Source organism: Salvelinus namaycush, chromosome 30 (genome assembly GCF_016432855.1).
Source record: "Salvelinus namaycush isolate Seneca chromosome 30, SaNama_1.0, whole genome shotgun sequence".
NCBI classification, from domain to species: domain Eukaryota; kingdom Metazoa; phylum Chordata; class Actinopteri; order Salmoniformes; family Salmonidae; genus Salvelinus; species Salvelinus namaycush.
This window is the reverse complement of record NC_052336.1, coordinates 18,083,246-18,197,180: the sequence shown is the minus strand read 5'-3', so window position 1 is coordinate 18,197,180 and position 113,935 is coordinate 18,083,246. Positions and strand designations below refer to the sequence as shown.

The window sequence follows — 113,935 nt, the reverse complement described above, 5'->3', positions numbered from 1 at the left end:
CCACATTAACCACAGGTTAATGAGAAGTGTGTGCTTGAAAGGATTACATAACTCTGCAATGTTGGGTTGCATTGGAGAGAGTCTCAGTCTTAAATCATTTTTCACACACAGTCTGTGCCTGTATTTAGTTGTCATGCTAGTGACGGCCAAGAATCCACTCTCACAAAGGTACATGGTTGCAAAGGGCATCAGTGTCTTAACAGCGCGATTTGCCAAGGCAGGATATTCTGAGCTCAGCCCAATACAGAAATCTGGCAGTGGCTTCTGATTAATTAAAATTTTCACAGAACTGCTTGTTGCAATTTCAATGAGGCTCTCTTGTTCAGATATCTGTAAGTGGACTGGAGGCAGGGCATGAAAGGGATAACGAATCCAGTTGTTTGTGTCATCTGTATTGGGAAAGAGTCCCTGTAATCCTAGATTCAGATAATTCAGGCGAGAAAAAACATCACCCAGATAGGCCAGTCGTGTGAGAAACTCATCATCATGCAAGTGGTCAGACAAGTGAAAATGATGGTCAGTAAAGAAAACTTTAAGCTCGTCTCTCAATTCAAAAAAATGTGTCAATACTTTGCTCCTTGATAACCAGCGCACTTCTGTATGTTGTAAAAGCACTGCATAGTGCAGAAAATACACGAGAGTTCAGGGGCCTTGCTTTAACAGTTAACCATTTTCACTGTAGTGTCCAAAACGCCTTTCAAGCTGTCAGGCATTCCTTTGGCAGCAAGAGCCTCTCGGTGGATGCATCAGTGTACCCATGGATCTGGAGCAACTGCATGCATGCGCGTTACCACTCCACTATGTCTCCCTGTCATGGCTTTTGCATCATCGGTACAGATACCAACACATCTTGACCACCAAAGTCCATTTGATGTCACAAAGCTGTCCAGTACTTTAAAAATATCCTCTCCTGTTGTCCTGGTTTCCAGTGGTTTGCAGAAGAGGATGTCTTCCTTAATTGACCCCTCATAAACGTAACGGACAGGATACCAGGAGCTGTGCCAGGCCCGACATGACTGTTGGCTCATCCAGCTGTAACGCATAGAATTCACTGTCTTGTATGCAAAGCAGTAATTGTTTCAAAACATCTCCTGCCATGTCACTGATGCGTCGTGAAACAGTGTTGTTTGATGAAGACATTGTCTGTATCGTTTTCTTTGGCCTTTGCCCCCAGCATTGTCCCAGCCATATCCGCGGCAGCAGGAAGAATGAAGTCCTCCACAATTGTATGGGGCTTGCCTGTCCTAGCCACTCGGTAGCTCACCATTTAAGACTCTTCTAGCCCTTTCTTATTAATGGTATCTGTTGCTTTTATACATGTCTTACTACTCGAAAGTCGTCTTAATTCTTGATCAAAAAACTCCCGTGGCTTATTTTTCAAATTGGCATTTTTGGTTTCTAATGTCTGCGCAAGAGTGAAGGTTTCATCGAGTTGTGAGATAGTACTTTTTCACATATAACACACTGTGGCTGAGGGAAGGCACTACTCCCAATATAAGTGAATCCCAAATCAATGTAGTTCTCATCATGTTTGCGCCTCTTCGATGGTCCAACGTCCCTGTCTGTTGTTCGGTGCTTTCCCGGGTAAGGGGGCAGTAGCTCTTTGGCTGCATTAGATTCACAACTGTCAGTGTCCATGCTAGCTGGTCTAACAACAAATGTAGAATTACTGATGCTAGCATTGGATGTGCTCGTGGAAGCAGAACAACTTGTGCCGTCGACAGATGCAGTTGTAGAACTGCTTGTAGTAGCAGTGCTACCAGTAGAGCTGGTATGTGGCTCTATGGACATGGTTAAAAAAGTAAGGTTTCTGCACTTTTTATCAATTTTAGAGCAAACGGAATGAGCTACATTTGGCTACATACGGACCGTTAGTGGAATTCCTGAGAGAGTAACGGTTAATGTGATTGGACTAGACTACCTGTATTTGACATTGTGTTGTTATTTTGCTGAACACTAGATGGTTTAATTTGATTTTTGGCAGTGAAACAAGGCTACTTATGTGAGGAAAAACCTCACCCAAATGTATAGACCCATTGGAAAATATAAATGGACTGTTTTAAAATGTATAAAAATGTTTTTGTTTTTTAAAATAAAATCAATAAATGAATCACATTTTTATTTGGCGTACCCCCGACTGCATTGCGGGTATCCCTGGGAGGTAATTTAATTTGTAATTTAATTACATTTGTTAGTTGAACTCAATTCAAATCTTGGTAGTGTTTTCAGTAGTTAATTACTTTTTAGATGTGTAGCTAACTGGAACTACACACAAAGAAAATATTGGTGAAGTAGGCAAGAATTTCCTTTCTTTCACAGCATCAGAATTGCCCAATTCTAACTTGAAACAGTTTTTGTGTTGAATAGGCTAAATTACACATTCTGTTTTAAGGAAACATTTTGCTAAACATTTTGGGACTGTATCAACAGTGGGCTAATGAAACAAATACCAAAAGTTAGTTTTTGAGAGGTATTTTCCTTTAAATCTGACTCCAGAGTGATATGTTATTGCAACTTGTAGTATATGACATTGCAGATTTAGATATGATCATTTATCATGAAGTAGTTTGGATGTTTTTTTAAAAAGTAACTTTAGAGTCATTCCAGCTTTAAAAAGCACAAGAAACACGATTGACAATTTATTTTCATCATGAGCAAAAGTTATTGGTTTTCTACCCAAAGTTCCAAAGAAAATTTTGTGATCTATTTAATAAATACAAGAGACAAGCAAAATGGATTAGGGTGTGGTGACAGTAGCAGGAACAGTGGCATCTAGTGGGCAAAACGTGGTACTTTCACACTAACTTACGGTAAAAAATGCAAGCGACTTCAATGGCTAATTTCTCTTAACAGGGGGAAAAGACCATCACCAGATTCACATGGAATACATTAATAAGGATGAAGAAGCAATACTCCAAGCAGCAGCTCCAAACTACCTGTCAGACAGAGAACTGATATTGTATACTGGTTGTTGAGTTGGGGTGTGTGGGTCCATGGGTGGCTTTTGATCGTTTTATTGGATTCCTCATGCCTAATCATTGTTAGGTAGAATTATGGTCCAAGTCGGATAATAGGTACTATATTTATTAAAGAATATATACATCCTATAAATTAAAATGGCCAATATGGGCGCAATCAATTATCTTTATTCCAACAAAATAATGTTTCAGGAATACTAATCATATCTGTTTCGACCTACATAAATGATTTCAGAACAATCTGAGATGGTGGGTGTCATGGCTTGCTGAAATGACCCTTCAGTGAGGTAAACTATGTTTCTTAGGGTAGCTTTAGTGTGGCTAAACTTCTTCCAGTGTCAAGTAATTGGTAGCTTGGTAAACTATATTTTCAGAGTAACTTCCCCTTCCCTATATCTTATGGGATATTGTACATCTGACTCGAAAAGGAGTCAAGTAGTCCTTGCTCGATCCGTTTTGAACAACTCATTAAAATACTGATAAGTGTAAGAAGGTTTTCCTTTATCAAAAATGATTAGATACTGTCCCAAACCAAGATCACACTTCACCAGAGGTATTAGTTCTAAATCACCCATGCCTGCTGAGTATGATAACCTTTTACAAATGGAATTAAGTGTCCTTTCTCTTCATCATGATGAAAATCTGCAAGGACAACAATTGGCCTAATACAAGCCATTTATCAAAATGGCTTTAGAGCTCTGGAAATAGATTTGAACAATTACGATCATAGTGCAATTTGTCAAGAAGTGTGATCCCATGTACTTCTAATATTTTGGCTGAGATGACATCTTTCAAAATATATATATTTTTTTAATCATGAAATACCAAACAGTGCTTTTGTAGCAAATGTCTGCCTGCGTTTCACTGTCTAGAGAGGACACAGCCATTAACCTCCTTCTCAAACCCATTAAATCAATCTGAGCAAAGCAGAGAAACCAAGGTTGAATAAAAAAAATGCTGCGACTGCAATAAAGCCCATATGGAACAAACCGTGTGTCCTCAAGACTGGAGAAGGTTATCACTTCAGGTCGCTGTTATCATACAGTTAACAGCTTTCAGTGAGGTGCCTGAGGCACCAGTCAGTGATGCTGGTCACATAGATAGAGGCTCTATAAGTAAATCTCCTATCGACCTGCTGAATCCGTTATCAAGCACGACAAATTCTGGGCCAAGTGTAAAATCCAGAGAGGGTAGTTAGGGAGAACTGGATAGTGTATACCTGAGTGAGAGGACAGATAAAACACTGTGACAAAAGCATTACCCTAGAGCCAAATCACAATCACATGTGGCTGGTGAGAAATAGCATATCAGATGAGACAACAAGGTACCATATGAGTGTGTGGTGGACAAGAATACACAAGCTGGAAGTCTATTTCCCCAATGACATTGGTTTTCTATGAAGTACCACAGCTTTTTGTATGGAACACATCAAATGGTATTCTCCTAAAACATATAGGCCTACAATTACACTGAACCAAAATATAAACACAACATGTAAATTGTCCCATGTTTCATGAGCTGAAATAAAAGATCCCAGAAATATTCCATATGCAACAAAAGCTTACTACTCTCAAATGTTATGCACAAATGTGTTTACATCCCTGTTAGTGAGCATTTATCCTTTGCCAAGATAATCAAATCACCTGACAGGTGTGGAATATCAAGAAGCTGATTAAACAGCATGATCATTACACAGGTACACCTTGTGCTGGGGAAAATAAAATGGCACTTTAAAATGTGCAGTTTTGTCACACAACACAATGCCACAGATGTCTCAAGTTTTGAGGGAGTGTGCAATTGGCATGCTGACTGTTTCAGCATGATAATGCACGGCTCCTTGACGCAAGGATCTGTACACAATTCCTGGAAGCTGAAAATGTCCCAGTTCTTCCATGGCCTGCATACTCACCAGACATGTCACCCATTGAGCATGTTTGGGATGCTCTGGATCGACAGCGTCATCCAGTTCCCGCCAATATGCAGCAACTTCGCACAGCCATTGAAGAGGAGTGGGACAACATTCCACAGGCCACAATCAACAGCCTGATCAACTCTAGGAAGGAGATGTGTTGCGCTGCATGAGGGAAATGGTGGTCACCAGATGCATATCTGCATAAATGGTGGTCAACAGATGCATATCTGCATAAATGGTGGTCAACAGATGCATATCTGTTTTCCCAGTCATGTGAAATCCATAGATTAGGGCCTAATTTATTTATTTAAATTGAGTGATTTCCTTATATGAACTGTAACTCAGTAAAATCTTTGAAATTGTTGCATGCTGCGTTTATATTTTTGTTCAGTATACTACTACTACTAATAATAATAATAAATACATTTTAATATTGATTAATAATAACCATTTTCTGTTTTCCAAAACCTACCAATGACGTGGATGTGGATTAAGGCAGCCCCCCACACCTCTCTGATTCAGAGCGGTTGGATTAAATGCGGAAGACACATTTCAGTTGAATACACATTTCAGTTGAACTGACTAGGTATCCCTGTTTCCTTTTCCACTGCATAAAGAATGAGAATAAATTCATTTTGAACTTGTGATAAAAGTGTGCACTCTATTTCTTCCCTTCTCACCCCGCTGCAGCAGATGAGAGCGAGGTCTCTCGGATGGCATGGGAGTTTGCTATCACCCTGCCTCCAGATGGTTCCATCTTTTCTTATCTAGAAGAATGGGTGCTGCCTCCATTCCCTTATCTGGGAATCCTTTCAATTGAATATTTACTGGGCCTATGTTTCTTTCTGCCTGTGTTAGCACCACTGAACACACTATTCCTCTTGCTTGGGAAGACCTGCCGAAGGGTTTTTCTCCCCCCTTCATGCACACTCTCACTCTCCATCTCCCTAGTTAGGGAATGGGACAGTGATTGATTATGTGATTATGCCAGAAAAGAACGTAAGGTTAAGCTGGGAGAAGCACGGAGGTATTAATGAATGACCATACAAGGAATATGTTCATCAATAGAGAAAAGTATGGATTATGACAGGGGGGAATACCTCCTCAATCTTGTGTCAAGAATAGAACAGATGGAGTTAATCACTTTTTCCCCACACTCTTATTTCCTTCTTCACTTTTTACACCACGGATTAAGAGGCACACTCAAACAGTCATTGAAAACGTCTTATTGCAATATAACTGGCAGGCTGGGGTCTATCTGCATGAACAAACCAGGGCACAGCTCCTCCCTGGTAAGTGTCTCGAAATGTCTTTGCAAAAAACACTTTTCTGAAATTCCTCCATGTTGGATTAATCAGTGCAGTTGAGGATGTAATTGCAGTGCTGAAGTCAAAGCTGTAAGTGCAGATAATGAAGACTGAATAAATGGCTTTCAGAATTCAAAGTTTAAAAATTATGAGAATTGCAGCGACCATTGTGCCCCTGATATATATGCTCTAAAATTGTAGAGGGCCACAATACAAAATGATGGGATTTTAGTTTGTTTTATATTGATGCAAGAGTTGCAAGGGTTCACGGAATTGGTATAGAACAAATTAATCTATACCCCAAAATGTAATTTCTGATGTGCAAGCTGATGATTGAATGATAAAATTGACAATTGAGAAGAAAAAAAATATTGGCCTAAATGGTGGTTTTACTTATTTGCCTGTCTTCTGAAGCTTTCTCAAAATTCTCAGAGAATCTCCATTGAAATAGTTTAGTCCAGGACTAAATGAATCTGTGTCCGGGAAACCGCCTCTCACTGTATTACATGGGTTATTGTAAAATTGTGAAAGCTGTCAATTTGGTTACTTGAGCTGACTGTTGCTGCCCTCTGGTGGAGGTGAAATATTATAGAGGCCAACATTTTGAGAGGACATCAGTAAATAACAGTTCTATATGCTTCATGTTCAGGCCGTTAAAGGGACTAGATGATGGAAAGACATGTTTGTTTTGGCACAACATTTTTTTAAATTGTTCAGTACATTTATTGATTGATGATCCTCAAGTTATCGCACTTAGTCTAATTTATAGGTCTTGTCATGCCAAATAATGTCCCCCGGCCAAATAGTGTCCACACTGGAATTCGACAAACTATTAGCGTCCGTTACTATATCAACGGTGTGTTGACCTAATGATTAGAATTTTGGAGATCGTTACAGACTAAATTACTTTATTTTCCTAATCGCTATGCAAACAAGGCTTATTTCCGCAACAATTTCGTTTGTTGAAGTTTTGTTTAGCTAATAAAATGAAAACATTCATTTGACCTACTTTTGGGTACCTTGTTAACATGACAACATGAAATCCATGTCTTAAACGTTGCTGTGTTTCAGAAATGGCAAAGAAAACGTGTCATCTGCTTGACACATGAAAGTTACTTACCTTACAGATCACGAAGTCAGCTAATTTCCACTCCATTCATATGCAAATCGGTTTGATTCATACACTGGCTTGTCTGGCTGTCATGCTTATATTTTAACCTGCTATCCCCTATCTACGCTGAAATAATATAATTTCCGTAGTCCTTCCTCTATTATGATCCATTTTTTTCTTCTATCTATTGTAGGTCCTAGGATACAACAATGAATCATGTGGAACAAATAACTACCATCAAAGGATACCTTACAACTTACAATAATGAACACCTTGTGAAACAGCTGTGAAAATCAACCTGCCAATATTTAAGATTTGAATACAAACTTTGATAGTTTTTGGTACAGTTGTGTCCTTAATTTATTTTCACAGATTTTCTGTACACTTACATGGCAATCATAGACTAAAATACTGAATACTGGTGTGTGGAATTCTGCCTGTCACTTGTTCTCAACAGGCAGCCAGTCTCAGAAAGGGGACGTGAAGAGAGAGACTGCAGGCACTGCTGCTCTCTTTGTTCTGAGTGTTTGCAGTGCTAGTGTTTTTAGTTTATCTGTGTATCTCACATATTATGTGCCCGGTATGATAGAGCAAGGAAACTTTCTTAGCAGATAATGACAACAGGGTAGATGATGTAAAGAAAAGTTGGAGGATGGTTGGTAATGGAGGACATCAGGTGGATCCACATCTGGGTGTTGGGCAGAAACTCTAGCTGCTGGAGAACAGGTAGTGGAGGACATCAGGTGGATCCACGTCTGGGTGTTGGGCAGAACCCCTAGGTCCTGGAGAACAGGTAGTGGAGGACATCAGGTGGATCCACGTCTGGGTGTTGGGCAGAACCCCTAGGTCCTGGAGAACAGGTAGTGGAGGACATCAGGTGGATCCACGTCTGGGTGTTGGGCAGAACCCCTAGATCCTGGAGAACAGGTAGTGGAGGACATCAGGTGGATCCACGTCTGGGTGTTGGGCAGAACCCCTAGGTCCTGGAGAACAGGTAGTGGAGGACATCAGGTGGATCCACGTCTGGGTGTTGGGCAGAACCCCTAGGTCCTGGAGAACAGGTAGTGGAGGACATCAGGTGGATCCACGTCTGGGTGTTGGGCAGAACCCCTAGGTCCTGGAGAACAGGTAGTGGAGGATATCAGGTGGATCCACGTCTGGGTGTTGGGCAGAACCCCTAGGTCCTGGAGAACAGGTAGTGGAGGACATCAGGTGGATCCACGTCTGGGTGTTGGGCAGAACCCCTAGGTCCTGGAGAACAGGTAGTGGAGGACATTAGGTGGATCCACGTCTGGGTGTTGGGCAGAACCCCTAGGTCCTGGAGAACAGGTAGTGGAGGACATCAGGTGGATCCACGTCTGGGTGTTGGGCAGAACCCCTAGGTCCTGGAGAACAGGTAGTGGAGGACATCAGGTGGATCCACGTCTGGGTGTTGGGCAGAACCCCTAGGTCCTGGAGAACAGGTAGTGGAGGACATCAGGTGGATCCACGTCTGGGTGTTGGGCAGAACCCCTAGCTGCTGGAGAACAGGAGCAGAGTTAAAAGGAAGAAGGTAGGAGACAGACGTAAACAAGCAAACACCCAGGTTACACTTTACTGTGAGAACATTTGATGGATTAGTGCAGTGTTAAAAAATAAATTAACAGCGGGTAATCATATTTACCTGGTCAAAAACCTCCACATCCTTCTCAGTCCGTGCCTGAAGGTGGTCCTCAAAGGCGTTCTGATCTGGTTCGACAACTTCCACCACATCAGGTGGGGTTTCAGTGATCTGAAAGTACGTTATACAAAAATAACAATAGACAAACAACAACACTAAGTCAATCACAAATTTGAAATACTACAGTATATGCAATAATTGTATATACAATTGCATTGTTTACCTCAGTCAACAGCTGCGGCTCCCGTCTGCTGTTGTGTGCAAAGAGAATTACCTTCAGGTTGTTCTCCCACCCTTCCTGGTATCAAGGGGCTTGCCCATGGCAGTCTTGAGGGTCTGGTTGGTCCATTTACCAAACCTGGAGGAGGGGGTTGGAAAGCGATATCTATTGACAATGTAAGATATTGAAATATGTCTGATTATGTACCATGGAAAAACAAATTGTAAAAAATAAATAAAACAAACTGTTAGTGGAATTAAATAATTCCTCTAATGTACTCATTAATTAGATTCAATCTGTCTATTTATAAGAATTTGTAAGATACTTATTAACATAAAATAGACAGGATACAGTCTTATCAAAATTAGATAATAGTGTTTATTCTCGGAGCACGCTCCCATTTGATCATAAACACAGGTTTATATACAAGATATGACGTCATAGGTTACAGAATGAGTCTCATTGTCCTGATAAATTGAAAACAGGTTCAAAAGTTCATTCTAACTTCACTGGACACACACATGACACATAATATAATCAATTATCCTGAAGGCTCACTATAATTTATTACCACTTTAGCAGACAACTCAAGATAATGGAAGACCTAAAAAGTTACCCCCAGCCTTATCTAAACATCTCAGGGCTAAGTTGGGTCAGTTCAACCATAGTTTAACGACCCTTTCTGCTTATTTTATGACCCACAACACAAATCCCTTTTCACCAGGCATGCAGAGTTCAATTTGTTATAGTTTTATCTAAAGCTAGAATTTGTTTTAACTATTTATTAACAAAATTCCTAACAATCCACCCTAAATAACAAAACAATTCATAGCTACATATCAAATATCATATAGAAACATAAATGTCATACAAGAATAAAACCACATCAATACATGTATTTACACTCCATCAACATCAATGACTGTTCTAACCTTCATCAGAAACATAACTCTATATTTAGGATTTTCGTTACAATCTTCATTAAAGAAACAGTCTATACATTGAAACATGTAACCGTCTAAATTCTCTAAACGTCAAATACAGTTTCATCCAATCTCGGTTCCTCATAATTAAAAGATCCGGAATCGTTCTCCACTAGATCCGGCCCCATACATTCATCCTTCCACTGGTCAAAGCTTAGAATTGATCCGTACTTCATCATCTGTTGTGTCATTGATTTCTCCAGAATCCTGGAAATGAGAACTTTCACACACGGAATCAAACCACATCCACACAAAACTAATACAGTCACACATGTGAAGGTAGCCCATAACACAGTAATCATGAAATTTTTCCATTTCCCAAACATACTGTCAAACCAATTAGTCAGAAAAGTATCCACCCCTGAGGTCACTGCCAACTCGTGAGCTAGGGTGGTTAAACCTGCCAAGGCCTTGGTCACTGATCCATCCGGAGCTGTGTTACTTGGGATAAACGTACAGCACATCGACCCGAATAACACACAAACCCCACCCTTTTCTGCCTATAACATATCTAACGCGATTCTATTCTATTCTGCCAAGCCATTCATTACATCTCTGGTATAATTGATCTAGTCCACATTCTTATTGAGAGTGGACCACTAGAAAATACTTGACTCTAATCCTGCTAAGATCTAATTCCTCGCTTTGAATTGGATCTGAGTAAGGGTAAAGAGCATGCCTAACTGCACTAGTGCATAACTACCGTTCCAATTGGTAGGCAGGTTAGGTCACAGCTTCATACCTCCACACTCTAAACCTTTTCATCTGCCAGTCAGGTCCCTCATTGTCTTCTCGGTTGTAACATTCTCAGTCCTATTGCATGTACTGACTCCCCCTACTTCCCATCCGTGTGTTATGTAGCGATCCATAAAATCCTGTCACTGTGAAAGAGAAAATCTGGATGTAATCGGCACCTGGGGACACATATCACAGATCAATGCAACTGTCATAGTTCAGCTTCCTGCCCTCTTGAACCGCTTTATCATACAGGCCATTCCATGGGTGTAGCAATTCCATCAAATGGAAAGGAAATGGTTATGAACTGAGGTTTTGCTGAGGCATGCCTAACCATAGGTTAGAATCCCATAACAGTTTCCACCTCAATCACTTCCTTAAAATCTTTCATCTGAACCATCCACATCGGCCTTGGCTCTGGACAACTCTACGGTCAGTATCTGCTTTGTCTGGGGCTCTGCTTGTATTCTGGCTGACTATCATCTGCTCTAACTTCTCGTACTCGGAATGGCACTAGGTTGTCAACTGAAACCCTTACTTTCACTACTCTCCATCTTCCATACTGGGTATGTAGATTTATGTAGCCTTCATGATGTGAGCTATAACCTGTTTCCATGAGCTACACAGGGACTTGCATAAATGTCTTCCACAATGGCTGCTCTTAGTCCTAAACTGCCAAGGAGTCAGAGGCCCCATTTGGTCTACATAGAACTCCACTGAGACTTCCTTCCCAATCCCACTCTCACTTCCTGTTTATCCAGATCAAGTGATCTCTTATGCTTGGTTAATACAAAATCCTCATTGTCTAACTATGTGTCAATATTACCCTCTGGCCTTCTTGGGGTTCATGGTGTATCAGGAATATGGCTCCCACAACCAGACAGCTCGGGATGGACCGCCCACCTATAAAGCCCCACCCTCACCCAGAGAAAACATCATCAGCAAGAAGCCAGACACACTTTCACTTCTATGAACAAACACAGGAATGAAATGACGGGGAAAAGGAAATCTTCATCCGAGAGATGGCCCCCGGAATTCTGTTAATTCCAGTTCTCCTCTCGGACACTGTGCTTGTTCGACAGTGTCAATGTGTCTTACCCTCCCGCAGTGTGATATGAATCCGGGTAGCTCTTTCAGCTAGCTGTTACCAGGAGTCCTTGGTATGGTCCCCCCAACAGGCCTCAGGGACTGGATTGAGTGACTTCACCTGCAATTCACCTGTAGTGCATAAAATCTTGGACATACAGGTTTGGTTAAATAAACAACCTTTTCATGTAATCAACAATACTTCTTTCTATTTCTATATCTGCTTGTTTAGCTAGATTTTTTTTTTAAATTAGTTTATCATCCAATAGGCCACATCCTATCCTAGACCACAACTTACCCATCCCCCCTTTGTTACCTGGCTCTGCCAGGTAACAACCTTGCCTAACCTAACCAATGACTTAGGTAAAATTAGTGTAAATTATCCTTATGTCTGACATTATCATGTAGGAACGCCTCTTTCATTCGCCGCATGTCCAATTCTCCCTTGGGCGTCCATTCATATCTATCCTTTTCCAATTCTCTGTCAAGTGACTTATCTACTTTAAAAGGTATCTGTGCTGCTTATATATGTTCTTAAATATATATATATTTATTGATTTAAACCGTATCCCTCTTCTCACCTATCTTATTTCACAGCCTACCTTGCTCATGTCCTGGTCCCCCCTCTCCACTCTGCTCTCAAACCTTCAAGATCTCAACAGTGCGTGGCAGACCCCTCTGTCTGCCTTTTTCTCATAATAGTCAATAACAACTATGTGTTCCATCCAAATATTAACTAAGTGTCTCACTGTTTTGGCTTTATCTAAAATCATGGATTTAAAAAAACAACATGTCTTATAGTGTCAATCTCTAAAATCCTTACATAACCTTAATCAACCTATCAATAATCCCAAATCATCACACATGTCATATACCCCTGTCAATTTTAATACTATTTAAATAAAAATCTTCTAATGGCCAAAACAAATGGTAACCATATCAAATCCTTTCTTTACTAATAAGCTCTCTCCCCCAGGAGTCCACTGTTTTTTATTAAATAATAATATTGGTTAAACTTAAACTCAGTCTCATAAATAATTAATATATGTTTTACAGTGTGGATACCTTATCCACAGTAAATTACCACTCCTAAGAACTAAAACTTATTTCTTCTCATAAATAATTTTAATGCTTATGTATTTTCCTGCCCTATTGGCTTAAAATATCTCCTGTCCAAACCTCAATGTATCATATCTTCCCTCATTTATTATTGATGACAAAGATTTTTCCAGTTGTAATACCAAATCAATAATAGTCAATTAATTTACCTCAAAACTAGTATCCCAAATGACCACAAATGCATTATCTTCATGGCCCTCCCCCGAAGCTGATCAGACTTCAAGAGACAGCCATGATAAAGGTCAAAGGTTATACCACCCTTGTATAGTCATGTTCCTAGACATTTTAAAGAACCCTTTATCCTTAAAATCAAAAAATTAACTTGTGTAATTAAAACTCAGAAGATAAAAACTCATAAAACTCCAAATGTGAGCATGCCCCTTTAAAATACCTTTGCACTAAAACAAATAGTCCTAACAAATGTTTTATGTGTGTATATTTGCAAACCTTAATGAAAAAACAAAAACCTTTCAGGCCCTTTCCAATTTGGTCCTTTATGGCCTCAATCTCACTCCTCAATCTCAATCTCTCCCCAAGATAATAGTCCCAGGAAACATTCAAGAGACAATAAAACTCGCACTCTCCCAGGAAAAACACCAAACGCCTAACTAGCATTCACTGTGCTACATCGATTCAGAAACTCAAAAGTGAACTATTAACCAAACCTAATGATAATTCCTCTTTACCTCAAATCATTAATCATAAGTTCTAAACAACGTCAATGTATATGTGTACTTAAGTGAACATGCTGGCCTTAGATGCAATTAACCTGATATTTATTATCTAAACGTATTACTTTTTTCCTCTGTCGCAAATGTCGTACATTTCTCAGTGTAAGAAATCAGTAATTTAATCCCAGGTATTTAATAAAAATGTAAACGTATTTTCCCATGGCTCCTTCAACTTACATATTTTAGATAACTTCCATCCGTCCCGGAAGAAGGAATCCTACTTAAACACACCAGAATACAATGTTTATAATCAATAACCATCAGAATCCATTATTACTATGTTTTACGATTCAGACATTCAGATCTCCCTTCACACAGGTGAATATAGTCCAATAAACACCATAAAACAATGATGCCCACCTAGCGAATCTGTTGCTAGTTTTTAGCATCTTTCCTAACTACCCTGACGATTTACAGCTACTTTTAAAAATGTATCTGGAAATGTTTATCAACTTCTGAAAAGTGACTCAAAACCATAATGGACGCATTTTCCTTCTAAATGACACAAACACTTTTCTCTGCCACACCCCAGTCACAACATCATTGCCGTGGCGACAAAAGTGCCTTGTGAGTGATGTCATCAACAGGCGCTCAACCCAGACCCAAGCCGCAACGACTTTCAATGAATTGTAAATAATTGTTGGCTGTCTGCAGCAACAGTAGTACGGGTTCGATAAACCAAACCCAATTTATCACAAAGGTTGGATCTTGAATAGAATTTACAACGTCAATCAACATCTCTCAATCAAAACTATACTGCCAGAATTATAGAAAATAGTGTACCTGAATAATGGCCAAATCCATTCGAGTAACGTAATTGTGTATCCCACCCAATGACGTTGTTTTTACGTCGTTACAAAACAAATCATCCTGTCTCCAGCAACGTACCCTGAAAATTAGTAGCCAATACAATACCAAAACTAACTGTCTAATTCATGCCTCTAGGCAAAACATCTACTTACTCCAGCTGAGTTTTGCATCAAAACTATCGTATAAGTAAAATCAACTTCTCAACTTTCTCTACTCCAAAGTGTAAAAATACCATATACTTCGCCAAATTTATATCGCATGTCAATCATCCATAATAATTATAATATTCCGATGGGCACAACTATTGTATTTCTCTGTTATTCTTTAGAATTCATCAGATTTAGTAACTATCTCTTCCTTGATTCAGCATTTTAATTACGACTATATTCCCAATACATTATTCAACCATATAATTTAGGCAACAGACATCGTCTTGCATCGAAATTCTCTACGTTATTATTTTAAGTGGAACGAATTAGTCTATTAATTTAACCTATACAATCTATTAAAACGTTCAGTTTATATCTTATACAAACACTAACAACTATAACTTTCTAGGCAACCCATATAATTAGTTTAATTACAATCAAAAAACTCTGAATTTAGCCAAAGCATTTACCGGTAACCGAACCCGAGACTCTCGCGTTCCAGGCGAGAATTCTACCACTGATCCACCAAAGCCATGTAAATAACAAAAACTTATTCGCAATTAAACCCACTTTACATGTATCTGTATTCGTAATTCCAATCCCGAGTCAACAAAATATCCCTAATTTAAAAGCTCAAGCCTTTCCTCAGTGAGAATTCCCATTTTTCTCGCTTTCGTTGTTTCTCGGCTCTCTCTTATTCTCCCGATAGCCGCGCCTTACCTTTCCCTTAGTTAAATTACAATCTCGGTGATTGTGTCCAATCCTGTCACAATGTTTGCAGGGAGTGTTACACTCCCGGGCGAAATGTCCAGTTTCATTACAATTAAAACATTTTCTATTTTTCTTTTGACTCACCCTATCCGCTTTTCTCGACTTTTTTCCTTTCTCTACCTCTAGTATCCCTTCCTCGGCTCCAGCAGGCTTCACATATATGGGTGGTGATATTGCGGGTAGCTCCTGCAGCCGTATTCTCACAACCACTATTTCATTAACAGGATTACCTCTGTATTCTTGGTATCCTAGCGAAGGATATAGTTTGTTACCCTCACCCCCACCCATTCGGCTAACTTTTTAATCTGTGGGAGCGGAGTGCAGCGTATCTTGGCTCTCTTTAAATTTCTTTCTGTTACTACCCTCTACTCTTTTCCTAGCTTCCGAAAGCCAGACTCTAGCTGTGGCTAACCCCTGTTTATTCTGCTTCTTCTCATCCTTACCACACTCCTTATGTATCTGTTTGATAAGCAATTCTAGTTTTTCAACATTCAGCCTACCATCAAATCCATAATGCTTACTCCATTTTGGACAGAATTCTAAATTACTCTTATCTTTCAGTTCTATAAAACGCTAGTCTCCCGTTAATACCGGGACCTCCTTGGAGGATTTACTACCCATGTTTGATAAATCCTTGCCTTTACTAGTAGTTATGGTATTTATCACCTATCTATGTCTTTCTATTTATTTATTTATTTCTCTATGTGTGTGTTACCACTTCCTACCGCTCTCACAATTTAGGTGAATATATTTCTATGTTATGTGCGTTTTACCATTACCTAGTTATAATCTATGTGTATGAATTTATATGATTCTCTTCCCTGGAAACTTTATCTATAGCGTTGTTATTGATCGGACATTAGATCTCACTTTAAACTATCAGTTATTAGCCAGGGGACACACTTCCCTGGTCAAACTCTGGTTGTATTTATCCAATCTCACTTCGCTATATTAAGATTCCCTCCCACCCTTTTGGATATTCCCTTTCAGTATTGAATAGGATCAGTTATTCCGTTCGCCTAGGATTACCCTGCCTTCTCACCACCTAATTTATCCTCAACTGTTTTAGGTTAAAACTTCATTTAGGTATGTCTTTTGAATTAATGGCTGTCCTATTTGTACAAAACGACCGTCCTATCTAACAACACTTACTATATCCTCCTTAAATAACCCACGGCTTGCAAGGCCCGGATCATTTAAGGCCAATATTTTTTTTCCGGTAATGCACCCACCATAGGTCTTTTCGGACCTATAACTCCCTTCCTTGTATTTCGGTCATACAAGTAACCCACAATATGTTTGGAATAGCGAAGCTACCATTATTGATAAATGCTAAACACGTTTAGAACTTAAAATCAAAGATAACTTACATCATACCCCCCACATTCGAGAATAAAGACTATTTACCTTCGTCTTGCAGACTGGGAAAAGCAATGCCGGTTTGATTCCGTCACCGTCTCTGTCGACCTCAGATATATATATACCGGCCTGTTTTTTAACCTCAATTCAGAGGCCAGGACTTTAAATAACGGGTCTTGACCCGCCCGTGCACGGTTTCCGGCTAATATCTTCGGATGACAGAGGCAAAGTTTGGAAATCCACTCGAAGGACCAATTGTTAGTGGAATTAAATAATTCCTCTAATGTACTCATTAATTAGATTCAATCTGTCTATTTATAAGAATTTGTAAGATACTTATTAACATAAAATACACAGGATACAGTCTTATCAAAATTAGATAATAGTGTTTATTCTCGGAGCACGCTCCCATTTGATCATAAACACAGGTTTATATACAAGATATGACGTCATAGGTTACAGAATGAGTCTCATTGTCCTGACAAATAGAAAACAGGTTCAAAAGTTCATTCTAACTTCACTGGACACACACATGACACATAATATAATCAATTATCCTGAAGGCTCACTATAATTTATTACCACTTTAGCAGACAACTCAAGATAATGGAAGACCTAAAAAGTTACCCCCAGCCTTATCTAAACATCTCAGGGCTAAGTTGGGTCAGTTCAACCATAGTTTAACGACCCTTTCTGCTTATTTTATGACCCACAACACAAATCTCTTTTCACCAGGCATGCAGAGTTCAATTTGTTATAGTTTTATCTAAAGCTAGAATTTGTTTTAACTATTTATTAACAAAATTCCTAACACAAACCATTGGTGGCAGAACATAACCTATAACATCCGTACCTTGTTCCACCGTTCATGACCTCGGTCATGACCTCAGGAGAACTGTGGGTGTTGAACATAGTCCACCATCGCCTTGGAGGTGGCCTCGCTAGTCTCGTCCTTGATGGGTATCATACAAAACAAACATTTATTTTTTGTTCCAAGCACCATTTTTAATGGGTTATAGAAGGGAATTTAGAGATAAGCACATACTCTTCCTTTACTGACCTTAATGGGTATTGCTTCACCCACTTGGTAAAGTGATCGGTCACCGTCAGACACCAGCTGTTGCCATTCCTGGATTTCGTGAAGGGTCTGATGAGGTCCACCCCTAACATTTAAAATGTTAGAGAGAATATTACCTTATTCTTACCCGTATCTGTCATACAGTATGCAGATTTCTGTAATTGTAAGGATACTGACACACACATTCTATAATATTAGAAACGAATACAAAACAACTAATCAGGGCAAAATTTTTATTGGAACACTTACCGATCATGTGCCATGTTGAAACAACTTTGATGGACTTCAACTCCGGTGCCAGTCTTTGCCTACTCAAACTTCTGGCATGCTAGACAGGGTACTGACCTTTAAGCAAAAAGTGATACATTTAAACATTGTGTGCCCTCTGATATGACAAATTTAAAAAAAAAAAAAAAAATTGTATACAATCTACAATAACAATCTAAATGGACCAAAAAGAGACAATATAAAAAACTGTCAATGGCAATGTGAGAAAATGATGGTAACTAGTCTGGCCCTAATTCAGTTTTTTTTTTTTTCTTTTCTTCCATACCCCCCTCCACACACACACAGGCTGTGCTGGCTCACAGAAAGAGTGGGTCATCGTCATTTTGGTCAAGGCTCTCTATGGCAGGTTCAGTAACTGAGGGAGATGACTTAAATGACTAAGCAGCTGATGTGCCTAAAAGCTGCAAAACATTATCAGGCAGCTGGTGCTCATAGCAAGCCTCACCAGACAGCTTCAGTCCATATCGAATGTACAGGATGGAGTTAAGGGTCTGCAAGGACATCTGATTTCTAAGTTTTCTTTTTACCACACTCATCTGGCTGAATACTCTCTCCACTTCAGCATTCGAGTGTGGCAAGAACAACACAGACACAGCAGCCATGGCAAGTTCTTGAAACGGGTTGATATCAGCTGCATCCCTGAACTTCCAAATCTCACTCCAGAAGCCCAGTGTGTTTTTGTCTCATTCCATTTACTAAGATGGATGGCACGCCATTGCTGGACAATCTTGTCTATCTCTGCAGGGGAGTAGCCAAGGAGCTTGGCTATTTGTTCTATTTCTCCAGGGCTCTTATTGTGCTTTAGAGTTTCCTCCACATTGAAAACTGACATGTACTGCAATGCTTCGATGTTGTCCGGCAGTCTCACCCTCAACTCATTAGTGAGGGAGATGGTGAAGGCTACACACTGCTTTTGGACATTGTTTTCTTCCTCAGGCGCAAGGTGGAGCTCAGCTGCCTTTGACTCAAAAAGGTAACGGTTTGGGACTGATGTATCCATCTATTGGCCATTTGAGTACATCAACATTTGCCAGTGGATTCAGCACCCTGCTTCTCACAGACTTGATCAGGCTAACCAAGCTGTCAAGTAGCTTAAGAGGATCTACTTGCTCTCCCTCAAAAGCCTTGATGGCCAACTGTACCTCACCCAGCACTGACTTCAAAAAAGTCAGATACAATATGTTTTGAGGATCACTGTACATGGAGTATAAAACCTCAGCCATGTAGCAGTGATCACTGGACTTGGTAACTGCGAAATGCAGCCTAAGCTCCTCCCACTGGTCCAAAATGCGTGAAACCGTGGGTTCAATGGAGAGCCAACGTGTGGCACACACCTTGTTTATCTGTAAAGGTTTCTCCCCACAGTTGATGGTCTCATATATGGCCTTGTAGGCCTCCCTACGCTTTGGAGACACTGAAAACCAGTTATAAGTCTCTCGTACCAAGTACTCCACACTACGGGGGATGGTGTCATTGGAAGCATGACTTACAGCAAGCTGCAAAGTGGCACACACAGCAAATAAGAACCAGATATTTGAGGCCATATTCCTCCTTCAGCACTTTATGGACCCCATTGTTAATCCCGTCATAACAGAGGCATTGGGAGTCCCTATCCCCAGGGGTTTCTCTTTTTTAAGACAACACTTCTTGAGGAAAGCCACAACAATACGGGCATAGATTTGGCATCTCCTCCCTCCAACTCAACAAGCCCCAGAAATGTTGATACAATTGTCTGCTTGGTGTCACTAAAGTACCTTATCACAACACCCAGGTACTTAGAAACTATTACATCCGTGGACTCATCGAGGAGGAGGCTGAAACGCTGGTCACCCACATCTGCGACCAACTTTTTCAGAAAGTATGGCGCTAGAACACCATTAATAATTTCTGTGCACTTTGTCCTGTGCATTTTGAAGTGGGTAGCAGCAATGGAGTCTGAGAAAGCAGCTCTACATGCTTCTCCAATGTGATCACATGCCAGCATGGAACAGTGTTCAGCGATAGCTAATGCCATTGTGGCCTCAGCCTTTTTTGCAGAGTAAATTTTTTTAACCATAAATGGCAGCTTGTTTTGGGTGGAACTGTTATAAGGCTTTGCGTTTTTTTGAGTATGTTTTTGAGTTGTCATGTGTTTTTTTTTTTTTACATACAAGTTTGGTGTAGAAATCAGCCTTACAATACAGGCAGTATGCCCGTGTATCATCTCCAATAAACAGCTTCAACCAGCCTTTGAATTCAGGGTTTGATTCCCACTCCTTTCTGTATTTTTGAGTGTACAGTTTAGACTGAGACATGATGAGCTAGCCAGCTAGATGTTTAGAATATGTCAGAGAGGCACACACACAGTGGACAAGGTGAGTAAGTGACTGAGGCTGTGTGAGTCAAATGCAGTGATTTATTTTAGACAAAGAACATTTTACATTTACATCCCGCCCTGAATGTAAGCCAGGGCGGGATCAGCCAGCGGCGGCTTCCCGCATGCGCGATTCATTTGCAGTCTGGACGTGGAGGGGTGAACATCTCCTGCTCTGACTGCAGCTGGGAGGGACTGCTGCGTGAGGACTGTGAGTGCTTTGGGACAGGGGTGGGGCCCACGGCAGCACCCGCTGCTCGTTGAGAAGAGTAAGAACGATACATGCTTTCACGTCAGAGTCTCCAAAAGTCATAACACCAGAAAAAGTCACTATATTTGTCGCTAGTCGATTTTCTTGAAAATGTGTCGCTAGAGGGGTCTAAATACTCGCTAAATATAGCGACAAAGTCGCTAAGTTGGCAACACTGAATAGAACTAGAACTGCCCGCATCCTCCTATGAGGTCAAATAGAGCCAAGCAACCAGCATAATAACGGACGCTTTGGTTCATTACGTAATCTGGTCAGAATGTTGCAAGTTCTAGAAACGGAAGCTAGAACTCATCGAATCCTATTGTGACGTAGGGGGGACACTATTTGGCCGGGGGACACTATTTGGCATGACAGGCCTAAGCCCAATATTGAACTCTAACGTTACTCCTTAGTCCAAGGACCTTACATTTCGTATGATATGTTACAAGTTGTAATTTGTATGATATGTTGCAATTTGTTGTGGCTAACATTAACTTGGTAGCTAACAGTAACGTTAGCTAGGCTAGGAGTTAGGGTTAGAGTTAAGGTTAGCTAACATGCTAAGTAGCAAGCAGTTGCAAAGTTGCTAATTAGCTCAAATCCTAAAATTGTCCATGTTGAGATTAAACACACAACATTTAGGTTGCTATATGTTCGTGTTACACACCCACCCATCCCCCTTTCGTTTGCCGTAAGTAACCTTCTGTCTCATGTAAACATACCAAACGTAACATATACTAATTAGAGTGTCCCGGATTTGATGTACTATTTTACCTCTAGTCAATGAGACCAGGCTGTCCGTTTACACACAGGTGTTCAGAGAGGCAGATAGCTAATTAGCAAAGGTCGTCCAATCTTTCTTCCCTGTTTCCGTACACAAGCGCAGTAACATGGACATATGGCCGTCTGGGAACACTAACACTATAAAAAGGTGTGTATCAATTTAACCTTTGTTTTTCGAAAATGATTTCTCACTGATCGGAAAGATAGTTTGTATGCTTCCCAAACCATACTGCAAGCAATGCATTGTTTAAATGTTTTTATTTAACTAGGCAAGTCAGTTAACAAATTCTTATTTACAATGACGGCCTACCCCGGCCAAACACTAACGACGCTGGGCCAATTGTGCGCCGCCCTATGGGACTCCCAATCACGGCCGGTTGTGATACAGCCTGGAATTGAACCAGGGTCTATAGTGACGCCTCTAGCACTGAGATGCAAAGCTTTAGATCGTTGCCCCACTTGGGAGCCCCATCGGGTTTTCCTTGTTAAAAAGAAAACTCCACCCAAAAACTATATTTTGGCATTTGTTTCATTAGTCCATTGTTGACAAGCAAAGCATGTTGGGACTAAACAATGGACTAATTACACATACCAAAAGAGTTTTGGGGTGAAATTTTCCTTTAATGTTCAGACCTAGCTTCACAGCTCTTAAACAAAACTCCCCCTTCCTTCATCCAATGATTTGTGTGTAATGTAATTGAACCAAGTCATGATCAAGGGCTAATAGGGCCCATGAACAATCTACCGGTTTTTGGCATGCCAACCATTTGTTTGTTGCCGCTAGTTTCACTCTATTAATCATGCTTTTTGTGTATTAATGTTACAGTGTACATGTTTTGGCAATAAGATCTATATTTATATGATAAGTAATGGGTTAAAACGTACTGCAGTTTAAGGGGTGAAATGGTTATTCTGTCTGCTCAAGTTTTATTTGGTCTTTGTTCAGGCAGGCGGTGTGTCAACCTGGGCTGTTTCCCAAAAGCATCGTAGCCCTAAAATAATCTTTCGTCCATTTAGTTTCTATGGAATTAAGATAAATGCTACGATGCTTTTGGCAAACCCAGCCTAGAGCTGCGTTCGAATGCCCCAATTATCAGTGGGTAATGTAGCCTAGCTAAAAAGAGAAGTGTACCCCAGTTTATTTACTGCGTTAGGCAGGTTAACACCACTATAGTAGTGTGTAATTATATAAATGCGTTACTTTAAGGTATGTGCATTGTATGCATTTATTTCCAAATGGCAGTTGTTGATAGACCTTCAAGGTGAGGCTAACAACCTACCTCACTCTGTCGCGCGGTTGTCTCCTAGCACGTAGCCACTGCGGCTTTGCGCAGACGCAATTGCTTCCCTTTTCGATGTCCCTCTGAATCTGTTCCTTAGCATACGACACCATTAGCCACTGATTCTTACCGGTCGGCAAGATGTTCAGAGCCGTTGTTCGACTTTCAACCTCTGGGGTACGGAGTTTAGCGCGGATACGACCATGTTACTCGGGTAAGACTGACGGCAAAGCCTATTAAATGGTATATTTATTCATACAACTGTTTGCCTTTCGTGTTCGCCAGTTGTCCATCGCAAATAGCCATAAAGCTAGCTAACGTTAGTCGTAAATGGTATGTAACGTTAAGGTAGTCTCACAAAACTCGACATATAGTTTACACTATTAGGCTAATTCAATGCATTGTGGCAAGTATATGAAGTCACAAATACTGTAAGTTGTGTATTGTGGTCCTACACATAGATAGCTTTAAGCTAGCTACATACAGCGAATGCCAAGTCAATGGGACTAATGTTTGCGTCAGGGTGACATTGATTTTCATTTGATCTAAAGTAACATTTATTGGTGCCCTTAGTGTAGTGTCATCACGTTCATAAATTTGTCATATCCAGTGTAAATGTATAGATTCCATGAGACAGCTAGTAAACTTTAGCATGTGTCCTTGTGATGACCCACGCTTCAGTTTTTCGAGGGAGTCACAAGTGCACAACAATGCGCAGCAATTCTAGACCTTGCGGTCAAACCAGTGTATGGTCATGTCCTACACCATCGACTGCTCTTGATCTGTACACTCAGTTATGGCTAGATTTGTGCTGTGAAAATAAATAGTGTCTTGGCATTGACCTCTGGCCCAGTTAGCCAGATTGCTGTAAATAGACATTTCTTCCCTGCAAAGCTAAGGGGATATTGTAATTATTCATTTGACATATATTGGTCAGTTTCCCCTAGAATAGATCTTAGTGGAGTACACTGGCAAAGTACTCAAAACATACTGGGCTGCAAAAATCGAATTTGAAATCAGCTGGTAGTGAGATGACATGTCTGACAGAAGGTGTAGGTTACAGCTCACCTGCTTTGTCATGAGAATGGAAGGGTGTGTATATTTTTTTCAGTCAAGCATCTACGAATAGTCCTTGACCTCCTATATAATCTAGAATTAGTTTGTTTTCTATGTTGCAGCTCCTTTGGCCTCCCGATGCTACTCCCATGCCAAGGTGGAGACAGATGAGGAGTTCGATGCCCGTTGGGTCACTTATTTCAGCAAGCCAGACATTGATGCCTGGGAGCTGAAGAAAGGTGATCTTCTAAAGATTATTGAAAATAAGTTTGCACTTTTGCCGAGGGTCCTTGAGTTGGAGACTAACGGATAGCCAGATTACATTTTAAAACTATAACATTTGGAGAGAAGAAAATGTATAACAGAGTATGCTTGAATCCCATTCCACATCCCATAGGCATGAACACATTAATTGGCTACGACCTGGTACCTGAACCCAAAATCCTCGACTCAGCTCTTCGTGCTTGCCGAAGGTTGAATGACTTGGCCAGTGCCATCCGCATCCTCGAGGCAGTCAAGGTGAGCTACACAGCTTCCCCTACCGACTTCTAGTGAAGTCATATCTCAATAAAATAAACGTATGTATTTTTGGTATTTTACAGTGCAGTCGGGAAGTGTTCAGACCCCTTGACTTTTCCCACATTGTTACGTTAGCCTTATTCTAAAATTGATTAAATGACCCCCCCCCCCCTCAATCTACACACAATAATGACAATGCGAGAACAGGTTTAAACGTTTTAGCAAATGTATTAAAAATAAAACATACTTATTTACATAAGTATTCAGACCCTTTGCTATGAGACTTGAAATTAAGCTCATGTTTCCAATGATCATCTTTGATGTTTCTATAACTTGATTGGAGTCCACCTGTGGTAAATTCAATTGATTGGACATGATTTGGAAAAGCACACACACCGGTCTATATAAGGTCCCACAGTTGACAGTGCATGTCAGACCAAACCATGAGGTCAAAGGAATTGTCCTTGGCTTTGGGACAAGCCTCTGAATGTCCTTGAGTGGCCAAGCCAGAGCCCGGACTTGAACCCGATCGAACATCTCTGGAGAAACCTGAAAGTAGCTGTGCAGCGACGCTCCCCATCCAACCTGACAGAACTCGAGAGGATCTGCAGAGAGGAATGGAGAAACTCCCCAAATACAGGTGTGCCAAGCTTGTCGCTTCATACCCAAGAAGACTCGAGGCTGTAATCACTGCCAAAGGTTTTTTTGTTTTGTTGTTGTTGCCATTATTGGGTATTGCATGTAGATTAGGGGGGGGGGGGGGGGGGGGGTGATCTTAGAATAAGGCTGTAATGTAATTGAAAAAAGTCAAGGGTTCTGAATACTTTCCGACTGCACTGTATTAGGATCCCCATTAGCTGTTGTGAAAGCAGCCGCTACTCTACCTAGGGTCCACACAACATGAAACAATACAGAACATTAATAGACAACAACCGCTCAAGGACAGAACTACATAAGTGTGGATAAACTCGCTGCTTTTATATCGTATGTAAAAATGGAAAATCTCTTTCCATTTCAATTTATGCCATTTGGTTAAAGGAGCTACATGTAGAATTTTTGCATTGTAATTTCTGAAAATGTCCATAGTATACTGAACAAAAATATAAAATGCAACATTCCCTTGGGGGAAAACTCATTCTGATTAGCTGGGCCTATTGCAATTCACCTAGCTTCCACATGGGTGAGACATTCTACATGTTGCAGCACCTTTATCGTATTCAGTAGGTGTTTTTGTTCCAGATGGTTAAATTAGAAAATTGTACAGATAGCTGAGCATAAATTTAAATGACTTCCATTCAGACAAATCCATCAAAAGCACATTTTTGAACATTCCAGTAGCTTTGAAAACAACTGGTTCCCCTGAAATATGCATACTATTGACTTTTAGGGTTTGGGCTATTTCTTGTATTTGGTGGAAGCAGACTTTAATCCTCACATGAGCCACCTAGCTGTACAAAAAGAACAGTCAAACTCCTTAATTAGTAGGTGTACCAATTCCTCACACTTTCAACATAGCCAACTATTTTTTGTTACCTTTTATTTAACTAGACTAGCTGGAAGGTTCACAGCATAATCTATTTTTATGCTATTCTGAACAAATGCAACATTCAACAAGTTAGTTCATAAGGAAATCAGTCAACTTAAAATTAAATTAGGCCCTAATCTATGGATTTCACATGACTGGGCACAGCATGGGTGTGCATAGGCCCAGCCAATCAGAATTATTTTTTTTCATACAAAAGGGCTTTATTACACACAGAAATACTCATCAGGTGGCTGGTCTCAGACAATCACGCAGGTGAAGAAGCTAGATATGCAGGTCCTGGGTTGACGTGGTTGTGAGGCCGGTTGGACGTACTGCCAAATTCTCTGACATGGTGTTGGAGGCAGCTTATGGTAGAGAAATGAACATTAAATTCTCTGGCAACAGCTCTCGTTGACATTCCTGCATTCAGCATGCCAATATCATGCTCCCTCAACTTGAGACATCGGTGGCATTGTGTTGTGTGACAAAACTGCACATTTGAGTGGCCTTTTATTGTCCCCAGCACAAGGTGCACCTGTGTAACGATCGTACTGTTTAATCGATTTCTTGATATGCCACAACTGTCCGGTGGATTGATTCTTGGCAAAGGAGAAATGCTCACTAACAGAATGTAAACATTTCTGGGATCTTATTTCAGCTCATGAGACCAACACTTCAGTGTTTATTTTTGTTCTGTATATGTCACTTTCTTGTGAAATAGGGTTTAACATGTAAAATAATTTGGATTTAATTTCCTTTGAATTTATTCACATAATATATTAGTATTTTAGGAAATGTATAGAATGGTACACAATATTCAACCTGTATGCCTTTTTTGTAATATTCCCTATGGTGAACTTCATCGTCCTCTCTCTGTAACAGGACAAATCTGGCCCCCACAAAGATATCTACCCATACCTGATTCAAGAACTGCAGCCCACTCTGATTGAGCTGGGTATCTCCACACCTGAGGATCTGGGCATGGACAAATTATAGACATCCTTTGGGTGAGTGCTTACACATTGAAAAGTGAATGCTCTGGGCCCGGTTTCTCAAAAGCATCTTAAGGCTAAGTTCATTGTTCCAACCTTCGTAGGAGCATTGTTCCAAAACCTTTGTTCCTAAAGTTGCACTTAAACGCATGTTATTTACCAACTGCCTCAGACCATTCGTAGAACAGCGAAGTGCATCGTTAAATATGTTATACAGATCCCCACTAAACATAGAATCAAGATGTTTCAGTCTGTGACCCCATAACTTCACAACGAAGTTGAATACAAATAAAGTTGCCAATGTCTCTGCAAATATTAAACAAGCAAAGGATAAGATGACTGCATTAAAAGACAAATAGCCTATCCAAAGTATAGGCTACATAGGCCTATATTTAAATGATATTGAAATCAGTTATGTTTATTCAATTGAGTTTCATTTAGTGCATTAATATTAGCAGCCATAGGTGATAATCTCTAGGAGCTGATACGGCGTCAGTATTGTGGAATAATTCTAATGTTAAATGTGCAATGTGCAGAAAAATCGCTCCGCCATTTCCAGGTTGCTAAAATTCTAGTTTGCCTAATTTCACTTTGATAAAACAAGCAGTCATTGTTTAGAGAATCATTGTACTGCTCTGAAATAACTTTTCCATAACCAAAAATATTGTCTATGTAACAGTATAACTTTAGTACGTCCCCTCGCCCCGACCTCGGGCGCGAACCAGGGACCCTCTGCACACATCAACAACGGTCACCCACGAAGCATCGTTACCCATCGCTCCACAAAAGCCGCGGCCCTTGCAGAGCAAGGTGCAACCCTACTTCTAGGTTTCCGAGCAAGTGACGTAACTGATTGAAATGCTACTAGCGCGTACCCGCTAACTAGCTAGCCATTTCACATCCGTTACATCTATCAATGTGAAGCTGGTGTACAAAACCAAGACACTAAAACTAAACTTGAGAACTGGAAGCATAGATATAGCGCACATAACAGATCTACCGCTTCTTAGGCTTGCTTTCAATGAGTGACAGATCTATAACCCATTTCTATGCGAACTTGGTCTGGTTGCCCAGAAAGTTACATACTGCAGCTTTAAGGTAAGATTTCAATGGAGAAAGCTGGCCTGAGAGCAGCTCTGCTTTTCTTTTGATCCTATCAGTATTGACACATGCCTCAATGACACGATAAGCGAACGTTCTCTCTGCATGGTCTTTTGGGAAACGCATGTTGCATCTTTGGGCCTTTCACAGTTCTCTTCATTTTAAATCAACATTCATTTTCTTCATTTTAAATTTCCTTTTCATTTCCCCTCAGGTCATCTGGTGGCCAATGAGATGAACCACTTCTCTTCAAGTCTCTGCCTTGTCCTGGTGTCTGTATGATGTTGATTTAATCCACTCTCTCCTGTTGTGTACAAAATAATGGATTTAATAAAGCAATATCTATTGATGCTGCTGTCTCAATGGTAAGCTTGATTTACTGGCGTGTAACCCATTAATTCAAAAGGTGTCAATGCTCAATTAAATAAATGTATGGGCTTTTCAGACCACTGACATACACATGCACAACATAATCTTATGTTTACATGAACATATGGCAGAGCCAAACATTTAACCTAACTAGTAGTATGTACTTTGATGCATCTCATAATACTGCTGGGTCGAAACTGATGTAAAATGGTAGTTCAAGAAAGTTGAGGACTTAGGGATTAATTCCAACAATGGGTTTGGTCATCATTCACTTTGATTCAATGCAGAGGGGTCTTGTAATTCTGTCAGGTTTTGCACTAGCTCTCAAACCCTTCTTCCCGTACCGTAGGGTGTTCAGCGGTTAGCTTCGCTCACGTCTGGCTGTTAAACGTCAATGACTGCTTGTGGACCGGTTTTCGAAATATGGCCCTTCTCTCATTTTAGCGAGAAATAATCTTGAAACACTAACATCAACTAGCAGATTTGCAAATATCCATATGTTGCGTGCTTCCTCCCAGTTAACGTTACACATGCTAGATTGCTAATTAGCACTGGTGGTCGTCTTCCTGAAGTGCTGTGATATGGCCGTTTGGGAACACTAACCCTAAAGGTGTGTAGTAATTTAACATTTTGTTTACTCAAAATTATTTCACGCTGATTATGAATGAACATACGTTCCTTATGTCCAAAACCTTACCGCAAGCGATCCGTGTCAACGTTAATAGCAAGCGTCGGGGCTCTTAAATAGTCCCCGGGAAGAAGTTTCCTTCATCAATAGGTGCTAGCCAATATGTAATTTTGCACTAGCCCTGTTAGGTGGCCCCTTCTTTTGTTGAATATCGCAATGATCAGACAGAATTTGATATTGGTAATACTATCGCCAGAAAGTGTCTTACCTCTTTGCTACTACTGAAGTTCTCCGACCTTATGTGGTTTCTGATGATTTGGGGTAGGGATGAAGGAAGGACGGTGAAAGTAGTCCAAGGCTTCTGTTGACAGGAAGCGGAAGTGGTCCTTAGACTAGCTAGCAGGAGTAAAATACAGCAGTGATAAAACATCCTTTCATGGATGGTTGGAAATAGTCAACATGCCTGTTTTAGCGTGTAAAGCGTGAACATTCCCACCAACATGAACAACATTATGGAGGAACAGGAGGAGAGGGATGCTCTCCTTGCTGCAGTGCCCGACTCCCAAGTTTTGACCCCGGTAACTATGTTTTGGCTAGCTAGCTAACTAATAACACACGCAATCTGATTTCTGGCAACTGTTTTCAAATGACAGCCAACCTACCATTCTCTCAGCGTATAACGTTACTTGGCTTGTTATTTACTGCTAACGTTAGCAAAGTTTGTAAGCTAACCATGTTAGCTACAGATTGTACACCAGATACTGAGAACGTTATTTAAATTAGTCATTTAGAAGACGCTCTTAACCCTAATTGCTCTGGATAAGTGCCTAGCTCAAGGGCACATCGACATATTTTCCACCTAGTCACCTCGGGCATTCGAACCAGCGACCATTTTATTACTGGCCCAACGCTCTTTACCGCTAGGCTACTTGCCCTATCCAGCAACTTGTTTAGGTTCACTGACAAATATTAAAAATAGGGTATGTTCAATTGCGTAGAATACACACCAATATGTTCTTTTGATATTTTAAAACGTTTTGTATAATCTTTACTATTCCGTTAACCCTTTACACTCGTGGGAATATGCCTATATTGCAACCGAGGTAAAGCCAGATTAAGGTTGGATATTCGCCTGTAGTTTTCCTTACGGCCACCAACAGCAGTTAGCAGTCAACATAGTGACAAATCTAATTATTCAAATTTAAATAGCTCTTTAACCATTACTCCTAACTTTAAAAACTGGTTCTAGCTAACCCGATGGCATAGATACACATTGCACACACTTTTTTTTTTACATCTTGCACTATTTTTTATTTTTTTTATTTCAATAGCTTCTTGGTCATGTGACCTAGTGACTTCAAACAAGGTTCAAAATGTACACTCAGCAGACCTACACATTGCACCCGTTAGTTTGTCCATTTTCATCTCACATGTTTTTACATTAGTTTTTCAAACTTTATCATTTCAATAGCTCCTTGGTAATGTGACCCATTGATCGCAAACTACTTGTCCACGGACTGGCGGAGACGGGTGCCGCGAGGCATCCAGTGCGGTAACGCGACCGGTCCCGGAGAAACTGGCGGGAGCCCTGGGGAGAGTTCTCTTTTCTTTGTGAAGGGCAGAGCGCCCTGGAATGGGTTCGCCCCGGGAGAGGGACCCAAGCCCTGGAAAGCATTGCGGTTTTGGCGGCGTCCGGTGAGCTCTCCCTGGCCCTCGAAGATCTGGTGGCGAGGGTGTAAATCTCACGCCGGGCCGTACCCATATCCACAGCAGGTCTCCAAGGTGAACAGCCTCTGGCATGTTATAACAATGTAGGTAAGGAAAGTTGGCAAAAAAGATCCGTAACTTCGGGGTAAGGATTGGCTCTTAGGGCTGGGTCGGTCGGGCTGGGGTGCGAAGCGGGGCTCGAGCCGCGGCAGGGTGAGCAGTCGCTCTGTCGCCCTTTTTTATTATTTTATTTCACCTTTATTTAACCAGGTAGGCCAGTTGAGAACAAGTTATCATTTCCAACTGCGACCTGGCCAAGATAAAGCAAAGCAGTGCGACAAAAACAACACAGAGTTACACATAAACAAACATACAGTCAATGACACAATAGAAAAATCTATGTACAGTGTTTGCAAATGTAGAAGATTAGGGAGGCCCTCCTCTCGCCATGATTGGAAGTTCATTGTGCGGCCCATCTCATGGTCTCTCGTGCGTGGTCTCGCAATGGGCTGCGTGTGGGGGTTCGTCCGGGTGGTGTCCGTTGGCCTGGCCGAAGGCGGACCGGTGGGGGGGTTGGGTCCGGCGGTTGGCGGCGGCAACTCTGGACACGCTCCGGACCCTTCTCGCAGATCTCTCCAGCTACGGCGCTTGCCGGCCCCATACATTGTAGGTGGGGAGGTCTCCTCTACACTCACTAGACTTGAGGCAGAGACTAAACCCATTGGCCCTGCATGGATCTGGCTCATGCCCTACGAAGTGGGGAGAGGTATCTCCAGCTTGTCTGGGGAGGGAGGTCTACATTTGATGTGGGTAGTACCATCCACGGCCATTGATTTGCTGCGGAACAATAAAACGGACGGAAGAAGCTTAGGTTCCCACTGGTCACGGATCACTGAATGTCAACTTGATGAAATTCAAAAGGAGCGTACCCACATGTGGCGGTCGCACTCAAATCACCCGTGGAGTGACTGTGACCCCCTCATGTCAAAGTGAGGAATATCAATGAAGCGCTGGTAAGGTGGTTCCTATGGCTCTGTCCCGGAGGGCTGACTGGGAAAGTAAATGATTGAAAGGGGATGATTATTTTCTGTTGCTCTTCCGACACCCTGTCGATGGTGCCGCTAGATACTGCGAGGGTTATTTGGTTCTCAAGCCTATAAGTATTGTGCTGGCACTTGATGTCGATTGGGTGTAAAAACCCAGTTAAAGTCCGCTGAAGGTTAGTAGCGGCAACTGGTGTCCAGTTTGTAAGATAGAAAAGCCTCTGATGATACCACCGGGCGTTACTCGAATGGATGTCAATTTGATGATATCTGACCGTAGAATGCTAGCCTTCGCGGTCGCTCTCAAACCACCTTCAGGGTGGCTGTGACCCCCTCATGTCAAAGTGAGGAAATTCGATGAAGCAGGGACAAACGGCGGGATATTCTCTTGAGGTAGCCAAATGCATTGTCATCTAATTAGTGACGCGCATGAATGTAGGAACGAGATTCCCACTGTCCCTACCTACTGTCTAGCGAAGCCACAGCCAAGGGAACTGGCTTGATGGAATCAGCGGGGAAAGAAGACCATGTTGAGCTTGACTCTAGTCTGGCACTGTGAAGAGACATGAGAGGTATAGAATAAGTGGGAGGCCTTTGCCGCCGGTGAAATACCACTACTCTTGTCATTTTTTTCACTTACTTGGGGAGGCGAGCCCTGGGTGCGACGTGCTCCAGGGACAGTGGCAGGTGGGGAGTTTGACTGGGGCGGTACACCTGTCAAACGGTAACGCAGGTGAGCTTAGGGAGGACAGAAACTTCCCGTCGAGCAGAAGGGCAAAAGCTCGCTTGATCTTGATTTTCAGTATGAGAAGTGGGACCTCACGATCCTTCTGAATTTTTGCCTTTTAGGCAGGAGGTGTCAGAAGTTACCCACAGCGATAACTGGCTTGTGGCGGCCAAGCGTTCATAGCGACGTCGCTTTTTGATCTTTTGATGTCGGCTCTTCCTATCATTGTGAAGCAGAATTCACCAAGCGTTGGATTGTTCACCCACTAATAGGGAACATGAGCAGGGTTTGGACCATCGTGAGACAGTTTAGTTTTACCCTACTGATGATGTGTTGTTGAAATAGTAATCCTGCTCAATACGAGAGGAACCGCAGGTTCAGACATTTGGTGTGTTTACTTGGCTGAGGAGCCAGTGGTGCGAAGCTACCATCTGTGGGATTATGACTGAACACCTCTAAATCAGAATCCCCCATAAACGTAACGATTCCGTAGCGCCGCGGATCTTCGGTTGGCCCGGGATAGCCTGCCTCTTGACAGGTGAGTAGAGCCGTTCGTGACTAGGTTGGGGTGCGGCCGGATAAGTTGCTGCCCCTCTCCTGATGCACACCGCATGTTTGTGGGGAACCTGGTGCTAAATCACTCGTAGACGACCTGATTCTGGGTTAGGGTTTCATACGTAGCAGAGCAGCTCACTTACTGCGATCTATTGATAGTCAGCCCTCGATCCAAGCTTTTGTCGGGGACCATCCTCCTTCTTTACTTACCGGTTACCAGGTGCACGGAGAAGGGCCAGAGGCCAGACAGAGTGTGAGAGAGAACAGGCAGATGGGTAGAAAGCATAAGACATTGGGCTCTGGATAGGTAGGGGGCTAGGTGGTGGTTGCCCATCCACCAGGCCCGTCTTCTGGTGGGATTGTGAGTCAGGTTGGGACTCGCTGTAGAAGTCAAAAGTTCACCAGGTGCACGAGGAGGCCTCCCCCAAGGCGGGGGGCACTCAGAGTCCGAGCAGGGACGGCCGGACTCGGGCTGGGGGCATCACTCAGGTTGTGGAGGTTGGGTTGGGGACTTAGTCTCTGAGTGGATAAAAGCGGGCAGATTCCAAGCGTTATTATGAGCCGTCCTCCACACATATGGAAACGGCTAAATTGAAATGTTTCTTGCAGTAGAAATATGAAAGGCATTTGCATAAGCATAGCTATGGTAGCAATTGAAACGGAAGAGTTTCACAAAGTTAAGAACACGACTGAATCCAAACATAACACTGGCAATTTTATGATATAACCAAAGATTTTGGGTGTCCTTTACTGGACAGCCCTATACAAACCGCCAGCATAGATCTGAACTAACCTGTATTTGACAATACTTTTTATGGTCTCAATTCGGGCGTGACCAGTTGCAGGTGATTCATTTGAATTTAGAAAATGCTCAGTTATTAAAATAAATGTTTTTCTCCATGAAGTAATCCAACAATGTTTATGCCACCATCTTGTCTGTTTAAAATCTTCTCTCATTGAGCGACACTGGTGAGTCCCGTCATGACATGCAGCATTTTGGGAAGTGTCATGATCATGATGGCACTCACCTGTGACAAACAATGTGAGAAGATTTTAAATAGACAAGATGGTGGCATAAACATTGTTGGATTACTTCATGGAGCAAAACATTCATTTATAATTTAAAAAATTATCATTTTCTAAATTGGTGGCAATATACTTGGCTAGTTATCTTTTTGATTTAAATGAGAGGCTAATGGCAGGGCTAATTTGTAGTTTTGTAGCAGCATTAGGGCAAGGCTGTTTTCCTGTAGTTGTCTCCCAGGGATCCTCTATTTGTAACAGAATCCGCCATGACATTTCATACATTCCTGATTTTCACATGTTAAGGGTCCTGGCACTGGCAGCAGCTCAAGACCAAGGGCTACAGATGGGGGCATCAGACCTTTGGAGAAGAGGGGACCCTACATCATGTCCAAAGCCCCAGCCATTCACATGAAACTACGTAAGCGCATTCCTCGCCCTAGATTGACACAATTCCTGTTTAAAGCCTTGTGATGTTTCAGTGTTGTCATAGCCTATGTTTTTATTTAAAGTGTTCTTCTGCATGTGACTGAATCCTGGCTTTAGAGAAACACCGTGAGATGGCCCGCAAAGCAATGAAGAAAAAAGGCCTTACCTCAGGGGGTCCAGTGATGCAACAGCCCAGGCAAGGAGGAAAGAGGTAAGAGGAGGGAGATGTATGTTTGTAGGCGTGTATCATTGGATGCCTACAAACATGGAAGTTGAGGTATTCGAGCTGTTACAATACTAAGTTTCTCTTGTTCCTCTTGTAGAAGTGTGAAGTTCAACAAAGGCTATGCCGCTTTGAGTCAGCACGCTGAAGAGACATTGGTAGCATTGGAATCAGACAGGTAAAGGACTACACACATATAGCACCGAATGTTGATTTTCCAATCGTTCGGCGCGCTGTGATTTAGGGACCACACGCTGGTGGATGTCTGACAGTGCGCAAATTATGGCCGGCACTCTTTTCAGAGGTGCTAAGTACTCTCTCTGGCAAACACTATTGGCAAGGCACTACTGACTGCAGACAGAATCTCTAAAGACCCTATGTTTTTTTTTTGAAGTTTTTTATTTAACCTTTATTTAACCAGGCAAGTCAGAACTAATTCTTATTAATAATGACGGCCTACCTCGGCCAAACCCGGACGACGCTGTTCCAATTGTGTGCCGCCCTATGGGACTCCCAATCACAGCTGGTTGTGATTCAGCCGGGAATCGAACCAGGGTCTGTGGTGATGCATCTACACTCAGATGCAGTGACCGCTGGGCCACTCGGGAACCCGTATAGGGCTGGAATTCAATCCAAGTGCGCCTGGTCAGCAATGCACATTTTAAAAGGCAATTTTCCCACGTTTGCATAGACCACATTTACGGTAAACGCTGCATATGTTGACTCAATCCTAAATGACCTTTAAGTGGCACATTGTCCAAATCCGAGATCGGATTGAATCCCAGCCTAAGAGTTTTCCTAATGACATTATCTTGTCTTGACCTTGCAGTGATGATGAGCTAGATGTCGAGCAGTATTCCTCAGGATATTCTTCAGCTGAGGTGAGTGTGTCCAGTGTATACTATACTCAGACCATGCTTCTACATAGAAAGGCTCGTTCGTTGAGCAGCAGTGCTCTATATCAGGAACAGGGTTCAGTTTCTATATAAAATAGTTGCCCTTATAGTCAACTGCACATCTATTCATATTTAAACGAGTCAATGCAAGTATAATGTAAAACAAAATCTGAAATCCACCTACAATTTATATTCTCCTTACAGCTCCTGTCCGCATACCTTTTTTGAATTGTCATTCCACAGCTGACCTGTTGACCTCTCTGTGCAGGTACACCCAGACCTGAGCAGGCAGCTGCTGCAGGATGGATACCGGCTGGATGAGATCCCTGACGACGAGGACCTGGACCTCATTCCCCCTAAAGCCATGGGTTCCTCAGCCTGCTGCTGCGCTGAGGCCTGGTCGTGCTCCGTGCAGTGAGGAGGGCACTTAGTGCTGTGACCTGGCTGACCCTGCAGCTCTGTGTTTAAAGACTGGACCTCTGTTACCCTGACCTTAGCCACTGTTTAAGTCAAGGAAGGCCTCCTGTTACCCAAACCCTACCACTGTCTAAGCATGGAACCCCCCTAACACTTTCAAGCCTAGCCACTGTTTATGCAGTGCTCTCTACACCCTAACTAACCTTAAGCATGGACAGAAGTCATCCTAAGCCTTAGCCACTGTCCAAGCAGGGCTCTCTGTCACCCCAAAGGTTGACCTCTGTGTTATTTTGGATCTAGATGAAATGCTAACCATGCTGCAGCCCCTCTGAATAGACAGGTGCAGGGTGATTCATCTCTGGAAATGCACTACACTCATTCACCTGATGGAGAAGGTCACTGTCTTGTTGTCCTCTTTGGCATATCTCTCCCAGGTCTATTTAAACATAGAAAATTGATATGCATACAGCAAATGTCCTAGAGCGGTTTGAACGCTAAAGTTTTTCCGCAAGCTTGTCTTGCTCCAATTCCCTTTTTTTTAAAGTAAGCCCTTTGAAAACAAACCTGAACATTCCCTAACTTTAGATATATTGATTGGCATTTTTAATACATCTTCCTAAAATTCCCTGTTTTTGTTGCAAATCCTTGGTATTAATCTGGGGTCTAACCTCAAACCCTTGTCTGTGGCTTTGACACTACATGGTTTACTTGTATGTGAATTAATGCTTTAAATTATATAGGGAAACTAGCACTTACTCATGTCAGGCTGCCTTTCAATGCTTTTTCCAAAAAAAGTGTTATGTTAAAGGGTTACAAAATGGCACTGTTTTTACTGTAATGTTACAGCAATGAGAACTGGTCAATCTTGTCCTGCGTGTTAGAGGTAACATTACAGCCCATGGTGTCACTGAGGTTAACCACTACCTCCTGGCAATGCTGTACACAACACAATAACCTACTTGATCCTCTGCCTACTACATATAGTAGTTACTAGATACTCACAGGGACATGCATACGATATCAGAAGGCGATCTGAACAGACAAGTCACCTACCTGTTGTTACATTTTGATCACTCTCACTCGCATGTCACTCAGCTAATTGTAAATTTTCCCACCCTTATGTTAGTGTTTTGGTATCTTCTGATTTTTAAAGCAAGCATTGCATTGTCAGTACACTAAATATTTAGAAGAAATCTGTCTGTGTTGTCAGGCATTAGAATGAGTGATTCTCATCACTCGAGCCCTTACATGTGTGGCTAAAGATAAGAAGTGTGTTTGTGTTTGCTAGTTGCTGTTTATCAGTGCAGACTTAATGTGGAAGTGTGTCAGTCTGGCGGTGTTTACACAAGAGACCCAATTCTGATATTTTTTTCACTAATTGGTCTTTTGACCAATCACATCAGCTTTGAAAAAGAGCTGCCGTGGAAAGTTCTGGCATGATTGGTCAAAAGACCAATTAGTAGAAAGAATATCAGAATTGGGCTGCCTGTTTAAACGCAGCCATTGAGTGCTTGACCTGTGTGCTAGATAGATAAATATTGCACTCAACACCAACCGGTGCAGTCAGTAGCCAGTACACTGCACTCGCCTGTACTATGCAACCAATGGGACAATCTGCTTCTGTATCCTAGTTAAAACAATATACCAAGTGTTACTGAGTGCTAAATGTAAAAAAAACTTGAAATATTATGTATAGGAAACTATTTTTATTTGATTATAAAGATTGTTTTGCTATATTCAATATAATTAATATGCACACATCCTTTTGTAATTTTCTTCTGGTTTGCTGGAGGGGATGTTACACCATTGAAAGTTATTTTTACAGAATTCAGAGTACTATCAATCTAATCTCTGTCAAATATTTGTTATGTAGAAGAGCTTGGATGTACAGCATTGAGAATGCAGCATATGTTTATGATGAGTATTCTGGTATATTGGAAAGACATCTTGATAAAGCAGGTTGGTTATGTTAGATCAGGGGTGTCAAACTGGGCTGCTGGTTTTTGTTTTAACCTTTCAATTAAGACCTACTTTCAATTAAGACCTAGACAACCAGGTGAGGGGAGTTCCTTACTAATCAGTTACCTTAATTCCACAATCAAGTACAAGGGAGAAGCGAAAACCCACAGCCATTTCGCGCTCCGTGGAATGAGTTTGACACATGTGGAATAAATAGATCGTTAACTGAACATAGAGACCACACAGACAGACAGTGGGGCCATAGTACCAGACCAGAGCATTTCCATTCACATCCATTTGGGGGCAGAATTGAGTTGTCACAATATTATTTCATGGCGAGGGAAGTAGCTAACAGGCTGTCATTACTTGCGTTACGTACATGCATCATGTATAAATGTGTCTTTGTAGGCTATTTTATAGTTCACCACTCAGCAGAGTAGTTTTTATCCGGGATTATAAATTGCATTAGTACTGTACCTCAGTAGTTATATAATTTTAGCGTTGCATTATCAATGTTTGCCAAAAATGTAGGGCCGGCTAATTATTCAACAGGCAAGTAAGTTATCCACATGTTAAATGGAATGGTATTGAGGGAAAACGCCTGTCAGCATAACGGCCACACGCGATCTATTATGTACTATTTAATAGGCTCTAGTTTGCATGGACTGACAATGTTGCCATTCTCATAAAATTGCCATTCTCATGAGATTTGCATACACATAGTAACTATTCAGCCAACGCTGCGCTGGAACTCTGGAACTTGTTGCTGTCACTGGGCGGGCCCTAATGATGTTGTACGCCTAGACGGGGGGTGTAATTCAAGTGAAGGAAAATCGAGTCAAGGGAGTTACCTCAACGGCCAGTTTTTCGAGATATGAGATCGGGCCATATTTCATGTTCGTCTTTCTCTAAATTAAAAAAAGAAGTGGAGAAAGATACAATTGAGAGTTACACAGCCAACATTCTGCCTATCTGCTGGTGGACAAATTTACCCCCCCCCCCCCCCGTGCATGCACAATTTCTCTGTGTTTACAAGTGATTGAAACCGTGCCAGCGAAGAGGATAACCTAGGAAGGAGGGATGGTGGACAATTCCGGTAGCAGCAAGGCACAAATGGTGAGTTGTTTCCCCCTGTTTGGCGCTGTGCCCTGGCTGGGTCTCGGCTGTGTCATAGCCTATAGGAAGGAGCGAGGTAGCGAACATTTATTTGCAGAGCAATATGGGCTAAAAGCACGAGACTATCAAAAGTAACCCTTTAAAAAAATTGAAATCCTTATTAATATTTGGTTTTGATAGTTCAGCGTACGTCATTGCCAATTTCCTGTTTTAATAACAATTGTAAATCCGACTGCAAATAAATAATGTATAGTGCGTAACCCAATAGATCCCAAAATAGATAACCCAAAATAGATCAAATGCATGCATATTTTTATGCACTGTAATCTGCTCCCCTAATATGATTTAGATAGGGGGGAAAGTATATATGTGCGTAGCCAGCTACGATACTATACCCTGTTTACGCATGTACGTTTTCTGGAGCCTCGCCATATACATCCGGAAGGCTAATTTTGACTGACTGCACGAATAGAAGAGAAGTGGCTGTAGGCCTATGTGTTTTGGATAAAATTATATTCTAACTTTAACAATATCAATCATCTAATTTTGAATGTAGGATACATCTGGGTTGATTATTGTTTCGGATTTAAGCTAAATTGACACCTTTTGATGATAAGAAACAACTGTACGAGGCTACATGGTTCACAATTATTTCAAAGTTGTTATTGTTACTGATGTTTCTGTCAAAATCCAATGGTTTACATTGTTTTAGCTCATTCTTAAAGTGGTGCATATCTATTTCAATTGAGTGTTATGCGTTAACTCGACTTCATTTTTTCAAATAAGAAGCATAAATGCAATATGCTGTAGATATATCTACAGGACAAAACGTGGTCCTGTAACTTCTGTATTATGTGCAGCTGTGCTGAACATTGTATAATTTGCCTATACTACACCTACGTATAAATATGTCCTGCATTTTACTACTGTACTCTTAAATACAATCACGTGTAGCACCAGATATTGCATACCATACAATCCTTTTCATGCAGTACATTTTTTTGTACTTTTTTAAATGTTGTTTATTAACGGTATTTTGCCTGTCTTCTCCCCTTTCCTCAATGTCAATTAGGCTTTTCCTCATCTATTGTGCTCATGTTAACTTACCCATGTTATCCTCATGAAGTGGATGGTTTGTTGTAGCCTACTGTACTAAGTCTGAAGGTGACTTCACCCAAATCCTGACAGATGGGACTTCCCTGTTTTTTATGTCTAAATAGTCAACTTTGTGTTATGCATGTTTTTATTAGAACCTGTAAAGCCAGACATCCAGTGGTAATTTGAGTTGTTGGTTTATGGTTGGCTATTGATGTCTTCCTCACTTCCTCTCCCAGCCCAGCATGTCACAGGAGAGTGGTCTGGGGGGTGTCTATCCTCAGGGAGGCACAGCAGGAGGAATGAAGCTGGAGGCTGTCATGGAGCAGCTGCAGCGCCAGCAGCAGGCCAGGCTGGAGATGGAGTGCAAAGAGAGGCGGCTCCGTGAGGCCCACATCATGTATGCACAGCAGGTAGCAGCGCAGCAGGCCATCCTGGCCGCGGCCCGGGCCTCTGGAGCTGGCTTCATGGGCAAGGCCCTGGTTGGAAGTGGAGGTGCAGGGATACCCATAGAAGGCCCACTGTCCCGGGTCTCCAACCAGAGCAGTGTGGACTCAGAGAGGGAGGATGAGGAGGGCAGAGGCCGGGATTCAGGGGATGATGAGGAGATGATGGATGGAGATGAGGGGAGCGAGGAGGAAGAGGGAGGGGCTAGTGGTCTTGAGTACCTCCGCAAGCAGACACTGGCTCTACAACAGGGTGCCTCCCGCCTCCCAGCGCATCCATTTGGCAGTTACTCTACCTCGGGCCCCCAGCAGGTGCCATTGCCACCTGTCAGGGTGAAGCAGGAGCCTGACGAGAGCCGCTCTCCTGCAGGGCCCCATTCTGCCACCTCCCCCAACGGGCAGGCTGACTGGAATAGCTTTGAGGATCAGTTCAAACAGGTAAGGCCACCTTGGCTTACCACCAATCTACTCTCCTTATTAATGTATGTCAGTTCTCCTTTCTTAGCTATATTCTCAAAATCCAATCCCCAATTGAATTTTATGCCTGCCCTTGACATTAAAGAATAGATTTGTCCACATGAAGAAAGATTGCCACATTTCTCTGAATATTTCTCCTCGGCAGCTAATCTGGTATCAAAGTTGTACTATCTCTTCCCCAAACACAGTGAGTCAACACAAGGCTGTATAATGAAAACACAAATGTCCCCCTTGGTAAGTAAGCGTCATATAGGGGGAAAGCCTTTCGCTATTTTCCAGTCTGCTGTTGTGTGTTTTGTCTGATTTTGTTTCTGCCCTCTCCTGCTGTGAGCGGGTGTGTTAATCTTAGCTTCAACACAGACCTCTCAGCCAGTATCTTTGTGAGACACTTACAATCACTGGGGAGGGCTGAGCCGCTCTTGGGCTTTTGTGGCCAAAAATCCTAGAAGTGTGCACTGGCACAGGGCCAGGCACGTGTGTCGCTCTCACTCACTGCGCTCTCTCTCTCGCGCTCAGGGATTTCTCTCTTGCGCTCTCCTGGCAGACATGCAGCACACGGGGTGAGAAGGTAGAGGTATCCTAAGGCACAGTAGTGGTGCTACCCATCTGAAGGGTTTCAGCACTGTGCCAAGTGTACTTTTTCCATTGAAGGTAAATATTTCCTCACCGCTTTGTCACGGCGCGACAGAATGCAGAGTGGAAGCCAAGCTATCCTTCATGGTTGAGTCAGCACTAGGGAAGTAGCATGTGTTGTGTAACAGCCCACCAGTGGTTGATATAAAAAGCCATGTTGCAGTGGAGTTGACAGATGTAGGAGGCAGAACAGATTGCTGTGACTGACCGTTGCATTGCGTGTGCTGCACTATCATTTTCCAAGGATGTCATTACTGTCTATTTAAAGGGGAAATGGCTTTGGGACTGTCACTCCGTCTATTTCCAAATTTAGCTCCACAGGAGTGATGGTGGAAGGGGAAGTAAATAAATGACAGCAGACTGAGCCCTGGATTAGAGGCAGGCAGGCAGCAGCAGTGCTATGGTTAGAGTAGGCTACAGTTATCACAGAGAACAGACGGACAGGATAGAGGGTGTAGTATACTTCTAGCTACCACATTATTAGATCACAGTGGAGACAACCTGAATGAAAAGAAGTTTGACCACATTGTTATGTGACTGTGAACAAAAAAATGCGTCATTGGCGGCGATAGGTTAGAGGTGGTCGACATGTCTCTGTTTGGTCCAGCTGTCAGACAGACACCAGTCATCAGAGCAGGAGAGATGTCGCAGAGCCCTTGCCTGGCTATCTGTGGCGTGGTTCTTTTATTAGGAGAGGGGGTTGAGCCTGGGGGGTTGGAGAGGCATTGTCAAATGAGAATTGGTCTGCGCTTTTTTTGTTTCCTCTCTTTTATCTTTCCTATCATTATGTCAGCTCTGCAGTATTTAATGACTGCTCATCTCTTGTGGCAGTTTTAGGTTGCACTGCTGAAGGGGGACTTTTTTGATGGTATTGTCTTCAAGAGGCTGGAGAAAAGCCTCAGCAAATGCCACAAATACCATTCTCTGGAGGGAGTGTTGATCATATTTTCAAAAGCAATGGCACACCATAACCTGAGTGTCACAATAGTTAGAAGTAGCCTATTATATTAATTTATATTAATGTTATAAAAACCAAATCGAACAACCTACCACTGATTTGATATTATGCAATTGTTGTATTAGCCAAGAATGGGGAAGGGGGATACCTAGTTAGTTGTACAACCTAATGCATTCAACTGAATGTCCTCTAACAGCGTTTCCCAACTCCAGTCCTCCAGTACCCCCAACAGCACACATGTTTATTGTAGCCCTGGACAAGCACACCTGGTTCAACTTGTCAATTAATCATCAAGCCCTCAATGAGTTGAATTAGGTGAGTTTGTCTGGGGCTACAACAAAAATGTGTGCCGTTGGGGGTACAGGAGTTGGGAAACACTGCTCTACGACAGCACTCTGTGTCAAAGGAGCATGGTGTAAAGATCGGGGGTGGAGAGTTTGTGTTTTCTGTCATTGATGCATGTGTTGTGCCCTTGCCCTAAACAGCAGAGTAAATAATTGTCAAACGAGAGGATGGACAAAAGCATTGCGTGGAGTGTTGGCCGGAGTGTTATTGGGCCTGAGCAGATCGCTCGCTCGCTACCCCCCCCCCCACTAATTGACCTCTCTCCTCGTGGTAATCTCCCAGTGATTAATAGAGTAATAATCACGCCTGTGGACCGTGCCCTGGGTGTCAGGCAGTGATAGCTAACTCCCTCCCTAGCAGTTCCATACTGGAGGGGTTGAGCTGAGAATTCTCTAATGATAATACTTGTGGTAGACTAGAGGTAGTTTTGGTTTCGCTGGTTTATCTGCCGTTTCTTCATGTTTACATCTTAGATGTTCCTTTTTTTCTGGTGTCAAGGGAGACCTAATCAACAGAATGGAGACTGTAACCAGGGCTTCATTTGCATTGTAGTGATGACCGAGTCAGGGAGCGCTAAGCTGGGTCTAGGAGGAAGTATAAGCCCCTCGCTCATCGCATCATTAAACTCCAAGCACTGCTGGTTTCTACTGCTGGCTGCTGCTAGTTACTGGCCAGGCATTAAAACATGTTTGTTGAATGCATGCTGTTGCATAATTCAGCTGTCGCCCCAGCAACGCATCAGTCAGGAAATAGGGAGCTGGCTGCACAGCTGCAGCTGCCTGCGATGCGATCGATGGAGGTTGTGGGAGCTGCTTTTAGAGCAGGGAGGAGGGGGTGAAGGTTAAGCCTCATTTATGGCTCATGGATGATGAATGAGGAGGACATATTTAGCAGATGTATTCCACTATGCATTTTGACAATGAAATGTGGTTTAAATGCAGCCTGATGCATCTGCCCAGCAGAGTGCTGGGAAGACCACTGGAAATGTGTGAGAAATGGTTTCTTTGCACTGTGACATGGCTTCAGTTCTCAGTGATCGAGGCTGTGGTTGGAATCATGGGGCCTCTCTCCCTCCTTGCCTAACCTGTTACAGTACAGGTGTACGGCATCAGTATAACCTTGTTAAATGCTTCACAATGTTGCCTTGTTTGTATTCACTATCCAATGCCACTTACTACCTGTTTTTTAATGATGTTGTATACTTGTTCAGTTTGAACCCTCCCATCTCCTTTGTTTAGCATCATCCTGTTTGTTTTCTCCTATGGACAGCTACTACTAGGGATCTGTAGCTATTATAAGCCAGATTCTTGCCGTGTTTAGTTAAGTGAACACATTCTGCTTTTAGTTTATTTTCTTACCTGCCACAGGCTAGAATTCTTCTCACAAGCCTTTTTCAACCAACAGAACTTCCTAGCCTAGATAATTCTTCACATCTATTTATAGAACCATTGTGCAACACCTATTTGTTGTACAGCTGAAAGCATAAAAAAAAAACATGAAACGGTGTCTCATTAGTTCTACACAGGTTTTCTAATGTTTGTGTTTAAAGACTGGTTCAATAAGTATAGCCTAGTCCTGTTGTAGAATGTTAGAGTACAGTATTTTGTCCACTCAGATGGATGTCTCTTGTGGAACTAACAATACAGGAACTAACTTTACGTTCTTTTTCCTGGTGTTCTATTGAGACTGAATCGTTGGTTACATAAGATCCATTACTTTTTTGTGGACCATCAAGATCACCAATGTGCTGGAGTTTCTTTTCAGAATACAGGAACTAACAGAATAAAAACCGAGCAAGAACACACATCCTATGATCTGGGCTTTCTTGATGTGTCCTAATGTGATTGATAGGCTGAGCGCTAAGGGGTTTAAAATTGCCTAATTTGGCCTGTTAATTTCAGAGCTTGTCTCAAAACATATTAGACTGCTCAGGGCCTCCATGATTCCAGTTTTAGTTTGTGGTGGACAACTACTCGGTGAGATTGTGGCTGGAGCCAGGATTTATGATAATACAGTTTGAGAAGTTTATGATTATTTAAATTAGGATATCCATAGTTTGTTGCTCTTGTGTTACACTGTTAAAGCCACATTTTAAATCAGCCTATTTGAACTAAGTGGCTTTGTATACGTTTCTATTTTCATGCTTCAGGCAGTCCACATGAATGAATTATGTATGTTGATGTTTTTCTTATGTATTTTAATCCGTAGTCTTTATTTTCATAACCTGGGTTTCAGCGATGTAGTATTTCTAACTCTTTAAACAGACTCGGGCGCTGTTTTATATGTTTGCTTCACATGGTGCCTTGCGTCTGTAGTGGGATTTTCTGTCTATGTTTGTGGCTCAGTGCTTTGTGGGCCTTCGTTGTGCCTCATTAACACAGGGCCCCGGCTGGGTGGTTTGGGTGTAGGAGGCAACACGCGATTAGCACCGACTCCACCATTCTAATAGCATTCTTTCCATCAGAGAATAGTCTGCACTCAATGTAACTGTTTGTTTGTCTTGGTATAGAAACCAATACAGAACCTGTTTAGGTGTCAGATATACAGAGATTTAGAAAGGAGACTCGAGCCTGACTAATCTCGTGAGATGATCTAACCATGGGGCTATAGGAAGGCTCCTTTGTGGGAGTTTGCTTGCGGTATCCTGCTCCTAACAGTCAAGTGTGGAATATTCCACTAACCTAGAAATAGAGGTAGAGAGATGAAGGGGGAGGGGGAGATGTTGTAGAAGGTGGAGGAGTGGGGTCAGGGGGATATTGGTCTGTCTCAACATTGCACTGCCCCACCCAAAGGAAACATTCCAGACGGAATTAAAGAGTTAACTCTTCAAACAGTGAGCATTCCCATCGTGGCTCCTACAAGAGGCTGGGGGGTGGGGTAGCGTATCTGTGCTGTTCTGTCAGGGCTGTGATTGGTGATCTTTTAATTTATTTCAGTCATTGTTACAGGGGCTGTAAAATAAAAAGGAGCAGGAGGGGAGGGCTGCTGGGCTGGTGCAGGGAAAGACACTTATTTTATGTATCTCCGTCTCAAAGGGCACACCTGCTGCTGCTGGGAGAGAGCCATCCCGGGGAGGCTGGTCTGGTCTGGGGGAACCCTCGTGGCTCCTCCACTTTTCTCACAGACAGACAGACAGACAGACAGACAGACAGACAGACAGACAGACAGACAGACAGACAGACAGACAGACAGACAGACAGACAGACAGACAGACAGACAGACAGACAGACAGACAGACAGACAGAGCTGTGCTAAAGATGTGCACCAGCTGACCTGACGTGAGCTTGGCCCACTCAAATCCAATTTTATTTGTCACATACACATGGTTAGCAGATGTTAATGAGTGTAGCGAAATGCTTGTGCTTCTCGTTCCGACAATGCAGTAATAACCAACGAGTAATCTAACCTAACAATTTCACAACAGCTACCTTATACACACAAGTGTAAAGGGATGAAGAATATGTACATAAAGATATATGAATGAGTGATGGTACAGAACGGCAAAGGTAAGATGCAGTAGATGGTATCGAGTACAGTATATACATATGAGATGAGTAATGTAGGGTATGTAAACATTATATTAAGTGGCATTGTTTAAAGTGGCTAGTGATACATGTATTACATAAAGATGGCAAGATGCAGTAGGTGGTATAGAGTACAGTATATACATATGAGATGCGTAATCTAGGGTATGTAAACATTATATTAAGTGGCATTGTTTAAAGTGGCTAGTGATACATTTTTTACATGTATGGCAGCAGCCACTCAATGTTAGTGGTGGCTGTTTAACAGTCTGATGGCCTTGAGGTAGAAGCTGTTTTTCAGTCTCTCGGTCCCTGCTTTGATGCACCTGTACTGATCTCGCCTTCTGGATGATAGCGGGGTGAACAGGCAGTGTCTGAGCCGTTGAATTGCGACTCTACTTTGTCTCTATACTGATGCTTGTCTCTATACTCAACCTCCGCTTTATTGGCAGTGATGAGTCTACCGACCATGGATTGGCATAGTGATTTTTGTCTGAAGCTACAGGGAAGAAAGGAGTTGATGAATTTCAAGATCCGTGCTCTTGATTGCAGCTCCAGCACTATGGCCACATGAACCAAAAAGAGGCCAAATATTATTAAAGATGGTGTTTTCTGCCACCATATGTAATAATAATAATTTGGTGGGTGTTGCTATATTTGTCCTATTTTATACATGTACAAGTAGGGCGGGGCGATATGGCCTTAAAATCATACACATGGACAAAATTATTTATTGAACATCTCATTCCAAAATCATGGGCATTAATATTGGAAGCCTTTCCACTAGGTTTTTGAATATTGCTGGGGGACTTACTTCCATTCAGCCATGAGCATTAGTGAGTTTGGACACGGATGTTGGGCAATTAGGCCTGGCTCGCAGTCCGCTTTCCAATTCATCCCAAAGGTGTTTGATGGGGTTGAGGTCAGTGCTCTGTACAGGTCAGTCAAGTTCTTCCACACCAATCTCACAAACCATTTCTGTGTGAACCTTGCTTTGTGCATGGGGGCATTGTCATGCTGAAACAGGAAAGGGCCTTCCCCAAACTAGCCCGAACCATTAAAAACAGCCCCATACATTATTCCTCCTCCACCAAACATTACAGTTGGCACTATGCATTGGGGCAGGTAGCGTTCTCCTGGCATCTGCCAAGCCCAGATTCGTCCGTCAGACTGCCAGATGGGGAAGTGTGATTCATCACTCTAGAGAACGCGTTTCAACTGCTCCAGAGTCCGAAGGCGGCGAGCTTTACACCACTTCAGCCGATGCTTTGCATTGCACATGGTGATTTAAGGCTTGTGTGGGGCTGCTCGGACACGGACACCCATTTCATGAAGCTCCCAACGAACAGTTCTTGTGTTGACGTTACTTCCAGAGGCAGTTTGGAACTCGGTAGTGAGTGCTGCAACCGGTGGTCCCGTTCTGTGAGCTTGTGTGGCCTACCACATCACGGCTGAGTTCTTGTTGCTCCTAGACGTTTCCACTTCACAATAACAGCATTTACAGTTGACCAGGGCAGGTCAAGCAGGGCAGAAATTTGACCAACTGGAAAGGTGGCATCCTATGATGGTGCCATGTTGAAGTCACTGAGCTCATCAGTACGGGCCATTCTACTGCCAGTGTCTATCTATGGAGATTTCATGGCTGTGTGCCCGATTTTTTTATACACCTGTCACCAACGTGTGTTGCTGAAATAACCGAATCCACTAGTTGGAAGGGTCCACATACATGTAGTGTATCCCAATTGAATTGTTTTGAACTTATGGGTGATTTTAATTATATCTCGATTACAATACATTTTTTTCTCTAAATAAGCTTAATTGTACAATTTAAAGGTAAAATACGCTGCATTTCAAACAGTCAGCAATAATCTATTGAATTCACCGCTTGTGAAATTATACCTAGGCTTTCCACAACCATAAGACCCACTAATAATTGAATGATTGTTAATTTAAGTTATAAACACACCCTTCTGTCTCTGTTTGAACAGCCTGTCCATTTTGTTCAGATGTTGAAGTCAAGCGGCCTACCTTTTTTTCTCTCCGAATGAGAACAAGTTGCCATGTTGCACATATATGAAATAACAACTAGACAGCTAGTATAACAGTCTTTGGCTAAAATGCTCCTAGCGGTACGTGGTAGCGCAATGAGCATTACATTTCCAGAGTCAATGTTCATTGATACAACCACAATATGAGGAGTTGCGACATGAAAAAGGGTATCATTTAGAAAGGTTAACTTCCCCTTTCATTACAGTAAAATATTGTCTCAATGTGTTTTGGTGTCCGTATGAGTGATTCTGTTGGACCAAACCTCAAATGCAAATAGCGAGTTGAAACCGCTTGTCAGAGAGGAAGTAGTGATCTCTCATCTTTGTTGTTAGTGGCAGGGGGATGAGCTTGGTGTGTGTGTGTGTAAATGGGAAGACGACATGAGAACAAGCGGCCATAAACGCGCATAATAAATAAATGACCTAGATTCTTAATTCGATATGTTTCCCAGCCCTATGTACAAGTGTGTATTAATATTCATGTGTGAATTGGAAATGTGTTTTTCGCATATCCCAACTGAGTCACCCTCGGAGAGTTGGGTCACAGCCATGATCAACGGTGACCCCGGAGCAATTAGTCTTAAGTGCCTTGCTCACGGGCACATCGGCTGATTATTTTTTGCCCCCCACCTCGTCAGGGATTCGAACTAGCAACCTTTCGGTTAGTGGCCCATCGCTCAAACCACTAGACGACCTGCCGCCCTAACCTCAGTGATGTTTGAAATGTATGTTCTTGATAATGACAATAAGAGTATGGCTTGCTTAAATCTGATCTCAATTTCGTATCGGTTGCAATGCTGAGCACAAACGTTTACCAAGGCAAAAGTTCTCACATTTTAAATGCAAATGGTGCATGCCCTTTAGGGTTATCCCCCCCCCCCCCCCCCCCAAATCGACCTGGAGGATTTGACTTCCTTGGCCCTTATTGGAAAGGGAGCTACTGATGGCTGGTGTAATCTGATCAGTCAGCAGCAACCGCAAGCCCCGCTCCCTATCGCCCTCTCTCTATTGCACCCCCTTTTTTTTCTCTCTCTCCTCCTCTCTTTCTCTCTCTTCATCCTCAACGACCATATCCTTCCCACTTTGACATATCTCAACACCTGCTGTTTAATGAAGTCCCCTACGCACAGACAGATGAGAGGAAATGGCCAAATGAAACAGACCTCCACCATGGCCTCCACCAGCTGCAGCCAGGGAGCAGAGCCAAGCTGAGCTCCTATGTCACAGCAGAGCCTCGTCATTAAACTTAACAATTCTATCTCCATCTAGAAGTGAGTGAATTCTCACTAACACCACTGACTATTAGTATCCGTAGCCTGTCTTTAGAACAGACCGGAGGGAAGGGTGGTCCGGGTCGGGTCTGTCTGAGTTTAATCCTGGCGGGTCGAAACCGGGCTGCGCTCCCTATTGAATGCACAGTGCTGCTGCGGTGGTGTGGAGGTGAGGAGTGAAATGCGTTTCGCTATTGTTAGTGGCAGTCTTGGCCATCTCCGAACCCTGGCGGTGGTTTGGCTCAGGTCCAGGCCAGTGGCAGGCAGGCCCTGAGTTGCTAAATGACCCGCTGTGTCAGAGGCCCTGGGTAAACAACACTGCAGCACAGCTGACTGGAGCCTGGCACCCAGCCAGGCAGAGGAGCAGGAGGTGTGTAGGAGGGAGGCTTTCCTTTCACTGCTGCCTTTCTCTCCGCCTACCTCACCGCAGCCCACCCCCTGCTCTAACGGCATGTGCAGACGACCTGCCTGCCAACCTCCTGTGTAGCGTACAGTACATTACAGCACAGAAGTGTGTGGCCAGGTTGTTAATCTGCCAAGTCTTCACAATACAGGCCTCCGTGTAATCGCCCCCGCTTGTCAGCACCAGTCTCTTGCAGAGGAGGGATAGAGAGAATTGGCCACTCGTTTATAGTGGTAAACATAATTTTTCGCAGCAAAACCGATGTCTGCTTTGCTGTGCCAGCTGATGTTTTCACATATTTTGAAATCTGGGAATTTTCACCATGTTGAGTCGTGTTTCACCCTGTTTCTAAACTTAAAGATAGTTCAATATTGCGGTCTCAGTGCTGTTGTGAAGCAGTGAAACTTGTATTTGAGACATTTCACTTGCAAATCAGGCACATGGATAGATTGGATTTGCAAAGGTTTTTCTTGAGGCTTGTCTTTATGAGCTTCTGTTTCTCAACTAAAACAACTCTACTCCCAGCTTTGAAATCAAGCAAACTACTTTTGTCTGATGTCCATATCAGTCAGTATATGGTGAACAGTTCCTTTCTCTGGAGATTCAGATTATATTAAATGTTAGATATAGAAATGGGGGTTTGATAGATTAGGAAATACAAACGGATTATATTTTGCTCATCTAGTTAATAGACAATCACATTCTCAATAGAACTATGAACCATGTCAACTGGAGTCAATCATTTGAAAAGCCGTGTTGGTAAATGATTTAAAAGGTTGGTACAAAAATGTTAATTATTAACCTCAAGCCTTTGAAGAGAAAGAGTTGGGACTGCATTGAATGGTAAAGATTATGTTCAGTATACAACAGAGGATGTTGTGGTATACCTGATAAGGTATGGAAGGAGTGGGAAGATAAGAACATAAACTGAAGAAAAGAGCCATTGCAAGTTTTAGATCCATACAGATTTCAGACATTTGCATGGATCTAAATGTGAGGACTGTGGAGGCTGTTTTCTTTTCCCATCTGAATTAGCCTAGATTGGTCCACCATCTGTTCAAACAAAACACATCCAGTCAGACCTGCCTGACTCAAATAAATGTGATTTAATCCTCCACGAACAATTAACCTAGAATGGTTGACGCGACTAACGTGACTCACAGCGCAGGGAGAGCTGTGACCACACTGGTCTGGAAAGGAGGGAAATTAACAAGAATGGAATTAAATGGAAAAGGCTTTGAAAATGAAACGGCTGCGGTACACTCAGTGCACCGTTGACATTTTAGAGATGCGCTTGTTTTTGAAACAAGTCTTTGAAAAATAACAGGAATTTCACATTATGAAAAGTGTATACCAAAATGTATCTCTATCTTACCTCTATGTGCTCTGGATTCGAGAATTAAAAATATGACGAGTTCAACAACAGCGGGCCTGTCAGTTAGCCTTAATTATCGCACAGCATCTAGCCTAGTTTACACAATGCTATTTTCCAGAATTTTCTCTGGCCTACATTGATTTTGTCACCCTAATTTTGGCCATCCTACAAGGGTAAAAAACCAATAACGAATTATGATAGAGAGATTAGGTTTGGGCGATTGGTTTTTATTTGCTTAACATGAAGAAAGTACAACATTTCAGGATCATTTTTGTCAAACTTGTTTAACTGCATTACTCAAATGTTGAAAGTGTCAGTTTATCATTCTGTACGCTTTATAGCATCAATATAGTAAATGTCAGTTGGTTGTTTACTCTTATGATTTAACTGCTAAATAAATAGTTATTTCCTTATTTAGCAGGAACTCTATTTTTGAACCACCCAGTCGAGTATGTGAAAGGAAGGCCCGGGAAAATGATTCCTGCTACCCAAGCCATAGACTGTTCTCTGCTTCTTCACGGCAAGCAGTACCGAAGCAACAAGTCTGACACCAACGACTCCTGAACAGCATCTATATCCTCAAGCCTTAAGACTGCTAAATAGCTCACAAAGTGGCTTCACCGGCTATCTGCTTTGACCCTCTATGCACACTCTACACACTCATTCACACGAACACTCCAACACACTCCAATGCTTACTTAAAAGCCCTTCCCAAGAATCTAGAGAGAAATATAAAAAAAATAGAGAGAGAAAAATAATAACACAAGGAATAAATACACAGTGGAACACGGAATACCAGTACCGAGTCGATTTGCAGGGGTACTAGGTAATTGAGGTTGGTAGATGTATACAGTGCCTTCGGAAAGTATTCAGACTGCTATTTTCAGGTCTCTCCAGAGATGTTCAATCGGGTTCAAGTCCGGGCTCTGGCTGGGCCACTCAAGGACATTCAGAGACTTGTCCCGAAGCCACTCCTGCGTTGTCTTGGCTGTGTGCTTAGGGTCGTTGTCCTGTTGGAAGGTGAACCTTCGCCCCAGTCTGAGGTACTGAGCGCTCTGGAGCAGGTTTTCATCAAGGATCTCTCTGTACTTTGCTCCATTCATCTTTGCCTCGATCCTGACCAGCCTCCCAGTCCCTGAAAAATATCCCCACAGCATGATGCTGCCACCACCATGCTTCACCGTAGGGATGGTGGCAGGTTTCCTCCAGACGTGACGCTTGGCATTCATGCCAAAGAGTTCAATCTTGGTTTCATCAGACCAGAGAATCTTGTTTCTCATGGTCTGATTCTTTAGGTGCCTTTTGGCAAACTCATAGCGGGCTGTCATGCCTTTTACTAAGGAGTGGCTTCCGTCTGGCCACCTTACCATAAAGGCCTAATTGGTGGAGTGCTGCAGATATGATTGTCCTTCATGAAGGTTCTCTGATCTCCACAGAGGAACTCTAGAGCTCTGTCAGAGTGACCATCGGGTTCTTGGCCACCTCCCCGACCAAGGCACTTCTCCCCCGATTGCTCAGTTTGGCCGGACGACCAGCTCTAGGAAGAGTCTTGGGGTTTCCAAACTTCTTTCATTTTAAGTATGATGGAGGCCACTGTGCTTTTGGGGACCTTCAATGCTGCAGAAATGTTTTGGTACCCTTTTTGTACCCCCCCATCTGTGCCGCGACACAATCCTGTCTCGGAGCTCTACGGACTATTCCTTCGACCTCATTGCTTGGTTTTGTGCTCTGATATGCACTGGCAACCTGTGGGACCTTATATAGATAGGTGTGTGCCTTTCCAAATCATGTCCAATCAGTTGAATTTACCAATCAAGTTGTAGAAACATCTCAAAGATGATCAATGGAAACAGGATGCACCTGAGCTCAATTTCGAGGCCCGTAGCAAAGGGTCTATGGGCCTTATGGGTTTATGAATACTTATGTAAGTAACGTGTTTCTTTTTTTGTTTTTAATAACTTTGCAAATGTCCAGAAACCTGTTTTCACTTTGTCATTATGGGGTATTGTGTGTAGATTGCTGAGGAAATTGTTTTATTTAATCAACTTTAGAATAAAATTAACAAAAATGTGGAAAAACTCAAGGGGTAGTTTTCGAAGGCACTGTAGTTGGGGATAAAGTGACTAGGCAACAGGATAGATAATAAACGGTTCCAGCAGCGTATATGATTTATTTATTTAACAAGGCAACCTTTAACAAAGTTGAGAACAAATTCATATTTACAATGACGGCTTACCGGGGAACAACTGCCTTGTTCAGGGACAGAACGACAGATTTTTACCTTGTCAGCTCTGGGATTCGATCCAGCAACCTTTTGCTTACTGGCCCAACACTCTAACCACTAGGCTACCTGCCACCCCGATAAGTCAAGAGTTAATGTAAAAAGGGTCAATACAGATAGTCCAGGTAGCTATTTGGTTAAATATTTAGCAGTCTTGGGGGTAGAAGCTGTTTAGGGTCCTGTTGGTTCCAGTGTGTTGGTACTGCTTGCTGTGCAGTAGCAGAGTGAACGGTCCATGACTTGGGTGTAGGGATGGGTGACATATCAAATTAATTAGATTAATTAGATTGTATGTTTTAGCACTACATTGCATATGCCTGTATTGCAAGAATCAAGTTTATGATACCCTTATGTCTCAACTCCTCCAAATTGTGTGAAGAGCAGACTAACAAAACGGGAGAGTCAATGAACATTGATTCTGGAAAATAAATGCTCCGTTTCTGTTTTGAGCGGCATTGGGGTACCACTAGCAGCATTTTAGCCAAAGACTGTTATACTAGCTGTTTAATCTGTGTTTTATAAATGTGATGAGAATAAAAAACTATTATACAAGGAATTGGCAACTTTTTTCATTCTGAGAAATAAGGTAGGCCACTTGATTTCATCATCTGAACAAAGTGGACAGGCTAGCATGCTGTTCAAACAGTTAGAGATGGACTGAAGATTATGTCCATAACAATTCTACCTTGTTAGCTAGCAAATAGATTACAAGTTGGCTAAACTTGAAGTATAAAAATGAGCTTGTGTCCTCACTAGCATGTGGGTTTGTGCTTGAGAGATTGAGACCTACCTGTGTTCATTTTCTATAATGCCTGCTTCCAGAATTTTTTGTGGTTAAATTTGTTACAAAAATGTTGTTTTTATAGACAGACCTGAAAGCCAGATCAGTGATTATTGCAAAAAAGCATGTTCAACTATTTTGAGTAAATAAATAATTATTTGGTCTTATAATTGTGGAAGTCTTGCTATGTATAATTTCACAACCCCTGAATTAGTTCGATTATTGCTGACTGTTTTGAAATGCAGTGTATTTTACAACAAAGCTTATTTCGAGAACATTTTACGAAATCAAAATCTATATCGTGAATCGCCCATAACTTTTAGGAAAAAATGGAGAGGTGATTTTTATGCCGTATCGCCCAGCCTTACTTAGGTGGCTGGAGTCTTTGACAATTTGTAGGGCTTTCCTCTGACACGGCCTGGTACAGAGGTCCTGGATGACGGGGAGCTCGGCCCAAGTAATTTACTTGGCCGTACGCACTACTCTCTGTATCGCCTTGCCGTTAAATGCCAAGCAGTTGCCATACCAAGCGGTGATGCAGCCAGTCAAGATGCTCTCAATGGTGCAGCTGTTGACATTTTTGAGGATCTGAGGGCCCATGTCCATGCCACAGTTGTGGTTGAACAGAGAGTACAGGAGGAGACTGAGCATGCAGCCCTGAGGGGCCCCCGTGTTGAGGGTCAGTGTGGCGGATGTGTTGTTGCCTACCCTTACCACCTGGGGATGGCCCATCAGGAAGTCCAGGATCCAGTTGCAGAAGGTGTTCAGTACCAGGGTCCTCAGCTTAGTGATGAGCTTGGAGGCCACTATGGTGTTGAATTCTGAGCTGTAGTCTTTATACAGCATTCTCACATAGGTGTTCCTCTTGTCCAGGTGGGAGAGGCCAATGTGGAGTGCAACAGAGATTGCATCATATGTGGATCTGTTGGGGCAGTGGGTAGGGTGTACATAACATGCACACACATTCATACTGACTCATATATATATATATATATCTATATATATATATGCATACAATCACCAAATATGCTGCTGCTACTCTGTTTATCATATATCCTGATGCCTAGTCATCTTACCCCTAATCATATCTACCTCTATCACTCCAGTATCCCTGCACATTGTAGATATGGTACTGAAACTGACCCTGAATATAGCTTACTTATTTTCTTGTGGTCTTATTTATATTTCTTGTGTGTTTTTGTTCTACTTGACTTTTTCATAAAATGTATAGTACTGCTGATATTGATTACTGCATTGTTGGGAAAGAGCAAGAATGGCATTTAACTGTACTTGTGCATGTGACAACCTGAAACATGAAACCTATTGGGCATGTACAAGTTAAATGCTTCACATTTGGACTTAAATAAATCTGTGATACTTTGTTCTCATATGCCACATTGTGACTTCTGTTACTCAGTGTTGTAACTAATATTAAACCGCAGGCTATAGGAAAGTATGACATTTCACTTGACATATGGACGGCTGTTATCTGTTAATCCATTAATTTTTATGTGAGACTTTAGCTTGATGTAACACACTTCCCTTTGCATACTGTATTAGCCCGCCACATGAAGTGACTTTGTGAGAATGTACAATAGAGCTGCAGTAGCTGGACTCCACTCTGTTGCCTCCCTGGGGCCTGGAGCCGAGCTCCAGATGCGTGACAGCCGGGCTGAGGCCGAGGCCTGGGTGGACAATGCAGGGGCCGCAGCTCCTCTCAACTCAACACCGGCAGCGGGCCCACAGTGGAACACCAGCCTGGGTCCTCTAGGGAGCCGACCAGACTGTCAGAGGTGGAACACCCCCGCACACTTAACACTAGCTGAGACAAAACCGATACCCACAGCCACTGAAAAGGGAAATCAGTCCCTATCGATTAGACCTTGCCACGTTCTGCTCTGCAAAAGGGCTGTGTTTGAATTGGGAAAATTACTTGCGCAATCTGATACTTCAGAATGGGGAAAATTCTTCCTGCTAGCTGCTATGTGACGTTAGGAGTTAAGAAGGAAAGCCTCTGCTCTGAATGAGGCACCCTGTTTTTTTTTTTTATATATATCCCCACCAGACAAAAGTAATTTTCTCATTTAACAGCAGGGTTTGTGGCCCTGGCCCCATTTCAAATGTAATTAGATGTGATGTGGCTTAATAGCAGAAAGGCCTTTGTTTATTTCTGAATGTATTGAATTCCTTTGGCTCTGCAGTGTAATGAGAATGGCTATAAAAGCCGACCAGTGACATGTGATGTCTACAGCTACCATTAGCACTGGGGTGAGGTGGATGATTGATGTGAGATATGCAACATATTTCTAGCCAAAGCTTTTAACCCAAGAAAAAAGGCTAATGGCTCTTTTGACCTGAATAGAGCAGTGTTTGCTTGGAGCAGTCTTGACTTTAATGGTATCAAATAACTAGTTTTATTGTACGTATAATGTACTTAGATTTTAGTCTTAAAAGCTCCCACTTGTTAGTGCTAAAGCAGATCCAGTGAACAATCTTCTCGTGCTGCCCCACCTCTGAGAGCACTTCAAATAAAATGGTCACTACACTTCAGAGAACAAAGGTAATAGCTCCAAATCCAATTATATTAAAGGGGTTTCTGGGTCTCATGCAAATCTGTGCATACAGTAGTTATCAACCCATTTACAGTTCAGTTCTCAAGGTTCTCAGACATTCACTCATAAAGTGGCAGTGGTATGGTGCATGTTGAACCACAGATGTGATTTGATAAGTTTACTCTGGCTCTGAAAGGGTCTTTCAACCAATGAGTGTGAACTTCTGGCCACGCCAGCCTGTAAACTTTGCATTTGCGTGAGGCGGGGGAAGGGGGCAGTGGGTGAGAGAGAGTGAGGCAGTGGGGGAGGGGATCTCTCTCTGCCTGAGGAATGTGGTGTCTTGGTGAAAGGACTGGAGCTGAACAAATGCAGCCAGTTTATTTGATGAACCAGACTTACTGGTCACCAGCAGTAGAAATGTTTACCCAGAATGTTGATACACCCTGGCTTTCTCTAAGACCCTGCCTTTGTCCTCTTGAGTTTTAAACCCTTACTTCTAGTGACTTGGAGGGTCTGAAGAAGCCAAGTAGGACAAGGTGAAAAAGTTGGTCAGTCAGTGTCTGGTTTGTCCTCTCTATCTCTCTCTTTGCTCTGTAATTGGAGTGATTTAATGGAGGACGGTGGTCTGTCCTGGGGCCTACCTGCCTTTCACATGCCTCTTCTCTTTAGAGGTGCAAGACAAAGCACAGGATGGGCAGGTAGCGACATGCTCTCCCCTCTGGATGTTTGGCCCCATGTCCCCGGCGCCCCGCCATTCTGTCTGCTGCTCCCCAAAGAAATGCATCTCCCTCCAACATGACTGGACATCCAGAGGCAGGCAGGCTCTGATCTGATTCAGAACCCTGCTGCGTTTCATGTGATGATGTATGAGCTTTTGAATGCATTGTGGTAGGTCTAAATGTGAACAGAGAGAATCCGGTCGTATGTGTGTGTGGAGGAATTCCACCATATGTTCCAGCGTTGGCAGTGAGATTTACTCCCTATGCACATGGAATTGTGATTAGTGAGAGCCTTTGTGCTAGCATAGCGTATGGCCAGCTCACCATGAGATCCTTTACAGCCCTATCCACTCAGCAACCCCCCCCCCCCCCCCCCCCCCCCCCTCCCCCACCACAGCAAGAGGCTCTATAAATGATTATATGAGTCCCGCAGAGGGATAAAGCCCAATTATTTGATTTGGATTAAAGATGGCAGCCCACTGCAATGCCAGGTTTTTTTTTTTCAGTGTGCTGAGAGAGCAGTATCACTGTCCAACATAGGGAAGGGGATTTGCAGCTGTAGGGAATACCAAGGAGAGTGACAACACAGTACGAGTTCAGTAACACAGAAGGTACTTGCTGTACACATAATCTGCTTTAATCCAAGGCTTCACTTCCCAACCAGTAATTGAGTAATGTACAAAGCAAATAATTGAAGTTTTATTTATTTTTTCACAATGTGGTGGAACCAAGTTAAATTATAGAAAGACTGGGAAACATTCTGTTTGACTAGCTGTAATTTCATTTTGAAAACTTTATTTTATAGGCATTTACTGTTAATGTGAGACGCAACATAAGGAAAATTTAACCACTGCATGTTTATTTTAGCACAGGGTCTTTGGACCCCATAGAAAGAACCAGACTTTTAGCATAATTCTATAATTATGGTGTATAGAGTTCACTGTATGGAGATGCACATTTGCATGTTTCTTGTCATTTATCTCCAGTGTTTGGCTGGGTTCCAGAACTGTCTCACAAGTCTTGTGGTATGCTTAGCCCAGAGACAACCTTGAATATGATTCAATTACCTCCCCTTCCCATGTCTGTTTTAGAGATTTCCCTCAATCTTCCAGTTTGACAGCTAGTCATTTTAGGGAAAAAGATTAGTAAGGAGTGTGACCTAGAGAAGGCTGTGAGATGGTGACTGCACTGCTCCCCCAGTATTGTGAGATCCCATGACTGTCTGTAGATTTACAGTGGGATGTGAACTGTTGCTGTATTTTAGTAAAGTCTGCCTGCCATTGTTGACTAGGTCAAGCTGGGAGTACAATGGCATTTCTCTAGACATGATTTACAACCTGCGGTTACCATAGCGATATTGTTTGAACACCTAATCAAATGGCTACCCAGACTATTTGCTTTGCTCCCCTCCTCCCCTCCCCTTTACACCACTGCTACTCTCTGTTGTTATCATCTATGCATAGTCACCTTAACTCTACATGTACATACTACCTCAACTAACCGGTGCCCCGCACATTGACACTGTACCAGTACCCCCCTTTTATATAGTCTCGCTATTGTTGTTTTACTGCTGCTCTTTAATTACTTGTTACTTTTATTTCTTATTCTTATCTGTATTTTTTTTTTAACTGCAGTGTTGGTTAGGGGCTTGTAAGTAAGCATTTCACTGTAAGATCGTGTTGTATTCAGCACATGTGACCTAATAAAATTTGATTTGGTTTTGATTTGTGTGTTTGTGTTTTTTGCAAAGGATGGTTGTGGCTCTTTGCTCCAGCTTGTAGGTGATTATGGGTTTTATTATTAATTCAGCCAGATAGGGAACAGGAGTTTTTCCAATGGAAATCCCCCAGTCCCAAACTTGAGGCTCTTGCTCAAGGTGATTGGTTGAAGTGACACCAGTCGTCGCACTGATATTTTCCCCAATCTCAATTTCCCTGGTCATAGCAGTAGTATGAGGATGATGAGTATTGACCCGTGCTGTGAGATTGTGTCCGGAGGGGGTTGGGAAGTTCACCATGTTTGCACATCCAGAGCTATTGATCGTGCTTCAGTTCGATCGCTGGCCAGGCCCCCGGGGAAAGAGCCAGGGCCTGTAGCATGAAGCTGTAGGAGGGACTGTGGCATCTAGGTCCAGTGGAGTGGAGGGGTTAGGGGGCTGCAGCAGCTCCGGCCTGCCTCTGGTTAAATACGACTCTGATATGTCATCGACACACGTGCCTTCGTTGATTAACCCTTGCCTAGCTCCATACGAGCATACGACTCTGGGATCCAGAACTGCAAGCCACCCAGCCAGACACACGTTTAAACCAACCAATGAGAAAATTATCTTCCCTGCGCCCCATCCCGTCCCACAAGCATGTTCAGTGTTATCTGCTAAGTTATCTACAACATGACAATGACCTAGTTCAATAGGATGTTCTCTTGCTGTAGGTGCTGCAGGTTGACCTGCTTTAGTGTGCTTGTGTAGTTTTGCTGTAGAGAGGATTTGCCCAGAGCCAAGGTTTCTCTTTTTCATGTATTTCCCCTTGTAAGCACCACACCTCAGAACCACACCACGTCACTTTGTGAACTAGCTCTGTCCCTCGAAGCCCCTCTGGAGAAATGAAGGAAAATCACAAAGTGCTTTTATTGCAAACTAGCCTCTTCATCTAATAACAGCTGCTTATCAAATTGGAGAACTGCCGTCAACATCCTGAGCAATCAATTCTGTCCCCTCCCCCCTTTAAAGCTGCCCAGCGCCTGCCATTAACCCCTCCTGTTCCAGCTCACCTGGCTTCCTCCACCAAAATGGAGGCGTGACTCCAAACATTTGTTTTTTAATGGCTGTTTTGTGTTCCCCCTCAGGTATGTGTCGACATTCAACTAGGAGGAGGGATTGTAAACCTGTTTGTGTGTGTGAGATGTTGATAGAAGCATATGTAAAGAATATAAACACAATACACACTGCAATACACAATGCTTATTTCCCGGAGATGTATTATCCATTTACAGTCAAGTCCATTTCAAGTATTATGTTTACCACTCAAAATAATACACACTGCATTTGTTTTGCCAGAAATTGACCTTTTTCAAATGATTTACATTTCTGGCATGGTTCCTCCATCTCAACATAAGTGTGGCTCTTTGAGCTGCTCATCAAGTGTCCTTATGTATGTATGTGTATTATATGTATGTGTGTGTGTGTGTGTGTGTGTGTGTGTGTGTGTGTGTGTGTGTGTATATATATATATATATTCGTTTGTTGGTGTGTAATCGTCCCCGGGCGTAGTGCTCTTTTGTCACCTGTCTGAGATGTAGTTCTAGCTGTGGCAGACAGACTGCTTGTTTGTTCCCTCCTGGTGACTCACTAACACATGGATGGTCATCTGGATGATTCTCATCCCTTATTTGGTGCTGGGCCAGTCAGACACGTATGGCCATAATGTGATTATCCCTCCCACCGCCTGGCCAGTAAACCTGCTAACAGCATTACGCTGGAAGACTAGAGAGGGAGAGGGAAAGAGAAAAAAGTTGTCAGCCTCGGCAACACACACTCATGTCTCATACATGCGCATGCACCCACACATACACCAGACCCCATCAGTTATATGTTTTTAGGATGTGGGAGCCTCATGATAAATGTGGAACTTGGGGTGGAGTGTGTACTTGTTGATGAAGGGGCAGAGATGGGCAATTTATACAAAGTGGTCCAAAAGGCTGTGCTCCACACTAAACACTAACAACATAGTTTTAACATTCCTGGGCTGACCATTTCCCTACAAGAGCCAACATGTCTGCCCAAGAGTAGGAGGTTCCTTTTGTTTGGCCCATATTTGATGTCTATTTGGGATAAAGCCCTACAACTGGGGTGACCAACCCTCCTCCTGGAAAGCTGCCCTTATGCAGGGTTTTGTTCCAGCCTCAATCTGATTTAAACTAATAGTTTTGAATAGTTTCCTGAGTCAGGTGTGTTTGTAGGCCCGGAGCACAATAACCTTCATCCAGAATTTGACTTGGTGAAGTGGTGCTGCTAGCAATAGACAATATACAGACAGAATATAGACTGAGGAATTTACAGGCCTGTATACCCATTAGCTGTCCATTAGGAGGGGAAGTCCAGGGAAGGGGAAATCCTCTGGCCCCTGGAGCAGACAGTCGGTCAGACAGGTATGCAGTACCCTAGACAGACGTGGGTCAGTGGACAGGTGTGCTGGCCCAGACGCTGGAAGTCTGTCATTTAGCTGTGACATTCTATCACACAGACCTTTGTTGCCTGTGATGTCACACACACCTTGACCCCTGCTCTCACAGCCCAGTGCAGCACAGAGTGTCCCTTGGGGAGATGTGTGTACTCTAACAAATGGCAGCCGATAACCCAACTGTCACTGTTCACTGTCAATAGTTATCATATTATATATTCACCCTTTGGAGAGGGAGGGGGCTACTGGTAGTTAGATCTTCAGTGATGAGTCACTCACACATTCAGATTTGGTTCTCTCAAATGTTTTTTTTTTTTTCCTCGGGTTGAGACCTCGCTCTGTTTGGATTTGAAAATCCAGCCGTTGTAATGGAAGGGGGCGGCTCTCGGGGGTCTGTGCGTCTGGGTGTTTGAGTGAGAAAGACAGAGGAGAGACAACCAGTAAAAGCACAGCCCCCTTCTTTATCAAAGCATTGTGCCGATAACATCAAAGAGCCCTTCCAGACTCTGAAGTCAGAAGGACTTTGAGAGTTCCGTGTTAGCCAGACTAGTGAAATGATTGAGTGTGACAGATATAGGTTTATGGCTTTTTACATCACAATGACCTCTGGGCCATGGAAAAGATAACAACAATGTTGTTTATGAGATCGCAACATTTTGAATGAAAAAGTAAATACAGTATGTGGGATTCTGCATGGTCGTAATATGAATTATCTTATGTTATCATTTCTAATGGTCCAACTTGAACAAAAGCAACCAAATAGTGTGCAAGGGGGGTCAATAAAGATGTATAAATGTACTATTTTGCATGTGTACTTTCTTGATGGTCCTGTTGTAATCTTTGTTACTTAAGGCTCGCACACATTGCACCGAATGTGGGTCTAGCGTTCATCTGCCGATTGTTAAGCGCTCTGTGTTTTATGGACCACCCGTTGGTGTGTGTCTGACTGCTGACATTTTCACAGATTCTACATGTTAAATTGGTGTGCAAATCACAGCCGTCGCTCTGTTCAGAGGTGCAAATTACTCTCAACCAGCCAATGCTATTGGTGTGTCTGAGCCCTTAGTGGAAATTTACACCTAAAGTGTTTGATAAGGAAAACTATGCAAGATTTTTATTGTAAAAAGATATTTGTTTGACCAGTTACTTAGAAACACGAATAGGGATATTTGGATCAGAACTGGATTGAAATCTATCTGTGTTTTAAGCTGATATCAATATCTATTTAGACTGCATGACCATTGGCAACCATTAAGATATAGATGTTCACATGCCAAGTGAGTGAGCGGGTGAAAATAACTTACTCTCTGGGGCCTTGACAACCTTTGGCCTCCTGCCTCTCGTTTTCAGGAGTTTTCTTCCGTACTGACCAATGGGCTTGGGGCTATTAACAGCCCCTCTCTTCTCTCTCCTGTCCGGATCTTGTTTTGATTCCTGATACTTTTATTGGGTTTGTCTTAAAGGAGAAATTCCTGTTCTGCACATCCTGTTTTACCTTCTACCCCTATGTTCCTTTATCTTCCGTCCTGTGGGGCCACTGAGTGACCCCTCCCCCCTTATGACCAATCCGCCTCTGGTGAGGGCTACTGACCAGCCTGTCTGTCAGCCCTGCTACACCCCATTAACCTGGCCGCCTGCTGCAGCTGCTTTTGGGTTGAGGGATGGGGGGGGCCCAAGGTATCCAGCTGGGTTGGAAGGCCTGGTGGGGGCAGGTCTGGGTCCGGGCCCAGATGTAGATGGTTTAGGTGAAATTGAGATGTTGGCTAATGGGGGAAGGGCACAGGAGCTTCTGAGGAACACAACTCCTCAGGCTTCACTCACAGATTCCAAATAAATGCTTTGTGAGTGTTTGTAGGGCTGTCGCAGTGACCGTATTACCGCAACACTGGCAGTCATGAGTCATGACCGCAGTCAAATTCCACGTGACCGTTGAGTCACGGTAATCTCCTCTCACTCTGGACATGTATTGGTAGTACCTAACTCGCTAACAACCATCAGGTGCTAATGGCTGGTACTCAGGGCTCTATTGTCCCTCTAATCACTCTGACATCAATGCAAATGAAATCCAAAATCACATCACTGTATATTACCCACGGAAGAAAAATATTAAAAACAAAAATAAAAAGATTTAAGATGTCTTTGGTACATAATTGGTCTATCCTATGCTCCAAAATCTTAACAAATTTTAGTAAATGCCTTTAAGTGTGGACTGTATTATTATGCATAGCCTACTGGATGGACTAGTTATCTTATGAAACGCTCCAAACTTTATGTCTATGAGTCTGGGAGAGAACGTATAGGCCTAGGCGATGCTGTTGGTTCACTGAGTTGTGCAGGGCGGCTTACGGAGTTTGCCTACAATTATAGTGAATTTGTATTTTATTTTAAATAGCCTAGTAATAGGTAGTGATGCACTGATATTACATTTTTGGCCAATACCGATATACAATATTTTTCTTGCCAAAAAAAACAATACCGATAACCAATATTTAAAATTTTAGCAGCCTTTTAAGCATTCTAGTACAGTTAAATAGTTAACACACACACATGGACGCAGCAGTCTAAGGCACTGCATCTCAGTGCAAGAGGCGTCACAACAGTCCCTGGTTCGAATCCAGGCTGTATCACATCCGGCCGTGCTTGGGAGTCCCATAGGGCGGCGCACAATTGGCCCAGCGTCGTCCGGGCTGTCATTGTAAATCAGAATTTGTTCTTAACTGACTTGCCTAGTTAAATAAAGGTTACACATATGCACACCACTGACCAAAAATATATTTTGTTGGCTTTCACATATGTCCCCATTACCAGTAAAACATAATCAAAACACATTTTTTCACTTACTTGCTGTGCTGTTTCGTTGCTCATTTGTTCAGTTGTTTCATTCTCAACCAAGATTTCTATGGAACACCGTTTGTTTGTTTGCGTGTCAAAAAAGATACGTTTTTTAACATTGGCGTTAAACTAGACATCGGGCCGATACCGATGTTTGCATTTTTAGCTAATATCGGCCGATTACGATGTGTTCACCGATATATCGTGCATCCCTAGTAATAGGGAATTTTTATATTTTCTTAAAGAATATGCCGATGACACATTACCTTTTTAGCTACAAAATATTTCCTTCTTATCCTCTCACTTACTCATTCCTTTCTCGAGCGAGCAGAGATAGGGGCTGTCGAGTTTATTTAAATTTGTTTCGTTGTGGAAACATGTAGCTTGATGAGAGAACATGGTGTGCAGCCTGAGGCAAGGAACAGAGTGCAATATTTATTTTGCAATATGTTTTCATTTCTAAGACATTGTAAGGTTTGTATCATTCACAACTAAATTTGCCAAATATTGCTAAATCTAGCGTATAGGACCTGTTTCAAAGGAACACTTTTACGCATTGCCACTGAATATGCACACTCGCTCTGGAATGTGAAAAATATCCTTTCTATTTTATTCAGCTAAGTTCAGTTATATTATTCTTACAATAAAATCATATAAAATAATTGCACAGGGCTTATAAGCATATCTTGTCAGCTAAATTTTTCTATTGTGTTATTGACTGTGCGTTTGTTTATGTGTAACTCTGTGTTGTTTTTGTCGCACTGCTTTGCTTTATCTTGGCCAGGTCGCAGTTGTAAATGATAACTTGTTCTCAACTGGCCTACCTGGTTAAATAAATAAATAAATAAAAAATGAACTAACCTATAGCATGGAGCATAGCCAGATAACATACAGTAGGCCGAAATACATTTTCTTCATATCATGTTTCTTTGCACCTGCCTAAAATAAAAAAATGGGTTTATTGTGAGGGTGTATATTTAAGCATTAAGGCCCAAGGGGGTGTGGTATATGGCCAATATACCACCAGTAAGGGCTGTTCTTACGCCCGATGCAACGTGGAGTGCCTGGATACAGCCCTTAGCCATGGCATATTGGCCATATGCCACAAACTCCCGAGCTGCCTTATTGCTATTATACACTGGTTACCAACGTAATTTAAAGCAGTAAAAACAAATATTTTGTCATACCTGAGGTGTACAATATAAACCACCAAGTTTATAATAACCATTTAGACCACAATAGAATTCTAGAATGCTGCTGAGATTACTGAGAACTTTCAAGATGAAGCTCATTTTCTCAAACATTTCAAACATAAATAGCTCTAAAACAAAGAACAAATGACAATTAGAAGTTAACTTAGTTTTAAAGATCACATTCATGTCAGTAGGAATAACACTCATTTTTGTCTACAATCACTATCAAAAAAACACTCAAACACTACGTTACTCACTAAATGTACCAAGTATAATATTATACTTATAAATATTATTTACATATAAATATTTAAAAAATAATCAGAAATGTGACCAGAGAACAATATTCAGAAAGTATTTCAAAATACACACAAAGTAAGCTATTTGATTGACTATGATTCTTTCTTCTGTAAAAATGCAAACAACTATTCGGAGACTATTTCAAAATGTAGGTAACCTCTCTCAATAAGATTTAGTACAGACTAGGCCTGACACAAAATGTAGAAATAGTAGCCTACTTTGACAACAATTCAGTGAATTGGATGTGGTGGCAGACAGGTTGGTGTTAAACAGCAGATGTGAAGAAAAACAAACAGTCTCCTACAACTCAAAACCCCCAGCCACTGTCACTTTAGGCCCTGGGGGTGTGGTACAAGGGTGAATGGTGGGACTTGGGGCAGAAACACTCCATGGAATTGTAGGCTCCCCTCTCGGGTGTGCTCTCCCTCTGCTTCCTCTTCTCCATATTCCTCTACATTCCCTCTCCTCTGCCTTCCCTCATCACTCTCCTCTCTCCCTCCCTCATCACTCTCCTCTCTCTCCCTCTGTCATCACTCTCCTCTCCCTCCCTCATCACTCTCCTCACCTTCCTCCCTCATCACTCTCCTCTTCCTCCTCGCTCCACATCTCTATCTCTCCAATCATCTCTAACTCCTCTTCCTCCCTGCAGAGCCCTGACTCTCCACATCACTTCCCTCACTTTCACTGACCTGGAGGGAGGGAGGGAAGCAACTAATAGGAAACAATTGTGGTCAGGAACATAATCTCTCTCCCTCTCACACTGTCTCTCTCTTCCTTCCTCACTTTTTCTCAACCATACACATACTCTCTTCCTAATAATCACCTCTTAGGGGTTTCCATAATAAATTGTGTGGTAGTTACATGCTTCCCATTTTACTTACACACACTCACACCGTGAACAGTATCATCATGATGCTGTACAGCACTTTAAATCAATCAAAATTATTTTATGAAGCCCTTAGTGGCCAGATTGTTTCTCAGTTCATGGTGTGCATATGTACAGTACCAGTCAAAAGTTTTGGACACACCTACTCATTGCAAGGTTTTTCTTAATTTTTTACTATTTTCTACATTGTAGAATAATAGTGAAGACATCAAAACTTTGAAATAACATATGGAATCATGTAGTAACCAACATTCTTTTTAAACCAATATATATTTAAAATTTTATTTATAAGCTGTCATCAAGGCTTCTTGAAGAATGGCTATTTGAAGAATCTGAAATATAAAATAATTATTAAATATATATGGATTTGTTTAACACTTCTTTTGGTTACTACATGATTCCATATGTGTTATTTAATAGTTTTAATGGCTTCAGTCTTAATCTACAATGTAGAAATAGTAAAAAAGATAATAATAATAATAAAAATGAGTAGGTTTGAATGAGTAGGTGTGTCCAAACTTTAGACTGGAACTGTATGTCAGGCTGATAGATAAGCAGACAGGAGTACAGAGACGTTCATGAATATGAGTACACGAAGACGTTGATGAATATGTTTATAGATAGGTCAGGTTATAACAATAAAGACTATATAGGGCACTTCAAGGCCCATGGTCAGATTACTTTTCATAGATGGTAAGAAGTCAAAGTACAGCTGAAGTCCGAAGTTTACATACACCTTCGCCAAATACATTTAAACTCAGTTTTTCATAATTCCTGACATTTAATCCTAGTAAAAATTCCCTTTTTTAGGTCAGTTAGGATCACCACTTTATTTTAAGAATGTGAAATGTCAGAATAATAGTAGAGAGGATGATTTATTTCAGCTTTTATTTATTTCATCACATTCCCAGTGGGTCAGAAGTTTACATATGTAACGGATGTGAAATGGCTAGCTAGTTAGCGGTGGTGCGCGCTAATAGCGTTTCAATCGGTTACGTCACTCGCTTTAAGACCTTGAAGTAGTGGTTCCCCTTGCTCTGCAAGGGCCGCGGCCTTTGTGGAGCGGTGGGTGACTGTTGTTGATGTGTGCAGAGGGTCCCTGGTTCGCGCCCGGGTCGGGGCGAGGGGACGGACGTAAAGTTAAACTGTTACATTGATGCTGTTGACCCGGATCACTGGTTGCTGCGGAAAAGGAGGAGGTTGAAAGGGGGGTGAGTGTAACGGATGTGAAATGGCTAGCTAGTTAGCGGTGGTGCGCGCTAATAGCGTTTCAATCGGTTACGTCACTCACTTTGAGACCTTGAAGTAGTGGTTCCCCTTGCTCTGCAAGGGCCGCGGCCTTTGTGGAGCGATGGGTAACGATGCTTCGTGGGTGACTGTTGTTGATGTGTGCAGAGGGTCCCTGGTTCGCGCCCGGGTCGGGGCGAGGGGACGGACTAAAGTTATACTGTTACACATACACTCAATTAGTATTTGGTAGCGTTGCCTTTAAATTGTTTAACTTGTGTCAAACGTTTCGGGTAGCCTTCCACAAGCTTCCCACAATAAGTTGGGTGAATTTTGGCCCATTCCTCCTGACAGAGCTGGTGTACCTGAGTCAGGTTTGTAGGCCTCCTTGCTCGCACACACTATTTTTTAGTTCTTCCCACAAATTTTCTATAGGATTGAGGTCAGAGCTTTGTGATGGCCACTCCAATACCTTGACTTTGTTGTCTTTAAGTCATTTTTCCACAACTTTGGAAGTATGCTTGGGGTCATTGTCCATTTGGAAGACCCATTTGCGACCAACCTTTAGCTTCCTGACGGATGTCTTTAGATGTTGCTTCAATATATTCACATAATATATCCACATTTTCCTTCTTCATGAAGCCATCTATTTTGTGAAGTGCACCAGTCCCTCCTGCAGAAAAACACCCCCACAACATGATGCTGCCACCCCCATGCTTCACGGTTGAGATGGTGTTCTTCGGCTTGCAAGCATCCCCCTTTTTCCTCCAAACAACGATGGTCATTATGGCCAAACAGTTCTATTTTTGTTTCATCAGACCAGAGGACATTTCTCCAAAAAGTACGATCTTTGTCCCCATGTGCAGTTGCAAACCGTAGTCTGGCTTTTTTTATGGTGGTTTTGGAGCGGTGGCTTTTTCCTTGCTGAGTGGCCTTTCAGGTTATGTCGATATAGGACTCGTTATGGATATAGATATAGATACTTTTGTACCTGTTTCCTCCAGCGTCTTCACAAAGTCCTTTGCTGCTGTTCGGGGATTGATTTGCACTTTTCACACCAAAGTACGTTCATCTCTAGGAGACAGAACGCGTCTCCTTCCTGAGCGGTATGACGGCTGTGTGGTCCCATGGTGTTTATTCTTGCGTACTATTGTTTTTAGAGATGAACGGGGTATCTTCAGGCATTTGGAAATTGCTCCCAAGGATGAACCAGACTTGTGGAGGTCTACAATTTGTTTTCTGAGGTCTTGGCTTTTGATTTTCCCATGATGTCAAGCAAGGAGGCACTGCGTTTGATGGTAGGCCTTGAAATACATCCACATGTACACCCCCAATTGACTCAAATGATGTCAATTAGCCTATCAGAAGCTTCTAAAGCCATGACATCATTTTCTGGAATTTTCCAAGCTGTATAAAGGCTTAGTCAACTTAGTGTATGTAAACTTCTGACCCACTGGAATTGTGACACAGTGAATTATAAGTGAAATAATCTGTCTGTAAACAATTGTTAGAAAAATTACTTGTGTTATGCACAAAGTAGATGTCCTAACCGACTTGCCAAGACTATAGTTTGTTAACAAGAAATTTGTGGAGGGGTTGAAAAATGTTTTAACGACTCCAACCAAAGTGTATGTAAAATTCCGACCTCAATTGTATGTGGCACAACGGTTTACAGATACAACACTTCAACTATTGTTTATTTATTTATAATGTTGAAAGTAAAAGATTGCAAAGATGATCTTCTGCAATTTAGCCTAACAGGTTTAAGGCACTTCTTAATATATTTCTATGGGCTTAGTTAGCTGGTTGTCTTTGTAGGGAGGGAGTGAGACGACCAACTGACGGCGGCGCAAGCAAAGCACAAGGTTGACACTTTGCGTGCGCAGCCCAAATTTACCGACACACACAACTTTTCTTGCCTAACAGGCTAGCCAGCGAGAAACAGATATTTTTGTAGAAAGAAAGGCACTTCGCGGGCGCTATAGTAATTTAAAGAAAGGTCGTTGACAGCCACTATGGGTTCTAAAGAGTTAAATGGATTTATTATCCTTTTTTTCAATGTAGACGTTCCAAAGGCGCGCATCAGCGGCTTGTATGCGTGCAGTCTTTGAAATGCTAAACCTGTTTTGTTTTTGTTTTTTTCAGTCAATTACTGTGACACTGGCAGTCATTTGCATGAAAAAAACCGGTGGACAAAATTTCATGACCGCCACAGCCCTAAGCGTGTGTATGTTTGGGTGTGCTGGATGTTAATTCTCCGCGCCATCTCTCCGCAGAATGGGAGTGGTGCTTGGGCAGATGAGAATGACAGTGGAAGAGGAGGAAGAGGAGAGGCCTCCAGAGACTTTGCTAAGGTACGTACGTATATGGTCTGGAGCACATTATGGCTAAACCAGGCTTTGGTTAGCACTCAGAACACAGCTCTAACAGGTCATCAAATTCCTATCTAGCAGTAAAGAAAGAATGTTATTAATCTCATAGAGAAGGTCACAGGTCAGATTTTATATAATGAACCCTTACTATTTATTAGTAGTGATTGCTTGATGATACTTCCTGCTTTCCTTTAGTTAGCCAATTGATTAGAAGCAATTCAATAAATACAAATGCATGTTGGACTTAAATGCTTTATTTAAAAGTATCAAAAGATAAGACTGACTGGAACTCAATGGTTTTCACCTTCAGCTGTATGAGCTTGACAGTGACCCCAACAGAAAGGAATTCCTGGATGACCTGTTCACCTACATGCAGAAAAGAGGTAAGAAGACTGACGTTTAGAAAGCAACTTTCCCCTACTACTTCCATTTAGACTTTATTCATTTCCTCTTCTATGTACTACAGTTCACTTGTAGAGATACTGAAATTCTCACAAAGATTGTCTTGCCTGTATGATTCACAACACCATAGTTTCTCTTCCACTTTCAGTCGCATGCAAACGCACACACACGAAACAAGCCCTTTCTCAGAGAAAAGAGTAGTCAACTAGAAAATAGACTTCAACTATAGAACACTGTAAATCCTGTTTCGCTGTGTTAAAGATGAGATCAGTCTCTTGGTGTCCCCTCTGACAAGCACGCGCACGCACGCACGTACACACACACACACACACACACACACACACACACACACACAAAACAAGCCTTTCCTCTCCTCAGAGAAAAGAGTAGTCAACTAGAAAATAGACTTCAACTATAGAACACTGTAAATCCTGTTTCGCTGTGTTAAAGGTGTTGTCAGGTGAGATCAGTCTCCTGCTGTCCCCTCTGACCCACACACACACACACACACACACAAGTCTCAGACCTGAGAGGACCTGTTTAGGCTGTGACTAATTCACTAAGCAAACAGCCTGGAAGGCTCCACAATCAGTCTGCTTTCTAAACATCGCCCCTCAAATGAGAGAGACCACCTCAGACTACAGAACTGCTAAGGGATAAAAGGCTCAGTTCAATCCAACCTGTAATTTGCAGTATTTTCCCAGTATCTTATAAACATAGCTTTTTCCCTGTGGTCATATCACATTTTCAGAATGCTTTTAGGTCATGTTCAATTGCCAGGTACACTCCTCTCTATATGTATTTGGACAGTGAAGCTGCATTTTTTAATTTGTCTCTATACTCCACCATTTTGGATTTGAGATCAGGTGTTTCATATAAGGCAACAGTACAGAATGTCACCTTTTATTGGAGGGTATTTTCATAAATATCTGTTTTACAGTTTAGAAATGAAAGCACTTCATGTATCTAGTCCCCCTATTTTAGGAAGTCACGTATTTAGCCAAATTCACTAAAAGTGTATTAAAGTAGTCAAAAGTTTAGTATTTGGCCCCATATTCCTTTGCACTCAATGACTACATCAAGCTTGTGACTCTACAAACTCGGATGCATTTGTAGTTTGTTTTGGTTGTTTCTGGTTATATTTTGCGCAATAGGAACTGAATGGTGACCAATGTATTGTCATTTTGGAGTCACTTTTATTGTGAGTAAGAATAGAATATGTTTCTGAACACTTCTACATTCATGTGGATACTACCATGATTATGGATAATCGTGAATTAATTGTAAAAAAGGTTCAGTGAGAAATGTAGAGGCACAAAGAACGTTACTTCCTTCTTTTCACTCTTTAATTTATGTTAGTATTGTGGAGTAATTACAATGTTGTTGACCCATCCACAGTTATCTCCTATCACAGCCATTAAACTCTGTAACGGTTTTAAAATCACCAGTGGCCTCATGGTGAAATCCCTGAGCGCTTTCCTTCTTCTCCGGCAACTGAGTTAGGAAGGGAGCCTGTATCTTTGTAGTGACTGGGTGAATACTTTCTCAAGGCACTGTACCATGATGAATTTAATGAATTGGAAATTATTTAAATAAATAAAACAAATGTAAACACGAATAAGAATTGTATATAAAATTCTATTTTTCAAATGGAAAAGTTTATATTGCGAAGTGACGAGCATCTCGCATGTGAGTGTTATTTTTCAAAGCCAGTGATAATTGATAATGGTTATATTGGGCTCAGTTTTGAGAGTTCAAAGACAACTTTGGTAGTATTATAAACTTTGAAACAACTGGTTTGTAGTAGGCTACAGAATTAGAGAAAAGTTGTTTCTCTGAACCTCAGGCAGTAGGCTCAAACAAGCCTGTTTCTCTCCCCAGTAAGAGGCAGCCTGCTTGTCTCATAGACTCTGACCAGCAGCAGCAACCTATCCTCCTTATTTATGTTTAGAAAACTATTTTGAAGGCCAAAATTATGTTCACCCAAGATGAAAGGGAGCCATGACTGAAAAAGTTTGGGAAGCCCTGATCTAGCTAATGATTAGTACAAATACATATGGGCAGCCCCATGTTTCTGCCTATTTATTTATAGCCACTATGCTGCATAATTTGGGCTACAGGTGATAATGCTTATTGCTAAATAACACACCAGCCTGATAATATGGACCAATATTTTGTTAGGCACATTTTTTCAAGGAGAAATTCTATTCTAAAGGTGTCACCATTTTACTTTCATTAATTTTGTAGTAGAAAAGTCACCAGGGCTGCGTTCAGTACAAAAAAAACGTAATAAAACATTCAATTAAATGGAAACGGGGGTGTTCTGAATGACCGGTTGAAAACGGGGAGGGATTCTGTTGTGGGTTCCCTTCAAATATGTCACTCATTGCTTCAAGCCGCACCTCAGCACACCTACCAAACGGAGCAAATGTGGACTATCTTAAAGTCTGTTCAAGAAAGTTGAAGAACGTTTTGGGGAAGCGTCATTCAGTACAAGCCGTTACGCAACGTAGCAAACATTCAATCAAACCCCAGAACTGACTTTCTCAGTCGTTCTACCAAGAATTTGTCAAGCATGGTTTCTTTCTTAATTGTTAGAGTTAGACCAACAGTTTAAAGTAATACAGAAATTATTGGTATTTCAGTTGTGGTTGGGATATATTGACCAAATTATCAGGAAAGTTTTGGATGTATTTTCCCTTAAAAATACACCAGAAACATTTCACAGCTATTTCTTCTTGTTTTATTATCCTGCCCCAAGAAGGGTGTTGAACCCGGAACCCATTGACCCTGACCACCCATAATATACAACACAAAGTTACGTACTTAGCAAAACCTACACAACCAAAACAAACTGCAAATAAATCCGAGTTTGTAGAGTCAAAAGCTTGATGTAGTCATTGTGTACTAGGAATATTTGCCGAAATACTAAACTTTTGACTACTTTAATACACTCAGTGAATTTTGTCCAAATACTTCACTTCCTCAAATGTGTGGACTAGATACATAAAGCACTTGCTTTTCTAAACGGTAAAACAGATATGTATGAAAATACCCTCAAATAAATGTTGACATTCTGTACTGTCACCTCATATGAAATGATTGATCTCCAATCCAAAATGCTGGAGTATAGAGCCAAATGTAACATAGTTAGTTAGTTTCACTGTGTGTGTGAACTAAGATACTCTCAAAACATTGCCATGGCGGATGCCATCGACTCCGATCTTAAGACAGTCAGATGACTGAGTCCCTGTAGAGAGAGCCTTATGTGTGTCCTCACACGGCCAGTGAAATCAGCGGTAGCTAGTGCCTCCCCACCCTGGTCCCTGGGCCTTTGCTGGCCTGGCACGTGTGTTTTAGATGTCTTGTTGGGGGATAATGTATTAGTTAGAGAGGGAGAGGATTTGTCATTGGCCAATTAGCATGTCACTGCTCTGACAGTGGGGAGTGGAAGGCTGACCCTTGTACTATGTTGGTCAGATCGGAATCTTCATCAAGCCGACTAAAACTGGATAGATGATGATTTAATCAGTTGTTTTTTGTGGTTTCCTTTTTTATCCACTCATACTGCAAGTGTGTTGTTTTCACAACCAGTCAAGTTCAACCTGGTTTCATTCATGATGCATCATTTTGTTCAGAACATGGTGCCAGGATGAGTTTCAAAATCAAATGTGTTGTGTCACATGCTTCGTAAACAACAGGTGTGGACTAACAGTGAAATGCTTTCTAACAGGCCCTTCCCAACAATGCAGTGAGAAAGAAATGGAGAAATAATAGAAAAGTTAAACACGTAATAATATATACACAATGAGTAAATAACCTGGCTATATACAAGTGGTACCAGTACCGATTCGATATGCAAGGGTACAAGGTAATTGAGGTAGCTAAAGGTGTACAGTACCAGTCAATATTTTGGACACCAACTCATTCAAGGGTTTTTATTTTCTACATTGTAAAATAATAGTGAAGACATTAAAACTATGAAATAACATATATGGAATCACGTAGTAACCAAAAAAAGTGTTAAATAAATCGCCTTGATGACAGCTTTGCACATTCTTGGCATTCTCTCAACCAGCTTCATGAGGTAGTCACCTGGAATGCATTTTGATTAATAGGTGTGCCTTGTTAAAAGTTCATTTGTGGAATTTCTTTCCTTCTTAATGTGTTTGAGCCAATCAGTTGTGTTGTGACAAGGTAAGGGTGGTATACAGAAGATAGCCCTATTTTGGTAAGACCAAGTCCATATTATGGCAAGAACAGCTCAAATAAGCAAAGAGAAACGACAGTCCATCATTACTTTAAGAAATGAAGGTCAGTCAATCTGGAAAATGTCAAGAACTTTGAAAGTTTCTTCAAGTGCAGTCGCAAAAACCATCAAGTGCTATGACGAAACTGGCTCTCATGAGGACCGCCACAGGAAAGGAAGACCCAGAGTTACCTCTGCTGCAGAGGATACGTTCATTAGAGTTAACTGCACCTCAGATTGCAGCCCAAATAAATGCTTCACAGAGTTCAAGTAACACATCTCAACATCAACTGTTCAGAGGAGACGGCATGAATCAGGCCTTCATGGTCAAATTGCTGCAAAGAAACCACTACTAATGGACACCAATAAGAAGAAGAGACTTGCTTTGTCCAAGAAACACAAGCAATGGACATTGGACCGGTGGAAATCTGTCCTTTGGTCCGATGAGTCCAAATTTGTTGAGATTTTTGGTTCCAACCGCTGTGTCTTTGTGAGATGCAGAGTAAGTGAACGGATGATCTCAGCATGTGTGGTTCCCACCCTGAAGCATGGAGGAGGAGGTGTGATGGTGTGGGGGTGCTTTGCTGGTGACACTGTCAGTGATTTATTTAGAATTCAAGACAAACTTAACCAGCATGGCTACCACAGCATTCTGCAGCGATACGCCATCCCATCTGGTTTGCGCTTAGTCCCACTATCATTTCTTTCTCAACAGGACAATGACCTTAAACACACTTCCAGGCTGTGTATTGGCTATTTAACCAAGGAGAGTGGTGAAGTGCTACATTGGATTACATGGCCTCCACAATCACCGACCTCAACCCATTTTGAGATGGTTTAGGATAAGTTGGACCGCAGAGTGAAGGAAAAGCAGCCAACAAGTGCTCAGCATATGTGGGAACCCCTTCAAGACTATTTGAAAAGCATTCCTCATGAAGCTGGTTGAGAGAATGCCAAGAGTGTGCAAAACTGTCATCAAGGCAAAGGGTGGCTACTTTGAAGAGTCTTAAATACAAAATCTATTTTGATTTAACTCTTTTATTATTCTACAATGTAGAAAATAGTAAGATTAAAGAAAAACCCTTGAATGAGTAGGTGTGTCCAAACTTTTGACTGGTACTGTACATATAACTAGGAATAAAGTGACAGATGGTAAACAGTAGCAGCAGTGATGAGTCAAAGAAGTTATTCAAGATAATTGTGAGTGGTGATGGGTGAGTCCTGATTTATAGCTGTGTTGTGTTTCCAATAAGATTCACTGAGAGAGTGATAACCCCCAGGCTTCTTTATTGATGATATCACAGGATCATTCTAGAACCAGAAGGTCAATGCTTTTAGCTGAGATGTTCTCTATCCCGTCATTACCATGGTGCAGCAAAGAATTTCACCTACGTGGCTACCCTGTCAATACCTCTTTGTGGCCTGAGAGAGAAAGAACCCCCCTCTCCTCTTTTCTACTTCAATAAGCGGCACTTGGCTGACCTCCGCTGTCTCCTAAATCGGGGCCTTAATCATGGAGAACAAATTGCTTGGCTGTCTTCCCACTCGGCTGTGAGAACAGGGCCGCAGCACAGCACACGTTCCCCAGGACTACCGTGAGATGCAGCCCTCAGCCGCTTGCCTCGCAGGCCAGGCCAGTGATCTCTCTGACAAAATGATGTCTGGCCCTGTTATGAGGCACTGTACTCCATTTTTGGTTTGTTTTTGTGGCTTCTGCTGCACCATCAAATGGAAATACAGATTTATACTTGGATACTGCATTTCATTTTGTTGTTCTTTGTTCTTTGAGTGTCAAACATTTTTCTCATTATATTACCGTGTTTTGAAGTAGGAGAAAACACTCTAAGCTAATGATATTGAATATATTTGGACAGCTGACAGCTGATCAAAGATGTTAGTTGGAGAAGAGAGTGTGAGTTTCTGAGGAGTGAAAGAAAGAAAAGAGGAAATGGGAAGGTTGAGAGGCCCAAATGGAGGAGCAATTACCCACTTCATGCCCCCCCCAGGTCCTTGGGAAGTGGGAAATAACTGAAAGGAAGCTTACGAGAGAAAACCATTTGGCCATGTGTGCCTAAAAACAGGCGTGTTTGTGTGTTCATTGTTGAGGAATTTCACCAGCTGTCATACACCCAATGAGCCTGTGAAGAGGCCCATTGACGCGCCCCACATTAGAGTAGCAGCAACAGCAGCAGCATTTCCTCTTCAATTGGTGGCTGAGGACTCAGGAGTGTTTAGCTGCCATGTTTTCCTGTAGCCTTATTGTTTATCGTATCCGTTTCACTTCCTGCGTTCTCTCTCGTTGGGAACGTGGAGAAAAACTTTGACACTGTTGTGTTGCTATTAACCGTCTTAAAGGCTTCAGTTTAAGCAGATGGGTGATTGTTTGTTTTGGTTTGACACCCCTCCCTCACCTCTTGCTCTGAGATGGGATGGGGGCTGGGAGGGAGGGGGTAAGGGAGGTGGAGGGGGCAGTAAGGGAGACTGTAGGAGAAACGGGCACTTTATGAAGAAAAAAAACCCAGTGCAAAGCAGCCAAATGCCTGTCAGCCCTGTCCACTTGAGATGATTAATGGTGCCTAGGTCTGATGGACAGAACGAGTGTGAGAGACTTCTGTTTAGGGAATCACGGGACGGAGAGAGAGTGGGGTTAAGACAAGTGTTTAACACCCCCCCCCCCCCCCCCCCCCCCCCCCTCTCCAACAAAAAAGATAGACCCCCCGAACTAGTGAGTAGTTTGATCCATCCCAGTTGTCCCTGCTGCCTATGAAGCAGTGTCCTGTCTGGTCATGTTGTTATTTTTATTTATTCAGGGGAGACCAACTGAGACCAGGATCTCATTTTGAATGGTGCCCTGATGACATACAATATAAACTACAAGATAGAATAACTCGTGCATTACATTAGAACATTACAAACATCACAGCCATTATACATCAGTTATTAAAGTCAATATATCAAAACAGTTGCATACCTTGGTGAACTCATTTATCATCAGGGGTTTAAACTGCGCTAGGGGCACCAGGGAATCCAAATGTAATGCATTTTGGAAGTGATTCCAACAAATGTGTAGCGTTAAAACTATAAGCTGATTTACCTTGTTCAGAGGCGACCCGTGGAACGTCAAGAGTTAAGCAACCGTGTTAACGGGTTTGGGATCTCATGTTTTTATACTTTAACAACAAAGTTTAGTAATTGGGAAGCTTGTAGGGTTGGGCGGTATCCAGACTTTCATACTGTTTCTGTACCACACAGGGGTGGGTATACGCTAAAAAACATATTTTTCTTATATATATGTATATCATTTGAAAATATATTTTTAAATACACACAAAACAGTTTTGACGACAAGAATCTTGAACCATGAGGTGATTTAATGTCTTTGCTGTAACCAAGAAGCTTGATCTTGACAGCAGGTTATCATTAATTTGCTACATCTTAGATTTCTTATATTTATAAGCAGTGGGTGGTATAGCGTGCACCCTTGCAGCTGTGCCCCTAACTCCCTAAAATTGTATTGAAAATCATACCGTTGGTATTATGAAATACCTTAGTATACGGTGGCGGTGTCAGAGGAAGTCCCAAAAAATTGCCAAAGATTCCTGTCACTCAAGTCATAAACTGTTCTCTCTGCTACCTTATGGCAAGCGGTACCGGAGCGCCACGTCTAGGTCCAAAAGGCTCCTTAACAGCTTCTACTTCCAAGCCATAAGACTGCTGAACAATAGTAAATTGTAAATATTTTCTTAACTCGATTTTCTTAACTGCATTGATGTGTCAAGGGTTTGTAAGTAAGCATTTCACGGTTGTATTCGGTGCATGTGACAAATAAAATGTGATTTGATTTGATACAGTATAAATGGTAGGCGTCTTCCAGCAGAACAATGACCCCAAACACACTTCAAAAAGCACCCAGGAACAGTTCCAGACAAAACGCTGGACTGTTCTGAAGTGGCCAGCAACGAGTCTAGATCTAAATCCCATTGAAAACTTGTGGATGGATCTGAAAACAGCAGTTGGGGGAAGGCACCCTTCTAATCTGGGAGACCTGGAGCAGTTTGCACAAGAGGAGTGCCGGTACAGAGGTGCAGGAAGCTCATCGATGGTTATAGGAAGCGCATGATTGCAGTTATTTTGACCAAAGGCTGTGCTACCAAATATTAAGTCTAGTGTCAATCATTTTGTCAATGTCATTTCTGTTGAATGGATATATTAGGTTCTGAATCAAAAACAAAGGTTCTGTAATATTAACAGTGAAATAAAGAATTGTGGAGACCAAATACTTTGTTCAATTTCAACTTATTTTTAGGGAAAACTGTGAGTTACTTGAAAAAAGAGGGTGCTAATATTTTTGGCCACGAATGTATATCGCCCAAACATGGTTTAGTGTCGAGTGTAATGTAGTAAGTTGATGCGTCAAAAAACCTGATGCTGGGGGTTTGTTTGGCTATTGGAGTAAGAGCTAACTAAGGTTATTATAGTGAAATCCTCCGTAGTAAAGATTTAGATTGTAATGCTGTAAGCCGGCCTTGTCTGCCATTTAACCAGAAAGTCAGGACTAGACTGGAGAGAGGGACAGAAACTGATCTGATGGTGGTTTTGCATCATGTATAGCCACCACTAGTCAACTACTTGCTTCCCCCACTCAACCCCAATGGACATGTATTCTTGTCACTATGGACACGTATCCTTGTTTACGCACATCACCACTTTTAACTGCAGCAGCTGTATAGAATTTAAAACTAGTTGTAAAAATACGCTGAGTATACCAAATATAAGAATCAGCTTCCTGAAACCGGTGCGCCGGGTACCTACTACCATACTCTGTTCAAAGGCACTTCAATCTTATGTCGTGCCCATTCACCCTCATTCACCCCCATTCACCCTCTGAATGACACACATCCATGTCTTAATTGTCTCAAGACTTAAAAATCCTTCTTTAACCTGTCTCTCCCCCCTTTCATCTACACTGATTTGAAGTGTATTTAACAAGTGGCATCAATAAGGGATCATAGCTTTCACCTGGATTCAGCTGGTCGGTCTGTCATGGAAATGTTTTGTACACTCAGTTTATATATGCCGTCTTGTGATCTTTTTCTATTCTATTATTTTACTTATTATTATTATTTTATTGTTTCATTCACTTCTTTTTAACCTGTATTGTTGGAACTCTGAGCTTAAGAATTTCACTGTACCCTGCAATTACATCTGCGACCCTGTGCATGTGACTAATAAACTCTGAATTGATTTGGATTTGTTGAAGGCAGGCCTCTCTTTGAACTACAGTAGCTCCACCAGCCAGCTCAGCACAGCCAGGCCTATTAGCTAGTGACTGAATCTCGAGGCTGACAGTAGTTGTGCCTTAATCGTCTTAATGTTACCAGGCTGTCGGTCAGTCAGCTGTGTTTACTGAGGGCCGGCCACGTTGGCTTGGCGATGTGTTGGCGGACAGGGCTGCGTAGTGTAGTGGCGTGGGAACAGTGGACGCGTGGAAGTCCCTAACAGTAACCCAGAGACGGAGTGCTCTGTCCACACCAATTACACCACGAATGGGCTCCAGGGGATCCATGTATGCATTACATTACCACTCTGAGCAGGGCTAACACTCACGCTACAGAGCCCTCCCCCACCCCCCCACCAATACAGGACAGGACAGGGAGGCTCACTGTGCTGTACACACTCACACACACACTTTAGCAGAGCTACAATGGGAACATTCTGTGGCCTGTTTAATAGGGCTTTATTTTCTTTTAACAGTTTCTGGAAATGACTTGCCTGAGAGTTTTACCAGCTCTTTCATATGTGCACATCTGTCCATACTATTATAGTAGGTGTTGTGTGAGCAAAATGGTTTCCAACTGAATCCAAACCTGTTGAATCTAACCTCCCCCGCTGGTCTGACAGGTGGTAAAACGTCAGGCTACTCATATGGTGCACTGATTTAGAAACCATTTATTTGAATTTCATTCTGGTTTCACTACGCTACTAACTCAAAACCATGAGTGTAGCAACTGTGAGTGTAGCAGCACGTTATATAGATGACTAGCTCACAGATTCAGTTCCTTATGAGAAGTCTGTGAAACATGGCTGTAAAGAACAGTGACTGGGGCCAGAATAGAAATGTGATGGTACTGGAAAATCTCTCCTCTGTCCTCTTCCCTCCCCCGCTCCTCTCTTCTCTCTTCTCCCCTCACCCACTTTTCCCTCTCTTCTCCCCTCTCCCCCTTTTCCCTCTGTTTATTGTGCTACAGTTCCAGCCACTGAAACTTGATAACACCGTGGGGGATAGGGGCCGAGGGTAGTGTGCAGGGCAGGCGGTGGGGGAGGGGCTGGATTAAGGGGCCTCCTGTCCTGAAGAGAATGATTAATGAGCCCCTAAAACTGGGGTGCCCCGCCTTTTTGATAGGGGGAACACTGACGGACAGCAGACTAGGGAAAGACCGCCACGTGTCTGGACTGCAAGGGAGGAGGGCATGAGGGATAGAGGTAACCGACAGACAGAGGAGGAACAGGGAAAGGAGAGAGGGGAGAGGGTGCCACAACTACAGAGGCATCAGAGGGGAAGTGGAGTGAAGGGAGGCATCAGGCCTGCGTGTTTGGAAACAAGGCCACAGTCTTTCATTTCCCCTGGAAATGGGCGATCCGTCACTGGGTGTGTGTCCCAAACAGCACCCTATTCCCTATATAGTTTACTACTTTTGACCCGAGCCCTATGAGCACTACTTTTGACCTGTGCCCTGGTTAAAAGTTGTGCAATATATGGGGAATATGGTGCTATTTGAGACGCAATTTGGGTCTGGGGCTGGTCCAGACAGGCATGAGCTGGGGATGGGCTGGCAGAGTAGAGTGGGCCCCTGAGGGAGGAAAGGGTGGGAACCGCAGGGCCAACCCCAGCCCAGTGCAGTCAGAGCCACTGCTTTATAATAAATGCCTTATAGAATCTAGACAGATGCCAAAAAGGACAAGTATTCTTAGCTGCAGACATTTCTCTCTTTTTTGATAAAAGATGTGGTCAGCGTGTTGATATGTTAGAGGTCTGAGATTGTCTTGGGTAATTTTAAAACCCCGCCCGCCCAAATTACAAAGCTGTATTTAGATGCAGGCTCATCCACAGGCAGACCCGTCTGTCCTCTGTTTTTCCCCACTTCAAACCAAAGGAAATTGGGGTTTTCCTGATGTTAGCTCGATGGGAATCTACTCCATCTTATTTGTTTTTAGTTTCGGTACCATCAGGGGCCCGCCCTTCTTTTATGTTTTAGTGTCTTTCTTCCTCTCCCCACCCCCACCTCTTCCTGTCCTTTCCTGAATCAATCGACTTGGTTGTGGGGTGTGTTCAGTGATGTAAACGTTGCAGACAGAAACAAAATGAATAGAGCTGTGACGATTCCCTACTCTATTTGACAAGGTTTCAATCTGACCGTTGTAACGTTAATGTAACATTATATTTCTCTCTCTAGTTCTCTCTTTGTCCATTTCTCCATATGTCTCCTGTTCTGTGTGCACTGGAGTTGGGATTCCTCTCCATCCAGTGATGGATGGACTGAAATAGTTAACGGCCCCCGAAGGAGATCTTCACCAGCACAATAGCCCTGCGCTGACATACAGTATGGTGTATATAGTACCGTTACATACGACTCAGTAATGTACTGGTACACGTTGGGTTTTCAAGGGAAACAAGGAATGACAGATGTCTGTACTGTCGGGGGATAAAGGATGTCTCAAAAGAGCCTTGGTGTGTGTTGTACTCATTTACTCACACAGTCAGTGCTACAGTATCGATCCTAGACCTTCTACTTTTTATTGCTTTCTCTAGCTTACAATGTCAGCCCACGCTACTATGGTCCACGTATATAGACTGTTCCATTCCAGCTCAATGTTCCAATCAGCAGTTACCATAGAGAGGGTTTTGTATTGAGTTGTGAGGGGTGCCTGGTTTCCTCTCCTCCAGACCCTATGCTATCCCCAGTCCACAGTAGCTGATGCTCCTGTATTGATCACCTCTTGCTGGGCTACAAATGAGGCTCGCCAGCTGATGGTTTTATCTGTCAATCTGGGTGTCCATTGATTGGAGCAGTTATCTATGAAATAAAGAGAAGAGTGGGGGGGGGCAGAGGTCCACTGAGACCCTGTCAATGGTCCACCTGCCGGTGGAGAGGTTTCTGTCCCCTACCTGCCCTCTAAACCAGCCCTGTTCTCGTTGACCACCTCTGTGGTCACTGCTCTTTTGTTATTTGAGGAGCAGCTGATTTCAGACCTGTCTCTCTCTATTACCTCAGACGAGCATGATGATGTTTCATATTTTGACGGGGGGAGAGTAAACGTAGAAGCACAGTGGAGATCAAAAAGCCGTCTAGTAATGTGCTCATCATGTCAAATTTCAACATCAAGCCAATTTTTGCTTAAAAAAAATGTATTGACAGAGATGTACCCGCCAGTACAATTTGGTTATATTAGACTACTGAAACTGTAACTGAATACAAATGTAAAAGTGTAGGCTATGGTTTGATCTCTGGTTGAGATGGAGGGATTTGAGATCAGGGCTAGATCTCTTCCGTCTTCCGGGCCATGTTTACCTGCAGGTGAGATGCACCCCCCCATCACCTCTTTATCTGATGCACTGTTGATTAGAGTCCAGTCAGCCAGTAGTCCAAGCCAGACCCCGCTTGGCCTCGAGGGACCAAAGGAATTTGGGTTACAGTCTCACTTTTCACGCTATCCACATTCCGCCCTTTCAATCCCCCTCCCCCAATTCACCAGGTGACCCATCTTTGTGACCCGTCTTTATGACCCGAGAGGAGGGAGTCATGTTTCTCTCTCTCTCTCTCTCTCTTTTTAATCTTTCTCTCTCCCTCTCTCTTGCTCCTTCTCTCACCCCTTTATCGCTGATCTTCTTACTGAACTAATTGTTCCCAAGGAGATAGAGATTACGTCCCCATTTTGGACCGCAGCCAGATCACGGTCTACTCCGTGAGTTGTTACTGTTGTTCCTTTATCATTGACGAAACTTGATGTATCAAAGGATTTGTCCTATAAATAAAAAGGGCTCTCGTTCCCAGGCCTCAATCTAGTGATTTACATGTTGTGTATTGAGCTTAACATATAATGGAAGGTCTCTTTGTAATTTACTCTTCAAATGTTTGTTGTGGGGTTTATTTTTCATGGTTTGTCATGAGACACTACCCCCCCCCCCGGCCTGGCCGGCACCAGCTGTGCTTTTATATCCCCGCCTGCCTGGTGTTATTGGCCTCCTACATATATAGGGGGTAATCTTAACTCTCTCTAGATAGGAGGGCTGTTTGGCTGCTGTGTGTCCACATACGTATTCCGTACCACTTGATCTGAATTGGTCAGTCATGTGATGCATATGAATGGCTCTCCCCAGACTAAAGATAGCTGAAGAATTCCATACCGTCGTTGGACTTTACCTTCTATGTCCCTCGGCCCGGCATTAAAAATAAAACAAACGCTGCTCCAGCAGCGGCAGAGCAGGCTCTGACAATACCAGGCTCAACATATGAACATGTAAACCAAATGGCCTGGGTCCCTGGGTAAACTAAACATCCAGCAGGAGCAGTCAGGGCTGCTTGTGGACTGTAGTGGGTCTGAGACAGAGAGGCAGAACAGAACAGTGGTGGGGAGCTGCAGGCCCTTGTTTGGTCTAATCTTGGATATTGCTGGTGGTGGGTTGGGAAGGGGGGGATCCAAAGGGGTTCGGGGGGGAGGGGGATCATCTGAAAGGACTCAGACACTGACATGAGGCAGAGGCCATTTGTGTTTTGGCTGACACCTTTTTTATAGCAGTAATCCAGGCTTTATCCAGCTGGCTGTCCCATCCACCTCATCCGCTCCTTCCCTCTCTCAGAGCATGGGGGGTCCACAGAAAGCAATATATCCTTTAGATAATGATGGGCTTATAAATGCGCTCCTGCCTGTCCTTGTCTCTCTCTCACCTCTCTCCATCCTCTCTTTCCTTCCTCTTTTCCTCCTCCCTCACTTCCGAGGAGGTGGAGCAGGATGGTAGTGAAACCCCACACCTCGTGGCAACACATTCTGTGAAAATGCATTTCCTGTCTCTTCTCCCCAGCCCCTGTCAGCTGGAGTGCCAGTAATGTGAAATCAGCTATATATCATTTATTTATTATAGAACTCTTTAATGCAGAAAGCTGTTTTACAAAAAAATTGGTCAGGGATCATCATGTAATGACCTTGTTTTTTGTCACATGGAGATTGAACACATCCTTAGAACTGTAGGGAGCAGTGTGGATGGTGAAGGGGGTTAAACCTATCATGTGACAAGGGGATTCTTCAACACCAGTCTCATTGGTGTGTTTTTTCAATCCTGGAACTGTGACTCACTGATTTGACTGGTTCAGACTGCAGTAGGCTGGTCTCACTCTCTTTCGGTCTTGTTCTCTATCCAGCATAGTGTCTTCTAAGCTGGACTGTGCTCACTACTGAAAATAATACCTCAATTACTGTACTGTAACTCCCTCCCAGTGGGGTGCCTCCTGGGGGCCTCTCTCTGTTGGGCTCTGGCCCTGTCTGAACACTGGAAGTACCGCGACTGGAGGAAGGAGTTAGGGAGTGGCTCAGGGGGCCTTCACCACCACAGCACTTCCCACCACCATGACCCCTGACCTCCACAGCCATTAATCACTTGCCTCCTGATGGCCCTGTCCCTGGGGGAAAATCAGTCCAGGGCAAAGGACGATGGGAGGTGAAGCCTGTAGCCAATTACAAATTGTTTCGGTGCTGCTGTGGACAAATCCCTGCTGCCCTTTGAGGGAAAGCAGCCAATAGTGGCCTACATTAACGCTAGCTTGAGCTAATGCTTCAGCTGTTCAATATGTGGCCTGCTATCATGGCTACTCTGCTCTGCTACTCATTTCTACATCGACTGACTCTGGGGTTGTGTTTCCCAGATTAAAATGTGTTTAAAGTGATTGTGCCCACAGGCCTAAAAGAGCTAGAGCAGATGTTTATCACCAAAGACTGGTGGGTTGTTAGTTCTCACTAATGTTTCTCTATCTCCTCCTGTCCAGCTGAAGGGGCTTTGGTTAATTACGTCATTTAATCATTTTCATAAATGGGTTGTTGCAGTTTGCTCACATTTCAGCAGATCCTGTTGAAACATGTTCATTTGATTCTGTACCATCAGGTTTATTGTACCGTTAGGTTTATTGTAGTGTTTGTATTTTGTTTACGCAGGCAGAATATCTACTTCAGAGTAAAAATCTATTGTCTAAATTTAAAATACTGATTCGCTTCTCTACATCGCTTCCTGATGGTCCTATTCCTAACATTGATATTAGTCTCCTGGAATGGAATAGAGGCATTGGTGTGAATTAAAGCCTAAATGCTGGGTTGTCCGTGCAGGTCAGGTCTATTGTGCTTATCTGTTCTGGCCTCATTGTCCAGGGGGACATACGGCTGGCTGTGTATGAAAACGGCTTCCTGCTGACCTGCACTTTAATTCAGACATCAATAACCCCTGGCCAACCTTTGACCCCTGCAGTTGTACTAATTGTTTGATGCAGGATTGATGTCCTTGCAGCGCTGCATTAAATAACTGTGGCCTGACCAGGGCTCAGGCTGGCCTTTTTACACCACATTCCTGCTGCTTTTGATAGGCTGTATGTTCTGGAAGCGCAGAGCTACTGGCTCCTGATCTATCTACCCTCTACCCGGCCTCTCTCTCTCTCTCTCTCTCTCTCTCTCTCTCTCTCTCTCTCTCTCTCTCTCTCTCTCTCTCTCTCTCTCTCTCTCTCTCTCTCTCTCTCTCTCTCTCTCTCTCTCTCTCTCTCTCTCTCTCTCTCTCTCTCTCTCTCTCTCTCTCTCTCTCTCTCTCTCTCTCTCTCTGTTCTCTCTCTCTGTTCTCTCTCTCTTCTCTCTCTCTCTGTTCTCTCTCTCTGTTCTCTCTCTCTCTCTCTCTGTTCTCTCTCTCTGTTCTCTCTCTCTCTCTGTTCTCTCTCTCTCTCTCTGTTCTCTCTCTCTCTCTCTCTCTCTCTCTCTCTCTCTCTCTCTCTCTGTTCTCTCTCTCTCTCTCTCTCTCTCTCTGTTCTCTCTCTCTGTTCTCTCTTTGTGCTGGGCTGTGGTGGCGGGTGGTAGTGACACTATGCTCTCTGTGCTAATCAAACATCCTGCCTGATGTCATCTCATCCACCACACAGAGAGACAGGACTCCGGACACATTACTGGGCTGTTGGCACTTCCTTAATCTTACAGGAAACTGATATTATGTCATAGCGGCAATCTATAGTCTACATGTACAATCTATAGTTCATTTTATGTTATGTGTATATTGTACCCTAGTTTTGTGAAATGTCTTTCTCCTTTCAGATTTGTTTTATTTATTATTACTACTACGACAACGACTACTACTTCAACTACTACTACTGTACTATAGATGAGAACGTGGCTATTTTGGCAAAAGTACTTTCTGTTTCGGAGTCTATTAATTGTCTCTAGAGATCAGAATGTGGAATTCCGGGAAAAGCTGAGACTATTCCCACTGTCTCGTAGCTGTAGTTACCGCTGGCTTTGTTGATGGCCTACTGTATATAGGCTTTAGTCGTAAGGGTCTGCAGTGTTTTCTAACACACGTTTCCCTCTGACATGAGATGAGAGGTTATGCCTCTGCAGCTACACCCCGCCTCAGAGTTAGCTAGCAACACTTACACAAGCTTGCCCATGTGTCCTCCAGTCAGAGCCAATTACTCTAATGGTTTAATTAAAGACAACCTGTGCCTTGGAGGAGTGGACTGACTGGCTGCCGCTAACTTGAGACTTTGAATCAGGACCAGGGCTAATCTCCTGGCCTGATCACATTGCTATTTAAAAAATACATTAATGGGTCTTATTCCAGGTTAGAGCTGCTAGCAGCCTGCGGAGGCTGGAAGGATTGGCTGCTATTAACCACCGTGCCACAAAGCTGACCTGGCTTCAGCCTGGCTTCAGGCTGGCTGTCCTCTCTGCCCAGCAGCCACTCAGCACCAGGCCCCAGGCAGCACTAGCACAACAGCTAACAGCCGAGGGGTGTGGATTTACTCTCCACAATCCCCTAAATAAGCTTCATTATACCGGGCTAACCATGCCCCCCCCGCACCCAAGGATTAGCAGACCTACAATCCCTATCGGGGCTGGAGAGTAGCACTTTTTTTATGCTGGTGCACACTAGGCCAAGGCTAGGCTACACCTCCCCGCCCCTCCCTCCTGCCCCCCGACACACACACTTTCTACACGCTTTACTGCAGATAAGCTGTTAACCAGATTAATGCATCTGTATCAAAAGTCTGGAGCAGGTTCACTTTGTTGTTTGCAAATCCCTCTTTCCAGGTCAAGCTGTTTTTGCCTTAACTTGGCTAATACGTTCTCTTTGTCATTTTTATACCGATGTGTTTACATTTCCCAGTCTAATTCAACCGGCTCTCTGAGTTATGGGCCTCTGTCACCGAGGGCAGTAACGATATCACCTGTGTATTTGTTTCAGCAAACCATGGGGGGTGAAAATGTACTTTCATTAACTGTTCAAAGCACGTTACAGTGCTATGACAATATTGAGTAAAGAAAAAACAGTTGACTTTTTTTAGGTTGTTAAAACGTGCAACAAGCCTCCTCACCCACACCATTCCAGCTCCTTCAGCAATGTCACTTCAACAAGCCTCCTCACCCACACCATTCCAGCTCCTTCAGCAATGTCACTTCAACAGGATATTTGGATCCATATTGATGCGTGTGGTTCTACCTTCAGGGACTCCAGTGAACCGCATCCCCATCATGGCCAAGCAGGTCCTGGACCTGTACATGCTTTACAAGCTGGTGACAGAGAAGGGTGGCCTGGTGGAGGTCATCAACAAGAAGATCTGGAGAGAGATCACCAAGGGCCTCAGCCTGCCCACCTCTATCACCTCTGCTGCCTTCACCCTCCGCACACAGTAAGTCTTTCTCTCTCTACCCCATTCTGCTTAGTCGTGTGTCCCTATGATGTGTGTCTCTTTCTGTGACGTCTATGTGTGTGTCTGTTTGCATGGGTCCATTCATCCTGACCCTGTGTGTGTGTGTGTGTGTGTGTGTGTGTGTGTGTGTGTGTGTGTGTGTGTGTGTGTGTGTGTGTGTGTGTGTGTGTGTGTGTGTGTGTGTGTACATCCCTCTCTTTTAACTACTCACCTTCTCTCTCGCTGCATTCCATCCTCCAGCCATTACATCACACGTGTGAGGAGCCCATTGATCCAGTAGATTTTGTGATGTGATTTGGGTCAGAGTTCACAACAATTGAGGTGGGCTTTCACTGAGGGGCGAGCGCTCTGCGTTCTGTAAGCCTCTGTGTAGGGCTTTAGCTTTCTACACTGCTGCCTGTATACCAGAGAGCCTTAATGAACCTTTATGTATTTTTAATGCTAGCCTACTCAGCCTGCCTGTTCTCTCCAGCAGCAACGGTCCACTGGTCTTATCTAATGGATAGTGCTCTTCACTCCGTATTGATCCTCAGTGTTCTCTCTTACTCTCTCTATTATGCGCTTCGCTTTTATACATTTTTATGGGGTGGAAAAATACCAATGCTGCTGATGCTACTGCACGCTCATAGGCTGTTACATACCATGCTCTCTGTTAGGTAACACTTTGACCTCTCTGCCACTGCATCTACACTACACAAACAAAAGTATTTGGACACCTGCTCGTCGAACATCTCATTCCAAAGTCATGAGCATTAATATGGAGCTGGTCCCCCCCCCTCCACTCTTCTGGGAAGGCTTTCCAGTAGATGTTGGAACATTGCTGCGGGGACTTGCTTCCATTCAGCCACGAGCATTATTAGTGAGGTCGGGCACTGATGTTGGACGATTAGGCCTAGCTTGCAGTCGGCGTTCCAATTCATCCCAGAGGTGTTCGATAGGGTTGAGTTCAGGGCTCTGTGCAGGTCAGTCAAGATCGTCCACACTGATCTCGACAAACCATTTATGTTTTGTGCATGGGGGCATTGTCATGCTGGAACAGGAAAGGGCCTTCCCCAATTGTTGCCACAAAGTTGGAAGCACAGAATTTTCTAGAATGTCATTGTATGCTGTAGCGTTAAGATTTCAGACTGCCAGATGGTGAAGCGTGATTCATCACTCCAGAGAACACGTTTCCACTGCTCCAGAGTCCATTGGCGGCGAGCTTTACACCACTCCAGCCAATTCTTGGCTTTGCTCATGGTGATCGTAGGCTTGTGTGCGGCTGCTTGGCTATGGAAGTCGGTTTAATGAAGCTCCCAACGTTCTTGTGCTGACGTTGCTTCCAAATGCATTTTGGAACTTGGTAGTGAGTGTTGATACCCCACTACGCACTTCAGCACTCAGCGGACTCTTTCTGTGAGCTTGTGTTGCCTACCACTTCGCGGCTGAGCCGTTGTTGCTCCTAGATGTTTCCACTTCACAACAACAGCACTTTCAGTTGACCGGGGCAGCTCTAGCAGGGCAGAAATTTGTCGAACTGACTTGTTGGAAAGGTGGCATCCTATGACGGTGCCACGTTGAAAGTCACTGAGCTCTTCCGTAAGGCCATTCTACTGCCAATGTTTGTCTATAGAGATTGCATGGCTGTGTGCTAGATTTTATAGACCTGTCAGCAACGGGTGTGGCTGAAATAGCCAAATCCACTAACTTGAAGGGGTGTCCACATACGTTTGCATATATAATGTTTGTGTGTACTCTGATCTGAAGACCCATGTATGCACGCATGACTGTAAGTCGATAAATTGCATATCTTATCTTATATCTTAATGTTTGTCTCATTCAGGTACATGAAGTACCTGTATCCCTTTGAGTGTGAGAGGAAAGGTCTAAGTTCGCCAGGCGAGCTTCAGGCGGCCATCGACAGTAACCGCCGGGAGGGCCGTCGTCCCAGCTACAGCAGCAGCCTCTTCCGCTTCTCCCCCAGCACAGCCCCTCACATCCTCTCCTCTCCCAAGATGCACCTGTCTGCACTGGGGGCCGGGGCCGCTGGGAGCCTCAACGGCCTACTGGCCTCACCCATCCACTCTCTCAAAAAAGGTGAGTATTAAAGGATCAGCAACTTCTCAATAAAAAACTGGAAATAATGGATTAAGATTGGAAAATAAATAATTATTATAAATACTTATTAGTGTATTAATTCAAATAAATAGTGGAATTAAGATATAGCCTAAACACACAGTAGGCATCTCGGCAAAAGGAAAAGAAAGACCATGCTCTCTTTTGGGTTCAAATAAGATAGAAGTGAGAGTTGCGCTCTGGGTTTGCACATCGGACTGATCAGAGCGCTACCCTCAACAAATATCCATAGTGCCGTAGCGCTCTCTGTCGCAATGGTTAGGAACTACAGGAGAATTTTCTTTCATTGTCTGGATAGGATTAGACACCACAGCCGACAGACTGTAGAGAGACATTATGTACAGTACAAGTATTACAAGAAGAAATGCTCTGATTTCTTAATGGCCCTTTACAGAAGTATTTTGTACTTTACACACTTTACACTCATTGGCAGGCCTTGTGTAATGTAATATCTGCAGCACAGGAGGTTGGTGACCGCTTAATTGGGGAGGACGGGCTTGTGGAAATGGCTGGAGCGGAATAAGTGGAATGGTATCAAATACATCAAACACATGGTTTCCACCATCCGAGTGGCGCAGCGGTCTAAGGCACTGCATCGCGGTGCTTGAGGCGTCACTACAGACCTGGGTTCGATCCCAGGCTGTGTCACAGCCGGCAGTGACTGGGAGACCCATGAGCCTGCGTATTGGTGTGCCTGGCTTCCGGGTTAAGCGAGCAGTGTGTCAAGAAGCAGTGCGGCTTGGCAGGGTTGTGTTTCGGAGGACTTGGGGAGAAAAAGGGCTAAAAGTACAAAACATGTGGTTTACATGTGTTTGATGCCATTCCATTCATTCCAGCCATTATTATGAGCCGTCCTCCCCTCAGCAGCCTCCACTGTTCTCCCGTGTGTATTGTACTGTAGATTGTGTGATGATCAATGTGCTATGCACTCCCTTTGTGATCAAAGCGTCTGAGACCCTGGGCTGTTCACTGTCTCTTAACCATTTACTACTGATTAATAACATGTTTCCCACAGACAGCAGGACACTTTACGGCCAGCCTGGATTACAACTGTCTGTCCTCATCAATAGGATCTGGCTGGATCACTACCATTAACTGTTTTTCTTATCTGATCTTGCCTTTGATGTTATTGGAATGCTGCTCAGTTACAGAAAAGTCTGTATAATGGCCCACATAATTGCTGTGTTTTTTTTTCTTTCTCTAAAAGAGGTAGTTATTGTTTCAACAGATCTCCCTCCCTTTCTTTGGCCTCATTTTACTACGTTAAATTGTAATTTTATCAAATTTTTTCTTTATATTTTACAATACTGAAATTATTCTCATTTTTGTTTCCTTGAAAGTAACATGTCCTACCCTGCCTCTCTTTAGAAGAGATCACCCCCTCCTTGATGGCAGCGGCTCGTGGTACCTCCATGTCCCTGTCGCTGGGGCAGCAGCAGGTGGCAGGGCTGGCGCGGGCTGCCACTCTGGAACAGCTGAGGGAGAAGCTGGAGACTGGCGAGGGCCCTGAGAGGAAGATGGCACGCCTGGCAGAGGAGCAGCAGCAGCGTCTGATGCAGCAGGCCTTCCAACACAACCTGCTTGCCATGGCCTCCCAGGTCCCTATGAACCTGCGCCTGGGCAACAGCGCCACCGCTAGAGGTACGTGCCCAGGCTGACTCCCCCTGGGCACTCTATACAGTTACATATCATAGTCAGTTTGTATCCGACACATGCAGTACATTCTATACGTTTTCGAGACTGGAGTAATTGCTTGATATGCACTAGTAATCATTTTCTCAAGGAAACGCATACATTTAAGTACACTAGTGATGTACACTGAAGCTCCCTCGATGCCTGACTCTGAGCACCGTGAAAAAACACACAGCCTACACTAGATTCCCTCCGCTCCCCCGTGAGATAGAGGAGGATGACATTTAGAAGCCATTATAAAGGCAAGGCAGCGGTCACTGCACAACAGAGATAAAGGCTGCCAGCCCACTCTGCTAGCTGACTCACTGACCTGTGCCTCTTCAGCTCAGCCTCTGGCTGTTTGTATATATGTCATAACTCATGCTTTGTTTGGTGCCTTAATGTTATCACATGCTGGTTATTCCCCATGTCTCTCTCTCTCACACACACACACACAGTAGAGGTTCAGCCTGTATGGGTGTTGAATGTGTGTGTGAGAGTACAACAATCAACGCATTATGACTGCTACACAAGAAAAGCTTTGAGAGGGGAAGTGCAGAATGTTTTCCTGGGTTTTCCTGGGGTCATTGTGACATGATTGTGTTTCTCTCTCCTCAGTGGGTTATACAGATGTATGCTGCAAGACACCCACAAGGAAATGTTCGTGACACCCAATTCTCACTTACTGCATGCTATTGTACAGTACCTGATTCTGCTTTCTGCCCACAGTGGTTTACACTTCCTCTTTCTCTTTCTTTCCAGATGAGAAGCAGCAGGACATGGCTCTGAGCATCTCCACCAATGGATCTGCTAGCATCAGTGTGTCTGTGGAGGTCAACGGCACACTCTATTCAGGTGTGTGTGTGTGTGTGCACGTGTGAGCGTGTGTGTAAGAGATAAACTGATTTGGTTGTGTTGTTTATCTTGCTGTAATATTCTGTTTGTCCTTCTGTCCTGTAGGAACCCTGTTTGCACAGAAATCATGCACACCAGGGACTAGTGTGTCCACTGCAGCAACAGTGCCCCCTGCTGGACCCAGCACTGGGTTTGGGTTCGCCACCTCTGCCCACAGCCACAGTCCCAGCTCCTCCTCTTCTTCCAAGGGGCCTTGCTCAGCCGAGCCCTCCACCAGTGGCTCCCCTTAGCTCAGGCCACCCTACAACCCACTCTCCAGGCTTTTCCTCAACACCGAGGCCTAGCATGAATACAGTACATTGATAAATCGATAAGAAAAAAAGAAACTGGTGCACAACAAATACCTCATCGCTCCTGTCAACCTTGGCTACCCATTTATGAATACACAATTCACACACCCAATTACATCTCAAGAGAAGATGAACACACACACACCTATGCATTTTACACACATGTACACATACACATATGCATTTCACAGACACTCTTATCCCAAACACATGCTAAACACAATCAAAGAGCTCAGCCAAAACCCACTGACAGGTGTTCACAACTGAACTTGAAGAGTTTTATTTTGTTTGTTTGTTGGCTTTTTGTTTTTTTGATTTTAGTTTTTTCGAATTAATATTATTATTATTATTAATACTATTTTTTTTGTTATCTTTTTACATACCTCAAATCAAGTAACCTGCAGTGGTATCTTTACCTCAGGAGCTGTAGTATACTTCACCTGAATTAACTTTATTTTTGTATCCTTTTTGATCTTGTTGAAATCAGGGGAATTTCACAACGGAACCTCACTCACCTCAGCACACCTCCTACGCATTCATACAGTAACCCTATCACAACGCTTGAGTTGCCATGACGACGGCCGTAGCCTTTTTGCTTCTGAGTGCACTACTTTATTGATCCTACAGATCGCCATGTAATACCTCATATACAGTAGTCACTCCCACAATCAATAGCCTATTTGGAATGATGTACTTAATCTTCAATCTAACACAAGAAACTGATGGGCAATGTGTCTAAAGGGCTGAGGATCAGAATTAGCTTTGGATGTTTTTTCACACACGGATTGAGGTTATAAGAGCTGACTGATCCGTCAATCTGTTTAGGACTAGCAAGCCCCAAGCTCACCACCCCGCATCTATCTAATAATAATCAGAAAGGTAATGAAGGTGTTCTGGTCCCTGCTCTGGGATCAGTGTGTGTCCCTAGTTCAATTCAACAGAGAGGAGAGACATATCACCCATCAATGCTTTTCCTCCAACACTGGCAGACCAGACCTGAAGTGTTTTAACCACATACCCTTTCAAACCTCATATTCGCCTCTCCGTGTGGGAGAGGGCCCTTTCTCAGGAAGCATCGTGAAGTCTCTTATTATGGACTCGCTTTGTCATTTAAAAAAGGATTCCACTGAAAGAATGCGCAAGTCTAACAGACTGTCTTCAAAGGAATACCTCAGACTCTCTAGAAGGAGACGTACACTACATACCTCATTGCTGCAAAGCCAGCGTGACTTGACCTGGTGGGTTGAGTCCCTGCGACGAGCAACGGTCCACAGGAGTGGACCCCTCCGGAATGCTGGACTACATACGTAGACTTGACTACTGGGTTTTCTTGGGGACACATTATTATACCAAGCTGAACTGGGATGGGCTTGCTCTCCTCCGGTTTTCTCTGTATTTGTTTGGTTTACTTCATACTGCATTTTATGAGACAAAATCTATTTAAGATTATTGCTCTGCATGTGTACAATCAGGTGGCCAGTATTTTACACCGTAATCCTCTGCTGTGTGGTAGCCTCTGGCCGTTGCACAGCTGAATACCAAAGACTAGCCCTGTCTCCTGCCCAGGCTGTTATGGGCTAGCTGCTGTGGGTTAGCTGAACCACTAGGTAGGATACAGTGGAGTAAAGAATGGGTTCCATGCTAGCCCATCTTCTATAGTCCCTGTTGTTAAAGTTGTCAGCTCTGGTCATGTTGCTTTCCTTAGCTTCTTAATCAGACCTTTGCCTACCTGTGATTGAGTCTTGGGCCCGGTATGGTTCTGCCTGGCATGGCACCATTCACCTGACATACCAGGGATATACCTCCGTGAGTTATGCTGCAGTGAACAGTGCATGACACACAAGGCCCTTTGGCCTAACCTCTACATTGAATAAGACAGAAAGGGTAGCTGTTTTGACAACTGGTTTCTGTCTCAATTCAAAGTTCAGGCCTCCCAAATTTCTCAGACACATCCAGTTACAGTATTTCCATTCTCATACTGTTCAGGTAATTACTCTGCATTTTTAATAGAACATGATTTGAATGAAATTAATTTCTAGCATTATCTGTGAGGCATTTAACTGTTTCTAAACCTTTCACCCCTGATCTCCTGTAATCTTTGAGGTGGGCAGCCTTGTTGCCTTTAGTAAGCTGTGTTTTAGTTGTTATTTGTTGGCTTTTTGCGGTGCAGACCACCGGCCAGGATTACAGGACCACCACACCATATATACAATGACTAAAGAGACACCTGCAATCGTGATGAAATATTATGTCCACATTTAATAAAGGTGAAAGATGTAGTTGCTGCCTTAAAATCAGCTGTGAGAGAACAGTGAACCTTTCAGGAGCTCTCTGCTAGGAATGACTGTTTTATCTTCAAGCTTAATCCTTTGAAGCGTAAACTATTTCCATTATCTTTATGAATTCAATCAGACATTAAGGCATTCATCGTTCATGTTATTGGTTTCAAAACCAAGGTATGCTATTTATTTGTGTCGATTTTTCTTCTTCTGATGGACCGAGTTAGCTTGATCACTTAGGTGGTGTCACAAAAACCCTTTTTCGTTTCTCTCGTTTTAGAAACTGACATTTCTGGGTTTTCCAATCAGTCTAGTCAATGACTGTCTGACAGTGTATCCTTTACAGCCTTTGCATGAGAGAGGGAGCGTGTGTATGAGTGTGAGAGCAAGTTCAGAATATGCTAGAGGAGGGTGTGTAACAACCATGTAATGCCATGTAGGAGACTGCAGGTGGTGCTGTCCTCCAAGACCACACCATGACAAGGGTGGGCAACAAGTTAGAACCACATTTACTGGGAATTCAGTTTACAGCTCAGGCTTATGTGGGCTACAATTGTGTGTGTGTGTGTGTGTGTGTGTGTGTGTGTGTGAGAGCTCTTGAAGACCCCCTACCTCTTACCTCAGGGCATTGGACTGCAGTCATTGTTGCATTTGATATTGAAGTTATGCAATTGGCATGTATACTGAGGGACACATCCAAATGCAAATCTTGGACGACCCAAAAGCTGTCTCTAGTGACTTGCTAAATGCTATTTTAGACTGGTTCGGTTTTTGCCGCATTTTGATTTTTGTCATCAGTTACAGGCAAGGTCACATCACTCAAGAAACTGTGAAGTTGAAAGTCTGCAGAACCTTGTCCCTGGATGGTTTGGATTTTATTAGATGTTTTATTATTTAAATCTAACCTGATCTGTGTAATACAAGTGCATATGCAAGTGGTTATTGAATACCTCATTTATCAATTCTATGTTGTTTTTGGCTTGTACAATGCTCCGTATATAAATCTGTGAGGTTTGTGCATATTTTTGTACTGTTATTATTATTATTATGGACATGATAATGATATTATAGTTTTCTCTTTTGATTAAAACAAAATTGGGACAACGTAAATGCTTGTAAAACTGGTTTGTGCTGATTGTATTTAAAAGAGGAGCACTTTTCCAAAGTGATTTTGACATTCAGTTTTGTTCACATTAGTAATAAAGATATGGTTCTCAGGGCTTTAAACTTGTATGTCATGATAAAGTTTTACTTTATATCTTATCTATGTGTGTGGTTTTTGTGAAGTGTGGCTTGAATTTCCTTCCACTTGCCAGTTGGTCAGCGCATGCTCGCAGCACACGTCCTGGTAATCCGTCTGGCCCTGTGGCCTTGTGAATGTTGATCTGTTTAAAGGTCTTACTCACATCGGCTGCGGAGAGCGTGATCACACAGTCTTCCGGAACAGCTGGTACTCTCATGCATGTTTCAGTGTTATTTTCCTCGAAGCGAGCATAGAAGTAGTTTAGCTCGTCTGGCAGGCTCGTGTCACTCAATAGCTCTCGGCTGTGCTTCCCTTTGTAGTCTGTAATGGGTTGTTAGCCCTGCCACATCCGACGAGCATCAGAGCCGGTCTTAGATTCAATCTTAATCCTGTATTGACGCTTTGCTTGTTTGATAGTTCGTCGGAGGGCATAGCGGGATTTCTTATAAGCTTCCGGGTTAGAGTCCCGCTCCTTGAAAGAGGCAGCTCTAGCCTTTAGCTCAGTGTGGATGTTGCCTGTAATCCATGGCTTCTGGTTGGGGTATGTATGTACTGTGCTATTGCCTGTGTGAGAGATGGTAAAACTCCTAAGAAATCTCCACGTGTCATTACGAAAAGAAACTGGAAGCGGTTTGATATTCAGCCCCTAAACCTGCCCCTAAGCCCCTAAACCTGAAGGATCTGGAGAAGGTCTGTATGGAGGAGTGGGCCAAAATCCCTGCTGCAGTGTGTGCAAACCTGGTCAAGAACTACAGGAAACGTATGATCTCCCTAATTGCAAACAAAGGTTTCTGTACCAAATATTAAGTTCTGCTTTTCTGATGTATCAAATACTTATGTCATGCAATAAAATGCAAATTAATTACTTAAAAATCATACAATGTGATTTTCTGGATTTTTGTTTTAGATTCCGTCTCTCACAGTTGAAGTGTACCTATGATAAAAATTACAGACCTCTACATGCTTTGTAAGTAGGAAAACCTGCAAAATCGGCAGTGTATCCAATACTTGTTCTCCCCACTGTATATATGCAGGCCTCAACCACTACCCTGAGAGCAGTTGATTCAGTGTATCATGCAGCCCTCGGGTTCATTACAAATCAATAACATCTAGCACGTCATTGTGATCTCTACAACGCTGTTGGCTGGTCGTCATTGACCTTGCGTAGGCTTAAACACTGGTATACACTGATTTATAAGGCCATATTGGGTAAAATGCCATTTTATCTCTGTTCTTTTTTAGTCAGGTTGGTAAATAAATATAAATTACGGTCCCATTCTCATTTGCTTCTAACAGTACCAAAAAGTAGAACAGGTCATGGTAGAAATAGTTTTAGTTACTTAGCTCCGTGGTCCTGGAATTCTCTCCTGAACATTTTAAAATTTGATGATCTAGTTTCGTTGGTGGAGTTTAAACACTTGATCGATGTATATATCATAGAAGAGTGTAAGTGTAAGAGTATAATTATCCAGATAACTCTCTATATAGATAGTGTGGTCTACAGCTTATCATGAGATACTCTACCTTAGGCGAGCAATAGCTTGAGACTTCCTTAGATATCGTGCACCAGCTGGTATTTACAAAAATACATAGTCCGCCGCCCCTTGTCTTACCAGACGCCGCTGTTCTATCCTGCCGGTGCTGCGTGTAACCAGCCAGCTGTATGTTGATAGTGTCGTCGTTCAGCCACGACTCCGTGAAGCATAAGATATTACAGTTTTGAATGTCCCTTTGGTAGTTTAATCTTCTGTGTAGGTCATCTATTTTATTCTCCAAAGATTGCATGTTTGCTATCAGAATGGAAGGAAGTGGGGGTTTATTCGATCGCCTACGAATTCTCAGAAGGCAGCCCGCCATCAGGCCCCTTTTTCCCCGCCTCCTCTTCACACAAATCAGGGGGATCTGGGCCTGTTCCCGAGAAAGCAGTATATCGTTCGCGTCAGACACGTTAAAGGAAAAAATTATATTCTGCCAGTCTGTAATCATAGTCCTGATGTCCAGAAGTTATTTTCAGTCATAAGAGACAGTAACGGCAACATTATGTACAAAATAAGTAAAAAAAAATGTAAAGTTACAAACAATGCAAATAGACAAACAAAAAAACACAATCAGTTGGGGGCACGTAAAATGTCTGCCTTCTTCTCCGGCGCCATTTAACATGATTTTTATTGGCACATGATTTTCATTTGCACATGAATGATACAGGACTTGGAGCCATGTCTCAGCAGCTGCACCATAGAGATTAGAGTGGGAAAGTGACTCAGGCGCAGGGATGAGGCATGAAAATAGTTGATCACATTTTGTTACAGTTTTAAAAAGTTCATGATTACAAACCGCTTCCCCCGCTTCCTCTTCATATGACAGCTGTCACAAGGTCTTTATGGGAAGTTGAGGCCTATTTTGCTACAGTGGTCTAAGCCTCCTGTTACTCAAGCATGGATTAGGCATGCTTATAAGGGGCTCTCACAATGAGAGGTGTCAGATTTTTTGTATCGTGGATAACTCTAAAACATTTTGTGGTATTTTTTCACAATGTAGGTTTCAGAAATGATTCAGCATGCAAAAGCCCCCCACCTCCAGAAGAGCTGACTTTCCATTGTGTGGGGTTCCTGTTAGCTACCCACACCTCTCGACCACTCACTTTTCACTCATTGACTCATGTTCACACTTACTCAAACTCAACACAAACCTTTCCATCTGATACACAACAGGTCTAAGCATTAGGGCCCAATTTTGACCCAATTTAATACACTTTTCTCTGAGTATTCTGTTAAGCATGATAATAGCATGCTATTCATCCACTATTTGTTTGGAGTGGAGACCGAATAAATGAAGGTGTGATCTCGACTTAATTTCCTCATTTTACCACCTTTACTTGTGAGGAAACCATAAATAAGGTCTAGTGAACCTACTGGTTCCAGGAGTATAAAGCATTACATTTTTTCCCGATAGAATTAACACCGTTCTCCATGCACTGTAATTTACAACTTGATAAGAGCTATTAATAAGAGATAGGTAAATAAGAAATCTGTTTGGATAAGGGAATTGTAAATATAAATGACATTTAAAAATATATATTTTACCTTAGAGACAAATGTGAAACCAGTCATATGGCAGCAAACTGAAGCATATCAACTTTCCCACAGTGAAGTTGACTAAATGCTGTGCCGTTATGCAGAATTTAAATTGTAGTCTTTTAACTTGCAGGGATGGGCGCTCTTGAATGTCTTAATTCTAGGCAACCTTGACTTTCTCTGCTTACTGTTAAATAAAAAATATTATTTCTATGGTATAGCCTACATTATCATGGGGGGCTCTGAGGTACTGGAACACATTGAGAAAGAAGTGTCAAACACAACTTAGCAGCCAAGTAGCCTACTATCTATGGTGGTGAAACGGACAGCACTCTCCAAGGTGTTAATTATTCAAAGCATTTTAGAATTCACTGAAGTATGCACACATACTTGAGTGTAGATGCGGGGCTTACACAAGTCTGAATTTCTTATAGCCTAATCAATGTACAGTAACATTTTTAGACGACACTGGAGAACACCAGCCATATGCACACATACTCAGCTGTGGGGCTTTCAAGACACGAATTTCATATCATTTTCAAGACAATGTAGAAGTAAAACAAATATCAAAATATCGTAATATAACTTTAAATAAATTTAGGCAACAGCAGAACACACATTTGAGAATATATATGTGGTAATATGAAGCTCATATTCAGATTACAAACTTGTTCTGTGAAGGGAATTTGTTTTCCTACCTTAAGGTTTCAAAACATCCCACAATGACTCCCCATGTCAACTTCTTGCTCAAAGCCATGAGCAGGCATGTGGCTGTGATGTTTAGCCTCCTCCTAAGGCTGTTCTGAAGACTCTGGCAGTAGTGTCTATTTTTTATTACATTTTTGCGTGTTAACCTGGGTGTCCTCTACAAGGCTTGCTGCCACCAAATACACCCTGGTTTAGGTATTTTACCTTTATTTAACTAGGCAAGTCAGTTAAGAACAAATTCTTATTTTCAATGACGGCCTAGTAACAGTGGGTTAACTGCCTTGTTCAGGGGCAAAACGACAGATTTTTACCTTGTCAGCTCAGGGATTCGATCTTGCAACCTTCCCATTTACTAGTCCAACGCTCTAACCACTAGGCTACCTACCACCCCATGTTCATAAACCTTTTTTTCTGAGAGCTCTTTGTTGTTGTTGTTTTTTTACATCTAATGCATAGGATGTTTACTGTACATTCCACCCACTCTTTTGCTAGTTTAATCCCTCCAGTCATTTTTAGACCGAAGCTCCCTACCTTTTTGGATGTTGTACAGCCCAACTTTGAATTCTGCTTGAAATGCCAGGGGTTATACGTTTGCTTGTTCTTGAACTGCAAATTGCACCTGCTCCGAGCATTAAATGGACCGCCCTTGCCCGGTATTTTCAGACACCAGAAGCTTGTGGGTGCTTTATATGCGCTACAGTCAATTATGATTGCATGTCTACTTATATTAACTATATAATTATTAATATCTGCCTACTGTATGATAGTTAGCCTGCCTAGCTACTTCTGAAGAAGCAAATGTTTTATTTCTACAATTTCTAAAAGCTAACCAAACAAAAACATAATTACTTTTATGGGTCGTGTTTGTGCATTAGTAGCTCAATTTCTAACTTATTTACATTCGTTTTTACTTACACTTGTATGTTGACTCCATATTGACGTTGAGGTTTTAAGTTTTGGCAGACTGTTCTTAGCGGATGTACAATCATCGCGAATTGAATCATGGGGAGTTTCAGACCCCGAAGTGAACATAATTGTACACTCGCAAACTCCATTAAAAACGAGGGCTGAGGGGCTTATGTTGCAAACTTAACTTGTTTAGCTAATCATTTGGACCGATGACAAATATGGCCACGGTGGTTCCCTCAAGGGCATAAGGTGAGGGTAAGTGGACGAAGGTGTGTCTTTTATGACTTTGAAACGTCGCCGTGTCTGGTCCGCACAGAAACTCAACAAGTAGGCAGGCAGGCACAATTGATTATGGTCATTGTAGTTAATTATCATATTGTCTGCGCTAAATTATGCAGAATATTGGCCTGTTGGAAACCACAACTCCCTACTACATTGCACAGTTCAAGCTTGATCTGATTTATCTCTACAGAAACTGCACATCGAGCTCACAGAAAAAAACTACGAAATTGAATTAAAATAATTGAACTGACATTGGTCAATTAGTTGTTTAAACATTTTTGGTTAATCCTCAGCACTACAGGCAATAGAGGAGGGTATAGCCTACTAATGTTCACTATTCTCCTTATTATAATTCTATGTACACTAATCTTCCAACATTACCATGGGTTAAAGGACTGAATGTGACCATTTTCTGAAAGAATAAAATCACTGTTTTCTTTCTTTTGTGCATAAAGGCTCTCCAAAACAGTTTTTAATTATCCATAATACTTTCCTAACCCTTAATAATCTACAAGATCAGAGTATGTTTAAATCTACCAATTGGTGCTGAAACGGAGACGAATATACTGTAATGACCTGACTAGATCCTAAAGGAACAATTGTCCAGACAGAGGATTGAGTTTACGAATTGACGGTTTATTAACCCAACTTTACACAGGCTACTGTTTGGCCGTAGCCCACACCAAATAAATTAAAGATACCCCACAAGCCAACCGTGACCTTCTCTTGTGAAGGCCAGACGTAAGAGAGAGAACAATGGTAAACCTGGTCTTAACTTCCAATGCTCCATCCCCCTGCCCAACCCCCCCCCCACGCCACTCCGCCAAACACCAGGATGCCCAGCATCAGAACATTCCAGGCATTCCCGTGATTGGCAGATAGCGGGTTGATTGGCATGTCGGACCCCGCGAACACTGGTAAGTACAACACAACCCACTAATAGCCTAACACATAACACACCGCTATCTGTGCGGGTCGCTACACAGCCCCCCCAAACACAAAGTCCCTCGTCCCCGAGGGAACAAACAAAGTCTCTGAAGCGACCCTGCGGTCTCCTTTGCCTGCGTGGCCGTGATGGTCGCGGAGTGTCCAGATGAGAAACAGGGGGCTCCATCCGTGGCAGGGGGCTGCCCCTCTGGGACCCAGGGGATGAAGGAAGGGATATGGGGGACAAGGAAGTGGAAACAGGGAATACAGTCCGTGGCTCCGGGGAACCACGCAGTGACACAGGGAGGGAGCCAGGGGGAGTGGGCTGTCTGGAGCCTTGTCTGCGGCACCTGGGGGTGGGTGCCTGGAGAATGTCATTGCCAGAGTGGGGAATTGTGGGGGTCCCTGGGGTTTGGGGACCTGTCCCAGTGCAGTGCCACCTTTCTCTTTTCTGCCTCACACCTGCATTCACCAGCTGCTCTCTGGCGAAGGTGTGGGCTGTCTCCAGGCGGTCCTGGAGTCTCCGGGCAGACTCCGGCCCCGGGGGAACATGAGGGCTATCCAGGGGCCGACCAAACGCCATCTCCACAGGGGTGCGGATCTCTCTCCCCAGCATGAGGAGGGCAGGCGTGCAGGAGGTGGAGTCTTGGACAGCGGAACGGCATGCCATGAGAACCATAGGCAGGTGCTTGTCCCAGTCACGCTGGTGTTTGGCAGAGACGATGACCAGCTGCTGTCCAAGCGTTTTGTTGAAGCGCTCCACAAGGCCATCACTTTGAGGATGGAGAGGAGTAGTGCGGGTCTTGTGCATACCCAGCCTCTCACACATGGTGGCGAACACACGGGACTCAAAGCTTCTGCCTTGGTCGCTGTGGATGGACTCCGCAGCTCCAAACCTGCTGAACATCCTCGCTGTCAGGGCGTCGACGATGGTCTCTGCCTCCTGGTCAGGCAGAGCATAGGCCTCGGGCCATTTTGTGAAATAGTCCATGGCCGTGAGCACCCAACGGTTTCCACTGTCTGTGGTGGGGAACGGCCCAACTACATCCACTCCCACCCTCTCCATGGGAGCCCCCACTGGGAACTGTTGGAGCTGAGCATGAGAGCGGCCTGGGGGGCCCTTTCTCGCTGTGCAGTTGTCACAGCGGCGGCAAAAGTCCTCCACATCCCTCTTGTGCTGCCCCCAGTAAAAGCCCTGACGGAGGCGGCGTAGTGTTTTTGTGACCCCAAAGTGTCCAGTCCCCACCCCCCCATGAGTAGTCTGGAGCACAGCCTCCCGCAATGCCTTTGGGACCACCACCTGCCACCTCTCCTCTCCCGCAGCTGACTCCTTCCATGCCCGCTGTAGCACGCCATCAGCCAGCCGCAGTCTCTCAAACTTTGACCACAACCATTTGGTCGCGATTGATAGCGCTGTCACCTCTTCCCATGGTGGCCTCACCTGCGCCTCTACCCACTGTAGCACTGGCTGTAGGTCTGTGTCCCGTCCCTGCTGCTGCCCCCATTCAGCCACGTCGACAGTCTGCAGCTCACAGCAGACAGGCCAGCTCGCCCGACACTGTGGCACAGACCCCCTCCTCTGCACACAGCTCTCTCTCCCGTCCCTCTCTCCGCTCACAGTGGCGGCAGCAGTGGCGGCAGCCGTCTGCAGTACAGGGCCGGCGGGACAAGGCGTCGGCGTTGGAGTGGCGTGCCCCTGCCCTGTGCACCACTGTGAAGTCATACGGCTGAAGCTCCTCCAGCCAGCGTGCCACCTGCCCCTCTGGCTCTCTGAAAGACATGAGCCACTGGAGAGCAGAGTGGTCAGTCCTTACAGTAAAGGGCAGGCCACCCAGGTAGTACTTGAAGTGTTTGACGGAAGCCACAACAGCCAAGAGCTCCCGCCGGGTGACACAGTAGCGGCGCTCATGTTTGTCAAATGTTTTGCTGAAGTACGCCACCACTCTCTCCCCCTCTGGCCCTGGCACCTGGACCAGCACCCCCCATGCCCACATTGCTCGCGTCTGTGTCCAGGATAAAGGGCAAGGTGAGGTCAGGGGGGGGCGAGCACGGGGGCCTCGATCAGTGCACGTTTGAGGGTGTTGAAGGCCTCCTCACACTCCACTGTCCAAGTGAAAGCCTTGTCCTTCGGCAGCAGGCGGTTCAGGGGAGCAGCGACGCTTGAGAAGCCCCGTACAAACCTCCAGTAGTACGAGGCCAGGCCCAGGAAGCTCTTCAGCTGACGCTGGTCGGTGGGGGTGGGCCAGTCTCTGACAGCCCCCACCTTGTCCTCCATGGTGCTGATCCCCTCCTTCCCCACTCGGTGGCCCAAGAAGGACACCTCTCTCCTCATGAAGTGGCACTTCTCGGGGTGGAGCTTCAGACCTGCGGCAGCCACTCTCTCCAGCACACGCCGTAGCGCCACCAGGGCTGACTGGAAGGAGCTGCCATGGGCCAGGAGGTCATCGAGGTATACCAGACACTGCTTTCGGGGGATGCCATCCAGCACCCTGTCCATCAAACGCTTAAAAGTAGCTGGAGCGTTGCACAGGCCAAAGCACAGGACCTTGAACTGCCAGTGTCCTCTGTTAGTGGAGAACGCAGTTTTGGCTCTGGCCTCTGGGGAGAGGGGCACCTGCCAGTAGCCACTGCGGAGGTCTAGTGAGGAGTACCAGGAGGACCCCTGATAAGAGAATTTTGTTCTCCAGGTTCATAACCCAATTTAATTATATTACTCAGTCTGCATACCAGAATTTGTAAGATCCTGGTTGAATGAAACAGACGGAGGCCCAGCTAAATAGTCAAAAAGGTTTATTCACGGGAACGTTCTCAAGTCAAGAATACAAAACAATTCATTTTATACTGACTTCTCATGCCCACACATTCACACAACCATACGCACACACATACACCTACACACATACACACAAACAGACGCACACACATACACACAAACAGACGCACACACATGTTCTGCTACCCAGCCGCCAGAGATTAGTGACCTTGTCCTTGAGACATACTCCCTGTTCTCTCCCAAATCTCTAGTCAGGTCGGCACCAAGCTCAGACAGTCTGTGTTACTTACACCTACACACATTTATTGATTATGGTTTTATACATTCTAATCACTTCCATACAATTATATGTTTCAGGGCGGAATATTCTAGTCATTCAATGAACAGATAATTCTCACCTATCAACCCCCTAACCAGGTCCAGCGACTCATCGATACGTGGTATGGGGTATGAGTCCTTCCTGGTTACCTCATTCAGCCGCCTGTAGTCTGCACAGAACCTCAGCTTGCCCCCCTTCTTCGGAACCATGACGACTGGCGCCGGGCTCGATTAAGTCTGCCCGCTGCATCTCCAACACAGCCTTGTCTGCCGCCTCCTGGCGTGCCAGCGGGATACGGCGGGGACGCATCTTGATGGGTCGAGCATCACCTGTGTCGATCTCATGCTGCACCAGATGAGTCTGACCCACCTCTTCCTCACTCAGTGCAAAGCTGTCTCTGAATTCAAACAGCAACTGCCACAACCGTTCCTGCTGCTCGGGGTCAAGACCAACACAGTTCCTCCCCCATATCTCCCTCACTGCAGACAGGGTCCTCTCCTCTCCCACCTGGAGTAGCTGGGCTGGGGGGGCGCGGCCCGGGCTCCGAGGGCTGTGTCGTGGAGGTAGCTGGGGGAATGTAACACACAGCCGTAGGTGACAGGGGGGCTGGGGAAAAGTCACACACAGATGTGGGGGGGCAGCCATGAGTCTCTGCTGCTTTAACTGTTGGAGTAAAGAGTCTGTTGGGTTGAGTGAATGTGACATTAGGGGGGGCCATGGTGACTTCCGGCCCTCCCTGGAAGTTCAGTGTGCCCCCATTTAGGTCTAACTGGCAGCCTGTGCTCCTAAGAAAGTCCAACCCCAGGATACAAGGGTCCTGAACAGCTGCCACCCACACAGGAGGATGCACAGACCTGCCCCTACTGTCAGAGTCATTATTCCCTTCCCTTTCATGGGTGCCAGCTCACCTGTGACTGTGCGGAGCTGCACAGTTGTGGGCTCACACTGAGTCCAACCTGGCACAATATCTGGCCTCACCAGGGTTACTGTGGACCCAGTGACCACCAGGGCAGAGCAGGGCACCCCCTCCACAGTGACGGGGACATGACAAAAGTCCCCAACACAGTTCCGGCCCATCACAACAACAGGCTCCATCCGCTTGCCCTCGTCTGCTTCTGGGGGAAGTGGAGCCTTGCTTCCCCGTCTGTGCCGGTGGGCTCCTTCTGAAGAAGATGGTGGTTGGGATAGAAAGCCAGGGGTCCGCACTACCCGGTCTATGCGGACCCAGAGCCGTTTCCGTGAGCTCTGGGGGACATGGGGCAATCCCGGCGCAGATGGCCTGGCTGGCCACAACACCAGCAGACCCCGGGACCAGGGCGTGTGTTTTGTGCCGCCTGTAGCGACACAGCACGAATGAGTTCTGTCATTTCAGCCACCCATGCAGGCTTTTCTGGCTCCGGGCTGCTCTGCCCCCCAGCTTGCACAGAGGGTCTGTCTCCCTGCACCCCCACCAAAGCCCCATCTGAAGCCCCAGCCCACACCAGCTCCCTCTCCAAGGCTATCTACAATGACTCAGGATGAGCCAGCGCAGCTCCGTAGGAGAGAGCGCCTGTATGAGCTGATCCAGTGCTAGCTCGCTCTGCACGGAGGGGGGTATGTGAGCATATGCCCGCCGAGAGAGGCTCTCAATGTCATTAGCTAGCACCCATAGAGGCTCTCCAGGCTGCCTGCGTCTATTACTCAGTTCGGAACGCAGTAGCCCGGGCTGTACACACTGTCCATAGCGCCTCCTCAGTGCTCCCACTAAAGCACCATAATCACATCTGTCCTTGGGGCTAATCAATATCAAACAGGCCAGAGCATCATCCGTGAGGCATAAAGCCAACTGCAGTGCCCTATCTTCATTCGACCACCCCCTAAAATGAGCTAACAGTTCAAACTGAGCATGAAAAGCTTCCCAATCCGCCTTACCGGAATACTTTGGGGTCTTAACAGCTACGGACGCAGCCGGGAACTGGGCGCCGCCATATTTACCCTTCTTTTTCAAAACCTCTGCAATCCACCCTGGCATGCTGTCAATTAACTTCTCTAGGGTAGGGGGCAGCATTCGGAATTTTGGATGAAAAGCATGCCCAAATTAAACTGCCTGCTTCTCGGGCCCAGAAGATATGATATGCATATAACTGGTAGATTTGGATAGAAAACACTCAAACGTTTCCAAAACTGTTAAAATAGTGTCTGTGAGTATAACAGAACTGAGTTGGCAGGCGAAAACCTGAGAAAATCCATTCGGGAAGTAGTTTTCTTTTTGGTTTTGTAGTTTTCTATTCAATGCCATTACAGTATCCATTGACTTAGGACTCAAACTGCAGTTCCTATGCCTTCCACTAGATGTCAACAGTCTTTAGAAAGTGTTTCAGGCTTGTATTCTGAAAAATTAGGAAGTAAGAGCAGTCTGAATGAGTGGACCCTAAAGTGTCACAGAGCTTTTTCATGCGCGCGACCGAGAGAGTACCTTTCTTGTTTACCTTTTATATTGACGACGTTATTGTCCGGTTGAAATATTATCGATTACTAAGGCTAAAAACAACCTGAGGATTGAATATAAACATCGTTTGACATGTTTCTATGAACTTTACGGATACAATTTGAACATTTATTGAGTAAATGAATGTCTGCTGAGTGCAACCATATGAAGATCATCAAAGGTAAGGGATTCATTTTATCTCTATTTCTGATTTGTGTAACTCTTCTACTTGGCTGGTTACTGTTTGTAATGATTGGTCTGCTGGGCTATGTTCTCAAATAATCGTAAGGTACGCTTTCGCCGTAAAGCATTTTTTAAATCTGACACCGTGGTTGGATTCACAATAAGTTAATCTTTAAACCTATGTAAAATATGTTTTGTTTTCTGAATTTTAAAAATGAGTATTCTGTATTTGAATTTGGCGCCCAGCAGTTTCACTGGCTGTTGTTGAGGTGGGACGCTAACGTCTCACGTACCCAAGAGAGGTTAACTTCTGGGCCTCATCCTGACTGATGGCAGCCCATTCTTGCAAATCAATGCTTGGAGTTTGTCAGAATTTGTGGTGTTTTGTTTGTCCACCCGCCTCTTGAGGATTTACCACAAGTTCTCAATGGGATTAAGGTCTGGGGATTTTCCTGGCCATGGACCCAAAATATCGATGTTTTGTTCCCCGATCCACTTAGTTATCACTTTTGCCTTATGGCAAGGTGCTCCATCATGCTGGAAAAGGCATTGTTCGTCACCAAACTGTTCCTGGATGGTTGGGAGAAGTTGCTCCTGGAGGAAGTGTTGGTACCATTCTTTTATTCATGGCTGTGTTCTTAGGCAAAATTGTGAGTGAGCCCACTCCCTTGGATGAGAAGCAACCCCACACATGAATGGTCTCAGGATGCTTTACTGTTGGCATGACACAGGACTGATGGTAGCGCTCACCTTGTCTTCTCCGGGCAAGCTTTTTTCCGGATGCACCAAACAATAGGAAAGGGGATTCATCAGAGAAAATGACTTTACCCCAGTCCTCAGCAGTCCAATCCCTGTACCTTTTGCAGAATATCAGTCTGTCCCTGATGTTTTTCCTGGAGGGAAGTGGCTTCTTTGCTGCCCTTCTTGACACCAGGCCATCCTCCAAAAGTCTTCGCCTCACTGTGCGTGCAGATGCACTCACGCCTGCTGCCATTCCTGAGCAAGCTCTGTACTGGTGGTGCCCCGATCCCGCAGCTGAATCAAATTTAGGAGACGGTCCTGGCGCTTGCTGGACTTTCTTGGGCGCCCTGAAGCCTTCTTCACAACAATTGAACCACTCTCCTTAAAGTTCTTGATGATCCGATAAATGGTTGATTTAGGTGCAATCTTACTGGCAGCAATATCCTTGCCCGTGAAGCCCTTTTTGTGCAAAGCAATGATGACGGCACGTGTTCCCTTGCAGGTAACCATGGTTGACAGAGGAAGAACAATGATTCCAAGCACCACCCTCCTTTTGAAGCTTCCAGTCTGTTAATCAAACTCAATCAGCATGACAGAGGGATCTCCAGCCTTGTCCTCGTCAACATTCACACCTGTGTTAACGAGAGAATCACTGACATGATGTCAGCTGGTCCTTTTGTGGCAGGGCTGAAATGCAGTGGAAATGTTTTTTGGGGATTCAGTTCATTTGCATGGCAAAGAGGGTCTTTGCAATTAATTGCAATTCATCTGATCACTCTTCATAACATTCTGGAGCATATGCAAATTTCCATCATACAAACTGAGGCAGTAGACTTTGTGAAAATGAATATTTGTGTCATTCTCAAAACTTTTGGCCACGACTGTATGTATATATATATATATATGCATGCGGGTATGTGTATGCATGTGTATATATATAGATTTATTTAAAAAATTTATGGGAGGTTGGAAATGATGCAGACAATTACATTGATGGAAGCAAAAATCTGCAATATTAAAGCTGATCCATCCCCTAATAAAAAAATATATAAAAAGAAAAAAAAAGTAAGTTAAGAACAAATTCTTATTTACAATGACAACCTACCCCGACCGATGCTGAGACAATTGTGGGACTCCCAATCACGGCCAGATGTGATACAGCCTGGAATCGAACCAGGGACTGTAGTAGCACCTCTTACACTGAGATGCAGTGCCTTAGACTGCTGCGCCACTCGGGAGCCCAATTTAGATTACTTTCTTTCATTGATCCCTAATATTCTGAAACCATTCTCGTGATATATTCTATTGAGTCTGTTCGCTAAAATTCAAACTTAAAAGGCACACCGTATTTAAAGGGATGGCTCAAAATAAATGTACTGAAAACCTTATTGAATGAAAACTTCACAAGAAAATGTGTTGGCCAGCAAGAGGGAGGGTTTTCGGCGGTTTAATTACTTTATTCAGTGCGCACAAGGAAACTACGCCTGCAAAGTCCGTTATGCACCTTCATCAGATAAGTCTGAATACCAACTACTGAAAAGTGCGTAGGAAAGGCATGTGTAAGAAAGGCGGATTTTCCTAAGTCAGAATCGGGCCCTAAGTCAGCAGCAGGGATAGCACACATTTTTTTATTTTTAAAAACACTATCATTACAGCTTGACTCTTTCAACACTGACTTTACTGTAATGCAAGCCTGGGGTTTCAACAGTAAGAACAGTCCCTACGCTTTCACATAATTATCCTAGAACTTGATACATTTTCAATATTGAAACATTTGAAATAAAGACTTACTTAAGGTCAAGGAAAATAATGTATAATTATCATGACATAAGAAAGGAGTGCAAGAGTTTAATAATACTGTACATATAAATAAGTAATTGATAAAGAAATATACAGTACCAGTCAAAAGTTTGGACACACCTACTCATTCAAGGGTTTTTCTTTATTTGTACTATGTTCTACAATGTAGAATAATAGTGAAGACATCAAAACTATGAAATAACACATGGAATTATGTAGTAACCAAAAAAGTGTATATTTTATATTTAAGATTCTTCAAAATAGCCACCTTTTGCCTTGATGACAGCTTTGCACACTCTTGGCATTCTCTCAACCAGCTTCACCTGGAATGATTTTCCAACATTCTTGAAGGAGTTCCCACATATGCTGAGCACTTGTTGGCTGCTTTTCCTTAAATCTGCGGTCCAACTCGTCCCAAACCATCTCAATTGGGTTGAGGTCTGGTGATTGTGGAGGGCAGGTCATCTGATGCAGCACTCCATCACTCTCCTTCTCGGTCATATAGCCCTTACACAGCCTGGAGATATGTTGGGTAATTGTCCTATTGAAAAACAAAATGATAGTCCCTGTCACGTTCGTCGTATGAAGGAGACCAAGGCGCAGCGTTGTATGTGTACATTCTATTTATTAAAGAATGAACACTGAACAAACTAACAAAAATAACAAAACGAAACGTGAAGCTATATGAATAGTACAGACAGGCAACTAAACATAGAACAAGAACCCACAAACACCAAAGGGGAAATGGCTACCTAAATATGATCCCCAATCAGAGACAACGATAAACAGCTGCCTCTGATTGGGAACCATATCAGGCCACCATAAACATACAAATACATAGACCTACAAAACCCTAGATATACAAAAACCCTAGACAATACAAAACCCCTAGACAATACAAAAACTAGCGTAATCCACCCTAGTCACACCCTGACCTAACCAAAATATAAAGAAAACAGAGATATCTCAGGTCAGGGCGTGACAGTCCCAGTAAGCACAAATCAGATGGGATGGAGTATCGCTGCAGAATGCTGTGATAGCCATGCTGGTTAAGTGTGCCTTGAATTCTATATAAATCACAGACAGTGTCACCAGCAAAGCACCCCCACACCATCACACCTCCTCCTCCATGCTTCACGGTGGGAACCACACATGCAGAGATCATCTGTTCACCTACTCTGTGTCTCACAAAGACAGAAGAAGAAAGAACCAAAATCTCAAATTTGGACTCATCAGACCAAAGGACGGATTTCTACCGGTCTAATGTCCATTGTTCATGTTTGTTGGCCCAAGCAAGTCACTTCTTCTTATTGGTGTCCTTTAGTAGTGGTTTCTTTGCAGCAATTCGACCATGAAGGCCTGATTCATGCAGTCTCCTCTGAACAGTTGATGTTGAGTTGTGTCTGTTACTTGAACTCTGTGAAGCATTTAATTGTGCTGCAATTTCTGAGGCTAGTTTTAGCAACTTCACTTGAAGAAACTTTCAAAGTTCT

At 43.3% G+C, this 113,935-nt stretch overlaps 3 protein-coding genes and 2 long non-coding RNA genes across 8 annotated transcripts; 3 read left to right on the top strand and 2 right to left on the bottom strand.

Annotated features, from left to right (window-relative positions):
• Positions 1–8,776: 8,776 nt before the first annotated feature.
• LOC120025380 lies at positions 8,777–9,478 on the bottom strand. 2 transcript variants are annotated; one of them, XR_005472994.1, is made up of 3 exons: positions 9,192–9,478; positions 8,972–9,079; positions 8,777–8,824 (listed from the first exon to the last, which is right to left on the bottom strand). It is a non-coding gene; the product is annotated as an uncharacterized LOC120025380 (long non-coding RNA). The 2 variants fall into 2 exon arrangements; XR_005472993.1 differs by having other exon boundaries at positions 8,779–8,827.
• A 484-nt stretch (positions 9,479–9,962) lies between these two features.
• Positions 9,963–29,528, bottom strand: LOC120025353. Of its 2 annotated transcripts, none has more exons than XR_005472989.1 (5): positions 29,422–29,528; positions 18,259–18,354; positions 17,992–18,094; positions 17,785–17,883; positions 9,963–12,140 (listed from the first exon to the last, which is right to left on the bottom strand). It is a non-coding gene; the product is annotated as an uncharacterized LOC120025353 (long non-coding RNA). The 2 variants fall into 2 exon arrangements; XR_005472988.1 differs by lacking the exon at positions 29,422–29,528 and adding an exon at positions 22,964–22,993.
• Positions 23,015–28,507, top strand: LOC120025351 (cytochrome c oxidase subunit 5A, mitochondrial-like). The gene is made up of 5 exons (XM_038969890.1): positions 23,015–23,177; positions 24,142–24,258; positions 24,417–24,538; positions 26,946–27,070; positions 28,371–28,507. The coding sequence occupies exons 1-4, from the start codon at positions 23,105–23,107 to the stop codon at positions 27,057–27,059; spliced, it is 426 nt and encodes a 141-aa protein (XP_038825818.1). The 5' UTR covers positions 23,015–23,104; the 3' UTR covers positions 27,060–27,070; positions 28,371–28,507.
• On the top strand, positions 29,511–38,000 carry LOC120025350 (protein FAM219B-like). 2 transcript variants are annotated; one of them, XM_038969888.1, is made up of 6 exons: positions 29,511–29,731; positions 34,515–34,629; positions 34,755–34,848; positions 34,961–35,038; positions 35,690–35,741; positions 36,025–38,000. In XM_038969888.1, the coding sequence occupies exons 1-6, from the start codon at positions 29,654–29,656 to the stop codon at positions 36,172–36,174; spliced, it is 567 nt and encodes a 188-aa protein (XP_038825816.1). In that variant the 5' UTR covers positions 29,511–29,653; the 3' UTR covers positions 36,175–38,000. The 2 variants fall into 2 exon arrangements, with proteins under 2 accessions (XP_038825816.1, XP_038825817.1); XM_038969889.1 differs by lacking the exon at positions 29,511–29,731 and adding an exon at positions 30,624–30,968.
• A 1,110-nt stretch (positions 38,001–39,110) lies between these two features.
• On the top strand, positions 39,111–98,279 carry LOC120025363 (AT-rich interactive domain-containing protein 3B-like). Its single transcript, XM_038969906.1, has 10 exons — positions 39,111–39,248; positions 40,583–41,227; positions 71,049–71,126; positions 71,455–71,527; positions 89,542–89,725; positions 91,569–91,822; positions 92,711–92,724; positions 93,235–93,502; positions 94,295–94,387; positions 94,493–98,279. The coding sequence occupies exons 1-10, from the start codon at positions 39,213–39,215 to the stop codon at positions 94,675–94,677; spliced, it is 1,830 nt and encodes a 609-aa protein (XP_038825834.1). The 5' UTR covers positions 39,111–39,212; the 3' UTR covers positions 94,678–98,279.
• Positions 98,280–113,935: the final 15,656 nt, after the last annotated feature.

Bases quoted from the DNA above. Each gene is read 5' to 3' on its own strand.
- LOC120025351 (XM_038969890.1), top strand. From the start codon at position 23,105: ATGTTCAGAGCCGTTGTTCGACTTTCAACCTCTGGGGTACGGAGTTTA. The intron at 23,178-24,141 runs GTAAGACTGACG...TCTATGTTGCAG, and splicing joins GATACGACCATGTTACTCGG to CTCCTTTGGCCTCCCGATGC. The intron at 24,539-26,945 runs GTGAGCTACACA...TCTCTGTAACAG, and splicing joins GCATCCTCGAGGCAGTCAAG to GACAAATCTGGCCCCCACAA.
- LOC120025350 (XM_038969888.1), top strand. From the start codon at position 29,654: ATGAACAACATTATGGAGGAACAGGAGGAGAGGGATGCTCTCCTTGCT. The intron at 29,732-34,514 runs GTAACTATGTTT...TCACATGTTAAG, and splicing joins ACTCCCAAGTTTTGACCCCG to GGTCCTGGCACTGGCAGCAG. The intron at 34,849-34,960 runs GTAAGAGGAGGG...TTCCTCTTGTAG, and splicing joins CCCAGGCAAGGAGGAAAGAG to AAGTGTGAAGTTCAACAAAG.
- LOC120025363 (XM_038969906.1), top strand. From the start codon at position 39,213: ATGGTGGACAATTCCGGTAGCAGCAAGGCACAAATG. The intron at 71,127-71,454 runs GTACGTACGTAT...TTTCACCTTCAG, and splicing joins CCTCCAGAGACTTTGCTAAG to CTGTATGAGCTTGACAGTGA. The intron at 93,503-94,294 runs GTACGTGCCCAG...CTTTCTTTCCAG, and splicing joins CAACAGCGCCACCGCTAGAG to ATGAGAAGCAGCAGGACATG.